This window comes from Phocoena phocoena, chromosome 3, assembly GCF_963924675.1.
Source record: "Phocoena phocoena chromosome 3, mPhoPho1.1, whole genome shotgun sequence".
NCBI lineage: Eukaryota > Metazoa > Chordata > Mammalia > Artiodactyla > Phocoenidae > Phocoena > Phocoena phocoena.
This window is the reverse complement of record NC_089221.1, coordinates 112,799,269-112,943,447: the sequence shown is the minus strand read 5'-3', so window position 1 is coordinate 112,943,447 and position 144,179 is coordinate 112,799,269. Positions and strand designations below refer to the sequence as shown.

General features: G+C 39.0%; 5 protein-coding genes across 7 annotated transcripts in view; all 5 read right to left on the bottom strand.

The window, feature by feature from the left end:
• Positions 1-19,838, bottom strand: part of TXNDC15 (thioredoxin domain containing 15) — a 21,776-nt gene extending 1,938 nt beyond the window's left edge. The window contains exons 1-4 of the mRNA XM_065875027.1: positions 19,757-19,838; positions 11,007-11,494; positions 2,256-2,419; positions 177-307 (exon numbers count right to left, since the gene is read on the bottom strand). Coding sequence (XP_065731099.1) covers positions 177-307; positions 2,256-2,419; positions 11,007-11,494; positions 19,757-19,823 — 850 coding nt within the window. The 5' untranslated portion in view covers positions 19,824-19,838. The remainder of the gene's footprint in view (positions 1-176; positions 308-2,255; positions 2,420-11,006; positions 11,495-19,756) is intronic.
• A 25,116-nt stretch (positions 19,839-44,954) lies between these two features.
• On the bottom strand, positions 44,955-53,428 carry C3H5orf24 (chromosome 3 C5orf24 homolog). Of its 2 annotated transcripts, none has more exons than XM_065875296.1 (2): positions 46,722-47,148; positions 44,955-44,995 (listed from the first exon to the last, which is right to left on the bottom strand). In XM_065875296.1, exons 1-2 carry the CDS (start codon positions 47,146-47,148, stop codon positions 44,955-44,957), a joined length of 468 nt encoding a protein of 155 aa, XP_065731368.1. The 2 variants fall into 2 exon arrangements, with proteins under 2 accessions (XP_065731368.1, XP_065731367.1); XM_065875295.1 differs by lacking the exon at positions 44,955-44,995 and adding an exon at positions 53,217-53,428 and having other exon boundaries at positions 45,359-47,151.
• Positions 53,429-62,454: 9,026 nt separating this feature from the next.
• Positions 62,455-123,008, bottom strand: DDX46 (DEAD-box helicase 46). Of its 2 annotated transcripts, XM_065873928.1 has the most exons (24): positions 122,836-123,008; positions 120,421-120,609; positions 118,985-119,128; positions 115,567-115,663; positions 113,061-113,226; positions 111,452-111,603; positions 110,278-110,391; positions 108,487-108,652; positions 107,654-107,774; positions 106,908-107,083; positions 105,854-105,975; positions 104,433-104,511; positions 102,556-102,638; positions 89,632-89,796; positions 88,403-88,565; positions 78,840-79,033; positions 77,093-77,230; positions 76,630-76,779; positions 73,620-73,793; positions 73,506-73,508; positions 71,241-71,459; positions 70,721-70,865; positions 63,688-63,761; positions 62,455-62,502 (listed from the first exon to the last, which is right to left on the bottom strand). In XM_065873928.1, exons 1-24 carry the CDS (start codon positions 122,850-122,852, stop codon positions 62,455-62,457), a joined length of 3,099 nt encoding a protein of 1,032 aa, XP_065730000.1. In that variant the 5' UTR covers positions 122,853-123,008. The 2 variants fall into 2 exon arrangements, with proteins under 2 accessions (XP_065730000.1, XP_065730001.1); XM_065873929.1 differs by lacking the exon at positions 73,506-73,508.
• A 4,455-nt stretch (positions 123,009-127,463) lies between these two features.
• Positions 127,464-136,377, bottom strand: CAMLG (calcium modulating ligand). The gene is made up of 4 exons (XM_065874713.1): positions 136,111-136,377; positions 134,083-134,543; positions 131,311-131,376; positions 127,464-128,072 (listed from the first exon to the last, which is right to left on the bottom strand). Exons 1-4 carry the CDS (start codon positions 136,280-136,282, stop codon positions 127,881-127,883), a joined length of 891 nt encoding a protein of 296 aa, XP_065730785.1. The 5' UTR covers positions 136,283-136,377; the 3' UTR covers positions 127,464-127,880.
• A 6,980-nt stretch (positions 136,378-143,357) lies between these two features.
• SEC24A (SEC24 homolog A, COPII coat complex component) overlaps positions 143,358-144,179 on the bottom strand; it is a 57,965-nt gene continuing 57,143 nt past the window's right edge. Inside the window, 1 exon segment of the mRNA XM_065873428.1 lies at positions 143,358-143,800. Within this exon segment, the coding sequence (XP_065729500.1) occupies positions 143,686-143,800 (115 nt within the window). The 3' untranslated portion in view covers positions 143,358-143,685.

The following is a 144,179-nucleotide window of genomic DNA, read 5'->3' as shown; positions in this document are numbered from 1 at the left end:
TTGCCACTGATCAGGAGACATTTAACAGGATCTTAACATTTCATTAGAAAAGAAGTTTTATATCCTAAAGCCAATCTTGAATCCTTCACTTAAGGACAATACTGTAGCAGATCCGAACCCACAGAAGGCACATTCCTCCAGCAATAAAATGTCTTCTTCTACAGTGTTCTACATACCTGTCTGGTTAAAAATGAAGATTTTCAGCGTTTCCAATGTTCGGTCTGTATGATTAAATCTAGCCATTGGTTTAGCCCCTTGAAATAACAAGATGTTAGGAACAGCCACAGTGCCAAACCTCGTAGAAAGGCTACAAGAGAGAGAAGTCAGTCAGAAAACCTGAATTAACAGTGGGCTTCCTCACGCAATTACCGTATCAGAATGGATGGAAATAAATGAGGAAGGCTCAGTTTCCTGTGACCTATGGAGGCTCCTGATACTGAAACAACAGGCTTGTAGTTGCTCCTGACAGCCTTCCTCGTGGGTCATGGTTGGGGGCATTCGTGTTCTGTTCTCTGAGTTGCTTTCTGTTACAACATGGAGCTGCCCATGACACAATTATTCCACTAGTTCTGTTTTTAACAGCCAAAACAGATCAGACCAGAAAATTCTAATTTATGAACGAAGCACACTATGTCAATTTACCTAACAGAAGAAATTTCAGACTCTGCAGAATACCCATCTCCAACCCTCATAAAAGATTCAACTTAAGCATTTAGGTTAGTGAGTCGGTGCAAAGGAATCTACAACCTAACAAACACACCAGGAAGTTCACAATTAAGGCAGGACAATTCAGAAGTAATAGGACCTGAGCAGTACTGTTTCACTTTTACAGAATACAGAGTAGTGGTATAAGCTCCAGAGTCAAAATGCTCAGGGTTCAAGCCTCAGTTCTGCCACTGAACCAGCTGTGTGAGCTTTGGGCAGATTATTTAACCTTTCTAAGCCTCAGTTACCCCCAGAAGTAAAATGGTAATATTGTATGATCAGGATTTTTTCTTCTGTAAACATGCTGTAACATAAATATTAACATATGAGGCAAACACGTGTCCCACGCCATACAGTAAGAGCGAGTATGCTCTATTCTCCATAATTGAGGCACTATACCAGGCACTGAGATGGATGCATGGTGATGAAGAAGGAACAGAGGAGATGATAAAAGCCTGCAGGGATTGGGGGGCAGCATGGGGGTTAGTATCAGACCCATAACCAAACAGCACTAAGCAGGTGCTTGGAGCCAGCCCTGCTGGCTTGGGGGCAGTGGAGAGCCCAGTCAAAGCTGGACAATGACCTTGAATGTCCTTCCAATCAGTCTGTAACCTTGAGCCTGGCCACTGAGATCTCTCCCTGAAGGCTTTGTGGGAATTTGTTGGGCAATTTCTTTATTCATAAACAATTTCAGGTAAACACTGGCAGTCCCATTACCCACCCCAAAAATCAGTGCCTCATTTTCACCACCAACTTGACTATCTTCCAGAGTTTCCAAATTTATTCACACACAACCTCCTTGTGACCTGCTAACAAGCAGCATCTGACTTAGAGGAGGAGGGGAGTACACAGTTTATAACCCCAGGCACAGTCACAGGGGAAGTATACAACATCTGCACAAAGTTCTTTGTAACTTACCTTACTGAACATTCAGAAAAGACAAAACCCCACTGAACAATATGAAGGAACATAAATTTAGCAAGGGTAAATGTATTTCAAAGGCCTAAAATAATTCGTCAAATTTATCGAATGTCTACTAAGAACACGCATGCAAGAATACATGTGAGCACGAAGAAAGAAAAGGAAGGAGGGAAAGAAGGAAAGAAAAAAATAAAAAGGAAAGAAAGAAATCCTTAGTAGACATAAAACGGGTGCCGAGACTTAGGCTGCCAGGGTGGGAACCTAAGCTACAGATGAAAGTCACAAAGGAAGGCCCTACTTAGGATGCTAATTTTGCTAATTCAGTCTGGCCCGGACCCTAAAACGTCCTCTGCCCCCACCCCTGCCATCAGGCAGAGCCATCACTGAATTCCACCACGCAGAGAACAGTCTTTCCTTCTCAAGCGGCCTCCAGAAAGTCTCCCTCGGGAATGTGACAGTCCTCACTAGTCACACTTGTTTCTCCCTCCCTCAGTTCCATTTCAAAGCTCAAGCTCAAACCTACCTCCTCTGCTCCTAACTTAGCTGATTACGACCTCCAAGTAACTGCAACCATCATCCAACAAGATGAGGCAGAAACCCCACCAAGGGAAGATACCAAGGGAAGATACCTGCTGTGCTGAGATGCATCCAGTGCCAAAAAGTGAAGAGCTGGAAACGCCCGGGGCAGAGAGTTAAAATGAGGGGCCAAACTGGCAGAAAATCGGCACCAAGGGGTGTAAAACAGGACTAGAGTGCAGTCACTACCGTTTGGGTTGAGAAAATCCATAAGGTCCTGTGGCAAAAGAAACAAAGTGTTAAAGTCAGCAGTACAGGATGTGCACTTTTTCTGGAAGGATACACAAAAAACAGGAACCACTGCTGCGTCAAGGGAGAGGGGGTAGGGGCAGGGACGGGAGGGAGACAGTAGTGCAGCTCCCGAAGAACCTTCTGGATTGGAACCATAGGGATCCATGGGTCAGCAGAAAAGTACTAGCAAATGACATGTTATAAACTTTCCTCCAAGGTTTCTTTTTTTCTTTTAATTGAAGTATATAGTTGATTTACAATGTTGTGTTAATTTCTTTTCCATTACGGTTTATCAGAGGATATTAAATACAGTTTCCTGTGCTATACAGCAGGACCTTGTTGTTTATCCACTCTCTATGTGATAGTTTGTGTCTACTAATCACAAACTCCCAGTCTATCCCTTCCCCACCCCCTTCTTCCTTGGCAACCACAAGTCTGTCCTCTATGTCTGTGAGTCTGTTTCTGTTTCCTGGATAGGTTCATTTGTGTCGTATTTGAGATTCAACACATAAGTGATATCGTATGCTATTTGTCTTCTCTTTCTGACTTACTTCACTTAGTATAATAATCTCTAGGTCCATCTACATTGCTGCAAATGGCATTATTTCATTCCTTTTTATGGCTGAGTAGTATTCCATTGTATATATGTACCACATCTTCTTTATCCATTCCCCTGTCAGTGGACATTTAGGCTGTTTCCATGTCTTGGCTATTGTAAATAGTGCTGCTATGAACATAGGGGTGCATGTATGTTCTTTTTCTTTTTTTTGGCTGCACTGTGCGGCATGCAGGATCTTAGTTCCCCGACCATGAAGTGAACCTGTGCCCCCTGCAGTGGAAGCGTGGAGTCTTAACCATCGGACTGCCAGGGAAGTCCCAGCATGGTTTTTTGTTTGTTTGTTTGTTTTTTACATCTTTAATTGGAGTATAATTGCTTTACAATGGTGTGTTAGTTTCTGCTTTATAACAAAGTGAATCAGTTATACATATACATATGTCCCCATATCTCCTCCCTCTTGCGTCTCCCTCCCTCCCACCCTCCCTATCCCACCCATCCAGGCGGTCACAGAGCACCAAGCTGATCTCCCTGCTTCCCACTAGCTATCTACCTTACGTTTGGTAGTGTATATATGTTCATGCCTCTCTCTCGCTTTGTCACAGCTTACCCTTCCCCCTCCCCATATCCTCAAGTCCATTCTCTAGTAGGTCTGTGTCTTTATTTCTGTCTTAGCCCTAGGTTCTTCATGACATTTTTTTTTCTTAAATTCCATATATATGTGTTAGCATACAGTATTTGTCTCTCTCTTTCTGACTTACTTCACTCTGTATGACAGACTCTAGGTCCATCCACCTCATTACAAATAGCTCAATTTCGTTTCTTTTTATCGCTGAGTAATATTCCCTTGTATATATGTGCCACATCTTCTTTATCCATTCATCCAATGATGGACACTTAGGTTGCTTCCATCTCCGGGCTATTGTAAATAGAGCTGCAATGAACACTTTGGTACATGACTCTTTTTGAATTATGGTCTTCTCAGGGTATATGCCCAGTAGTGGGATTGCTGGATCATATGGTAGTTCTATTTTTAGGTTTTTGAGGAACGTCCATACTGTCTCCATAGTGGCTGCACCAATTTACATTCCCACCAAGAGTGTAGGAGGGGTCCTCCTCTAAGCTTTCTTAATATTACTATAGAGCAATTTTAATATTTTTCATAATTCATCAATTCATATACTAAGTACTCACAGGGTACAGGCCACGGTCCCAACTTTGGAACTCTGCATCTCATACAATCTAACAACATTATTAAAGCACTGTGGTCTCAGGCCCAAACTATCATCTGAGCAGCTCCAAGTCGGTACGAAGCAGTCAGATCCATGTATTTGACCAAAGGTCAGTTCAGTGTGAGGGTGCACCATCCCTGCCACCACCAAAACTCAGACTGCTCAAACTGCTTGCTCCTGGTCGTGTGTGTGACACCCATTAAAAGGCCACAGAGCTGAGGCACAGCATTCACCAGGCACTGAGGGGAGGGTGCAAGGCCAGTGCTGGCACCTGCCTCGGAGGGGCGCTCAACATACCATATGTACCCTCATTTGAAATAAGCAATCACACCTCTCAGAGCTAGGATTCTTCTCTTACATAAGCAGCCTGAATTCATTCTGCTCTCTGGCTTTAACGATCTTACAGAAAATGTCAGTCAGTGTCCCAGGATTCTCTTTAGAATCACCATTTAGCCAACTAGCTGGAAAAGCATGCCTGGGCTGGACAAATTGGTCAGCTCTCAGTCCAGAGTAAACACTAGATTCACACTCTTCGGAGGAAAAAAAACTTTTCATCAATATAACATACTTCACGGAGGTATAGAACCAAGATGGTGGAGTACAAGGATGTGCTCTCACTCCCTCTTGTGAGAACACCAGAATCACAACTAACTGCTGGACAGTAATCGACAGGAAGACACTGGAATTCACCAGAAAGATACCCCACATCCAAAGACAAAGGAGAAGCCACAATGAGACAGTAGGAGGGGCACAATCACAGGAAAATCAAATCCCATAACTGCTGGGTGGGTGACTCACAAACTGGAGAACACTTATACCACAGAAGTCCACTCACCGGAGTGAAGGTTCTGAGCCCCACGTCAGGCTTCCCAACCTGGGGGTCCAGCAGTGGGAGGAGGAATTCCTAGAGAATCAGGCTTTGATGGCTAGTGGGATTTGGTTGCAGGACTTCGACAGGACTGGGGGAAACAGAGACTCCACTCTTGGAGGGCACACACAAAGCAGTGTGCACATCGGGACCCAGGGGAAGGCGCAGTGACCCCAGGGGAGACTGAACCAGACCTACCTGCTAGTGCTGGAGGGTTTCGGGCAGAGGTGGTGGGTGGCTGTGGCTCACCATGGGGACAAGGACACTGGCAGCAGAAGTTCTGGAAAGTACTCCTTGGCGTGAGCCTTCCCAGAATCCACCATTAGCCCCACCAAAGAGCAGGGTAGGCTCCAGTGTTGGGTCACCTCAGACCAAACAACCAACAGGGAGGGAACCAAGCCCAAGCATAAGCAGACAAGCAGATTAAAGTTATACTGAGCTCTGCCCACCAGAGCAACACCCAGCTCTACCCACCAACAGGCCCTCCCATCAGGAAAGTTGCTCAAGCCTCTTAGATAGCCTCATCCACCAGAGGGCAGACAGCAGAAGCAAGAAGAACTGCAATCCTGCAGCCTGTGGAACAAAAACCACATTCACAGAAAGACAGACAATATGAAAAGGCAAAGGGATATGTACCAGATGAAGGAACAAGATAAAACCCCAGAAAAACAACTAAGTGAAGTGGAGATAGGCAACCTTCCAGAAAAAGAATTCAGAATAATGATAGTGAAGGAGATCCAGGACCTTGAAAAAAGAATGGAAGCAAAGATCGAGAAGATGCAAGAAATGTTTAACAAAGACCTAGAAGAATTAAAGAACAAACAAACAGAGATGAACAATACAATAACTGAAATGAAAACTACACTAGAAGGAATCAATAGCAGAATAACTGAGACAGAAGAGCGGATAAGTGACCTGGAAGACAGAATGGTGGAATTCACTGCTGTGGAACAGAATAAAGAAAAAAGAATGAAAAGAAATGAAGACAGCCTAAGAGACCTCTGGGACAACACTAAATGCAACAACATTCGCATTATACGGGTCCTAGAAGGAGAAGAGAGAGAGAAAGGACCCAAGAAAATATTTGAAGAGATTTAGTCAAAAACTTCCCTAACATGGGAAAGGAAATAGCCACCGAAGTCCAGGAAGCACAGAGACTCCCATACAGGATTAACCCAAGGAGAAACATGCCGAGACACATAGTAATCAAATTGGCAAAAATTAAAGACAAAGAAAAATTATTGAAAGCAGCAAGGGAAAAATGACAAATAACACACAGGGGAACTCCCATAAGGTTAACAACTGATTTCTCAGCAGAAACTCTACAAGCCAGAAGGGAGTGGCACGATATACTTAAAGTGATGAAAGGGAAGAACCTACAGCCAAGATTACCCTACCCAGCAAGGATCTCATTCAGATTCGATGGAGAAATCAAAAGCTTTACAGAAAAGCAAAAGCTAAGAGAATTCAGCACTACCAAACCAGCACTACAGCAAATGCTAAAGGAACTTCTCTAAGTGGGAAACACAAGAGAAGAAAAGGACCTACAAAAACAAACCCAAGGGCTTCCCTGGTGGCACAGTGGTTGAGAGTCCGCCTGCCGATGCAGGGGACACGGGTTCGTGCCCCAGTCCGGGAAAATCCCACATGCCGCAGAGCAGCTGAGCCCGTGAGCCATGGCCGTTGAGCCTGCGCGTCCGGAGCCTGTGCTCTGCAATGGGAGAGGCCACAACAGTGAGAGGCCCGCGTACAGATAAAAAAAAAAAAAAAAAGGAACTAGAGAAAGAAGAACAAACAAAACCCAAAGTTAGCAAAAGGAAAGAAATCATAAAGATCAGAGCAAAAATAAATGAAATAGAAACAAACAAAACAATAGCAAAATCAATAAAACTAAAAGCTGGTTCTTTGAGAAGATAAACAAAATTGATAAACCATTAGCCAGACTCATCAAGAAAAAGAGGGAGAGGACTCAAATCAATAAAATTAGAAATGAAAAAGGAGAAGTTACAACAGACACCACAGAAATACAAAGCATCCTAAGAGACTACTACAAGCAACTCTATGCCAATAAAATGGACAACCTGGAAGAAATGGACAAATTCTTAGAAAGGTATAACCCTCCAAGACTGAACCAGGAAGAAATAGAAAATATGAACAGACCAATCACAAGCAATGAAATTGAAACTGATTAAAAATCTTCCAACAAACAAAAGTCCAGGACTTCACAGGTGAATTTTATCAAACATTTAGAGAACAGCTAACACCCATCCTTCTCAAACTCTTCCAAAAAACTGCAGAGGAAGGAACACTCCCAAACTCATTCTATGAGGCCACCATCACCCTGACACCAAAACCAGACAAAGATACTACAAAAAAAGAAAATTACAGACCAATATCACTGATGAACATAGATGCAAAAATCCTCAACAAAATACTAGCAAACAGAATCCAACAACACATTAAAAGGATCATACAGCATGATCAAGTGGGATTTATCCCAGGGATGCAAGGATTCTTCAATATACACAAATCAATCAATGTGATACACCATTTTAACAAACTGAAAGAGAAAAACCATATGATCATCTCAATAGATGCAGAAGAAGCTTTCGACAAAATTCAACACCCATTCATGATAAAAACTCTCCAGAAAATGGGCATAGAGGGAACCTACCTCAACATCATAAAGGCCATATACGACAAACCCACAGCAAACATCATTCTCAGTGGTGAAAAACTGAAAGCATTTCCTCTAAGATTAGGAAAAGAGAAGTATGTCCTATCTCACCACTATTATTCAACATAGTTTTGGAAGTCCTAGCCACGGCAATCAGAGAAGAAAAAGAAGTAAAAGGAATACAAATTGGAAAAGAAGAAGTAAAACTGTCACTGTTTGCAGATGAAATGATATATACAGGGAGAATCCTAAAGATGCCACCAGAAAACTACTAGGGCTAATCAGTGAATTTGGTAAAGTTGCAGGATACAAAATTAATGCACAGAAGTCTCTTGCATTCCTATACAATAATGATGAAAAATCTTAAGGAGAAATTAAGGAAACATTCCCATTTACCACTGCAACAAAAAGAATAAAATACCTAGGAATAAACCTACCTAGGGAGACAAAAGACCTGTATGCAGAAAACTGTAAGACACTGATGAAAGAAATTAATGATATCAACAGATGGAGAGATATACCATGTTCTTGGATTGGAAGAATCAATATTGTGAAAATGACTATATTACCCAAAGCAATCTACAGATTCAATGCAATCCCTATCAAATTACCAATGGCATTTTTTATGGAACTAAAACAAAAAATCTTAAAATCTGTATGGAGACGCAAAAGACCCCGAATAGCCAAAGCAGCCTTGAGGGGAAAAAAACTGAGCTGGAGGAATCAGACTCCCTGACTTCAGACTATACTACAAAGCTACAGTAATCAAGAAAATATGGTACTGGCACAAAAAGAGAAACAAAGATCAATGGAACAAGATAGAAAGCACAGAGATAAACCCATACACCTATGGTCAACTAATCTATGACAAAGGAGGCAAGAATATACAATGGAGAAAGACGGTCTCTTCAATAAGTGGTGCTGGGTAAACTGGACAGTTACATGTAAAAGAATGAAATTAGAACACTCCCTAACACCATACACAAAAATAAACTCAAAATGAATTAGAGATCTAAATGTAAGACCGGACACGATAAAACTCTTAGAGGAAAACATAGGAAGAACACTCTTTGACATAAATCACAGCAAGGTCTTTTTTGATCCACCTCCTAGAGTAATGGAAATAAAAACAAAAATAAACAAATGGGACCTAATGAAACTTCAAAGCTTTTGCACAGCAAAGGAAACCATAAACAAGATGAAAAGACAACCCTCAGAATGGGGGAAAATATTTGCAAATGAATCAACGGACAAAGGATTAATCTCCAAAATATATAAAGAGCTCATGCAGCTCAGTATTAAAAAAACAAACAACCGAATCCAAAAATGGGCAGAAGGGGGCTTCCCTGGTGGTGCAGTGGTTGAGAGTCCGCCTGCCGATGCAGGGGATGCAGGTTCATGCCCCGGTCTGGGAAGATCCCACGTGCCGTGGAGCGGCTGGGCCCGTGAGCCATGGCCGCTAAGCCTGCGCGTCCGGAGCCTGTGCTCCGCAACGGGAGAGGCCACAGCAGTGAGAGGCCTGCGTACCACAAAAACAAACAAACAAACAAACAAACAAAAATGGGCAGAAGACCTAAATAGACATTTCTCCAAAGAAGACATACAGATGGCCAAGAAGCACATGAAAAGCTGCTCAACATCACTAATTATTAGAGAAATGCAAATCAAAACTACAGTGAGGTATCACCTCACACCAGTCAGAATGGGCATCATCAGAAAATCTACAAACAACAAATGCTGGAGAGGGTGTGGAGAAAGGGGAACCGTCTTGCACTGTTGGTGGGAATGTAAATTGATACAGCCACTATGGAGAACAGTATGGAGGTTCCTTAAAAAACTAAAAATAGAATTACCATATGACCCAGCAATCATACTACTGGGCATATACCCTGAGAAAACCATAATTCAAAAAGACACATGCACCCCAATGTTCACGGCAGCACTATTTACAACAGCCAGGTCATGGAAGCAACCTAAATGCCCATCGACAGACGAATGGATAAAGAAGATGTGGTACATATATACAATGGAATATTACTCAGCCATAAAAAGGAATGAAATTGGGTCATTTGTTGAGATGTGGATTGGGATTGACATGTATACACTGATGTGTATAAAACTGATGACTAATAAGAAGCTGCTGTATAAAAAAATTTTTTTAATAAAATAAACAAACAAAAAAAAACATACTTTGCAACCTAAGTGTCCATCAACAGATGAATGGATAAATAAGATGTGGCACATATATACAATGCAATATTACTCAGCCATAAAAAGAAACGAAATTGAGTTATTTGTAGTGAGGTGGATGGACCTAGAATCTGTCATACAGAGTGAAATAAGTCAGAAAGAGAAAAACAAATATCATATGCTAACTCATATATATGGAATCTAAAAAAAAAAATGGGTCTGAAGAATATAGGGGCAGGACAGGAATAAAGACACAGACGTAGAGAATGGACTTGAGGACACGGGAGGGGGAAGGGTAAGCTGGGACGAAGTGAGAACAGCACTGACATGTATACACTACCAAATGTAAAATAGATAGCTAGTGGGAAGCAGCCACATAACACAGGGAGATCAGCTCGGTGCTTTGTGACCACCTAGAGGGGTAGGATAGGGAGGGTGGGAGGGATACGCAAGAGGGAGGGGATATGGGGATATATGTATACGTATAGCTGATTCACTTTGTTATACAGCAGAGTATAACAAAGCAATTATACTATAATTGCTTTACAATGTAAGCATTGTAAAGCAATTATACTCCAGTAAAGATGTTAAAAATATATATATATATATATATATATATATGTATAAAACATACTTCTCAGGGACATGACTAGTCTAAACAACGCTAAATTACAATTTTAGTAATTCAGATATTTTATTTTTATGCCTCCATAACAAATACCTCATTTAGAAGAAGAAGAATGCTATGATTCTGATACCAAGCACCGATCTGTCCACTGGGATTTTTATCATGAGACTTGGTGGTGAGATTAACCCAAGGCTGACTAGGTTTAGGCCTCCTAAAAAGCATATTTGACACTAATTATACCTCCTCCTTTTCCTACAAACATCACAGAAAGCCAGATGAATTTTCACTGATGCAGCCATTAAATGCTATCCCACTTACAATATGATAAAGATTATGACTCCTCATTTGAAAGTTGATAGAGTATTAAATCGTAAAATGAAATGTGCGGAAAAGGAGAAAAGCACTAAATACTTTTGTCTCACCTGTGACATATTTAAAATTTTCAGAGTGAAATTTTCTAATCCCGTCGCATTTCTCTCCTCGCAGTTCACCTTCGGGGATTTCAGACTTTCAGTGGTGTTGGCATCCTCTGTCGGCGGGGGGTCAGATTCCACCACTTCAGGCTCTGCATAGTACTCCTCTTCTCTCTCCGGGAAGCTGGCTCCAGCGCTGTCCAGAGAGAAGAGGCTCTCCCGGGGGTTGCACCTCGAGTCCTCCTCCCCTCCGGCCCCGCAGGTGCCGCTGCTGGGCTCTGGGCTCAGTTTGTCCTCGGCTTCCCCAGGAATCACAGACAACATTACCATGTGTTCACCATCAGCGTCCAGCCCCAGCACTGCCTCGGCCTCTTCTGCAGCCAGGTCCTGGCCCACTGGGTCACGGGAAGGCACCTCCTCACTCGTGTACCCAGCCCCCACCTGGAATGGGTAAGCAGGCTGCTCCTCTGACCATAAGTGACCTCTTTTCTCTGCAACTAAAACATGCCACTATGTTCACAGTCACATCTAACTTCAAAATAAATGAATCCCAAAGAATTACAGTTCTCAAATATGAAATCTTCCCCTCCAGAGTAAAAAGTTACCTTCCCACTAAACTATCACAGAGCCACCCATCATTCTCCAGGTCATGAAGAAGATCACAAGGAGATACTAGATTAATGAACGCCAGGAAGTGGACAAACACATAGCTTCATGCAAAACCTGCTGCTTGCCATGCGGATTACAAGCAAAAACATTCCACTGCAGACATCCAATTAGGAAAATATAATACAAACACTTTAACAATTTAGTTTCTTTGATGAGACTATCCGAGAAAATAATGATGGCTTTATGGAAGATTCTACCATGGCAAAGCACCTTTGCACCCATTATAACAGCTCTGTGAGATGGGCAGCACAAGGGTTATCATGCCGACTTAACAGATGAGGTACAGAGAGGTTCAGTGTAATGCCCAATGGCACACAGCCAGTAAGCAGCAGAGCCACGTCTAAGAGCGAAGTCCACTGACTGCTACTCCAGAGCGGGCCTTACCCTCCCCACATGATACCTCGGAGGGCTGCTGGGCAACACTGCCCGAAGAATGCTACTAGAGCCAGCTCCTTCCCGGGGTGGCCTCTACAGCTGGCCTCTGCTCTCCTGCCTGCTGCCCTTGGGCTACTGCCCTCAGGAGTGCTAAAGGTGCACCAAGCAGAGCAGGGGCAGCAGCAGGGAGAAGAGGAGGAGGATTTTCCTCTCACTTTGGAGCCACTAGATGCGGCTTGGGCCAAAGGTTCAGGTAAGGGGAGAGTCCTGGGCAGTCTCATACATCCATCCAGCAAGCTCCACTCACCTCTGTACAATGACTCCTGCCCTCCACCTTTCATGACCTCAACGACAGCCGCCAGACTCCGGGCCAGGCACTGACCAGGGGAAACGAATGGGCCCAGCTGCACTCAGACAAGCCCACCATATGGCTGGGGAGCCACCAGCTGTATAATGAGCTCTGCATGCAAACAGCGTGTCTAGCAGAGTGTGAATGACCAACTGGCTTCAAAGCCGGGGAGGGATCTGGGAACTTCCTAAGGTATGCACATTTGTATAACGTCTCAAAGAATATCTCCACAGATGTTTGCAGATTCATTCAGCAATTCAAAAACACTCTCTGGGAATTTGCTTCAGGCTCAGTGGAATAATGGGAACCAGATTTATTCTCCCTCCTGAAACAACCCAAAAAACAGCCAAATATGTGAAACAACAGTTTCAGGAGACTAGCAATGAGACAACGAAGGACAGTGAACAGGAAGCAGATGAGAAGAGCCCTACAAATGCTCTAGCTTACTGCCTGAGAGAGTTCCTGCCCTGTCTCAGGGAGGGCCCAGCTGACTTCTCCAGTTGAGATGGAACTGAGGGTCCAGAAAGACCAAGAAGCTAGAGTTTGCAGGACAGAATACTGGAGATGGGAGAGCTGCAGAAAGAGGACTCTGGAGATCTGTGGAGGGGGCCCCGCCTTGAGTATACTGGTCAGCATATGCCTGTAAGTGAACTACCCCAAGCCAGGGAAAGAACCACTCAAAGGAATTAGAGGTAACAGTACCCAACAGCCACAGAAAGCTGGGAATAGTACCTGTCCCCACCCACTAGCCTGGGAAACCTCCTAAGTCACAGGGTACTGGGGAGAGTATGCGAAAGGGACTTGCCTCAGCAGTGGGGCCCAATTAACCCTAAAGTAAATACAGCTCTGCTTCCATCTAGCAATCCTTAAAAGTGAGAATCACACTGTGTTCAAGTAACTTAACTGTATCCCAGAACAAAGCTCAAGAATATTTACAGGAATACTAAAATATCTAGCACTCAACCAGGTAAAATTTACTTCTGGCATCCAATCAAAGATTACCAGGCATGCAAAGAAGCAGGGAAATTCTCCTCATTATCCATAACGAGAATAAGCAACCAAACCTGACCCAGAACTTGCACGGATTTCAGAATCATTAGATGAGGCTGTCAAAACAGCAATAACTGCATCACATATGTTTAAAAAGTTAAGTAGATATAGAGAACATAAGATATAAAAAGAGACCCAAATCAAAATGCAAATCAAAACCACAATGAGATATCACCTCACACATGTTAGAATGGCTATTATCAAAAAGACAAGAAATGACAAATGTTGGTATGCATGCAGACAAAGGGGAACCCTTGTGCACTATCAGTGAAAATGTAAATTGGTGCAGCCACTAAGGAAAACAGTATGGAAGTTCCTCAAAAAATAAAAAATAGAACTACCATATGATCCAGCAATTCCACTTCTGGGCATTTATCCAAAGAAAATGACAACACTCACTTGAAAAGGTACATGCACCCCCATGTTCACTGCAGCATTATTTACATAAGTCAAGACATAATAGGGAGAGTGGGAGGGAGGGAGAGTGGGAGGGAAGACATATGGGAACATATGTATATGTATAACTGATTCACTTTGTTATAAAGCAGAAATTAACACACCATTGTAAAGCAATTATACCCCAATAAAGATGTTTAAAAAAAAAAAAAAGACATGGAAGCAATTGATGGATGCATAGATAAAGAAAATGTGAGAGATATATACATATATTTGTATATGTACATGTGTGTATATATATATGTATATATATGTATATGTGTATATATATGTATATATATATATATAAAGTATTATTCAGCCATTTAAAAACAGGAAATCTTGCCATTTACGACAACATGGACAGACCTTGAGGGCATTATGCTAAGTGAAATAAATCAGAGAAAGACAAATACTGTATTATCTCACTTAAATGTGGAATCTAAAAACAAACAGGGCTTCCCTGGTGGCGCAGTGGTTGAGAGTCCACCTGTCAATGCAGGGGACACGGGTTCGTGCCCCGGTCTGGGAACATCCCACATGCCGCGGAGCGGCTAGGCCCGTGAGCCATGGCCGCTGAGCCTGCGCGTCCGGAGCCTGTGCTCCGCAACGGGAGAGGCCACAGCAGTGAGAGGCCCGCGTACCGCAAAAAACAACAACAACAACAACAACAACAAAAAACTCCACAAGCTCATACAGAAAACAGCTTGGTGGTTGACAGAGGTGGTGGGTAGGGGGTGGGCAAAATGGGTGAAGATGGTCAAAAAGTACAAACTTCCAGTTATAAAATAAGTAAGTCATGGGGATATAATGCACAGCATGGTAACTATAGTTAATTATACTATATTGTATATCTGAAAGTTGCTAAGAGGGTAGTAAACCTTAAAAGGTCTCATCCAAAGAAAAGAATTTTATAACTGTGTGTGATGATGGATTTTAACCAGACTTATTGTGGTGATCATTTTACAATATATATATATCAGATGATTATGTTGTACAACTGAAACTACTATAATGTTATATATCAATTATATCTCAATAATAATTTTTCAAAAGACCCAAATTATACTTCTAGCAATGAAAATTACAAGGTCAGAGATGAAAACTGCACTGGGTGGGATTCATAGTAGATTAGACATTACAGAAGAAAAGAGTAGTTAACTTAAGGCATAGCAATAGAACCCATACAAAATGAAACACACAATGAAAAAACGAATCCCCCCCCAAATTAAGAGTGACAGTGAGCTGTGGGACAATTTCAAGTGGTCTCATGTACAGATAATTGGAGTACCCAAAAGAGAGAAGTAAATGGGGGAAAACACAAAAAGTAATTGAAGAAACAATCACCGAAAACTTTACAAACCTGATGAAAACTATAAATCCATAGATCCAAGAAGCTCAACAAACTACACCAAGATACATCATAATCAAACTGATCAAAACCAGTGACAAAGAAAAAATCTTAAAATCAGATGGAGAAAAAAGACATGCTATGTATAGAGGAACAAAGATAAGGATGACAGCAGATTTCTCATTGGAAACAATGCAAGCAAGAAGAACAGCATCTTTAAGGGACTGAAAGGAAAAAAACTATAAACCTAGAATTCTATACCCAGCAAAAATGTCTTTCAAAATCAAAGGCAAAATAAATATGTTTTCAGACATACAAAAGCTGAAACAATTCATAACCAGCAGACCTACATGACAAGAATCTGAAATGAACTTCTTCAGGCAATAGAAAAATGATACCAGATGGAAATGTGGATCCACACAAAAGAATGAAGAGCACCAGAAATGGTAACTACATAAATAAATATATACAATTCTTTCTGAAAGTCTAGCTCTGAAGGGGAAAAGAAAGACCCGGTAGTTGTTATGGGCAGGCAGGGGGCTAAGAGAAACTTTCGTTTTGGTTTTCAGGACACAGGAGAAATTTAAGAATATATAAAGCTCATGGGAAAGTGAGTAAGCAGGGAGAGGTGACAATACAGGTTAGAGAGGGCAGAGTACAGGGCTTGAGAAGCAAGATAGGTCCTTGACAGAAGAGGGTCAAGCACTTCTTTGCCTATGACCTAGAAAAGGGGCTGGGTGCCTGGGCAAGGAGCTCTGTCAATGGGGTGCAGATGGCAGTCCTTCTGTAGCCTTTGGTTGATAAACATGTACTACTTGTATAATCATAAGTAAAAACAAACAAACATGTTTACTAGATCGTCCTCAAGACAGAGCAGAAAATGAAGCCAGAGAGGCTAAAAGTCTGGAGAAGAACAAAGGGTGCCAGATTTGGGAACCAACTCTACTCCCAAATGCACCAGTTCTGCAGAGATCTTCTCTCTCTGAACCTAATCAACATTCTAGGTCCTCTAAAGTAAATGGAGAATGCCAATATCCTAAAAGAATCTCAAGAGAAAAAAGTCAGCGCACAAAATAGAATCTGGTTCTTCTGATCACCTTTATGTAAAACTGGATAGATGTCCCTTACAGAAAATCAAAAGGAAGTCTGAGTGATGCAGAGAGCTAGAATTTTGAGTCAGGAGTGTTGTTTTTCCCTCCTGTGAAGATATTTAAGTAGAGAGGACAAATCAGGAACAAAACAAAAATTCTCACACCCTCAGGTACCATTTTTTTCATTTAAGCATTGGGAAGAAAGGAAACATTGAATTATTCCACTCTAAGAAATGACCTACCGTGTGAGAGCCACTGAACCCTCCCATGGTAATGCGCCTTTTAAAAAAGATTGCTTCTCAATGTCAATAATCTGATTATAGTTTGAGCCATGCATAAAGTGAAAATTACTGCACTATTGGCAGCAAGGAATATGTTTGGAGAACAGGGGCGAGGGCACCACTCCAACTCTGCCAAGGAGCTCCTTCATACCCTTCCAGTTGTTCTCAAAAGACTCTCTACCAGCCACAGGTTTTTTTTCATAATGGCTTCTGTGTCAGGGGAGCCAACTGGGGAGGACCAAAAACAGCTGGGGGTTAGAGGGGCAGCAACCCGTACTTTCCATAGGAAATTTTCAGTGTGTGCATCTAACAAATGGAGAAAATACCACTGAAATGCAGACATTCATAGGGCTACCATGCAGATTAAATGAGAAAAGACGTATATGGTCCCTGGCACATGGTAAGCACTCCATAAATGGCTACAGTGATGGCGATGATGATGATGATAATGGTTACGACTGATGCTTACAATCCAAAGAGATGGACGGAAACCACAACTAGGTCCTATTAATTCCTCTACTAAATACACTCTGGATCCATCCACTTCTCCCAACCCACTCACACCCCTCAGCCCAGGCCACAGTCATCTCTCACTTGGACAACTGCTGCAACCACCAAAATGGTCTTCCTGGTTGGCCCTCTACCCCCTCTCCAAACCCTCCTCACAGCATCCAAGTGAAACTGAAAGTCAAAGGCAAATGTGATCATGTCACTCCCCTGCTAAAACCCTTTCAATAGCTTCCCCCTACGCTGTGAATGAATCCATGACTACCAGGCCCCAGGTGATAAGGTCTCTGTCCATACTCCCAACAGGTGCCACTAGACATCTCTGGTCCCTGATCACTCACACCCTCCTCCCCCTACCTCAGAACTGTCCTGAGGGCTGTTTCTCTGCCAAGAGCCCTCCCTCCACTCCCTCTCTTCTTCTGGCTAATCTGACACATCCTTCAGATCTCACCCTAAACTTCACCTCTGTAAGGTGAGCTTCACCCTCCTAGACCCTCATACCAGAAGGGTCTCCCATTACAGCATTCCATAATGCCCTGGGGCTCTCCTTGAAGCATTTTCCACTCTTGTGGAAAATTTACTTAATTATTTGTGGTCATTTAATGCCTGCCTTCCCCATCAGACAGGAGGGTGGGCGTATTTCTCTACTTGCTCTCCACTGTACCCAGAGTGCCTAACAGAGTGTATGGCATATGACAGGTGCTCAGTCAGAATCTGCTAGTTGACTGTCTAGTGAAGACAGGTGTGGGGTGTTGAAGTCCAGGGTTGGCACCCGTTCCTTGACACCTGGACAGCACTGCCACCTCCAGTTGCTAATTTGCCAGTGGTATCCTCTGCAGAAAAAAAGCCTTGGATTTTCAGCCACCCCCAAAGGGAACCAGCTGGTGAAGATTCCTCAGTCCTCACCCCATTCATGGCCTGGCCATGATGACCAGTGACCCACCCCATGGCTGGTGTCACCCTCAGGTCTGTATGACGTGACCCTCCCTGCCAGGTAGGCTCACACTGACTGCCAAATCAGCCAGTGTTCTGCCAGGAAACAGCACGTGCAACTTGGACAATTCGAGGAGAACTTAATAAAGGTACCTCCAACATGTGAGCTGGGTGTAGAGAAACCAAAAGCAATGGTAAGGAATCCCAGGGTCAATAACAGCAGAGGGGGAGCCAGTTACCACTCATAGACCTTAAGAGTCCAGAGGCAGAAGCCTTGAAACAGAGAGTACAACCTTCTAGAAGCCCTAACTTTCAGTGGAGGGACACAGCCAAACTGCGATATCCCCAAAGGAGGGAGCTGAGAGAATCAATAACCTGACCTCACTGTCCTTTTATGCCAACACAACAGAAGCCAGAAGACAGAAGAGCCAGTTGTTTATTCCATACAGGACAGCTACTCAGGGCACAGAGCAGGGTGGAGAAGGCTGAAGAATGATCTGAGAGACAAACAGAAGATATCCAGCACATGCTGTCCCCTCTCTGAGGCTGGTGGTTAAGTGTAGCGACAGAGAAGTGTAGTACAGAGCTTTGACTGTGAGGTCAGGCAGACAGAGGCTTGAATTGTAGCTTCTCAACTTCTGCTGTTGGACCTTGGTAAAAGACTTAGGGGATGCTGAGTCTCAGTTTGCTCATCTATCAAATGGGGACAATAACAACATACATTTCATAAGCATTTAAAGACTAAATAAGATGATGCTCAAAAAGCACTAAGCACACTGCCTGGCAGATAATGAGTGTTTTCATTACTTTTCATTACTCAGCAAGTCGGCTGCCCTGCCTCCTTCCAGGACACGGCAGGGAAAGGAAAGATCTGGGTATTCCTGTTAAGTTTTGAATGACAAGAAAGGCCAAAGGGTCTGGACTTTAATAGGGCTCTGCGCAGTAGGGCGAAGAAACAATGGGAATAAGGCCTCCACTCCTGGGCCCAGCCATGCCTCCAGGTGGCTGCCTTCCCCACGGAGGGACCCTGAGAGCATGCTCTGGCAAGCAGCAAGTTACCCTGGGATCTGCTGTGTTTTTCTCATCTGTCCTTCACAGGCACCTGAGCAAGAGTGACCTCCTTACGAAAGTGGTCCAGCAGGGTGCAAAGTAAAGCGTGGGCTTTGCAGTCAGAGATACAGGCTCTGCCAATTACCAGAATCGCAAACGTAGGCAGATTTCTTAGCCTCTCTGAGCTCAGCATCTTCATCTGTAAAACACGGATACTCACGGAATCTATCTCATAGGATCGGTGGGAGGGCTAAATAAGATAATGATAGCACTATGCACAGTTCCTGGCTCCTAATAAGGGCACCATAGAGGTTGGCTATTCGTTATGATGATTATCATTAATAATGAAGTGCTCAGCACATGGGGGTACGCCTCAGTAAGCGCTAATACACGGTTCCTCCCGACTGAGTCACCTGCTCAGGGGCCTGAACATGGCCCGGGCATCCCGCCCCGCCGGCCCCTACCCCGGACCGCGAGCGGGGACCACCGGGGGAAGGAGGTCGGGATAACCCGGGAAGACGCGCTGTAGGGGGCGCCAGGAAGAGGCGAGGCGCACAGCGCGGGCCTTCGCGCAGGTAAAAGAGCGTCGCCCGGGTAGACAGCCACCTCGCCGGTCATTACACGCACAGCCGCCCGCGCCGCCGCCCACGGCCCCAGCCCGCACTCACCCTCCTGGCCGCGGGCGGGAGGCCCCAGCACCCACAGCAGTACCTGCCACCAGCCAAGGAGCCGCATGGTGCGCGGCGGGCAGCGGCCGCACCACCCAGGCCGAAGGGCAACCGGCGCACAGCGACGCGAGTCGCGCTCCTTGCCGGAGGAAAGCTTGAGGAGGAGAGCTCGGGAGCGCGGGCGCGGCCCCGCGCCGCCATCTTGGCAGCTGGCAGCTGCTGCGGGCGCCATCTTGGAGCCGGGCGGTCTCCTCTGGTCTCTGGCTTGTGCCGTGGGGCTCGGGGCTGTTAGGGAGCCAAGCGCCCGCCATCTCAGATCGTTTCGAAGTTTCCTGACCCTCAGGTCCTGGGCGGGGTTCCGGCAGAGGCCCGTTGACCTCTTTCTTCACCCGGCAATCGGGGCCGGGCGGCCGGCAGCAAGCCCTGCGCCGGCCCAGCGCTTCGTTCCCGGGCCAGAAAGGCCCGGAAGCGTCCTCCTGGAGTGCCCCATCCAGGGTCAGATCCCTTTCCTCATCCATATTATCCTTCCCAGGTTGCCAGATAAAACACAGGATGCCCAGTTAAATTTGAATTTCACATAAACAACGAATAATTTTTACTATAAGAGACCGACCGAGGCTGGGCTGCGGTAGTTTTGCTATAGTAAATTTTCTAGTGGTTCCAGGAGGATCTGACACAGTGGACAACATGGGTGGAAGAGCCCACGTTCTTGATCACCACATTCATCTTTTGGCCAACAACCTCCCTCTCCCCCAACAGTGTAGTAGCAAATATTTTCTTCTTTAAATTATTCTCTCCCATACCCTCCATACTGGTTTTGAAGGTCATGATAAAGCCAATGGGACAGAGGATTAAGGGGATTTAGGCTTAATGAAAAGGAGGCTGATTTGACTCATCTGGACGCTCCAACGTGGATGCTCTGTGGTTACAATGCTTTCCTTTTTGTTATGTCCTTTTCCCTCTCTGTGTTCGTGTTTTGGTTGTTTGTTTGGACAGATGCACTTACAGATGTTAGACTTGTTGCCTTTCGATAAATACTATATATACACTCTGATGGAAACTCAATAAATACAGCCAACAGAATAGAATGCGAATTTGACTGTCTCGCCACCAGGTGGCACATGCACTTATTTGCAGTGAGAAAATTGCATTCAGGTTTGAAACTTTGATTTTACTTTCGTTTCTAGGGGGTTAGAAAGTTGACATCATCCTCTTCCTTTGGCTGAGATGAACTCTATGCACCAACACCATACAGCCCGGGGATTGTTCATACAAGAAGCTGATAATAATTGGAATTGTTCTTCACAGCTACACACCTGCGCTCCTGGTGTTTTGTCTCCCCTGATAGGTTTACATAAATTTTTTTAATCTATTGAGTCATGAGGACCTCTTTGTCTCTCTCCCTCCCTCTCTCTCAACAGACAAGTATTTACTTTCATTTAGATCACTGTGGCAAAGTGTATTTTCCAAAGCTTGCCACAAAAATATTCCCCATCCCACATGCTGCTGTGCAACGTGATTTTGCCACTGCCCCGTCAATAGGTAGAATCTAATTCCCCTCCCCTTGAATCTGGGTGGTCCTGCGATTCACATATAACCAAGAGAATGTGGCAGTGTATGAAATGATCCTGTATGACTTCTGAGGCGACACAGCTTTATCCTTTTTTGCTGGAAGGTTTGCACAGGCGTTCTGAGCCACATTCTGTCCTGAGGCTGTATGCTCTGAGGAAGTTCAAACTAGCTTGCATAGGGAAGCCGTGACACTTCAAGAAGAGAGATGCCCACCATCACCAGCTGAGCCTGGCCCCATTCTGTTGCAGCTTCGGCAAACCATTGGACTACTACTGCCTGAGAGACCATAGCCAGAGATGCACAGCTTGAGCTGTTTCCAAATTCCTGACCCACAGAAACAGAAATTTTTTAAATGTCATTTTAAAAATGGTTCTGAAGAACATAGGGGCAGGACAGGAATAAACATGCAGACGTAGAGAATGGACTTGAGGACAAAGGGAGGGGGGAGGGTAAGCTGGGACGAAGTGAGAGAGTGGCATGGACTTATATATACTACCAAATGTAAAATAGATAGCTAGTGGGAAGCAGCCGCATAGCACAGGGAGATCAGGTAGGCGCTTTGTGTCCACCTAAAGGGGTGGGAGGGAGACACAAGAGAGAAGGGGATATGGGGATATGTGTATATGTATGGCTGATTCACTTTCTTATAAAGCAGAAGCTAACGCACCATTGTAGAGCAATTATACTCCAATAAAGATGTTGAAAAAAAATTGTTATTTTAAGTCACTAAGTTTTTGGTGATTTTTTTAAATAGAATAGATAACTGGATTGTGTTATTTTGTAATGTAATACCTTTAATCTGAAGAGGATATTTAATTAATTTAATAAATCAATACTTTGGGCATGTATTCACATAGTTATTCTTCCAAGCTCCTTTCCTGTCTTTATCATTTTAATTTTGTATTTTGATGGACTTAAGATGACCCAATGTACTCATTATTATTTCATCAATACTGGATATGCTTTGCAGTTATAACAAAAGGAGATTAAACTAAGCTCCTTCAATAATTAAGTAGCCTCCCAAGATATTTAAGAGACTTGTGTCCTGAAGCACAAGGTAGATCAGGCAATGTATAGTAGTTAAGAAAACTCTAAAAAAAATCACAGGTCATACCCTAAGCTTCATTCCTAATCAAAACCATGCTTTACTTTGATGTACATGAGATGCTACCTGGTATAATCACAAGTATAAACCTCAACTGTAAAACAAGGACACCTCTGCATTTCTTTATTTTTTTTAACTTTTTTTTTAAATTTATTTATTTTTTTGGCTGCACTGGGTCTTCGTTGCTGTGCGCGGGCTTTCTCTAGTTGCGAAGAGCGGGGGCTACTCTTCGTTGCGGTGCGCGGGCTTCTCATTGCGGTGGCTTCTCGTGTTGCGGAGCACGGGCTCTAGAGCGCAGGCTCAGTAGTTGTGGCGCAAGGGCTTAGTTGCTCCGCGGCACGTGGGATCTTCCTGGACCAGGGCTCGAACCCCTGTCCCCTGCACTGGCAGGCAGATTCTTAACCACTGCTCCACCAGGGAAGCCCGACCTCTACATTTCTGATGTGGGTATTAAGCCTTTGGCATTTATGCTTTCACTCAGATGGCTTTCTCCCAGAGATACCATTCTTATTTGACTCATTAGGAAACTAAAGCCAGAGAAAATGGCTCAGTGTCACATAGGGAGTTTCTGACGGAGCCGAAGCTACAATATCAATCTGAATTCAAAACTTTTTACACTGATATACAACCAGTAACCCATTTCAAATGTTATCACACTGTTAACCAATACTTCATAATAGCTTGTGTAATAAATATTAGATTTAACTAAATTGATTGTGTTTAAAAGCTAATGAGAAGGATCCTACTGAGAGAGGTTTCAGACACAGGAGAGAGGATAATTTCTGAGGCAAAAGTACGGTGGGATCCAAAGAGGGATAAACTAGAGACAGTAAGAGGAATATTTCCTCCATTGTAATAGGAGGAAAGGATGAATGCAGATAAGCTATTTTCTCTGTCAAGAAGAAAGGTGGTCTGCTGAGAGAGAGCATGTGGTGATCTAAGTATCTAAGGAGAGTGGAGACTGGAAATCTGAAATAACCTGAATAAAGAATGGCATGAGAGCTGACTAAGGATACTACTGAGATAGTGTTGGGGATCCAGCTGTGGTTGCAAAGCAGGAATTTATAGTGGCAAATGGCACAGTTAAGCATTTTTCTCCAATAGCATTTAGCAGCTCTGGAGTAAAAGGGAACCACAATTAGCCCAGAGTTAGTGTTTTGCCAGGCTTGCATGATGGAAAGTCCGCGGCGGGCGGGTAGGAGGGAGTTAGTTGAAGATAATGATAGTCGCTAATGTCCTTATCGGTATAGTTGTGTCTTAACATCATTTTGAAAGGGAAATCTTATGAGTTGGTTATTCATTAGGTACATGAGTACTTAGTATAACCTAACAATCATGTACAATCAGTGTATTGGTTATCTAGTGTTGCATAACAAATTACCCCAAACTTTGTCTTAAAATAGTAATAATCATTTATTATCTCACACCATTTATGTGGGTAAGGAATTCAGAAATGGCTTAGCTGGGTGGTTCTAGCTCAGGATCTCTCATGCGATTGCAATCAAGATGTTGGCTTGGGCTGCAGTTATTTGTAGGCTTGACTGGGGCTGGAAGATCTGCTTCCAAGATGGCAAGTTGACACTGACTGTTGGTAGGATGGCTCAGTTCTTAACCATGTGGATCTCTCCATAGGAGAGTTTCTATGTTCTAATGATATGACAGATGGCTTCCCCCAGACCAAGTGATCCAAGGGAGCAACGCTAAATGCAGTCCATTATGTCCTAGACTCAAAAATCACACATCGGGACTTCGCTGGTGGTGCAGTGGTTAAGAATCTGCCTGCCAATGCAGGGAACATGGGTTCGATCCCTGGTCCAGGAAGATCCCATATGCCACAGAGCAAGTAATCCCGTGTGCCACAACTACTGAGCCTGCATGCCACAACTACTGAAGCCCATGTGCCTAGAGCCTGTGCTCCGCAACGAGAGAAACCACCACAATGAGAAGCCTGTGCGCCACAACTAGAGAAAGCCCACACACAGCAACAAAGACCCAACGCAGCCAAAAATAAATAAATAAAATAAATTTTTAAAAAAAATCACACATCATCATTTCTGCAATATCCTATTGGCTACACATTTTACCATGTAGGAGGGGACAACACAAGGACATAATACCGGGAGGTGAGGATCACTAGGAGCCATATGGGGCTGGCTTACCACAACTGAGTAATAAGATTTGAATACCTATAGTATTAATACTTTATGATGTTATAATAAGAAGAAAATAACATAAAAATTACTTATCCAAGCCATTACCTAATGGTCAATTACCTACTTACCTAATATGTTTTTCCTCCCCTATTCAATTCATTGAATCTGATTTTTTTGAGATGTACTTGAGTTTACAACAAATTTGAGAAGTTCTGTTTAGGAAATGCCAAATCCTCAAGCAATAAAGAAATCCATAAATTATGATTCAACTTACTGTGTTTGATAGTATAACCAACATAGCATTTGGAGATACTGATTCACTAATCCCACCTTCAAAATATTAAAACTGACATCAAAATGGTGACTATAAAAAAGGACAGGGAGTTCCCTGGTGGTCCAGGGGTTAGGACTCAGGGCTTTCACTACCATGGCCTGGGGTTCAATCCCTGGTCAGGAAACTAAGATTCCACAAGCCCCACGGCATGGCCAAAAAACCCCAAAAGGACAATAGGCTATATATCTTTTGTTTTAAAAACTAAAACATGCTTTCTAGCACATGCTAGAATACTCTTTGACATAAATTATAGCAATATTTTTGGGGTCTATTTCTTAAAGCAAAGGAAATAAAAGCAAAATAAACAAGTGGGGCTAATCAGACTTAAAAGCTTTTGCAGAGCAAAGGAAATCATCAACAACCTACTGAATGGGAGAAAATATTTGTGTATGATATGACTGATAAGGGATTAATATCCAAAATATATAAACAGCTAATAGAACTCAACATCAAGAAACAAACAACCCAACTAAAAAATGAGCAGAAGACATGAACAGACATTTCAGAGAAGACATACTGATGACCAACAGGCACATGAAAAGATGCTCAATGTCATTAGTCATCAGAGAATTGCAAATTAAAACTACAATGAGATATCACCGCACACCTGACAGGATGGCTGTCATCAAAGAGACCACAAATAACAAATGTTGGCAAGGATATGGAGAAAAGAACTCTCATACACTGTTGGTGGGAACGTAAACTGGAGCAACCACTGTGGAAAACAGTATGTTCCCCAGAAAACTAAAAACAGAACTACCATATGACCCAGCACTTCCACTCCTGGGTATATATCTGAAAAAAACAAAAACACTAATTTGAAAAGATACATGCACCTCGATGTTTACAGCAGCATTATTTACAGTTGCCAAGATATGGAAGCAGCCTAAGTGTCCATCAGCAGACAAATGGATAAAGAAGATGTGGTGTATATATATATATATATATATATATATATATATATATATATATACAATGGAATACTACTCAGCCATAAAAAAGATTTTTTGCCATTTGCAACAACATGGATGGACTTGGAGGGTATTATGGTAAGTGAAATATGTCATACAGAGAAAGACAAATATTGTATAATATCACTTATAAGTGGAATCTAAAAAATAAAACAAACTAGTGAATATAACAAAAAGGAAACAGATTCACAGATACAGAGAACAAACTAGTGGTTATCAGTGGGGAGAGGGAAGGAGGAGGGGCACGACAGGGGTAGGGCATTAAGAGGTACAAACTATTATGTATAAAATAAACAAGCTACAAGGATATATTATACAATATAGGGAAGATAGCCAGTATTTTATAACTATAAATGGAATATAACATTTAAAAATTGTGAATTACTGTGTTGTACACCTGTAACTTATATAATATTGTACGTCAACTATATCTCAATCTTTTAACAAGTAAACAAAAAAACAGTACATGCAATTCTTAAGAAGGCAAATAAAATCATTCAAGTCTTGGAAATATCCTTACAGTCAAGTCTTCCAAGCAAGAATAACTGTGCAGGGACTACCCTCGTGGTCCAGTGGCTAGGACTCCGAGCTCCCAATGCAGGGGGCCCAGGTTCAATCCCTGGTCAGGGAATTAGATCCCACATGCCACGACTAAGATCCAGCATGCCACAACTAAGATCCAGCATGCCACAACTAAAGATCCCGCACACCGCAACTAAAAAAGATCCCAGAGACTTCCCTGGTGGCACAGTGGTTAAGAATCCGCCTGCCAATGCAGCGGACACGGGTTCGAGCCCTGGTCCAGGAAGATCCCACATGCTGCAGTGCAACTAAGCCCATGCGCTACAACTACTGAGCCTGCACTCTAGAGCCCGCAAGCCACAACTACTGAGCCTGCGTGCCTCGAGCCTGTGCTCCGCAACAAGAGAAGCCACAGCAATAAGAAGCCCACGCACCACAACAAAGAGTAGCCCCCACTCGCTACAACTAGAGAAAGACTGCATGAAGCAATGAAGACCCAACGCACCCAAAAAGAAATAAATAAAATAAAATAAATTTATTTAAAAAAAAAAAAGATCCCAGGTGCCGCAACTAAAACAGATCCCTCATGCCGCAACTAAGACCTGGCACTGCCAAATAAATAAATATTAAAAAATATAATAATTGTGCAGAGAATTCCCTGGCGGTCCAGTGGTTGGGACTCTGCACTTTCACTGCTGAGGGCACGGGTTCGATCACTGGTTGGGAAACTAAGATCCCACAAGCCACAAGTCGCAGCCAAAGGAAAAAAAAAAGAAGAACTGTGCATCAATTGATGTTCCTCTTCTTTCTCTTGTCCATTCCCCACTCCAGATAACCTTCAGATAATGTGAAGGTTAAAGGAATATCTTGTGATATTGCCTGATGTTCTGCTAATACAGATAACAAAATGCCCAAATCAATGGGCATGTTTTACAAATTTGAAAATTCAGCATCTGCTTTCATTTTATTAAGATACTTTCATGTTAAAAGACCTTTTAGAATGTATAACAAAAGTTAAAATTATCATACTAAAATATGTCAGGTGATGGGTTAATATTTTAGTTTGGTTATATGTCCCATATAATTCTTGCAATATCTCTGGCATAGACATTATATACATTTTTTAAATGAAGAAAATAAAAGCTTAAGTAATTTGCCTAAGGTCCCCACGTTAAATGGCAGAGCTTGAATTTGAACCTGAAACTAAACTCTGTCAGTATGCCAAATTGCCCAAATGCATTAGTAAGTCCCCTACATATGAAGGAGTTCCATTCCGAGAGCACGTCCGTAAGTCCAACAAATTAGCCTAGGTACTCAACTAACACAATCGGCTATGTAGTGCTGTACTGTAATAGGTTTATAATAATTTTCACACAAATAACACACAGAAAACAAACACAAAAAATACAGAAAACATTTTTAATCTCACAGTCCAGTCCCTTGACAAGTACAGTACTACAGTACAACAGCTGGCGTACAGGGGCTGGCATCGAGTGAACAGGCAAGAAGAGTTACTGACTAGAAGAGGGAGAGGAGGTGGGATGGTAGAGCTGAAGGATCGTCAGCAATGAGAGACAGGGCAAGCTGCAGTTCCCTCACGCCTGACGCTGATGGCACAGGTTCTAGTTCCTTGCTAGATTCAATTCATTCTACCCTCTTGAAAAACGGATCCAGTGATGTCTGGTTAGTACTGTACCAGCTACATCACCGCTGCTTTTACGCTTGCTTCTGGACATCCCGGGCTTGAAATAAAGATACTGTATTACTGTACTCTATACAGTACTGTACAGTATACAAAAACACAACCACTTGTAGAGGATGCACGCATGTGACAATGTACACCAGACATGTGAACTAACTTAAGTGATTCAACATGAGAAGACATGTTTGCATCGCTGAAAGTTCACAACTTGAAGGTTCGTATGTAGGGGACTTACTGTATTCTCATTTAATTCTCACTACAAACCTATCTCTGAGGCTTAGATTAAGCAACAACTTGAGAAAGGTCATAAACTACTGAGTGGCTGTGCAGGGACTCAAATCCAGGTCCATCTCTAAATCCAATGTGTTTTGCTATAAACACAGAAATTAAAAGTAACACATATTATAAATATCAAATTAGGAATATGAAACAAATAATTTACTGAAATAGGCAGTGAGTGCCCTAGAACAACACTTTACCAGTAGTCAATATATCTATTCCAAATCAGGGTTCAAACTTTTCACAAAAGCCAGATCAATAATATCTAACTTCATATAAGCTAACTGCAACAAAAGTATTACTTTGTCAAATGCCACGAAGAGAACAAATCTTTATTCAAATACCTCTGCTCTCATTGGGAAGCTTCTGTGTGGGATGCTATGGCAGGGGTGAAGGGGAGAGAGAAAAAGGTTTAGAGGATGCTTTAGAAGAGCAGGAAACTGGCCATTGGTAAGACATCCGTGTGCTGAGAAGGACTATAATTTGAAAACAAAAGTAATATGTTTAGCCATATTTCATTCACACTTCTAAAGTCTGCTCAAAGGGATACCCAAGAATCTGAAGTTTACTTGGAACAGATCTCAGGCCAGATGTTGTACTTCAAACTAGTGCCTTTTTGTTCTCTTTGCCTTCCTTCCTCATCCCACCTTTCTTTAAATATCCTTTGTTTATAAAAATCTTTTTAAAGATAATAGTGTCATTGTAAGGATCCTTTCAAACAGTTTAAATATTTTGTAAAATAGCAAAATTCTAGAAAATAAAGAAAATTCTTCTAAAACCCATACACCCTAAAATTCAAAGTAGAGCACATTGCTTCCCTGAATTGCCTTGTTAAGTCAAAAGACCCTTTTTTGTGAGTCTGGGACATCTTCTCATACCAAAATGCAAGGAAGCAGACAAAGAATACTAGGGCTATGCCAAAATGATTGAGGAGCCAATCTGGCTCCTACAAGCCAAAGATGGAACAATTTGAGCATAAAAATGAATAATTTCAATAGAAGGAGATATATATGTTAGAATCCATGAGTTCATATTGAAAAATATTTTTTTAAACCTTCAATGAACCAAAATTACGTCAGTGATTCTCAGTTTCTGTTTGAAAGTAGAGAAATAATGATTATTTGACTGGTTTCCCTATCATTTCATGAACTAGGTGTACTCACCTATACTATCAGCCAGGTTAGGTCCTGCTGTCTCTTGAGTGAGGCTCATTTAGGTCAAAGCAGCCAACCTACACTGAGAATGTGGGGCTCAGAAGTCTCCAGCACCCTGAGACAGTGACCAGTGAAGACAGCACGCTCACTCTCTGTTGCTGAAAATGGAATGAAGGAACTTTTAGGACTTAGTAACTCCTTTAAAGAGAAACACCTGTATCCATGCCTGGAACAGAGCTCACACGTCAATACTGATCTGCAAATGAGTATGGTTTTTTGGTTTCTTTTTTGTTTTTTGTTTTTAATTGAAGTGTAGTTGATTTACAATATTATGTTAGTTTCAGGTATACAACATAGGGATTCAACATTTTATAGAATATACTCCATTTAGAGAAATGCAAATAAAAACAAACAAATGGGACCTAATGAAACTTCAAAGCTTTTGCACAGCAAAGGAAACCATAAACAAGACCAAAAGACAACCCTCAGAATGGGAGAAAATATTTGCAAATGAAGCAATTGACAAAGGATTAATCTCCAAAATTTACAAGCGGTTCATGCAGCTCAATAACAAAAAAACAAACAACCCAATGCAAAAATGGGCAGAAGACCTAAATAGAAATTTCTCCAAAGAAGATATACAGACTGCCAACAAACACATGAAAGAATGCTCAACATCATTAATCATTAGAGAAATGCAAATCAAAACTACAATGAGATATCATCTCACACCAGTCAGAATGGCCATCATCAAAAAATCAAGAAACAATAAATGTTGGAGAGGGTGTGGAGAAAAGGGAACACTCTTGCACTGCTGGTGGGAATGTAAATTGATACAGCCACTATGGAGAACAGTATGGAGGTTCCTTAAAAAACTACAAATAGAACTACCATACGACCCAGCAATCCCACTACTTGGCATATACCCTGAGAAAACCATAATTCAAAAAGAGTCATGTACCATAATGTTCATTGCAGCTCTATTTACAATAGCCAGGAGATGGAAGCAACCTAAGTGTCCATCATCGGATGAATGGATAAAGAAGATGTGGCACATATATACAATGGAATATTACTCAGCCATAAAAAGAAACGAAATTGAGTTATTTGTAGTGAGGTGGATGGACCTAGAGTGTGTCATACAGAGTGAAGTAAGTCAGAAAGAGAAAGACAAATACCATATGCTAACACATATATAGGGAATCTAAGGGGAAAAAAAAAGGTCATGGAGAACCTAGGGGTAAGACGGGAATAAAGACAGATCTACTAGAGAATGGACTTGAGGATATGGGGAGGGGGAAGGGTAAGCTGTGACAAAGTGAAAGAGTGGCATGGACATATATACACTACCAAACGTAAAACAGATAGCTAGTGGGAAGCAGCCACATAGCACAGGGAGATCAGCTCCGTGCTTTGTGACCACCTAGAGGGGTGGGATAGGGAGGGTGGGAGGGAGGGAGATGCAAGAGGGAGGATATATGGGAACATATGAATAACTGATTCACTTTGTTATAAAGCAGAAACTAACACACCATTGTAAAGCAATTATACTCCAATAAAGACGTTTAAGTAATTAATTAATTAAGTTATTACAGGACTTCCCTGGCGGTCCAGTGGTTAGGACTCCATGCTTTCACTGCAGGGGGCACAGATTCGATCCCTGGTCAGGGAACTAAAATCCCTCATGCTGCACAGTGCAGCCAAAAAATTAAAATAAAATAAAATAAATGAAACAATAAAGTTATTACAAATAAAGGCAGAACACTCTGACATAAATCACAGCAAGATCTTTTTTGATCCACCTCCTGGAGTAATGAAAATAAAAATAAACAAATGGGACCTAATTAAACATAAAAGCTTTTGCACAACAAAGGAAACCATAAACAAAACAAAACGACAACCCACAGAATGGGAGACAATATTTGCAAATGAAGCAACCAACAAGGGATTAATTTCCAAAATACACAAACAGCTCATGCAGCTCAATATAAAAAACAAACAAACAACCCAATCCAAAAATTGGCAGAGGATCTAAATAGACATTTCTCCAAAGAAGTGAGACAGATGGCCAAAGAGCACATGGAAAGATGCTCAACATCACTAATTACTAGAGAAATGCAAATCAAAACTACAATGAGGTATCACCTCACACTGGTCAGAATGGCCATCATCAAAAAATCTACAAACAATAAATGCTGGAGAGGGTGTGGAGAAAAGGGAACCCTTCTACACTGTTGGTGGGAATGTAAACTGGTACAGCCACTATGGAGAACAGTATGGAGGTTCCTTAAAAAACCAAAAATAGAACTACCATATGACCCAGCAATCCCACTCCTGGGCATATACCTGGAGAAAACCATAATTCGAAAAAATACATGCACACCAATGTTCATTGCAGAACTATTTACAATAGCCAGGATATGGAAGCAACCTAAATGTCCATCAACTGAGGAATGGATAAAGAAGGTGTGGTATGTATATACAGTGGAATATTACTCAGTCATAAAGAGAACAAAATAATGCCATTTGCAGCAATGTGATGGACTTAACAGACTGTCATACTGACTGAAGTCAGTCACAGAAAGACAAATATCATATGATATCACTTATATGTGGAATCTAAAAGAAAAGGGTACAACTGAACTTATTTACAAAACAGAAGTAGAGTCACAGATGTAGAAAACAAACTTATGGTTACCAGGGGATAAGGGGAGGGATGGCAGGGAGGATAAATTGGGAGACTGGGATTGACACATACACACTACTATATATAAAACAGATAACTAATAAGAACCTGCTGTTTAGCACAGGGAACTCTATTCAATACTCTGTAATGGCCTATATGGGAAAAGAATCTAAAAAAAAAAAAAAGTGTATATATATATATATATATATGTATAACTGATTCACTTTGCTGTATACCTGAAACTAACACAACATTGTAAATGAACTATACTCCAATAAAAATTTTTTAAAAATACTTATTACAAAATAATGGCTATATTTCCATGTGCTATACAATATAACCTTGTTTATTTATTTTATACATAGTAGTTTGTATCTCTTAATCCCATACCCTTATTTGCCTCTCCCGCCTTCCCTCTCCCCACTGGTAAAAAAGAAATTTTAACCAGCTAATCACCTTTGGAAGATGCTAGAGAACTCATTATTCTGAAAACTGATAGGTAAAAGGAAAGAATTAGGTGTTTATGTGTCCTTCCCACACAAAGTTTATTTCAGGGTAACCAAATATTTGACAAGGGGAAGCTTATTTGTATAGAAGTATTTGAGCCAATTAAAGAAACAATAGAATTTTAAATTGCCATTTAGCAGCCCCTTATGAAATAATGAAGCTAGGCCATCACCAAAGATTACTACAATGGTTAATTTTACGTGTCAACTTGCCTGGGCTAAGGGATGCCCAGATAGCAGGTAAAACGTTATTTCTGGGTGTGGTTGCAAGGGTGTCTCTGGAAGAGATTAGCATTTGACTAGGTAAACTGAGAAAAGATCACCCTCACCATTGCAAGTGGGCATCATCCAGTCTGTTGAGGATTTGAATAGAAGAAAGTGGTAGAAATAGGGCAAATTTTCTTTTTAACTCGAGCTGGGACATCCATTTTTTCTTGTCCTCAGACATTGGCGCTCCTGGTTTTCAGGTCTTTGGACTTGGAGCGAGACTTGCATCATTGGCCCCCTGATTCTTGAGCGTTTGGACTGGGACTAAAACCACTGGCTCCCTGGTTTTCAGGCCTTTAGAATCAGACTGAATTATACCACCAGCTTCCTGGTTCTCTAGCTTGCAGATGGCAGATCATGGAACTTCTTGGACTCCTTAATCTCATGAGCCAATTCCTGTAATATATCTTTATCTATCTATCTATCTATCTATCTATCTATAGTTATTAAAGCCATTAAGTGAAAAGCTGAAGAGGAATTTTTAAGTGGATGAATCAGGCTAAGAACACTTTAATATCACCATAAAAGACAATCAGTTATTATGGACAAACTAATATGATGAAATAGGAAGTGCAAAACACTACCTAAGATGGACAAAAAATCAACATGGAATCTCATAACACCTCTAGAGCTCACTACCAATTTACAGAAAATACAGGAGTTAGAGAACTTCAAACAACACCATGGGAGGGACTTCCTGGGTGGCACAGTGGTTAGGAATCCACCTGCCAATGCAGGGGACACAGGTTTGATCCCTGGTTCAGGAAGATCCCACATGCCGTGGAGCTACTAAGCCCATGCACCGCAACTACTTAGCCTGAGCTCTAGAGCCCGTGAGCCACAACTACTGAGCCCACATGCTGCAACTACTGAAGCCCACATGCCTAGAGCCCATGCTCCGCAACAAGAGAAGCCACTGCATTGAGAAGCCCACGCACCGCAATATGAGTAGTCCCCACTCGCCGCAACTAGAAAAAGCCCGCGCACAGCAACGAAGACCCAATACAGCCAAAAAATAAATTAAAATTTTAAAAATAAATAAATAACATCATGAAAATGCAATCAACAAAATTCAGAATTTGGGGGGAAATGACCTAGTTTCTTCAACAAATAAATTACAAGAGGGGAAAAAGAGAAATGGAATCCATAAGAGAGACTTAAGAGACATAAAGATTGAATGCAGCTGGGCACCTTGTTTGGCTGGTAGTTCTAACACTTATGTGACAAAAATTAATAAGAAAATATTAGCAAACAAAATCCAGCAATATATAAAAGGAATTATAAACCATGGGTCCCAGGAATACAAAAATGGTTTAACATCCAAAAAAATCTATTAATGTAATATACCATATTGAATAAAATAGAACTATTTGTAGAATAATGTAGAATAAACCACATGATCAATTGAATTTTTACAAAATTCCACACCCAATCATGATTTAAAAAAAAAAAAAATTTCAAAACACTAGGAACAAAGGGAACTTCCTCTTAAAGGATATCTACCATAAACATACAGCTAACATTACACTTAATGACGTAAGACTGAATGTTTTCCTGCTAACAGGAATAAGGCAATGATGTCCACTCTATTTCTATTCAACACCGTATTGAAGGTTCTAGCCAGTGCAGTAAGCAATGAAAAGAAATTAAAGGTGTAGAGTTTGGAAAGAAAGAACAACTGTCCTTATTCAGAGATGGCATGATTTTGTATGTAGAAAATCCTATGGAAACTCCCCAGAAAACTACCAGAAATACTATGTAAGTTTAGCAAGCTTACCAGATACAAGATCAGTACACAAAATGGACTGTATTTCTGCAGACCAGCAACAAACAATACTTAAAGTGAAATAAAGAAAACAATTCCATTTATAATATCATCAAAAATAATTAAATATTGGGACTTCCCTGGTGGTCCAGCGGTTAAGACTCCGTGCTCCCAATGCAGGGGGTCCGGGATTTGATCCCTGGTCAGGGAACTAGATCCCGCATGCTGCAACTAAGAGCCCGCGTGTTGCAACTAAAAAAAAAGGATCCCGCATGCCGCCACTAAGGATCACGCATGCTGCAACTAAGACCCAGCACAGCCAAATAAATAAATAAATATTTTAAAAATAATAAAATATCTAGGAATAAATTTAACAAAATAAGTGGAAGTTTTATACACTGAAATCTATAAAACACTGCTGTGAGAAATCAAGGAATACCTAAGCCAATGGAGAGGTATACCATGTACTTAAGTTGGAATATTGTTATGATGGCACATCTTTCCAAATTAATCTATAGATACAATATAATCCCTAACAAAATAATGGAGATTTGTAGAAACTGACAAATGTATCCTAAAATCTATAAGGAAACATAAAGACCAAAATAGCTAAAACAATTTTAAGGAAGAAAAACAAAAGCACGAAGACTTACACTACCTGATTTCAAAACTCATTTTAAAACTATATAAATCAAAGAAGTGTAGTATTGGCATAAGTACTAGCATATAAATCAATGGGATAGACAAGAAAGGCCAGATATAAACTTATACATTCATGGTCAATTGATTCTCAATAAACATGCCAAAGTAATTCAATGGGGGAAAGGATAGTCTTATGGTGCTGGAATAATTGGTTAGACATACAAAATACAATGAACTGTATACTTACAATGGGTGAATTTTTTGATATGTAAATTATACTTCAATAAACAGACAGCAATTAAATAATTTTTTCTTACAATTATCGGAAAATTAGGACAATTTTTTTGTTTTTGTCCACACCGTATAGCTTGCGAGATCTTAGCTCCCTCACCAGGAAGTGAACCGGGGTCCCCAGCAGTGGAAGCACTGACTCCTAACCACTGGGCCGCTAGGGAATTCCCAAATTAGGACAATTTTAACACTGTCTGGATACTTGGTGATATCTAGGAATTATTATTTTTAAAAGTGTGATAATGGTATCATGCTTATGTGTTTTAGAAAGTCTTTAGTTTTAGATTTATGTATTGAAATATGTTAGGATGACATGATATGATTTGGAGAATTTGCTTCAAAATAATTCAGGGGGAAAGAGAGTGGGTAGGGATATAGATTAAAAAACAAAAGACAGGTCTTGAATTTTTAATTACTAAAGCTTGGTGATGGCCACATGGAGGGTCATTATACTCTTATTTTTACTAAGTTTTGTGAAAGTTTGTAATTTCCAAAATTAAACAGAATTTTTACAAAGACTTCTTCTGTATGTGCTGTTTTTGTTACAGTCCTACAGTTACTCAAAAAAAATCATGATCAGTTTCAGTCATCAGCCATTCTGCACCTGGCACATCGAGGGTGCGTAACACTTTGCAGTTATTATTTGTTTCTTTATGTGACAGAGGGAGCACAACACCCATAGAAGTAGCTCCCAACATGATCTAAAAGCCAGCATCATCACGATTTATGAATGATCTCTTATCTGATACTTTTCTTAATTTACTTTTTATTGAAGTATAGTTGATGTACAATGTTGTGTTAGTTTCTAGTGTATAGCAAAGTGATTCAGTCATACATATACACTTTTTCATATTCTTTTCCAATATGGTTTGTTACAGGATTATCTGATACTTCTGAGCTCATAAGAGAATGAGCACAGTAACCAGTTTTTCTGTGGAAATTCATCTAAAAACAAGCCTAAAGCTTAGGACTAAGCAGATGGGCTGGAGTTTCACTGGCTCTGTGCTAAAATTAATTAGCTAGTTTGAGAGATAAAGCATGTTAAAATATCAATTCAGAACAAATAAAAATTGCATTACATGGTTTAAGTTCTACATATTAAGGCATCTGTTTTCTAGTATGCGTTCCTAGAGGTTAGGGACTTGTGTCTTGTTCAGTATGTGAGCTGCTACATTGTACAGGAGATGCTCAACAGTTACTAAGGTCAGTAACTGTTGCTGAATTTATTAGGTCAGTTGAAAGGTTGGGAAAATTACCAATTAAAATGGGTTCTTTTTACCTAAAATATAACAAATTCTTTATTTTCAGAAGTGGTTCCCACATCTGTTAGAATGGCTATCATCAAAAAGACAAGAAATAACAAGCATTGGAGAGGATGTGGAGAAAAGGGAACACTTGTGCACTGTCCGTGAGAACGTAAACTGCTGCAGCCACTGTGGAAAACAGTATGGAAGTTCCTCAAAAAATTATAAATAGAACTACCACGTGATCTCATAATTCTACTCTGGCTATTTATCCAAAGAAAATGAAAACATTAACACGAAAAGATATATGCACTCCCATGTTCATTGCAGCATTATTTACAATGGCCAAGATATGGAAACAACCTAAGAGTCCACTGACAGAAGAATGGATAAAGAAAATATGACATATAGAAATAAAAATCTATATATCACGCTTATCTATACACCAAAATATTATTCAGTCATAAAACAGAATAAAATCTTGCCATCTGCGACAACATGGATGGACCCTTAGGGTATTAAGCTGAGTGAAATAAGTCAGACAGAGGAAGACAAATACTGTAGGATCTCACTTTTATGTGGAACCTAAGAAACAGAAATCAAAACCAAGCTTACAGAGAACAGACTGGTGTGCGACAGGTTGGTAGGGGGTGGGGTGTGGGCTAAAGGGGTGAGTGGAGTCAAAAGGTACCAACTTCCAGTTATAAAATAAATAAGTCATGGGGATGTAATGTGCAGCATGGTGACCATAGTTAATAATATTATGTTGCATATTTGAAAGTTGCTAGATCTTAAAAGTTCTCATCACAAGAAAAAAACAATTCTGCAAGTATGGATGGTGATGGATGTTAACTAACTAGACTTACTGTGATCATTTCACAGTATATACAAATAGCAAATCATTATGTTGTACACCTGAAACTAATGTTAAAAAAAAAAAAAAAGAGTAGCTCCTTTTGGCCCCACACCCTCCACCAGCGATAAAAACAATATTTACTTTCATTTACAAAGGGATAGATCTTGAGCTATACCAGGAGAAATGTAACCCCTCGATATAGGCAGGGGCATCTTAGTCTGTCGTATGTATTTGGCTTGGATATACTCTATCTAACCAACTCCCCCTACCATGTGTGCATGTGCATGCATGCACTCACATGCTCTCCAGCCTACTTAATACTACGCCACCACTCATTAACTCCTCTTTCCATTACTGACACCAAGCTTTATTAACTACCTATTTCAGATCATAGTCTGTCCACTTCTCTCTTCCCCACTGCCTGATCTTAATCTGAATATCTCACTCAAATGAGACTTTACCACTGTGCCTGCCTCTGATTTTCCTCCTCCAAGCCAACATAAACTACAACTGCGAGTGTCATTCCCTTATTTAAAACCTTCCAATGGCTTGCCATTGTCCTCAAAAGGAAACAGAAACTCTTTAAATTGATTTTTCAGGGCTCTTCTATGATCTGGTCCATTTCATCTCCACTTCTCAACCCTTGTTCACCACCACCACCACTTACCATACACAATAATTTGTTTAAAGAATTTCATATACACAATTCTTCCAGGTTTGCGTATATGTGTATGTTGTTTTTCCTGTCCCTAATACTCTCCCCCTCCTCCACACACCAATCCATACTCATCTTTCAGCTCCCAGCTTAAATGTCATCTTGAGCACTCTCATAGCCCCCCTCATTTACCCCAGAAACAGTATTCATCATATTGTATAATTTTCTGATTACTTGTCTAAATCTTCCATTAGACTACAAACCAGTAGTCTAGTGCACCCAGAAGAGCGTTTGGCTCAATGATGGTATGCAAATCTTCAGTAAATTAACAATTTTTTTTAAATGACACCTAATAATGACTTAAATTAGCTTCAAAACCCTCAATTTGTTTTCACATAATCTGTAGGATTTTGCTTCTTCATTCTACCCCAATTTCAGCCCACAACTCTTACTTACCTGTAGAGATGTGGTAGAGATTGCCACTAAAATCCATTCTCTTCTTGCATAAATAGACCTGGCTGCCCAAGTAGAGACTACACTTCCCAGTGCCTCTTGCAGCTATATGTATTCATGTGACCAACCTACTGTCAAAACAATGTGAGAAGTTATACAACTTATTTACTTAAAACGGCTTAGACTTCCAAAGCCCACCAATTCAGGGACTAAAATGAAAACAACTGAGTAATCTCAGAAGCCATATTTTGAAAACGGCAAAGTCAGTTAGAGCCCAGGTCCTTGAAAGACTGCATGGAGGACAGCACAGGACACTTAAGTGGTGAGAAATGTGCTAGCCTTATCAGAGCCATCACACTTTGGGGTCTCTTTGTTACAACTATAACTACTATAAGGCCTAATACACAGGATACAGAAAGGCAGATGAAATGGGAGACTTCAGATTTTCAGAAAAACTACATAGACCTAATAAAATAAAGATTAAAATTTCCAATATCAAAAACAGATTATGAACCAAGAGTCATAGAAACTAATAATTTTTGAAACTAGTTAAAAATATCTTCCTTAATGAGAAAGAATTGATATGTTGGGACTTCCCTGGTGGCGCAGTGGTTAAGAATCCACCTGCCAATGCAGGGGACATGGGTTCGAGCCCTGGTCCGGGAAGATCCCACATGCTGCAGAGCAACAAAGCCCGTGCGCCACAACTACTGAGCCTGCACTCTAGAGCCCGCAAGCCACAACTACTGAGCCCACGTGCCACAACTACTGAAGCTCATGTGCTTAGATCCCATGCTCTGCAACAAGAGACGCCACCGCAATGAGAAGCCCGTGCACCGCCACAAAGAGTGGCCCCCACTCACTGCAACTAGAGAAAGCCCGGGCGCGACAACAAAGACCCAACGCAGCCAAAAATAAATAAATAAATGTGTGTGTGTGTGTGTGCGTGTACACACACACACACACACACACATAAAGAATTGATATGTTATCTGAGGCAAATTAACAAAATCAGAAAGTAAAAATAATACGAAAGAGACAAGGAAAAAGAACTTACGTGTCTGTGGTGCCCATAGGTCATGTGCAGTTATAAGCCAGCAACTAGGGTAACTGCCATTCTACATGCAACTTCTTATCCCAAGAAAAGCTAGCCCAAGGATAATGGGACAAATGATAAACAACAGATCACAAACCAACTTCAGAGGTCACAGACCAGCACCAGGCAGCTCAAAGACAAAATGGGCAGATTCTGTACTTAAAAACATGCCCCGCTCACATGGAAATAAATGCCTAACAGAATGAAGATTTTGAAAGATTTCTGAAGATTTAAAAACTTCAAAGATTTTATGGGGGACTTCCTTAGTGGTCCAGTGGTTAAGAATCCGCCTTCCAATGCAGGAGAAGCAGGTTTGATCCCTGGTCGGGGAACTAAGATCCCACATGCTGCGGAGCAACTAAGCCCGTGCACCGCAGCTACTGAGCCTGTGGCGCTACAACTAGAGAGAAGTCCACACGCTGCAGCGAAGAGCCCGCGCGCTGCACTGAAAGATCCAGTATGCCGCAACGAAGATCCTGGGTGCCACAACTAAGACCCAATGCAGCGAAATAAATTTAAAAAAAAAAAACCTTTAAAGATTTTAAAAGAGTAATGAGAAAAATGACCGAGAAAACTTAAAAGAAAAGGCTCTGTCACCCTCCTTACAAAGAAGCTACTTCAAGATCCCTTAGGTTCTCAGAAAAGAATGGCCACTGGCAAGGAGACAAAACAAATTATTAGAATTCCATGGCCACATTTATCTATTTCAGGGCCAGCACAAAAATACCTACTAAAAGCAGAACCTCTTTTTAAAATTTTTCCAATGGTGAGTAGAAGCTTAAGAGCCCCAGTTTTGCATGGGTTCAGATGCTGACTCTTACCACTTACTGGGTGTCATGACTCTGGGTAAATTATGTAACCTCTCTGGGGTTCCAAGTTTTCTTACCAGTAAAGGCATATTCCAACTCCTTTGACAGCATTCAATAAAATTGCAATGGTTTAACAAAATAAATCATGTATTTATTATTTATGGCAAGCACTGTACTAAGAAGCCATTATTACTGTACCTGTTTATACTTTCACTCCAATGGGGTTTTGTACTTCGTTTTTTAGATAACATCTATAGTTGACACTGATTTTGAAGCAGCTACAAGTTTCCTTTAAGTTAGGAACCTAACTTAAACCTGAGTTTAAGACTCAACTACTGAGCCTGCACTCTAGAGCCCGTGAGTCACAACTACTGAGCCTGTATGCCACAGCTACTGAAGCCTGTGCGCCTAGAGCCTGTGCTCCGCAACAAGAGAGGCCACCGCAATGAGGCCCGTGTGCCGCAATGAAGAGTAACCCCCGCTCACCGCAACTAGACAGAAAGCCCGTGCGCAGCAACGATGACCCAATGCAGCCAATAAATAAATAATAAAATTACTAAAAAAAAAAAAAAAAAAAAAAGCCATCACTAGACTTCCCTGGTGGTCCAGGGGTTAAGGTTCTGCACTTCCACTGCAGGGAGTGTGGGTTCAATCCCTGGTCAGTAAAGTTCCACATGCCATGTGGTGTGGCCAGAAAAAAAAACAAACCCAAAAACCATCACTTGCTCAGGTTTTGAAATTCAATTTTAAATTGTATTTGCTGTTTCCTACTCCAATTTATCCTTCTAGATAAGGGGGGGTCAGCAAACTTTTCTGTAAGGAAAGGAATAATCAGTAAATTTTAGGCTTTGCAGGACTTATGTCACAACTACTCAAGTCTGCCATTGTACTGCAAAAGCAGCCAGAGACAATATGTAAACAAATAGGAATGGCTAATCCAATGAAACTACAAAAACAGGCAGTGGGTCTTAGTTTGCCAGCCTCTGTTCCAGATGATATGCAGGATTCAGAGAAAATGGAAAAGGTAATTAGATATTCTAATAATTAGGAGAAAGTGTTTTTCTTTTTATATCTCCAATATTTGACAGTTACAAAATATGCACATGCTGCTATCCCTAAGGTTAACACTAAAAAAGTTAGCCACGTTTAATATCTAAACTTTTCAAACTAAAAGGATCAATCACATTTAAATTTTAGCCTTTAGGGCTTCCCTGGTGGCGCAGTGGTTAAGAAACCGCCTGCCAATGCAGGGGACACAGATTCAAGCTCTGGTCCAGGAAGATCCCACATGCTGTGGAGCAACTAAGCCCGTGAGCCACAACTACTGAGCCCACGTGCCACAACTACTGAAGCCTGTGTGCCTAAAGTCCATGCTCCAGAACAAGAGAAGCCACCACAATGAGAAGCCAGTGCACTGCAACGAAGAGTAGCCCCCACTCGCCGCAACTAGAGAAAGCCCGTGCGTAGCAACAAAGACCCAATGTAGCCAAAAATAAATAAATAAATTTATTAAAAAATAATAATAATTTAAGCCTTTAGTAGAACCATTAGCCTGAAGTATCTTAATAATTGGAAGAAAATGAGATTCATTTATAAGTTAGACGTTTAAATTACAAATATATAGATAATTACTATTTTGAGAAAAACAAGTAGAGAGAGGCAGATTTCAGAAAGCACAACCCAAGGAAAATACAAGACCACCAATCATGAAAGAGGTTTTACCATTTACAGTTACCCTACTTGGAAAATACTTTGCTAAGAAATAAAGTAGTAAACATAGTTGGTTTTAAAGTAATGACTTTATTAATAAATATACATCCATATGATGATGTAGATACAAATCATGAACACTACTCCATTCCCATACACATAATTGCACACGAGTAGCTCAAGTTCATGGACATAAAAACATACACAGTATCTATTCAGACTTTTTACAGCAGAGAACAGCGTGCTTATATCAGTTAACTGGTAATTATTTTCTCCATAATTACCTGTGGAAAAAGGAAACTGTGAAACTCAAAGAATCAAAGTGGTCTGATTACTATAAATCACACGCTTGATTTACTATAGCATTAAATTTTCCAAAAATTAAATACATTATTTGTGAGAGCACAGATTTATCTACGTGGGAGTAGGGGGGGAAAGCAAAGGAAAGATTTAGATACATCCTAGAGTTTAATAGCATATAGTTAAGCTATAATAAAATCAAAAACATAATAGCATCAAAATATCTTACGTTCAAGGGAAAAAATGTTTTGAACAACTGTTGTGAATTCTTATATTGATAATTTACTATAAAGGGATCATAAAATTTTACTGCATATATAGACAATGACTGGCAGAGTAGCAGTTATTGTCAATATCCCCTGAATTGTTCTTTTAAAGCATCTTAGAATATAAAAGAGAAACTTTTTTTTTTCTTCAGTTCATACACTAGTTTATCTTACATTGGATGAATCACCTTTAACCTAATAAATGGATCCAGATAATTTTTTTTCCTCCTTAATTCAAAGAAACACTATTATTTCATGAAAATATACATGTAAATTCACATAAACATTAGTTTGGAATGAATATTACTTTTACTACTTTAACAGATGTTTCTTTTAAAAAGTAAATAAAAAATATAAAGAATTTTTTAGTCTAACTGAAATACTGATTTTTAAAACATCCCCAGATATTAAAAATTAATCACTTATTTTCTTCCAATACACTGTGCTAGCGTTTTTTTAAATATCCAGTGCAAAACTCCAAAGATAGTATCAAAATCATCCCACGCTAAAGATTAGTTATGCAAGGTTATAGCTGTCAAAAAATGGAAGTTTCATCTGTATTAGCTCCTAATTTGTTAATATAAGAATAAATAAGGCATGTTAAAATATTTTTTAAAGAAAAAAGTAAAGCAAACTTACTTGAAGAGCAGATCATTTTCTGACCAAAGTTTTAATATAGAATAGTGAAACCTATTTTGTGAAGAACAGAATTACACAATATAAAATTACTAATTTACCTTTCAAGGAACAATCATACAGTGGGAGGAAAAGGCCAGTTTTCCCCAACTGATTATATTAAAGTATAGGCAATTGTTTAACATGCTATTTCAGTGTTTATCATGACAAGAGACAGTGTTACAAAAGATGCACAATGTAGTCTTTATAGAGAAGTAAAAATATTTTGTATTTTAAGACTTCATTCATGTTATCATTTAGATGTCTTTCTATTCATCATGGCACCAACAAACTGTTCACAAGGAGAAAAGGAAGTGCAATCAGGAGATGCTCATCAGCATACAGATCTAATACTCCAGGTAACGACTCACATGAACACAGAAAATTCAGCTTTTTAAATGATGTTATCCATTCACAAAAGTAGCCATTCGCCCCCCCCCCCTTTTTTCCTGGGACATAGCTCCTGATGTTAATAAACACTGTTATGAACATACTTCCTTTAGTTGATCTCACCATTTCATTAACTTGTATATAAGATTCATCATACATTAACACACCTGCTTTATCTTCTGACACACAGCACAGCACCACCGAGTAGATGTGCTGGAGGATGGAGAAAGGGGGGAGGGGAATGAATGTAGAAAAAGGCAGGGAGAAAGAGCATGTATAACAAAATCAGGAAAGCAAATAAACCGAAAGGGAAATGTCAAATGGGTGTACTATAAAACACAACCTGCAACCGAACCCTTGACAGTGATATACATAATTCCATGGAAGAACATTTAATTAAACAACTGTTTTCAGCAATTCAAAAGAGGATTTCTAAGCAGCCAACTGCTGAACATCATCTTGAGAAACAACTAAATGACAGATACATAATAAAAGTGGATGGATGAACATATGAATAAAGACGTAAGCATCTGTGTGTGTGTCAGAAGTTATACTGTTCTAAGTAAATTATTTAAAAAGTTTTATATTTTAAGCTTCTGCAAGAAGAAACTCTTGTAGCAATTTAGCTGCCAGAATGTTACAACTGATTATGTAGTCATCCAACATTGTTCTCTATGGTTTGTGCAAAGCTAAAATTGTTGAGGTCACTGTCTTAGATGCCAGTGCACACACAGTCCCCACATACAATGCAACACCTCTTACTGTAAAGAGCAGCATAAAGTCCAGCTCATTGTGTCAGGCATCACTGGAACACCTGAAGGCTTGCTGCTTTTTTCCTGATAAAAAAGGTATGAAACATGACATCCATTTGCAGTCAGTTTGCAGTAACTGAGAGCAAGCCCAAACAACACAGTATGTGCCCTTTTAAAATTTTAATTATTTTAAAAGTTTTGGGGTCCTGCATATCTACATTATAATCTCAAAAGGCATTTAAGCTCACAAATACATATACACTGTAACTTTAAAGTTCAGTGGAATTTTTTTTTCCAAATCCGAAGTTTATAATAGTTTATTTTATTTAGAACTCAGAATAAATAAAATGTATATTAACAAAGAATATTACTTTCAGAAAGAGGGAAGAGAGACATCCCCCTGTCCCTTCTATACGTATCTACCCAATACGTTTTTTTCTTTCCTATCTATTTTGCTTCTAAAGCAAACACTGTCAGAAAAAAAATTTATTTTGAATGAAGTGGTCTCACTGGAGCAAACATGAGATTTTTAATTAAACTAACCAACATATTTCTTACATGTTTCATGCATAGATGGATTCCTATATACTTCTTAATATTTGGGTTCTGACAGTCAGAAAACTACATTTTGTTTATACCAGTTTTACAGTCTACCATTCAATTTTTGTCCTTTGGTAGATACAGACCCGAAACCACAGTAACTGCTAATGCAATGGGACAATTTATCAGAGAAAACTAAAAACTATTCTTAATGAATGAACATTAATAAATGCTTTAAGCATAATGCTTTAAAACTAAGTATATGAAAGACAAAATGTAGTAACTATAGCAACATGCAGACCTTAAGAATGCTTCTTTTCCTACTATATTAAATATGCTATTCTCAGAATGCACTGTATTCAATATTTCACCAAAAATGTAATGTGCAGTTTTTATAAAAAAGTTTATTTTTTTTTGTAAATATGAATTGTTTGTAGTGTTTGGTATACATGCTCTTAGGCAATTAAAAAATACACAACCTAACATGGCTGAAAGGCAAACACTAAAGAATTTTTAAAGGAATAATAGTTAAATCAATTAATGCCATGTAGATCAATAAATAGGAAGCTGCTTAAACCTAGAACATTAAAAATAAGATTTTTAACATATGAAATCTAAGTAAATGCCAAAGCATACAAATATCTGTGTCTTGTCTCATGAACATGTTACAAAAAAACCTCACAGCCACTACCTCAAGTAATCCTGAATCATTAGTTTGCTCTGTTCCATCAGTTAATAATACCTTAGATATTATCTTTATTATATTGTAAGCTTACTTCACAAGCTAATAGGTATAACGGTTTCAGTTGTTTAGTACATGAAGCATCTATTTAGAATGACCCAAAAGTAGTAATGAAATGAGACACAACCATAACTCTAAAGGAAAAGCAAAAATGATTTAAATAGGTGTTACACTTGAACCTATGTACAAAGACAATGCCACTGCTATGCCCTGAGTGCATCTGTCAGCATATGACAGTTTCTGAGCAAAAGCAGGAAAAAAAAAATCAAATGGGAAAACAAATTTGGAAAGCCCAGGCCATAAAATCATGTATGTCAAAATAAAACCAAGAAGCTTTGGAATTATTCACAATCTTCCTTCTAAACCTGGCCCTCCTTTCCTGCCTCATTCACTCATTGGGCGGCTTGATTTCGCTGCTGGTTTCCTCTACGCCATGAACTGCTCTACCATGCATCATAGGGTAAGGAAAAGCAGCAGTCCCACAGCCATAACCAAGATCGGCAAGACGGGATAGAGCTTTAATGCTACCTGGAGGTCTCCCTGGGCTGACTTTGTATCCCGCAGCTTTAGTTGTACCCAAAGGTCTGCCTGGACTTGTCTTAAATCCAGCTGCTTTGGTGGTTCCCAGGGGTCTGCCCGTGCTGGTCCGGTATCCTGCTGATTTGGTGGTTCCTGAAGGCCGGCCACGCTTACCAGATCGGTTGAGATTTTTCTTTTTCTTTAGTTCATCTTTTATCTCTATGCTTCTGCCACTTGTAGTCTGCAAGTGTGTTTCATTTAATGGGTCTTGCCTCTGACAAGCCATTGGTTTGTGGCTGACTGTGTGGCTGTATTTGTTTTGCTGGGAGGAATATATGTCAAACTGATCAGCAGCTCTCATGGCATCTTCACTGAGGCAGGAAGGTTTGCCAGGCCCACAAAAAGCTGGATTACTGCTGGCAACGGGATGCATCATTTTCTACCAAAAATAAAAGACAAATATGCATAAATACACATATACAAATATATATCTGTATGACAGCATTTAGTGGGAAAACAGTCTGTCTTCCAACAACTATGCAGGCTCTCTAAAATTAGCTGACAGGCAGGACTCCAGACCACTTATAAACAAACACACATCAGCAGATTCAGATACTTTTTTTTCCCCTCAATTTAATCACTGGCAGGCACAAATGCCATGCAAGATAACTCTAGTTCTGATTTTGTAGTTACAATGTTCTCTACTTAGGAATTAGCAAAGTGTGTACATGAAATCTGCTACATTTTGTAGGCTCTTTTCTTTTAGACTACTAAATCCTAAAAAGATAATAATAAAGACAAGAATTGTTATTAACATGATTCTTTTTTTCTTAAGTTTCCCTAGCATTCTTAGAATGTCTTCCTTTGGCCTTTCATTATATTTCCCACATGTATACTTCTGATCTGGCCAGTTTTCACAAGGTGGACACTTCCTTATCATTATCATCATTTATTATTTATACAGAATCCTGAGTGTATGTTACACTTTACAAAAGACAGAATGTACCAAGGAAAGAACACAGTCTGTTGGGCAAAGGTACTGACTCCCTCTAAACTATTCTATCCAAACAGGAGGCAATAACAACATAAAGGGTAAACAAAGGTTTCCATTAGGGCTTCCCTGGTGGCGCAGTGGTTGTGAGTCCAAAAAAAAAAAAAGAAAGTATTTTATTATGATTGTTACACATGTTTTTGTAGTATAAGTCTCTGTAGTTTCTATAAATGTTCACTTATTTCAGCTAATGGAAACTTTTTTTTTTTTTTTGCAGTACACGGGCCTCTCACTGTCGTGGCGTCTCCCGTTGCGGAGCACAGGCTCCGGATGCGCAGGGTCAGCGGCCATGGCTCACGGGCCCAGCCGCGCGGCGACATGTGGGATCTTCCTGGACCGGGGCACGAACCCGCGTCCCCTGCATCGGCAGGCGGACTCTCAACCACTGCGCCACCAGGGAAGCCCAAAACTTTCTATTTTTAAAGTGTGGTTATCAAGACAAAAAGTTGAATGTGCCGCACTGCTTTCTCCCTTGACCATAAATAATGATGTGGATCTTCTTCCAAGAGCTCTGTGGCTTATTAACAAACAGTCCAAACTCTCTATCTGTGAATTGTTTCTCTATTTAGCCATATCGTTTAGACACACAGAAATGAGAGTCTATATAGACTACAGTATTATATTTCAATTACGTAAAAAACAAAAAAACCCACATGGGTTCCAATTCATATTTTGAAAGAGTCACAAATGTATACGAAGGTCCAGCCCCAAGTTGTTAGAAGTTCGCCTGCACCTTTCATAAATGTAAAATTGTACCAAAACCTCAGTTATGAAAATAGTTACTCCCAGAGGCTAAGAATAGATAATCAATGTGAGCCAAAACCACTGCAAATTTATTTCAGTTATAAAGGTAAAAGGAAATGGAAATGAAGTCAAAGAACTGAATTCAGTTACATTACTAAATATTTGCTGAGAATCAACAGATATAGAGCCACTGGCCAGCTAGCTTAAAGTCTTAACTATGAAGGAAAAACATTTACAACGAGAAGCTACTTGTTTATGGCAGAAGCCTTATAGACTTCAAAACATAAAACAAGAGTGAGCTAAACACAAACATTAAATGGAGTGATTCTTCACTTATTCCCCAAGGATAGAGAATGAGTTTATTATCACTTCATTTGCTCAAATTCTAATTTCAGATGAGAAATAAGAGATCTGATTCACTTTGTTATAAAGCAGAAACTAACACACCACTGTAAAGCAATTATACCCCAATAAAGATGTTTAAAAAAAAAAAAAGAAATAAGAAGAGATCATCAAGATGTGTTCCAAATGTAATGATATTAGCTGAAAGTTTTTTCAGATTTTTCTATGTGCCAGGTAATAAGTTTGGCCCTTTGCACATTATCTGACTTAATCATCACTACAGTTCAACTCCATGGGGAACATATTGTTAGCTCTGTTTTACAGAAACTGAGGCAGGAACTTTAAGCAACTTGCCAGGGTCACACATTAGGAAATGGTAAAGCCAAATACAAATTCAGATAATCTGACTTCAGAACCAACTGGGGTTCTCAACAGCACCACTATCATTTGAGTCAGATAATTCTTTTGGGTGGGGGCAGGTGGAGGATGGGGTTGTCCTGTGCATTTTAAGATGCTTAGCAGCATCCCTGGCGTCTACCCACTCCACCCTCTTGATGTCAGTAGCTACACCCTCCTCTTTACCCTCCCAATCTGTGACAAGCAAAATATTCTCCAGACATTGCCAAATATTCCTTGGGGGTTAAAATCTGCCACCTATCATGGGAATCACTCAGCTATACTAAAATGAAAACAGAAAACTCAATTTCAAATACTCCTGTTGGTCTTCCCTGGTGTCACAGTGGTTAAGAATCCACCTGCCAATGCAGGGGACACAGGTTCGAGCCCTGGCCTGGGAAGACTCCACATGCCGCGGAGCAACTAAGCCCAGGCGCCACAACTACTGAGCCTGCACTCTAGAGCCCGTGAGCCACAACTACTGAAGCCCGCCTGCCTAGAGACCGTGCTCCACAACAAGAGAAGCCACCTCAATGAGAAGTCTGTGCACCGCAACGAAGAGTAGCCCCCGCTCGCCGCAACTAGAGAAAGCCCACGCACAGCAACGAAGACCTAACTCAGCCAAAAATAAATAAATAATTTATAAAAAAAATAAAACACTCCTGTTGAAGTTTTTATTCACATCTTAAGCTCCTACCTCTCCAAATATCCATAAAATCTGTTGATAACTTCTCCAAATAATCATAAAACCGTTCTGTTGATAACCTCTCCAAATATCCACAGAACCTTTCTATTGATAACATCTACAACATCTAAATCAAATAGATTTGTTTTCCAAATTGAAAAAAAGCCAACGTTGGGATTTGTGAAGGGACCAACCACATTCCTCTCCCCTACAAGTTATAAACTAACTGAGAAATATACACAGGAATTAGATAGGAATCAAAATACTAGTTTATTGCCAATAAAACTAGACTAGAGCCCACATGCAAATACAAAGAGAAACACACTGAGACCTTTGAGCAGATTATAAGAGAAAAAGTGGTCACTTTTTCTTTCTTTCTTTGGGCCGTGCCCTGAGGCTTGGACCACACAGTGAAAGTGCCGAGAGTCTTAACCACTGGACTGTCAGGGAATTCCCAAAGTGATCCCTTTTTCAATTTTATTATTCAGAAATCACCCTGCTGGAAAGCTCTAGTATAAAGAGATAGAAAGGTACCAGTTCTCTTCCATAAGCAGCACTGCCAGTAAAGGGAGAAAATGTTTTTTCTTATAATCTGTTTCAATGGTTTATAGCTCATTCCTTTTAAGTTCCTATCACTAACTTACCAAAATCTTCCCTCTGGACCTTACTTCCTTTAACTTCATTTTCTCTTAATATATCAGAACATTCACCATCTATTATCACTCAGGATATACAGTCTCAGCTTACATTATGTTAGGCTTTCAGAAGCAAGATTCTGCCACATATCCTTTACTCAGACAACCAACACTGAAGAAAAACACACCATTTAAACAGTAGACCTGCAATAAAAAAAAAAAAAATCCACCCATCTTCAACTACTTTAATCTTCTCCAGGAATTTATGAATTTGGTTTGCATTATGTTAATTAACTTCTGACACTGCTCACGTTTATTGAGGGCCAACTCCATGCAAAACACTATTCTAAGCATCAGGACACAAAATAGACAGGAGTAAAGCTCTTTATCCCAGGGAAGATAGTAAGATACTGACTTAAAGAACATTTCTAAAGGGCAAGTCTTCTATATGTTCTATATTTTCCTTCCCTGCTACCACCAAGAAATCAGTACAGTATTCTGCTTACTCAATTACTGATTAAGAAGCTGGACAAGAAATTTACTATGACTTTTACTCATGTAAATAGTTAAATAAAGGGGCTTCCCTGGTGGCTCAGTGGTTAAGAATCTGCCTGCCAAGTCAGGGGACATGGGTTCGAGCCCTGGTCCAGGAAGATCCCACATTCCATGGAGCAGCTAAGCCCGTGCACCACAACCACTGAGCCCGTGCTCTAGAGCCGGCGTGCCACAAATACTGAAGCCCACGCACCTAGAGCCCGTGCTCCGCAATAAGAGAAGCCACCGCAATGAGAAGCCCGTGCACTGCAACGAAGAGTAGACCCCACTCGCCGCAACTAGAGAAAGCCCATACGCAGCAACAAAGACCCAACACAGCCAAAAATAAATAAGTAAATTTATTATTTTTTTTAAGTTAACTGAAACAAGAAACAGAGCTAAAACCAATCCCTTTCTACTTTCAGGTGTCAACTTTTTAAGATGGGAGTCAGCACCATTAGATCCTTGTGTGCATAACCATCATACATAAACAGGCGGGCGCATACAGAATTTGTATGTTTTGTTTGTTTGTTTGTGGTACGCGGGCCTCTCAACGCCGTGGCCTCTCCCGCTGCGGAGCACAGGCTCCGGACGCGCATGCCCAGCGGCCATGGCTCACGGGCCCAGCCGCTCCGCGGCATATGGGATCTTCCCGGACTGGGGCACGAACCCACGTCCCTTGCATTGGCAGGCGGGCGCTCAACCACTGCGCCACCAGGGAAGCCGCAGAATTTGTATGTTTGTATGCAGTATGTGCATATACAAGCATTAATCCTACATTTAATAATGCCTCCCTGGTTCCACCTCAGGGCTCGCCAGCTAACTGTTCTTTCTTGAAAGACTCTTCCCATGCTATAGTACAGAGTTCATTGAAAGCATACAGGCCACATTTCTTAATAGAGTCAGAATGAATACTACATTTCTCGAAAGTTTGGGCTGAACGAAATCCAAGAATACAAAACTAGCAAAGGTTAATAATCTTTTAAAATAGTTCACTAAATATAAGGGAATCAACTAAGAGCTTCGATATATTTTAACTATGACTAAATTAGAATTCTTAAAAGCATATGCTAAAACTTGCCATCCCTGAAGCTGTTTTACTGCGTATTTAACCCCTGAAGTCTTTCCGTGGGCTGTTCTTTACGAAATAATTCCTTTTCCTTCTCTTGAATGTGGCAGTCATCACTGTCAACATAAAGAACTATTTTTAGTAACTTCACAATGCATTCATTTTTAAACATGGAGAAAATCTTCCTTTCAAGAAAACCAAGTTCTGCTCTCTTCCGAGGAGCGAACACCACATAATTCTCAGAGGTTATTTCAGGTCATTTGACTTGTAACAACTAGCTAAAATCATATGCGATTTTATAATTCTAAATGAAAGTCCATTGGTGATCGACCTCAATCACTCAGAAAGTCTATTCAGCAAAGGCTAAAACAAATGCCAGTAGCGACGCATCCTGCTCCACCACGGAAAGTTCTGATACTAGGAGAGAACATAAATAACGGTCTTCTTTGTCTTCTTTCTACTCTTTAATTGTGCCTCCACGGCGCAGTTTCCCCAGTGCCGGAATCCTTATTTGACAAGAGGTGTTTAAAAATTTATTACCTGTTGTGCCCGAAAGCGATTATTAATGTATCAGCAATAAGAACTTTTCAGCAAATACACGCCCACACTAAAGAAAGGGTTGTGAACCCTCTTCAATAATCATAACTGATAGCCCGCTGTCGTGCATCGGAGTTCTGCAAGCTGGTCAAGTCCACAGGCCACTCCATCTAGACGTCCATCTCGAAGCCAGCAAACATTAATTTAAAGTGATGGCGGGGAGGAATGAGGATCCTGACCTCGCAAAGAAAAGAAAGGGTGACCCCTCCCCCCGCCGCAGGAGGAATTTCCCCTAAATAATGGCTTCAAGCCCGGAGAAGAGCAGGCTACGACCGGGGTCACTCCTCTCGCTTCGAGCTAGGCCAGAGCCCCTTCTCAGGCGCGGGTCGGAGACCTGTTCTCACCAGCTGGCTAGGCCCTCATTCTGGCCCCCTCCTTGCCTTCTCCACGAGCACCCGCCGCCCCGACTCTGCTCCCGGCCAGTCTGACAAACCCCCGCGCGCCCACCTACCTCAGCCGCCAGTAGCCCGGCCCCTCAGCGCGCCCAGGGGCTGCCCATCGGCTGGGAACCTCACGCTGGCGCCGCTCTCTTTCCAGCCCGGCGCCTCTACACTGCGCGTAGAGCCCAAGACAGAGGAAAAGTAGGCAGGGCGGCGGCAGCGGCGAAGCGGACGCTGGTTCACAGCTCCGACCTCAACCACCGCTCACAGTGCACCACCGGACCGAGCAGGAAGAGGCCACCACAGCCCCGTGGAGCAAGCAGCGGCGTGCGCGAGCTCGCGAGTACCGCGCACGCGCGCGCACGCGCACGCACACGCACACGCACACGCACACGCACGTCGCGAGACCCAATCTCCCGCCGACGACCAGCACGCAAGCCTGGGGAGAGTAGCCCAGGGAGCCGGGCTGCGCTTGCGCGGCAAGGGGACGACAGGAGGTGGGGCTTAGGAAGGAGCTCCTTAGGCTCTGGTGCAGATTGCACGACCAAAGGGATAACTTCCTAACGTGGATTTTTCAACCCAATCCTGTGATGCTGGATCTACTACCGACCCCATTTTTCAGATTACAGGACTAATAAATGGTGGAGTCAGGATTTGAACCCAGCATTCTTGTTACAGAAACTGTGCTTTTAATCACCGTTGGCAAAAAGATTTATTAATCCCTTATTGTGCTAGGTGCTGCCCAAAGCACATTAAAAGGATTCAGCCTCTTTTAGTTACTTACGAATGGGTGGGGTGAAATCTCCACCTGCAAATAAAATGGGGAATATTCAGATAACATGAGGCGTTTGGGCCCTCAGTCCTAGCACCATGTAATAATGAAAAGCCTCATTTTGTGAAGCTAATATTAAAAGTTTAAGTTTTTATATCCATGACCTCCTCTGAATTACCATATTCTTCATTCCACCATCACAGGAAGGGATGGGACAAGAATTAGCTTGCTTACAAAATCTCCCCTTCTATGTAGCTGTTGCGAGATTTCTGGCATATGGGTCACCCCATACAAGCCACTTAGCACAAGGGATTAGTTTCCCTGGTTCTTCTGTCCGTTAATTCTAAAATGTCAGAAAGGAGAGGATCCAGAATTAGGAAGGCTGCCGAGAGGAAGACACTTTTTTTTTTTTTTAATAAATCATGGTTGTTGTTTTATTTTAAAACTTTTATTTTTTCCAGCCAGGCTCTGCTGCTTGCAAGATCCTAGTTCCCAGCCCCAGCAGTGAAAGCGGAGAGTCCTAACCACTGGACCACCAGGGGATTCCCAGGAAGACACTTCTTTGACAGCATGAAGAGGCCAGAGGCAGGTGCTTATCCCTTTTGCCCATGCAATGAAGACTGTTTGAGGAGATAATTCTTAACACTGAATTGCACCATGAGCACAACACCTGGCCCAGTGCTGCTGTCAGCTGGAAATAAAGAGCAACAACTTTTCTGGGTGAGTACACAAGCCAGGAGGCAAACCAAATACAGTATATACAACAGGCAAGCGCAATCATTTTTTGGCAAGCAGGGTTTTGTAAAATGATTCTAACAATCATTCTAATTACTCCTATAGAATACTAGAAAACAGGACTGATCATACTATTGCTCATATATAAAAGGAGAATACCAATATAGAAAACAGCTAAAACATGTACACAGATTTTAGGGGATATTAAGTAGCCTTCCAAAAAACTTTTTGAAAACAAGTTTTCTCTAAGGAAGTTTTCTTTTTTATTCTTGAAGGGAAATGTGAGAATGCACTGCTGTGCTGCCGTACCATGACTATTCCAGATCCATAACTTTAAACTTCCAACTGAAATGGCGTTTGTACATAAAACCACTTAAGCAGAAAACTTTTGTGAATTCCCTGGTGCTCCAGTGGTTAGGACTCCCCACTTTCACCGCCAAGGGCCCAGGGTTCAATCCCTGGTCAGGGAACTAAGATCCCCGCAAGCTGCAAGGCGCGGCCAAAAAAAAAACTTTCACACTAATAAGGTCAAATGATTTGCAGGCCCAATGGGGAAGTAGCCAGAGTAATGGAGGAAGTCAGACATTCCCGGGTTTGAATGTCTGTCTGCCATTCACCTCCTATGGTACCTCGGACAAGTCACTGCTTTTTCCAGAAGTTTCCATATGTGTGAAATGAAGGGCTGTGAAATAAAATGAGCTAATAGGTAAAGAAAGATGTGGATTTAAATCCTCAGTCTACCACTTACTAGCTGTGTGACTATGGACAAGTAACTAGTTAATTCAACATATTTATTGAATTCAAAGTACAAGCTATGCAGGACAGACAAGGTCCCTAACATCAGGAAGTTTACATTCTGGTGTGGTAGGCAGAAACTCAAAATAATCAAAATACAGTGTTAAATGCAATGATCTGGTGTTTTCGGATAATTATCTCAGGTTGGTCTTCATGAGGTGCTATAGTACACAAAACACAGGTAGATAAATGGGTATGCTTTTTCAAGAGCATATCCATTTATCATCATTTCATTTGCAAAAAGCACACTTTTAATTGTCACACTATTTGACTTACCTCCAAACATTTCTTCAATAGTGTATACCTGTGAAATACGATTTGGACCCAGTTCGACATTTTTCATTCCTTCTCCAAAAACCTCAGCCTGGCCCAGAGTAGGCCAGATAATATAGACAAACCACTAGTTAATAAGACTTTTGCATGATAAGCGGTGATTGTATACATGTGAATGGAAGGCCATAAAAGGAATATTCGACTAGAGTGGGAAACTGGCTGCCCCTAAAGACCTTTCAATTAAGGCAACAAGTGTCCTTAAATGCTATTCATTCGAACCGAAAGATATCCATAGGAAAAATGAATCTCACTTTCTAGATTTTATCAGTAGCCACTGACTGTCCTTGCTAGATATACAGCTTATAGCAATACTGAAAGACACAGCAATATTGAAAGATAGCCTAAGAAAATGCACTCCCATTCACCCATTGTAATAAGAGTACTAATATTTATTGAATGCTTACCATATGCCAGGCACTGTTTTTATATGCTTTAATGCTTTATATGTATTATTTCATCGTATCCTCACAAAAACAGATAGGTATTATCTCTATTTTATGTATGAAAAAAATGAGACATTTTAAAGCATTTAATCAACTTGCCTAAGGTTGTCCAAGTATCACCCAATATGTGAATTTATTTATAATTATGTATATGAACTGTTATTCTAAACTGTAATAATACTATACATGATATATCATGTAACAACATATTATAAAATCTACTCAAAAAATGTAAAGGATGAGATTTAATGTGGACTTTTTTTTTTTTTTGGCTGTGTCGGGTCTTATTTGCGGCACGCAGGCTCTTCGTTGCAGCGCTCAGGCTTCTCTCGTTGTGGCGTGCGGGTTTTCTCTTCTCTAGTTGCGGCGCGCAGGCTCCAGAGCGCGTAAGCTCTGTAGTTTGCGGCCTGTGGGCTTGGTAGCTGTGGTGCGCGGGCTTAGCTGCCCCACAGCATGTGGGAACCTAAAAGATGAGATTTCAAAGAAGAAATACAAATAGAGGATCCAGTGTTTTCTCCCTTTTTCCAATGGCTTACTAAACATGTGCCCCACTTTGAAGACCACTGCTTTAGATAACAGGCAGTCAAAATCCAAGAACAAAACAAAGTGAAGATTATCAGTGGCTTTCAAACTTGAGTATGTATCACAGAATTAGTACCATCCCAAACACACTTATAATAGCAACTCTAGACTGTAAAAAGTTACAGGGGAACTTGGGCTCTCTTTAAAGACATCCACTCCCCTGCTCTTTCCATGGAGCTTTCCAAATCTGAGACTTGGGCCGTGGGCTGGCTTGGGGGCTGGGGAGGACTCTTTTTCAAAAGTCTACAGTAGAGTTCTAGGAATCTCAGCTCCCAGAAGCCTCCCTCAGGCAAAGGCATGGAAAGAAAATATTACCTTCGATATTACCTTGCACTGGCTGGACACAGGCACCTGAGAGCCTCCTAGGAATTCAGGAATAAAGGCCAAGGACACTTTAACACCCAAGGCTGCTAGAACTGCTGGGAGTTGACAGGCTGCAAAAAAATCCACCTACTACCAAGTGCCAAGTTCAAATGACATGCTTTTTCTGTGGTCAAAGAGCACATTTTTCATACTGAATCCTCACATTTTCTGTATTCTATAATAGGCAAAATTGTGAAAAGGGACTAATACTCAAAACATGAAGTATCACGTATTTCCATTTATTAAAGATAATTAGGATTTTCTTAAATTCTGAAACTCTATAGCTTTTACAGTAATCCTAATGATATCTGCGAGAGTAACTCTGAGTTCCAGTTTTCCAAAGGGGTTAAAACTTTTTTTTATTTCACATTTTTATCCCTCTAGAAGAACAAGGTTAACACAAATATAGAATTTTTAAAGGCTTGAGCTTCAAAATCACGAACTTCTATAAGCTTATGCCATATTTGGAAGAGAACAAGGTCAAGAAAAATAATCAAAAGTAAATTCCTCACTAGTCATGTGATTTGATGGTATGCACTTACATACCAGTTTGGCCATAAAGCCCCAGAAAGGTGAGACCACTGATATTGTTGGGATATTGCAAAGAATTCATTTGCTTACACTTTTTCTTCATGTCTCTACTTGGACTCCTGCTCAAGTAAAATTATAAGTTGATACAGAAAAAAAGGACCTTCAAATATCTGCAATGGTAATACACCAGGGAATCTTTACCTAGTGATGGAAATGTAGCCACCTTCAGCTCCAGAGAGCTGGCCTAAAAACACAGCATAAGTTTCACTAAGCAACATGTAAGATGTTGCTATACTCCAAGTCAAATGCCTCACTCCAGTGAGAATTTATTAAGGTTTTCTGGTGGTTACAACACCTCAACTGAATAAAATGTTAGGACATCCCCTCTACCTATCCACACACATTCATCCGTTCTCTTTCTCTCTTTATATTTACATACACACTTTTTTAAAGGTTAACTTCAGCTTTTCATGCCAGAAGCAGAAGGCATAAGAAAATGTCAATAGATTCCAATTCTTACATAAAACTATATACCACAATGTGAAGAACTGGTAGCTCCAGACTCAGTTCTAAGAGGAAGAGTATTCTCATTGACCACATTGGGCTAGCCACTCAGAATTCACGCCTGTTACATGTACTTAGCATCCATCATCTAAAAAGGACCAGAATGGGGCATTTTACTAAACAAAATATAGTTTTTTACCCTGGACTTCACTTCAACTACCATTTTCCCCCCAGCCCCTATCTTTTTATTTAAAAAAATTTTTAAACATCTTTACTGGAGTATAATTGCTTTACAATGTTGTGTTAGTTTCTGCTGTATAACAAAGTGCATCAGCTATATGTATACATATACCCCCATATCCCCTCCCTCTTGTGCCTCCCTCCCACCCTCCCTATCCTACCCCTCTAGGTGGTCACAAAGCACCGAGCTGATCTCCCTGTGCTATGCAGCTGCTTCCCACTAGCTGTCTGTTTTACATTTGGTAGTATATATATGTCAATGCTACTCTCACTTCGTCCCAGCTTACCCTTCCCCCTCCCCATGTCCTCAAGTCCATTCTCTACATCTGCGTCTTTATTCCTGTCTTGCCCCTAGGTTCATCAGAACCATTTTTTTTAAGAGTCCATATATATGTGTTAGCATACGGTATGTTTTTCTCTTTCTGACTTACTTCCCTCTTTATGACAGAGTCGAGGTCCATCCTCCTCCCTACAAATAACTCAATTTTGTTTCTTTTTATGGTTGAGTAATATTCCATTGTATACATGTGCCACATCTTCTTTTTCTATTCATCCATCGATGGACACTTGGGTTGGTTCCATATCCTGGCTATTGTAAATAGTGCTGCAATGAACAGTGTGGTACATGACTCTTTCTGAATTATGGTTTTCTCAGGGTATATGCCCAGTAGTGGAATTGCTGGGTCATATGGTAGTTCTATTTTTGGTTTCTTAAGGAACCTCCATACTGTTCTCCATAGTGGCTGTATTAATTTACATTCCCACCAACAGTGCAAGAGAGTTCCCTTTTCTCCACACCCTCTCCAGCATTTATTGTTTGTAGATTTTTTAAAATTTCTTTATTTTTTGGCTGCGTTGGGTTTTTGTTGCTGGGCACAGGCTTTCTCTAGTTGTGGCAAGCAGGGGCTACTCTTCATTGCGGCTCGCGGGTTTCTCATTGCGGTGGCTTCTCTTGTTGCGGAGCACGAGCTCTAGGCATATGGGCTTCAGTAGTTGTGGCTTGCGGGCTCTAGACAGCAGGCTCAGTAGTTGTGGCGCACAGTCTTAGTTGCTCCACGGCATTTGGGATCTTCCTGGGCCAGGGCTCAAACCCATGTCCCCTGCATTGGCAGGCAGATTCTTAACCACTGCACCACCAGGGAAGTCCCTGTAGATTTTTTGATGATGGCCATTCTGACCGGTGTGAGGTGATACCTCATTGTGGTTTGATTTGCATTTTTCTAATGATTAGTGATGTTGAGCGTCCTTTCATGTGTTTGTTGGCCATCTGTATATTTTCTTTGGAGATATAGGTCTTCCCCCCATTTTTGGATTGGGTTGTTCTTTTTTGATATTGACCCCCAGCTCTTATCTTAAACAAGTGCTATGTTATCTGCCACTAAAGGACTTTAGCTGATGGTTTTATAAAGCAAAGCAAGGCATCATAGGAAAAAGAGCTCACACACAGACAAGTTATAACTTTGGAGGCTTTGCTCTCTAGCATGTGTTTCTTAAGGTGCTGATGAATTATTTAGAAGTGGGCTCCACAGCTGGCTTCGTAGGATTTATACATCCCAGGTACTCAAGAGCTGGTTCTGCTCAAACAAAAACTTCTTTGCACATAGGGGATGCCTCCCTCAAAAGAAGGACTGCAGTCACAGGTATACTGTGACTACCAGTTCAATACAACGTGCATACCAACAAGGCTAGTAAGGTATGAATATATCAGATAATAAACTGTCTAAAAGGAGTTGAAGAGAATCTAGCCGTTATCATTTCATTCTATACTTCCATTTTCTAAGAATGAGTGTCACTGTGATAAAACACCAACTGGCACATGGACCCATTATTTCACCTACAGCCTATCTTAGGCCAAATACAAACACCATTAAAGACTAAGAGCCTTCTTCAGGAAGATATTTTTGGATAGAACTATATATTTTGTGTTGCTAGAATTTTTTTAAAAAGATACAGAGAGTATAATACCTCTCTCACATGCCTAGCAATGTAAACAAAATTAGATAAACAGCAGAAAACATTTCAGCAAAGATAATTTTAGGAAAACTCAGACTAAATTAACTTTATTTTATAAGGAATTTAGAAAACATGAGCAAATATTGATATTGCATTAAAAAAACAAATTAACTGGTACGTCATTCAAATCTTAAAAATCAAAGAGTGTGACACTAAAAAAATGTAATAACAGGGGCTTCCCTGGTGGCGCAGTGGTTGAGAGTCCACCTGCCGATGCAGGGGACACGGGTTCGTGCCCCGGTCCGGGAAGATCCCACATGCCGCGGAGCAGCTAGGCCTGTGGGCCATGGCCGCTGAGCCTGCGCGTCCGGAGCCTGTGCTCCGCAACGGGAGAGGCCACAACAGCGAGAGGCCCGCATACAACAACAAAACAAAACAAAACAAAAAAAATGTAATAACAGAGAAATGTGCTTCATTTTAACAAAGTACTATCAGTGGCTTATTACAACTAGATATACAAACATAAAGGTAATAATGCTAAAATGATGTAAAACTCTGAATCTCAAAGTGATGGAGTAGGCTGAAGGGAGCACCAATTGCCATCAATGTGCAACTGCAACATATTCTATCAAAAGAAACAAACTACCATTAGATAACAAAAATAAGGATATAAATAAAATGGGGGAGGGGGGAGGAGCCCAATATGCCTGAAATCTTATAGTAAATGGTTTATTTGGTTCTGTTGCTGTGTTGTGTCTGTTTTCTTCCTCTAAGAATAAAAGAGGATATGTGAGGGATCCAAGAATATTTCCAAGTTATACCTTAGATTTTCATTAAGGATAACTTTATATTGAAGAAATCATGATTGATACTCCTTGTCACTTTAACCACCTAACATACTATTAAAATAATTTAACAGCTATAATATTCTTTGGTTTTTTTCTTTTTTAAAAACTCTAAGTCAAGAATACTCAAGGGAACTTCTATATCTTTTAATTTAAGAAATACATCTATTTAATTCCTGAAAATTTTATTTTTTCAAGAAGTGACAACAATATGAAGTTCTAATACACCAGGAGTCTTGAAAAAAATTAGGTGATCCAATTATAGCAATTTAAATTAGAATATTCAGGAAATATATCTGAAGGCTCAAAAATATAATTTATGATTCTTTGTGAACTGAATTTCACTGAGAAATGCTTAAAGTCTAAGTTTAAAATGTGAGTGCCATTATGCATTTTTTAAGAAAGAAAATTCACAACCTATTCAATAATCCTGAAGAAAAATCAGATTGGTATGGTGTTTGTATGTACAGATGCATAAACGAACACTTTCAGGGGAAGAAAACAATCATATTAATATTTATAGGCTACAAATCACTTTCTCTTAAGGAAGATTAGAAAAGAGTTAGTAGCTAGGCACAGAGCCAGAGGTTGTTAGGGGAACCTAAAAGTAGTAAATACTAAAACTCTTAGCAGCGTAAAGGAATGCAAAAAATTCTTATACTACAAATTTTTAATTTTACAAAACCAAAAACCAGTCCAACTATGGCCCATACATGATAATAAAAATTGAAACAAAAACTGTGAATGCATTTTGTAAAAATTCTATTATAATATTCTTAAATATAGTTCATATTGTTCCACTGAGTCAAGTAAGATTTAAGCTCAAGGTGGTCACAAAATTAGAGAATTTTACCTTTTCTGAGGAGATTATCACAATTTCATTGCAAGAAGATAAGGTGAATAGCCCCTTAGCGACTTATATACTTTATTTCCTTCAATGGAAAGTCCAAATATTTTAATTTTCTTACGCTTCTGGAATATTATCCAGATTTACATTAAAGGGCACTTTAATGAAAACTTTAAATATAGTTTGATAATTCTGGGGATACTTACTGAAAGAAAATTCATTAGCAAATACTGGTTTCTTGTATTTAAAAAAAAATCAGCAAGAAAGAATTTTTAAAATCTTAACTTAAAATACACTGTAAACTGCAGACAACAATTGCCACATGTATCACAGACCAGCACAGGTAAAAAGTTTTTTCCAGATGTTTTATAAGACTTTGTATCTTCCTTTATTTGTTGGTTGGTATGAATTTTGCTACAAGAGAAAATAAAAGGCATATGATCAGTAAAAGGGAGGGGAAAAAATATGTTAAGTAATTTCCTTTACAAACTTATAAAACTATCAGATATTTAAAATAAAAAATATTAATATTATATTGAGGAAGAAAGAACTATTCAACAATCATCTCCCTGTGTTCACTCGACTGTTCCTTAACAACGGTTCTGAACCAACTTAATGGTGGTGGCATTCTTTTTCTATCACTGCTTGGTGAAAGTCACTTGATTTAAACGTTGTTTTTATTCTTCCCTCTTGTTTTGTGTACCTTCTATTCTTTAAATTTTTTATCCACCCGAAAGAATGCTCTGTAAGGGAAATTTTAGAAAAGCCCTCAAAAACACATTCTTAGAGAAAGGATAAAGTTTCCTTTCAAAGGGTCCTCATCCCAATGTACACATTGTAGGGAGAGTTTACAGGGATGTGTCTGCTTCCTTTGGAAAGGTGGTCTATAAAAGGCCGCTTTATCCAAAATCAAATTAAGTCCTCATCAAAGTTTAAAAACACTCAAAACACCTAAGTTTAAAAACACTGGCAAAAATGTAGAGAAACTGGAATTTTCATACACTGCTGAAGGTAATGTAAACTGGTGTAACTACTCTGCTAAACTACACATACCCTATAACTAGCAATTCTAGTCCAAGGTATATACTCAAGAAAATAATATATTAACGTGTACCAAAGAGACATGGAAGAATGTTCATAGAAGCATTATTCATAAAAACCAAAAACTAAAACGACCTCGAAGTCTAAAACATAAATTAACTGTGGTATATTCACATGCTTAAATACTGTACTATTTAATACTACTGATTTCCTCAAAGTAATGTTGAGTGAAAGAAATCAGATATAAAAGAGTACACAGCATTTGATTCCACTTATATGGAGTTCAAAATTAGGCGAAACTAATCTGCAATGTTGAAAGTCAGAATAATGTTACATTTGGGGGCAATGAATAGTGACAAGGAGGGGCATGAGCAGGGCTTCTGGGATACTGGTGATGTTCTATATTTCTTCAACTGGGTAGTGTTCACATCAGTGTGCTTATTTTGTGAAAATTCATCAAACTATATGTATATCATTTGTCTACTTCTCTTATTTATATTATAGTTCAATAAAACATTTACTAAAACAAATAAATAAGTCCTTGAGGTTTTCACTCACCAGCCGGATCAGTTCTTCTTTTATAAGCCTGGTGATTTCTGCCTTTGCTTTCTGCACAGCCAGTTCATTGGCACCTGGTGAGTGAGTGGAGAACATTATTTGTATTACTAGATTTATGCTGGATGTTTATCCACTGCATAGAGATCAGTACATGACTTTCAGCAACATTGTACTACTTGCCAAGATAGTCTTTCAATACCTGGTGGAACATCATCTACATTGTATCATGGCTGCTTATTATTACGATTACTTTTAGAGTTTCAAATGTAGCCAGTGACGTTAGTGTTAAGAATGTTAAGGTTAGTGAGGTACTAGTGTTACAAGTTCTTGGTATGTTGGTATGCAAAGAAAAGATAATTCGCAATTTGTCCAGAAGAGAAGAAGAAAAAGTAAAAGGAAAATATAACTTCCTAGGTTCATTTATTTAGCAAATATTTATTGGATGTTTATTATGCTCTTTAAAGTCAGCAAATGTTTTGGAAAAGTGTCACCTGAGCAAAGTCTTAAAGATGAATGGAGGACTAGCCAAGTTGGAGGAGGAGAGATGACATGAAAAGTATTTTACAAAGGGAATCATGTGTGTAATGGTACAGATTAAGAAAGTCATGCTTAACTACTGAAAAGTAAGAGAGGTACAGCATGGTTGAAAAATTTTAAAACTGTGTGAAAGAACACAGCAAGATAGCCAAGGAGGTGAGGTAGGCTGAAGACATTTGTATAGTTATAAATTCAAGAAACATTAAGCACCCAGCATGTATGCTATTACTATAAGAGATTCATTATACAAAGTACTCATTCATCTCTTTATGATCTTTTGGGCTACTAGAAAAACAAACTTGTAAAGATATTACAGCAAGATGAGTAGGTAGTAAGTAGTCTACCAGAGCAACTTTTATTATTACTAATTTTTTTTCCCAAAATATGTTTAATGATGTGTCTTTTTTTTTTTTTGCGGTACGCGGGCCTCTCACTGCTGTGGCCTTTCCTGTTGCGGAGCACAGGCTCCGGACGCGCAGGCTCAGCGGCCATGGCTCACGGGCCCAGCCGCTCCGCGGCATGTGGGATCTTCCCGGACCGGGGCACGAACCTAGGCCCCCCGCATCGGCAGGCGGACTCCCAACCACTGCGCCACCAAGGAAGCCCTATTATTTTTTTAATAAAATTTTATTTATTTATTTTTCGCTGCATTGGGTCTTCATTGCTGTGCGCAGGCTTTCTCTAGTTGTGGCAAGCGGGGGCTACTTACTCTTCGCTGCAGTGTGCAGGCTTCTCATTGTGGTGGCTTCTCTTGTTGCAGAGCACAGGCTCTAGGTGCGCGGGCTTCAGTAGTTGTGGCTCGCGGGCTCTAGAGCGCAGGCTCGGTAGTTGTGGCACATGGGCTTAGTTGCTCCACAGCATGTGGGATCATCCCAGACCAGGTCTCAAACCCATGTCCCCTGCACTGGCAGGCAGATTCTTAACCACTGCGTCACCAGGGAAGTCCCCAGAGCAACTTTTAAATATCACTTCTTCCAAGAATCTTTCCTAACTTCTCCAGGTGGGGTTAAGTGTTTTTTCCCTCAGGGCTCTCACAGGATTATGTTCATACCATCATGAGAGCACATTTTTTTTTTTTGGCCACGTGTGCGGCATGTGGAATCTTAGTTTCCTGAGAAGGAATTGAACCCCTGCCCCCAGGAGCGGAAGTGTGGAGTCTTAACCACTGGGCCACCAGGGAAGTCCCTGAAAGCACTTTTTTTTTTTTTTTTTTTTTTTTTTGCGGTACACGGGCCTCTCACTGTTGTGGCCTCTCCCATTGCGGAGCACAGGCTCCGGACGCGCAGGCTCAGCGGCCATGGCTCACGGGCCCAGCCGCTCTGCGGCATGTGGGATTTTCCCGGACCGGGGCACGAACCTGTGTCCCCTGCATCGGCAGGCGGACTCTCAACCACTGCGCCACCAGGGAAGCCCTTGAAAGCACATTTTTAAGGTAGAATGGACAAGATGTTTTTTCTGACTAGATGTGAACGGTGAAGAAGAGGAACAAAGATGCTAAGAGTTGAGCAGCAAGTAAAGAAAATAACAGGTAATAAAGGAGATACTGAATCCAAGAGGAAGAACAGGTGCTACTATTAGCAGTGATAGTGGATGAAATTCGATTCTGAGATCGTTGTGGCTGAGGTGCTCAGGGGACACCAAGTTGGAAATTTCAGTAAGGCCAATGGAAACAAGGAGCAGAAGTAGAGGAGAGACGGAGATTAGAGAGCCATCAAGGCTAAGTGTGGAGGGATTTGAAGCCAGGGGACAATGCCAGGAAGTAGGTACGTCTAGAGAGGTAACACGGTGCACACCTATAAAAGGAATAGAGCTGGACCAAAGAAGCAGACTAGAGATTAAGGACTAGGAGTGAAATGTCAAAGAATAAAAGAAGACCGGGGTTGTAGAGAACTATGTTTTTATCATTAAAAAAAAAATGATGGCATGTGGAACTTCCCCGATCAGAGATCGAACCCATGTCCCCTGCAGTAGAAGCTCGAAGTCTTAACCACTGAACCACTGGGGAAGTCCTGTTCTTATCATTTTATATAAGAAAATCAAATAAGGAAAACAATTCACAAGAAATGGGAAAATTTCCCCCCTTATTAGATATGCTTTTTCAAACCCATAGAGAGGAGAGGAGAGGAAAGGAGGAAGGGAGGAGTGGGAGGGAGAAGAGGAAGAAAAGAAATGGGAGGGGGGAGGGGAGGAGGAGGAAGTGGAGAAAGAAGAGGAGGAGAAGGAGGAGGAAGAAAAAGAAACAGTTTAACAACAGGAAGGAAAGGGCCATGAGTACGGCTGTGAAGTCAGAGCAACATTATCTAATCTAAGCCCTACACCTCGACCAGCCACTGACCAAAACATTTTAAAGCTGTGGGTGCTGGAAGGGAAGAAAGGTAGATGAACGTGGAGCCAAGGGTATAATCAAGAGCCAAGCCAGAATGAAAATTATTTAAAAAATGAAATTCAGGAGGAAAATATGCTACTTGGCATGAGTTGATGTGTAGCCTGTTGACATTCTCTGCTGTTTTAAAAAGAAGGAAAATGATACTCCCACCCAGCTCCAAGTGAAGAGCAATTTTCCTGCGTTAGTTAGAGCCTGACCATTTGGACCAGTTTAAATTTTTGACTGACACAGCTTATTTAGGTAATAGGTTACATATGTTTATAAGCTGTCATGAAAAAGTGGCATTTCCTTTCATTGGTCCCAAAACAACTCTGGCTGCTTTTAAGGGATTCTCCACTAGTAAAAACAGAGGGTCACAAAACAGGCTATAAATTATACAGGCTGGCTAGGCACGTACGTCCTTCCTGTTCTCCTTCCCACTGCCGGGAGCTGCTGAGCCACACAGAGCCTCTAAGGAGCCAGGCAGTGGGGTCCCTCCAATTACAGAACTAGAAACAGATGACACTAGGCTCCTTCCAACACCTGTTTTCATCCTATTAGTATTCAGTTGATTTGGTTGGAGTTTCAAAAACTAAAAGATCCTTTAAATCTAATCATCTATGAAAATTCTCAAAGCTTTAGGTCATTTTAATTACCAATCTCCAGCTCTTATTTAGCATATTTATGTTGCCAGAATTCTCAAGATTCATTTCTGACAAGGTTATCTTTTTACTGGGGGAGAGAAACCTTGCTTAGATTATAAAAATTAGATGTTACTTCCTAAATACAAGTTGACAGTGGAAAGAAGCACCCAGAACCACTTTAGGTGAATGAAAAAGTCAGCAGAAGCTGTGGGCTTCTCATTTCACTTCACTTGGTAGTACAGGAGATATGTTCTGATAAAGTTATATACAAATTAAACCTGGAATACATTAATTATACTACACTAAATAAGTATAATTACCTTTAAATTAATGAATTATATATGGGATCCTTTTTCAAAGCAAACAATCATCTCTGATTTACCTCTTTAAAAGGCAGTCATTTAAAATACTGGTTTTGAAATCTTAGAGATATTCAGAATAAACTACAGTTATGTTATTGCAAAAAAAAATACAATACTGGTTTTGCTTAAATGACACCTATGACATTCAAGCTGAATATACAAGGATGACTCCATGTTTACAAAAGGTTTTATCATCAGATTCTACTGAATGACATCCTGTATGGCCTAATGAACACAGTAGTAAGAGAGAGCTGTCCAGTTCCAAGTGCAGAAAGATTTCAGTGTAATTTTCTCTCCTTGAACGCTGAGGTGCCAGCAACCCGCATTTTGCCTCACAATAAGGAACAGTGTCACATGATTCAGAAACACACTGAGTCACTGGCAGAGCGAAAGTCTTTCAGGATACATAAAAGGGTGCCATTTAAAAACCTGACTTGAAATAGATATGATCCAGTTTCTCAAAGTCACAATCACAAACAAAAAAATATAACTTGCCTAGTTCTGGACCCACATTCTTTGCATACCATTTAACATATGTATGAATATTACTGTACTGTAAAGGTAGAATTTCAATAATATGGAAAACATAAAGGCTATATCTGAGTTTTACCTTCGCCACAATTCTTCATTTTAAAAAGTCCGAAAGTGAGAGTGACATCAGTGAAAATGGCACAGGAGGGAATTTCAAAAGCCTGTCCCTCCACAAAAGCAGTGAATAAACTTGCAAAAACTATTAAAATCAATTTTATCAGAATTCAGAAACTAATAAAAACCTTACATCAACCAGGCAAACCCTTATTAAAGGAGAAAAAAACAAAACCCCAGCTCAATCCTGGTAACAAAACTTTTCTGTTTTTTAACTTACTCTGATCCTATCAAGCATTTTGACCAGGAAACAACTTCTACTTAGGGTAAATGAGATGCACACTGCACGTGCATTTCTCTTCTTGTAGTCTTTATGTTAAGAAGTCACACAAAAACAATTTGAGGTCACCAGTTAAAAGTAAAGTAAATAGGCACAGTACTAATTTACTTTCACATCTGTGAAATTCTTTGTTTTGGCCAGGAAAGAATCAAACCCGAAAAATAAGTCCTCGGGCTTCCCTGGTGGCGCAGTGGTTGAGAGTCCGCCTGCCGATGCGGGGGGCCTGGGTTCGTGCCCCGGTCCGGGCAGATCCCACATGCCGCGGAGTGGCTGGGCCCATGAGCCATGGCCGCTGAGCCTGCGCGTCCGGAGCCTGTGCTCCGCAACGGGAGAGGCCACAATAGTGAGAGGCCCGCGTACCGCAAGAAAAAAAAAAAGTCCTCATATATATTTAAATCATTTTTAGTTTATATTTATTTCAGTAAGGAACTTACATACAGTTATAAAGTCCTCACCAAAATCAAAGGAATGCCAAAATATAACAAGAAAATACTAACTAGTGATAAACCTTATTTACAATATACTTTCAGTTTGTATTTCCATTGATCTTTCCAGCAACAAACTTTAGAGCTGAGCTAGCCAATTCAGTAGCCATCAGCTATGTGGCTATTTAGATTTAAGTTAATAAAAATTAAATTAAATTTAAAATTTCTTGGTCACACTGGCCGTATTTCAAGTGCTCCACAGCCATCAGAGTTTTTATTGGACGGTGCGGCTTTAGAGAGATCACGTGGATATGCCTGTCAAATAATATTTTGTGTGCAGAAGAGAAGTGGCTCTAGAGCATGATCAGATGCATTATTCAGAAAATTTATCAAGTGCCTACCATGTGTCAGACACTGGGAATACAGAAGATGATAAAGTCACTGCATTCACAGAGCTCTAGTAGGGGAGACAGAAACAAGTAAAAATATACTATAATTTCTACGTAATGAGTACTGTGAAGAAAAACAAAGCAAGTAAAGGGCTACAGAGTGGTGAAATGAGATCAAGTAAGGCTTCCTTGTTAGAAGTGATGTGTATAACTCAAAGGACTAGACTGGTGTTTAAGATTATACAAGGTATGGGAGAGCTCCTTTGCAGCCAGCTAAGCCATTTAAGCAGTAGATATGCAGACCCTGGATTTACATGACACATGGAGTAAAACCTCTTCACAGCTACAACACCAGTGTTCAAAAAATATTTAGTTCATTAAGTAGATGAAATGGATCTGTGGCTGGTCTATGCTTAAAAATCTATTATTAAAATGTTCAAATTAAATATAAATGAAGAGAGACAAGTTATCTACCATGCAGTACATAACGAAGTAGGAAAAAAATCAAACTGGAAACTGTCTTTTGAATTCATTCATGAATGTATAAAATAAGGTTAAAAAACACACCTGATCACTCTTAGATAACGCATTACTTATACCCTTTAAGGGACTTCCTTGGTGGCGCAGTGGTTAAGAATCTGCCTGCCAATGCAGGGGACATGGGTTCGAGCCCTGGTCCGGGAAGATTCCACATGTGTGGAGCAACTAAGCCCGTGCGCCATAACTACTGAGCCTGTGCTCTACAACCCGCGTGCTGCAACTACTGAAGCCCATCCGCCTAGAGCCCGTGCTCCACAATCAGAGACACCACCGCAATGAGAAGCCTGCACACCGCAACAAAGAGTAGCCCCCGTTGACCACAACTAGAGAAAGCCCGCGCAAAGCAATGAAGACCCAACTCAGCCAAAAATAAAGAAATAAATATACCCTGTGAGTTATGGTATTAATTGTCCTATCCTGCTTTTTAAAAAGGTATGTATGAACTTTTAGGCATAAAATCACAGGCAACATTTGCTTGGATAAACAAGCATTAAGTGGACTATTATATATAGTTGATTTACTTTCTAACCTAAACTTCGGCCTGAACGTTCTACTTACTGGAAGCATAAACAAACCAGTCCTGAAAATACATGTTTTCTTATAGAGTGATTTTCAATTTGACCAAATTGTCAAAACTGAAAGAGTCCCAAACACAGATCATTCACCTCTATATATGTACTAAACTTCTAAATAAAGACCACAGTGATAGATGAAACTATTTTTTTTCTTATAGGTGTTCCTCATTTTCAGTCCTCTCTAGAACTGACCTCATATTCTTTCTGTGTCTATTACATCTATATCAACTGTGATCTAACTCAAGATTGAAACAGAACGAACAGTACATACTTTCAATTGCCAAGTAAATTTTCCGCTCTCCTTCCTTGGGTTCTTTGCCAGGTGGGAAGTATGTTCCTCTGATTGTAATTGCAGCTTCAGAATATTCACTGATTCTCTGAAGAGCTTCCTTAGAGGTAACTTTCCACCTAGCAGTCTATGAAATAAAGAGTGGGGGGACAATTATACTCCAATAAAGATGTTAAAAAAATAAAATAAAAAAGAGTGGGGGGAAAATCACTTTACAACAGAATAAAGAAACCTGATGTACTGACAAAGAATAGGTTAACTAAATCATATTATGGTCAATATTAAGATTATAATTAATACCTGCATCATAAATTCATTTAGATTCTAATGTAACTAGAACATAATCATAAATATGGAATTTCTAGTGTTGTCTCCCCATCTAGATAAAAAGTAAAGCAGCCATTTAAATGTTCATGGGTTTTAAACAAGGCATTTTCGCTCCTAAAATAGGAGTTTCTACTCTACAATAAAAAAAAAAAAAAAGTTTAAATCTGTTACTTGCCTGTGGGAAGTCATTGATCTCTAATTCTTCTTCATATCTCTTAAAAGATTCATTCTGTCCACCATCCTGTCTCTCCTCTTCTTGTTTCTCCAAAGGCACATAATTAAGCTTGGCATTGATCTTTTCGGCAAGTTGCTCTGCAATGGTTTTTGCAGAGACAGTGGGAGCCAGGATGGTGCCACCTCTAAGAATTGCATTGGTGGCCTGCTGCATCACATCCTGCAGTTAAAGAAGACCTACAGTCAAATCTCAAATGAGAGCAGAGACAAGACCAAATATCCCACCACAAAGTATTCTCTGGAAAGCCACTAACTAAAAGCATCTTTCTAATGTAAAGTGCTACCCGTAAGTGCAATTTAACAGCATATATTTATAACAGACAGTTTAATATATCTCCCTTACGTGATGAGAAAACAATAATATTCAATTCTACATTAAAAACTCTACTGAATCATACATAATTAGGTAACTCTTGATATCAAATATAGTATAATATTTCTAAAATCATTTACATACTTTGTGGCTACTAGGAGTTTTCCTCTGAATCAGAATCTTTGCCCACTACCACCACTGAGCTCTTCCTTCCCCCATGGACCAACCCAACATTCTATAAATTACAGTAAATGATTTTACTCAACACATTTTTTTAAATTTGAACTTAATTTTACTATGTGCCTAACGCAGAGATAATTCTTCTGTGGGTAATACACGACTCACACCACAAGCTCTTCTAACAACAGCGAAAAGTTAGAGCCATTTGTTTTCACAATAGTTATTAGTAGCAATAATCCAAGAGAATATTAGGTGAGGTGCTGTGTCCCTGTTGTCAGAAGAGGCACAGGCTTGAGTACAGTAAACAATTTATAGTAACTCACTGGCTAACTAAAACAGATGCAGAGACCCAAGGCTCTGAGCCTTGATTGTGGCTGCCTCACTGGGTCAGCCCACTGGCCTCTAGCTTGGTCATCCCACTTGGACACTAGAGACCTGAACCTATACAGGCTACTGGACACAGGGCCCTGCAGGTCCCCAAACTCTCAAAATCTTAAAAATACTGTCAAAATTAACAAATTGTTCTTTAGGAATGCTATGAAAATTTAACATTAGTTTAAAATTAAGTTAACCAAAATGCTGGAGAGGGTGTGGAGAAAAGGGAACCCTCCTACACTGTTGGTGGGAATGTAAACTGGTGCAGCAACTATGGAGAACAGTATGGAGGTTCATCAAAAAACTAAAAGTAGAGTTGCCATATGATCCAGCAATCCCACTCCTGGGCATATATCTGGACAAAACTATAATTCAAAAAGATACATGCACCCTTATGTTCATAGCAGCACTATTTACAATAGCTAGGACATGGAAACAACCTAAATGTCCATGAATGGATAAAGAAGATGTGGTATGTGTATACAAACACACATACACACACACACATATGTACATATATACATACACAATGGAATACTACTCAGCCATAAAAAAGAATGAAATAATGCCATTTGCAGCAACATGATGAACCTAGAGATTATCATACTAAGCAAAGTAAGTCAGGAAGAGAAAGACAAATACCATATGATATTACTTATATGTGGAATCTAAAATATGACACAAATGAACCTATCTACAAAACAGAAACAGACTCAGACATAGAGAACAGACTTGTTTATGGTTGCCAAGGGGGAGGGGGCTGGGGGAGGGATGGATTGGGAGTTTGGGATTAGCAGATGCAAACTATTATATAGAGAATGGGTAAAGAAGGTCCTATTGTATAGCAGAGGGAACTATATTCAATATCCTGTAATAAACCATAATGGAAAAAAGTATATATATATATGTACAACTGAATCACTTTGCTGTACAGCAAAAACTATCACAACACTATAAATCAACTATACTTCAAAAAAAAAATTAAGTTAACCAAAAAACTCCCAAGAGAAACAAGGCAAGTGAAATATTTAACACATTTTCCCACTGTCTAAACCCATGTTAGTTTCAGTTATGTAACTGGATATTCATACTTCCAAGGTATTGTTTGTGTGCCCAATAACCCACCTAATATAAACAGAAAAGAAAGAAAGAGAGTTCTTTCTTTAGGATTTTGTTAAGATCAATCAGAATACTACTTTATAAAATTATCCATGGTTAACATGCTTAACAGTTAGGCCTTCCAGACTAGGCATTAAGACCTCAGTTAACCACACTAGAGAAATCACCCAAATATAATAATTAAAGAATTCTGTATTGAGAATAATGTTAAATGCTTACTACCTCAGTGTCTAAAATAACTTCTTGTTCACTTGTGCTGCCATAATTCCTGAAAAGCATTTAAATCAAAGAACTTACAAAAAGTACTAAGACTTGGAACAAATTACTTAATACCTGAGACTCAATCCCCAAATTCTTCTGAGCATTGATTCTAAGAGCCAATCTCTTTGCAATTTCTAACTTCTCAGCATTTCCTGCAGTTGGAGCTGGAACACTAGATGTTCCAGGAGCAGCCATATCCTTCACTCTCTTCTTTGAATTAAACATGCTTTCAATTTGCTCATCAATCTAAACAAGAAGAAAAAGGATTAGTAAAAATCTAATTAAAAATACCAATTTATAGAGGGAGAAGAGGAGGAGAAGGGGAAAGGAAAGGGAGGAGAGGGGAGAGAGGGAGGGAAGGAGGGAGGAAGGAAGGAAAGAAAGAAACAGAGATACAAGGCTGCAAGAACCACTTCAGCAGACTCCTGAGTGGTACAGATACATCCCAATTCAGTAAATGAAGAACATGTGCTATCAAGACAGAGCAGACAATTTGATGCAGCTGAGTTGCTCCAGGGCCAAGGCCTTAAGGCCAAATTACATACACTGCAATGAAAGAGGCTGGACAAGGGCAATAACTCAAGACCAGTGGACACCTAAAAATACAGTCAGTGGTTCCCAGGGGAAATGCTGCAACAGGGTTCCTAAATTTCTTCCCAACTTCAAAAATGCAATTGGATTTATCTAAAAAACTGGGTAAGAGAATCAGGAAAAAAAGCCTTTATTGTTTTTTTTCCTTCAAGGAAGGAAAGAAATGAAGGTTGGTTTCCCCATCAAAGCAAGAGCAATGCTGAAAATTAGGCTAATATTTTAAATCTCAAATGAAGAGCAAGCTTTTTTCAGGGTTTAAAATTAATTAGGTTAATTTAGAAAGACCTTTTACTGAAATGGAAACAGACAACTTATCTTCTTTTTAAAATATTTGTTATCTACTAAGGGGTTTGAGTTACCAACTACTTTTAAACTAACATTTAAATAACCCTTTTAAATTAAACAGCATACATGGCGTTAAAATCCAAAACAAATGCATAAATCAGGAATGGGGAAGGTACATGGAGCTAGGTGACAGGGGTAACTTTACTTTTAACTTTATTCACTTCAGTATTGCTCTTTTTTTACAAAACATATAATATTTTAACACGAAGGAAAAAATCAACATATTTCATTATGAGATTTTTAAAAAATGTTTAAGTAACATAAAAATCTGAGGTGGTTTTAAAAACAATCCCACATATTCTTTAATACTCTTCCCTCCAAGAGGTGGAGCCTCCCCTTAAAAGTGGCCTGGACTTAGTGATTTGATTCTAACAGACAAAAAAAAAAGTGGAAAAGCCAGTATGTAACTTCAGAGACTAGTCATAAAAGGTACTAAGGCTTCCTCTTTGCTCTCTCTTGGATCACTCATTCTGGGGGAGCCAGCTGCCATGCTGTAAGGACACAAATGCAGAGTGAAGAACAGAGGCATCCTACCAACATTAAAGTGACTGAGCCATCTTGGAAGAAGATGGTCCTGCATCAGTGAAGCCTTCAGATAACTGCAACCTGGGACAGCAGCTTGACTGCAACCTCATGAGACCCTAAGTAAGAACTACTTGGCTAAACTTCTCCTGATTTCCTAACCCTCAGGAATCATGAGATAATAAATGTTTACTGTTTTAACCTACTAAGTTTTGGATTGATTTGTTACATGGTAACAAATAACTAAAATATTGACTTAATTGAATTTTAAGCCAGTATGGTATGCTAGTAAGAAACGGCCTAGAGTTAATAGGAGACCTTGGTCTGGTCCCGGCTGTGCTTAACAGCCAGTGTGGTCATTTCCTGAAATGACAAGATTAGACTGAATTCCTGATTTCCTAAATTGTGTTCTGAGCTAAGGTTTAACAGGGTATGTTTCAAAAACAACAAAAAAAAAGTTCTATGATCAAATATCAAATATGTTGGAAGATTTCTGTGTCAAATAAAGTTAAATAAGATTATTTTATTAATGACTTTTCACATCCTTTGATAGGATACCACTAATAGTGGTATATACTAGGCAGATTTTCCAAAATTATTTTATAATGAAAACATCTAAAGCTCAAGATCCTGGGATTAAGGCTCCAAAGAACACTCTGGGAAACCCTTAACTTGCTGAGTCCTCAGGGTCCCTTTTCACTGGATTACAAATAATTCCGTAAGCTAAGAACATGGGCTTTGAAGTAAGAACAGAATGGGTATAGATCCCAGCTCCTCCCCTTAACAGCTATGCAAATCTGAAAAGGTTATTTCTTTCTAAGCCTCAGTCTCCTCAATTATAAAATGGGAATACTCTGAGTATCCACTCATCTAGCTATTGTGAGGAAGTAAATGAAATAATCCCTGTAAAGCACTTTGCACAGGACATGGCACTTAGTAGAACTCAATAAATGTTGACTATTATTATTACTAAGGATGCTGTATAACAACTAAATTGTAAAAGATTAAAAAACAATATTAGTACCAATGATGTTAAAGATACAGGGAGCCAGGCACTCTTATATAACACTATTGTGAGTGCAAACTGGTACTCACCTTGCAGGAGAACAATCTAACAACGTTTTAAGACCAAATTAGATATACCCTTTGGCCTAGCAATTCCATTTATACATTCATCCTCAAGACTTAATGCAACGAATGTGCAAGGTTTAATGTTCAAGAATGAGCGATGAAGTACAGTAAAGTATATTCCAAATAAAAAATACATGGAAACAAACATGTTTGTTTCCATATATTCAAAAATAGGGATTTGATTCATTAAACAGTGGAACATCCATATAATGAAATATGTAACCAAAGAACAGCATAAGAGTGAATTTACTAAAAGGGAAGACTTCAACATAGGACTATTGTAAAGATTATAAAGCAGTATGATCTCATTTTTATGAAATTACAGAAATACAGGCATATGTGAATACGTCTGTATACACAGAAAAAAACTGAGAAGGGTACACAACGAAAAGTTTCCAGTAACTTGCTAACTAAACAAGCCTATGCTAAAACCTCCAGTACCAAAGGAATAATTGATTCAACTGGTAAGAATAAGGCTTAGAACAATACTTACATCAACTGCAGCATCCTCATCATCCGAATCTTGAAGACCAAGAGCAGCTTTTTGTAACTTCTTTCTCTCATTTGCCAAAGCTTGTTCTGTTTCATCAAACTTGAATCCCTTACCAGAGAACCCACTACTCTTTTTAATTATTTTCCCTTCCTTTCAAGGAAAAACAAGAAAGTTAATTTCATAATAAAAAACTTTAATATTCAGGAATTTATGGCAATTAAATATTTTTCAAGGCGGTGTTGACAATGTAACAAAAACATTTCATCTAGCATGTGAGAAAAAGGAACCCTATGTAGACTACAAAAAATACTAAGTTGAAGCAAAAGGGAGCATTTTGTTTTCACTCCTTTCCCTTCCTCGCTAAAGAGATAAGTGAAAATAATCCTATCAAGATTTACAGGTATTAAATATTCAAGATCTAGAACACAATGACTTGCATAAAAATGAGACTTAAAAAACTCACAGCTTTCTGTTGATCTTTGAAATCACTCCAAAGTTTCTCTAGATCAGGTGGCACTGCAGTCCCTGACAATTCAAGGGCTTTAATTATGTCACCAGCATACCGAGCCTGATCTTCTGTGATGAAAGTATAGGCGAAGCCCTAGTGAATGATGAAAAAGTGATACTATTAAACACTAACAAGATGAATCCTCCTTAGATCACAAATAAGATAAAATCTGAGTCACCTAATATACCCTCTTTAAGATGACTCCATTACTAAAGAATTTCAAAGACCACAAGAGTCCTACTAAATTCTTTAATGGTTCAAAGTGAAATACCTAAGTTTAATATTTAAAAATAAGCAAAACCAGAAAATTTCTAATCTCTTTATGCATAAAGGGAAATACATGTGATTTTTACATAAATGTACAACTCCACTGTCATAAGTATTAACTTTAATATACCTTATTTCTCCCTTTTTGCTTGCATTCCCTTCCTCCACTACCTACTGCACCTCTCTACCCCAGCTAACCTGTGTTAACGTCCTAGAATACAGCTTCCCATATTTTTTAAAGACCAATTAAAAGATGTAAAAACATACACACATGTATATCTGATATGTTTTTAACATATACAAAAATGAAGTCAGCTATATCACTTCCCTGGGATTCTCTAAAGCCTAAGGATGCAGGTGTCCCCAGCAGCTTTTTGGTTCAGGCAAGAGAAAGACTGGAGTTTTAAGTAGAGGAATAGCAAACTACAATTAGATTGCCATCTTCACAAAACGCTCTACCCTACCAGTGAACTGTTATAAATTTTAAAACATGATTTAATATTTTATTTCAGGAGTACCTAGTTACCAGATTTGACCCATGGCCTACTTTTATACAATCCATGAACTAAAAGTGGTATTACATTTTTTAGGGTTGTGTACACAAGTACACACACACACACACACGATGTGACAGAGACTGCGTGTGGTCCAAAAAGGCTACAATTTTAACTACCTGGCCCTTTACACAAAAAGTTTCCCAAATCCACAGAATAACTCAGGTTAAAAGAATAAATGCCATCACTACTTATTAGCTATGTAAATTTGTCAAGTAACAATGTCAGTGTGCCTCAACTTTTCTCATCTGTTAAAAGGGGTAATATTATCTACCTCAAAGGGAATTTGTGAGAATAAAATGAGATGGTATATGTAAAGCACTCAGAACAGTGGTGGGCATTTAATAAATACTCCATAAATATAACCTATTAATACTATTATTGCTTCAGTATGTAGAAATGTCCATGGTTGTAATATCAAATATATCACCATCAGTGCTTCCATCAGTGCTGCCTTCAAAAAGAAAGAGTTAGAACTATATACTTAACAGAATACAGTTAAGTCAAAAAAGCAAATAATATTCATGTGTATAGGGGGGTGAGAACAGGGGTGATAGGTGTGGGCTGAGTGTATTTCATGATCCCTTATTTTAAAAAAAGCAATGAAAGATCTTGAACTATATGCATGTATGTATATACAGAAATTTTTAGGTGGGGAAAAATACCTTTTGGGGACACAAATGGTTAACACTATCTGCCTACAGAGAACAGCACTTAAGACACGTATATGTATATAAATGATGAACATCAACTATTCCCTATACTCTGATGATGAAGGATTTTCAGAATGTCCCCATAACTCCTATTATCTCTTTATAATCATAAAGAAACACTTGTATTTTAACATAATAGAAATCAACTTTAAAAGCAATTATTTTTACTTTGTTGCCTGCTCTTCCAGTCCGTCCTGCTCTGTGCACATAATCCTCATAATGGTTGGGGCAGCTATAATTTACTACAAGAATCAGATGTTTCACATCTAGGCCTCGGGCAGCAACAGACGTAGCAACAAGAAGTTTGCAGGTCCCATTCTTAAAATCATTTATGATGCTATCTCTGTCATATTGATCAATGCCTGCAAGTAAATTAAAGAGTTGTAAAACCACATATTCAAGTTAAATTTTCCATTTCCTCTGACATTCAGACAAAGAAGTTAAACACGGGGTAAAGAACAAATCCAACTTATATTGACCACATGTCCAACAACTACCATATAGAAAGTAAAAGACTTGGCGGGGGGTTGGTGAGGAGTGATAAATTAGGAGTTTGGGATTAAAATATACACACTACTATATATAAAATAGATAACCAACAAGGATCTACAGTATAGCATAGGAAACTATACTCAACATCTTATAATAACCTATAATTGAAAAGAATCTAAAAGAGAATAGATATAATGTATAACTGAATAATTTTGCTATGCACCTGAAACTCAACACTGTAAATCAACTACATTTCAATAAAAAATTAAAAAAAAAAAGACTACGGAAATTTAACGGCAAGATCAAAAGCTATTTACGAACTCCAAATCTGCCCTGTTTTGCCGCCTTTCTTACATATAAGGCTTATCACTCCAGAAGCCCAACCTCAGAATCACTAACCTGTATCTCTTATAGGGGCAAATGGGAAAAAGGCAGGTACATTCAGCCTATATTGACAGGATTCAGATCTTTCTAATTCTCTCATAGGTTATTTAGAGCCTTGCTCCTCACAGTTTTGTCCCAGGGACCAGGAGCAGCATCACATGAGAGCTTGTTAGAAATGGAGAATCTCAGATCCTACCCCCAGACTACTGAGTCAGATTCTGCATTTTAACAAGATCCACAAGATCCACATATGCACATTAAAGTTTATGGTACACTGCTTAAAAAGTACCCAACTGGATCTCTCTTTAAAATTTGTTACTCAAAGAGCCTCAGGATGAGTGACAAAGCAGAGCATAAAATACCAAAATGTTCTTTTACAAAATGTCCAGGCCACAAATATACTTTATGATGGGGTACCTGGGAATCTCTAGTAATCAGAGAAGGGAATGGGATAAATTCTCAAACCTTGAAATTCATTTTTGCAGCAAGAGATATTCTAACATTCCATATAAAACCTGTGTTTAACATATACAGAACATTTGGCAGCTAAATATTTATCAATATTAATTTATATCACCTAAAGTTTTAAATGTACTCTTCAAAGATTGAATTATGGAAAATATTTGGATCTTATCTCAAAGAAACTAGGATCCAACATTGTACCCAAAAACCTCATAAGAAAAATTAGTGGAATCAGTAACAATATACATTATGTTTATAATTTTAAAATACCACAACTTTTAGTGTAGACTGAGGTATCCTGACACATACGTGCAGTAGAGTTAGTAGTTAATGGCAGCAACCATTAACCCTCTTCCTTTTTAACATAACCTCAATTTTGTTATCCACCCAACACATGGTCACATATATTAAACCAGAGATGAGCCTAATTCTCAGTCTTAGGAAGTGAGTAATGATTAGTGTAAACTAGCCCTTCTCAAACTTTCTGTGCTCAGGTTGTCTGTGCACTCTTAAAATTAATAAGAACCAGACCCAGAGAGCTTTAGTTTATCTAGGTCATCTCTATCAATATTTAATGTATTAGAAACTAGAACTGAGGAAAATTTTAAATATTTATTAACTTATTTAAAAATAATAAAACAATTACATGCTAAAAAAATATATTTTTGTGAAAAGTAACTTTTCCAAAACAATAAAAATAAGGCACTTCACAGTTTTGCAAATCTCTTTGATGTCTGGCTTAATAGAAGATAGTTGGAGTCTCATATCTTCTGCATTCAATCTGTTGCAATTTAACACGCTGTGCAACCTCTAGAAAGCTATACTACGTATACACTGATGAAAGAATGAAAGTGAAAAAGGCAAATAACTTGGTGGGGTTATTATGGAAATATTTTTGACTTCATGAAACCCCTGAAAATCTCAGAAACCTCAGGGGTGCAAGGATAATACATTAAGAACTATTTGTCATTCCCTTGTCTTTGAATGAATTAGGCATAAACATGTGAAGCAATTCTGACCAAAAATATAAAAGAAGTACAGACAGGGGATTATGGGGTAAAATTTCCTTACATTTATAAAAAAATATACATTTACATCAAGGTAGGGGAAAATCTTATAGACTAACCCTCCTGTGGGTAACAACTACGAATTCTGGACAAAATATAAAGAACTAACTACCTGAAGGCACCAGAGAGTGACTAAAAGAAGGCAGAACCTGGAAGGGAGTTGACACCTGGAAGAATGCAATGGCACTGGTTGAGTTTACAGGATTTTACTTCTTTATTTTAAACTTTCTGTTTGGGAGTGGGCCCTGAGCAGCCCAGGTAGGGAAGTCGAAACGTGAATAGAAACAGTCTTACTGACAAGAACAAACAAGAAGAAAGCATTCAGGATAAACTCAGGACCAGAAAAGACGGGATAAATCCCAGAAAGAACAACAGAGCAGGCACGTCCAACAGTGCATAAAAACACTGTCCAAGGACTTCCCTGGTGGCGCAGTAGTTAAGAATCTGCCTGCCAATGTAGGGGACATGGGTTCGAGCCTGGGTCCGGGAAGATCCCACATGCCGTGGAGCAACTAAGCCCATGCACCACAACTACTGAAGCCCATGAACCCTAGAGCCCACGCACCACAACTACTGAGCCCACATGCCGCAAGTACTGAAACTCACGCGTCTAGAGCCCGTGCTCCGCAACAAAAGAAGCCACCACACCGCAACAAAGCCCCCGCTCACTGCAACTAGAGAAAACCCGGGTGCAGAAACGAGTAAGGGAGGGAGAAAGGAAGGAATAAAATTAAAAACAAAAAACAAAAAAAACGCTTCCCAAATATCTGACACCTAAACTATACACACATGGGGCAGAATCCAAGTAGCCCAGCTCTGGCTGAAAGAAATTATTAGAAATTTCAGAGGTTGCCCAACAAGAAAGACAGTTTCAAATACGGATCCAGCCAAGTTAATACCCTATTTAAAAAAAAAAACAAAACCTTAAATAAAACATAAGAGAATTCAGACTCTACAAGGTATCATTCACAAAGGCCAGTATACAAACCAAAATTACTAGACATACAAAGAAACAGAAAACTATAAAACAAAATCAAAAGAAAAGATAATAGAAACTGACTTCAGATGACCAAGACATTATAATTAAAAGTCAAAGATTTTAAAGCAACTATTATAATTGTGATCAAGGAAAAAAACTTTTAAATGCTTATAATGAATGGCTAGGAAATTGAATTAGCGAATCAGTAAAATATAAAAGAGAGCCCACAGGAAATTCTAGAACTAAAAAAAAAATTGAATTAAAAAATTCACTGAATGGGCTTATTATTAGCAGATAAGAGATGGCCAAAAACACACAGTGAACTTAAGACAGAGTCAAAGAAATTATTCAGTCTTAGAAAGAAAAAAGATTGTAAAATAAAGACTGAACATAGTATCAGTGATACGTGAGACAGAATCAAAAGGCTGAACATACACACAATTGGAGTCCCAAAAAGAGAGGAGAGAATAGGGCAGTAAAACAATCAATCAATCAAGAAATAACAGTCAAAGGACTTCCCTGGTGGCACAGTGGATAAGACTCCACACTCCCAGTGCAGGGGGCCCAGGTTCAATCCCTGGTAAGGGAACTAGATCTCACATGCATGCCACGACTAACAGTTCGCATGCCACAACTAAGGAGCCTGCCTCCCGCAACTAAGACCCAGTGCAACCAAATTAATTAATTAATTATTTTTAAAAAAGAAATAACAGTCAAGTAGTTCCCAAATTAGACGCAAGACATAAATTTACAGATTCTAGAAGGCGGTAAACCCGAAGGAGAATACAAAGAAAATCATATCTAAATCAACTTACCATATGACCCAGCTATCCCATTCCTGGTTATCTACCCTTGAGAAATGAAATGTTCACACAAAAATCTGGACTTACATATTTAATAGCAGCTCTATTCATAATTGTCTAAAACTAGAAACAACCCAAATGTCCTTCAACAGATAAATACACAGAGTACATCCACACAAAACATACTATTAGATAATAAAAAGAACAATGCAACAACTTGAATGAATCTCAAAGCCATCATGCTAAGTGAAAAAAAAGCCAACTGCAAAAAGCTGTATAATGTATGACTGCATTTATAAACATTCTTATAAGAGCACATCAGTGGTTTCCAGGGGCTATGTACAAGAGAAAAGATAACCTTAGAGTTACTCTGCATAGGGATAGGACAAGGGAGTCTTGGGGGGTGAGGGAACTATTCTGTATCCTGATTATGGTGAATCCTTTGGGATGGTTAAAACAGCCAAAAAGCTGGAAGTAGTCCAGGTGACCAACAGAAATGACTGAAAAAACTATGATATACTTATACACTGGAGTATTACTCAGCAATAAAAGGGAAGAGCTGTTACATCCAACATGGATGAAAATTCAAAAATATATGCAGAGTCAAAGATACCTGACACAAAACCGTCCATAATGTATGGTTCCATTTATCTGGAATTCTAAAACAGGTAAAGTTGGGGAAAAAATTTAAAAAGTGGTGGCAGAGACTGAGGGAAATTTCTGAGGTTATACCTTAACAGAGGTTTGGGTTTCACAACTTACATGCATTTGTCAAAACTCATCAAATGGTACACTCAGGATCTGTACATTTCACTATAGTTTACTTACAAATGTTTTATTTAAAAAAATTTTGAACTAGTGTTAATCATGTGCACACTGAAGTGAAATGTGCTGATGCTGCAACGTATTCTGAAATGTATCAAAAAACTAAGAAAGGGCTTCCCTGGTGGCGCAGTGGTTAAGAATCCCCCTGCCAATGCAGGGGACACGGTTTCCAGCCCTGGTCTGGGAAGATCCCACATGCCACGGAGCAACTAAGCCCGTGCACCACAACTACTGAGCCTGCGCTCTAGAGCCTGCAAGCCACAACTACTGAAGGCTGCGTGCCAAGAGCCTGTGCTCCACAACAAGAGAAGCCACTGCAATGAGAAGCCCGCGCACCACAACGAAGAGTAGCCCCCACTCGCTCTAACGAGAGAAAGCCCGCACACAGCAACGAAGACCCAACACAGCCAAAAATTATAAATAAATAAAAAGAAAGAAATTTATTTTTTAAAAAAACTAAGAAAAATTGAGAAGTGGGTAAAAGGACAGATGGCTAAAGATGTGACATAAATATAAGAAAATGTTAATTGTAGAACCTAGTATTAGATATTCAAGGGTGTTAATAATATAGTTTTCTCAGATTTTCTGTGTTTGAAATTTTGGTAGTAAAAATGAGGGGGAAAAAAAGCCATAGATATATGGAAAATAGTCTTCCTCCTCTGGACGCTGTCAAATCTGGAAGTGATGACTGAGCCTGCAGAAGGCTTTTTGCTGCCATAAAGAAAGCTTAGCTTAATAACTAAGTTATTATGCTCAAGATGGCAGTATAGAAACTACAATATGGTAACACTGAGCTACTGCAGAGTGAAGCAAGCCTGGAATCGTTTTCTGTTTTTTTCTTCTTTGGCCACACCTTGCAGCATGTGGCCTCTTAGTTCCCCAACCAGGGGTAGAACCCAGGCCCCCTGCAGTGGAAGCGCAGTTTTAACCACTGGACCGCCAGGGAAGTCCCCTGGAATCGTTCTGCCACGGGATTTCATGTTTTGTAAAATAATAAATATTCCTCATGATTTATGGCAGCTGAGTTCATTATTTTCTGTTACTTGCAGAGAACCAAAAGGAAAAGTAACTGATATTAATAGTACATGTCAGGGCTTCCCTGGTGGTGCAGGGGTTGAGATTCCGCCTGCCTATGCAGGGGACACGGGTTCGTGCCCCGGTCCAGGAAGATCCCACATGCCGCGGAGCGGCTGGGCCCATGAGCCATGGCCGCTGGGCCTGCGCGTCCGAAGCCTGTGCTCCGCAACGGGAGAGGCCACAACAGTGAGAGGCCTGCGTACCGCAAAATAAATAAATAAATAAATAAAATTAGGCAAGAGAGTAACATTATAAAAAAAAAAATAGTACATGTCAAAAGTCTCATTGAAGCATTTTGCCCTATTTTAAAATGTCTCTGTTTTCATATATCATAAACACCTGAAAGTAGAAACCACTGTGCTACTTTCCTAATTTCAGCAATATTTACTGTATTAAATGCAGGTTGCATCTTTAAGGAATTTTAAAATTATTCATTATTAGTGCAAAAATGAAGAAATGGATGACTGACAGAATAGAAATTATAGCCATGGTTTAATGATAGTATTTTCAGATTTCTTCTTTCATTTTTTAACTCAGTTTAGAGGAAAGTTTAGAGGAATGCAGGTATGTGATAAATAAAATATAGAGTATTAAGAACAATATGCTCTCCACATATTTGGTTCATAAACTACAATTACCCGGCCTTTGTGCTCTAACAAAAAAAGTCAAGCAACCATGGAATGCTCTGATTGTTGAACTGAGAAAATTGTCTCAGGTTAAGAAAACCAGGAGTGGGCAGAACACATCATCCACTCTCCAACCTCCTGCCTCCCTTTCTCCCTTCACTAGACCTGAAGACTAGAGAACTACAGATGGCTCTGAAGAAGTGGCAGCACTCAGAGTGTCTCTGAGCTTCCTTCTCACTATTCAGAAGAGTAAGCAGGAATAAACAGCTATTATTCAATTAAGCGATAGGTTCTGCAAATCAGCCTGACTGCCCCTTTATGGAGATCAATCTTAGAAGAACAGAAATACCACAATCTCCATCTTACAAATGAACAAGTCCAGGATTTTCTGTCATTTGGTCACAATCCAGAGTCAGCAGCATCTTGCAGTTGCAATAATCCTAGCAGGAAGAATGGACTAAATGTTTTGTAGTTTGTATTCTTTTTTCTTCTAAAGGGGCACACAATTGTACGTATTTCAGACATACTAACACCCACACTTCTCACAACTAATGCCATTATACTATGTATTATGCATGAAATGCACATTAGGAATTTCATGGTTACACCTTTAAAAAAATAATTCTTCAAAAGCCTTACATAGGGCTTCCCTGGTGGCGCAGTGGTTGAGAGTCTGCCTGCCGATGCAGGCGACACGGGTTCATGCCCCGGTTGGGGAAGATTCCACATGCCACGGAGAAGCTAGGCCTGTGAGCCATGGCTGCTGAGCCTGTGCATCCAGAGCCTGTGCTCCGCAACGGGAGAGGCCACAACAGTGAGAGGCCCGCGTACCGCAAAAAAAAAAAAAAAAAAAAAAGCCCTACATAATTTCATGCTGCAGAGCAACTAAGCCCATGCACCACAACTACTGAGCCTGCGCTCTAGAGCCCGCAAGCCACAACTGCTGAGTCCACGTGCCACACTACTGAAGCCCGAGCGCGTAGAGCCCGTGCTCCACAACAAGAGAAGCCACTGCAATGAGAAGCCCGTGCACCACAACGAAGCGTACGTAGCCCCCACTCGCCGCAACTGGAGAAAGCCTGCACTCAGCAACGAAGACCCAACACAGCCAAAAATAAATAAATATATTTATTTTTCAAAACATGTAACTCACAACTTTAAAAATAAATGAAGAAAAGGAAAACACAACGAGTCATTTTCAAATATTAAAAGTTAACCAAATACATATCCTCAAAGCCCTTTTAATTGCATTCCACATGATGAAGCCTTGTGTGTAGATTGTATTTTCCAAAGACGGCAGCAAAAGCATGTCCTATCCCACATGCTCTTCTGCATATCGAATGATGTTTTCCCATAAGGTGGTGGAGTCTATGACTCCATTCCCTTGAACGTGGCCCAGTCTAGTGACTATTCTGACCTATAAAATATGGTGGAAATAAAATTTCTACCACTTCCCAGTATCCTCCTTAACTGTCTTGGCAGCTTCTGGTTCTTGCCTTCTGGCCAAGCAGCCTCACAGAGAGGCTCACAAGGGAAAGAGTCAGGACTCCTGGCCAACAGCCTGACTGAGCTCTCAGTCAAGAGCCAATACCAACTTGTCAGCTGCCTAAGTAAGGCAAATTGGAAATGGATCCCCAACCCCAACTGAGCCATCCGAGTAGACAGAGCATGAAAGAGAGACTAGTTATGTGCTAAGAACTACACAAATTGCAGATTCATTAAAAAAGAAAAAAAAAAGACTGTTGCCAGTAAATTTGGGGGTGGTTTGTCACAAAGCCATATTGCCAGAACACTTGGTTAGTGAGTTTAATTCAAACTGTCTCTGTTCCATATGTTTAGTGTTCTAAGTCCCACATATATATAACAATGGCGATATTACACAGAAATTAATTAAAGCTCTAATGTGAATCATAATAAAAACCTCTAGGTAGCATGGTACAATGGAAAGAATAGAACATAAATCAAAAATTTTAAGTGCATAGAAACCAAGCCTATCGATCTGCGCCTGCGTGACCAGCTGAGTTGGCCTCTGGAGACTGCAGATAAGCCGACCTTGCCTAGACAACCGAGTGAGAGGTACCCCGGTGATTAGTGATTTCCTGCTGCCTCCTCACACAGTACCTGGGATTCTCATGACAGCAGTGATTGGTGAGGGACTTGACCAAGGGAGCCCCCTTATCTCCCTCCAGTAGCAGTTAAGCTCATGGAGTGTGGACCCACCCAGGATGGGTTCCAGTTCTGGCTCCACCATTTTCTGTGTCACCCTGGCAAAGTTACTTAACCTCACTATGCCTCAGTTCCATCTTAAAATAAAAATATCTTAAAAGACAATAATGGTACGTACAGCGTAGGGTTGCTTTGGGGATTAAATGAGTTTTACTAAAGCACTGAGGCATTTCCTGGCACGTGGAAAGCGCTCTAAGGCAATTGCAGTTCTTTGATGTCTCAGTCTGCTTTTAGTTTGCGGATTTGGGAAAGTCATCAGAGACCATGCCCCTCCTCTGTTTCAGAAACTCCAAAGGCTCCCTTTGATTACAGCAGGGGCTCCGAAGTGATGGTGCAGGGTGAGGGGGTGTGGGGAGAGAGGTAACATAGGGTGGGTGTGATATGATACGTTGGGGGAGTGGGAAGAAAATACTAGAATATTTCTAATTTTTGTGTTTTTTAATTTCTTATTTGTATGTTAATGTTTATAAAGAGCATAATATTACATTAGTTGTACATATAAATAACTTGTAAATAAATATTGGGGGTTTGGGCTGAAAAAAAAAATTTAAGTTCAATTCCTCCTTAGCTGATTAATGGTTATGGAATTTGATCAAGCCAATATGTTGTTGTCTTATTTTCTTTATTGCTAAGATGAAATAAAATAATGCTTACCCACCCCCACAGAACTGTTGTGAATGAAAAATGACATGGATGACATAAAATTTACTGCTAAATTAGAGACAAAGGAAATACACAGCACAGTGCTTGGCTAAGTTAAGTACTTAACAGAGACTTCATTAAACGTTACCTCCATGAAGAGACATGCAAGGGTAAGAAGCTCTCATTAAATCTTTCAGAAGACCATCAGCATGTTCCTGCTTATCCACAAATATAATGACAGATCCTGATTCTTGATAATGGCCTAGAAGTTCAAGTAGCTTCAAGAATTTCTTTTCTTCTTCAATCACAATCTGAAAACAACACATTGTACCAAGTTAATGGAGTAAAAACCCAAATACATTTCATGAACAAAAATATTTTTATTTGTGGCAAATAAATAAACATCTTCCTATAACTTTAGGAAGGGGTAGGAAAATGTTGATTTTAATTGATAAACCACTAAGACCAAAAAAATAATTGTAACTTTCAGAGACTAAGAGGCTTACAAATGTGGACAGATGATCATCTGTTCTCTCTCTCTCTCTCTTTTTTATTATTTTTGCGGTACGCGGGCCTCTCATTGTTGTGGCCTCTCCCGTTGCGGAGCACAGGCTCCAGACGCGCAGGCTCAGTGGCCATGGCTCACGGGCCCAGCTGCTCCGCAGCATGTGGGATCTTCCCAGACCGGGGCACGAACCCGCGTCCCCTGCACTGGCAGGCAGACTCTCAACCAGTGTGCCACCAGGTAAGCCCCTCTCTCTGACTCTTAACTTCACATCCTATTAACCAAAGAATAACATAGGTATGTGACATTTTATCACCAGCCTACCACTTCTGGTGAAAAAAACTAAAAGAGCATTTAAACAGTTCCATGGAAGAGCAAATTCAACTATACTTGGTAGGGCTTTCCTGGTGGCACAGTGGTTAAGCATCTGTCTGCCAATGCAGCGGACATGGGTTTGAGCCCCGGTCCAGAAAGATCCCACAAGCTGTGGAGCAACTAAGCCCGTGTACCACAACTACTGAGCCTGCACTCTAGAGCACGTGAGCCACAACTACTGAAGTCCGCACACCTAGAGCCCATGCTCCATGAGAGAAACCACCACAATGAGAAGCCCACGCACCACAACAAAGAGTAGCCCCCACTCACCACAACTAGAGAAAGCCTGCATGCAGCAATGAAGACGCAATGCAGAAATAAATGAATAAATAAAATTTTTAAAAATATATATATATATTTCGTAAAATGTTAAAGGCTGCAGTTGATACGTACTGTTTAATTTTAGAAATTATCTGCCTACATGACGACGATCCCAAAAGGATGACACAGTGCCTAAACATACAGGGAACTGGGGGCTTCCTAAGGACTGTACGCACCACTTGTTGCTCCACATCTGAGCAAACCACACTTCTGCCTCCAACCTGCACTTCAATGGGTTTACTCAGGATTCTGCGAGCCAAGGCCTCCATAGCTCTGGGGAAAGTAGCTGAAAACATAACTGTCTGTCGGTCAGGACGAACATTATCCACAATGCGCATGACCTGAGAAAACATTACAAATAAGCATGGTGAGTGTAGTCTCCAAAAACTGTAGGATGGTAAAACCCAGTAGAAGGAACTTTTGAGAACATCTATTCAGTGACTTTTAAATGTGTTACCTTAGAATATTATAATTGATTTTACCCTAAAATTTGCTCCTCTCATAGTTTCCCCCTCTCAAGATATGGCAACTCTAGTCATTTTGGTTTATGCCAAAAATCTAGGAGCCATCCGTAACTACTCTCTCTCTTACTCATCCCACACCCAATCCATCAACAAATTCAGTAGTCTTGATCTTCAAACTAAACCTACAATGCACCTATTCCTCATTGATATTTCTGTTTTCCTCCAATTATTCAACACATTTTTACTGAGCAACCATTATGTGCCAGGCATTGTTCTAAGTGCTTGGAATATGCAATAAAAATAGAGAAAAACTTGTCTTAATAGAGCTTATATTCTAATGAGGATGCATAAACAAATATATTATGTTACAAATGGTGATAAGAGCTACAGGAAAAAAAAGAACAATGATGGTGGACATACTGTTGAGGGACTGGGATACAGGTACCAATTAACTACCTCAGTGTCTAAAGAGCCCTGGAGGAATCAGGGAGTTCTAGGATTCTTATGGCATAAACAAGCAAAAAAAGACATAATGAATAAAATTATTACTGATGGTTTCAAGAGAGACAGGGGTGAGTGGTCGGAAACTGGAAAGGGTAAAGGTCTTGCCAGGAATACACAGGACCACATTTCTACTCCAATCACAGATGATGTGATATCTGTGAAAGGGGCTGCCCTACCCAAGGCATGTGGAAATCCTGGGCTCCTGGTCCAAACCTCAACCATCTCTCATCTGGATTATTTCAATTGTCTCCTACCAGGTTTTCCTGCCTTTACTCCTGTCCAATCTGAAATCTATTCTCCACCCAGCAGCCAAAATGATGGCTTTAAAACTTATCCCAGTATTTTCAGTTAAAAATGTTTCAGTGCTGACAGCACACTTACTTCTCTTCCCTTGAAAAACGCTGTAAAATGTAACAATACAGGGATTGTTTTAAAAAATTACACAAACCAACAAAGACCAAGAAAATAAGACAGGACACGATAGCAACAACATTTTGATTAAGTGGTACCTGACTTAGCAGACCCAAGAAAACTAAATCCTAAAATGGGAATGAACTAGACTTTCAAGAAGTGGCTTCTCTTATACCCTATCCTGTTTCTCTTCTTCAGGAGGATTGCTCTTTACCACTTGGTCTTTACATAAATTTCAGAGTTAAGCTCTCTTTAATGTTCTCCAGTAAAGTTTCACAGTTTTCTCCAGATACATATTACACATCTTTGTCAAGTTTATTTTTCCAAGCTTTTGTAACTTATATGATTTCTAAAGTACATTTTCTAACTTACTGGGAAAAGAACTGCAAATGACTTTTCTTTACTGACTTTGTGTCCAGAAATTTTACTATTCTCTTTATCAATTCTAATAATTTATCTGTAGATTATTTTGAGTCTTCTACAAAGATAGTCATATCATCTGCAGATAACACTTGTTTCTTCCTTTCTAAATATTATACCTTTTTCTTGCTTACTGTGCTAGGACCTCTAGCAAAGTGTTGAGTGAGTGTTCACTACTTAATTTTCTTTCTTATGTTAAAAGCTTCAAAGTTGCACCATTAGGTGTAAGGTTTGCTACAGGCTTATTCTGGTAGCTCCCTACTAGTCCTAGTGTGCTGAATTTTTAAACCATCAGTGAAATTTTATCAAATGCTTTTCTACATTATTTGAGATAATACTATGGTTTTTCCCTCTATTCTGGTAACGGTGGATTACATTACTTGATTTTTCTAATGTTAAACCAGCCTTACATCCAAAGGATACTAACTTTGATATGATTAATGATCTATTTTAAACATTGCTATATTTGGTTCCTTAATATATTTTTTTAGGGGTTTTGCATCATTGTACATAAAACTGTAACATAACGTTTGATTTCTGTATCAATATTATATTGCCCTATAAAATGGAATAGCTACTATGGAAAAGTTTGACTGTTTCTTAGAAAGTTAAACATAAATTACCATACAGGGGTGGGGAAGATGGCAGAAGAGTAAGACACGGAGATCACCTTCCTCCCCACAGATACATCAGAAATACATCTACACGTGGAACAACTCCTACAGAACACCTACTGAAGGCTGGCAGAAGACCTCAGACCTCCCAAAAGGCAAGAAACTCCCCACGTACCTGGGTAGGGCAAAAGAATAAACAGAGACAAAAAAATAGGGACGGGATCTGCACCAGTGGGAGGGAGCTGTGAAGGAGGAAAGGTTTCCACACACTAGGAAGCCCGCCTTCGCGGGCAGAGACTGCGGGTGATGGAGGGGGGAGCTTCGGGGCCACGGAGGAGAGTGCAGCCACAGGGGTGCGCAGGGCAAAGCGGAGAGATTACCGCACAGAGGATCGCTGCCGACCGGCACTCACCAGCCCGAGAGGCTAGTCTGCTCACCCGCCGGAGCGGGCAAGGCTGGGAGCTGAGGCTCAGGCTTCGGTCGGAGCGTAGGGAGAGGACTGCACGGAGAGGACTAGCAGCGTAAACACAGCCTGAAGGGGCTAGTGCGCCACGGCTAGCCGGGACGGAGTCCGGGGAAAAGTCTGGACCTGCCGAAGGGGCAAGAGACTTTTCTTCCCTCTTGTTTCCTGGTGTGCAAGGAGAGGGGATTAAGAGCGCCGCTTAAAGGAGCTCCAGAGACAGGCGCAAGTCGCGGCTAACGGCACGGACCCCAGAGACGGACATGAGATGCAAAAGCTGCTGCTGCTGTCACCAAGAAGCCTGTGTGCGAGCACAGGTCACACACCTCCCTTCCGGGGAGCCTGTACAGCCCGCCACTGCCAGGGTCCCGGGATCCAGGGACAACTTCCCCGGGAGAACGCACGGCGCGCCTCACACTGCTGCAACGTTATGTTGGCCTCCGCTGCCACAGGCTTGCCCCGCATTCCGTACCCCTCCCTCCCCCCCAGCCTGAGTAAGCCAGAGCCCCCGAATCAGTGGCTCCTTTAACCCCATCCTGTCTGAGCGAAGAACAGACGCACTCTGGCGACCTACACGCAGAGGCGGGGCCAAATCCAAAGGTGAGCCCCCCGGGAGCTGTGCGAACAAAGAAGAGAAAGGGAATGTCTCCCAGCTGCCTTAGGAGCAGCGGATTAAATCTCCACAATCAACTTGATATACCTGCATCTGTGGAATACATGAATAGACAACGAATCATCCCAAATTGAGGTGGACTTTGAGAGCAAGATTTATTATTTTTTCCCCTTTTCCTCTTTTTGTGAGTGTGTATACTTCTGTGTGAGATTTTGTCTATATAGCTTTGCTTTCACCATTTGTCCTAGGGTTCTATCTGTCCAGTTTTTTTTTTACCTTAAAAAAATTTTTTTTCTTAATAATTATTTTTTATTTTAATAACTTTTATTTTATCTTACTTTTTTATCTTTTCTTTTCCTTCCTTCCTCCCTCCCTCTCTCCCTTCCTTTCTTTCTTTCTTTCTTTCTTTCTACTTTTTCTCCCTTTTATTCTGAGCCGTGTGGATGAAAGGCTCTTGGTGCTGCAGCCAGAATTCAGTGCTGCGCCTCTGAGGTGGGAGAGCCAACTTCAGGACACTGGTCCACAAGAGACCTCGCAGCTCCATGTAATATCAAACGGCAAAAATCTCCCAGGGATCTCCATCTCAACACCAACACCCAGCTTCACTCAACAACCAGCAAGCTACAGTGCTGGACACCCTATGCCAAACAACTAGCAAGACAGGAACACAACCCCCACCCATTAGCAGAGAGGCTGCCTAAAATCATAGTAAGTCCACAGACACCCCAAAACACACCACCAGACGTGGAGCTGCCCAACAGAAAGACAAGATCCAGCCTCATCCACCAGAACACAGGCACTAGTCCCCTCCACCAGGAAGCCTACACAACCCACTGAACCAACTTTAGCCACCAGGGACAGACACCAAAAACAACGGGAACTATGAACCAGCAGCCTGCAAAAAGGAGACCCCAAACACAGTAAGATAAGCAAAATGAGAAGACAGAAAAACACACAGCAGATGAAGGAGCAAGTTAAAACCCACCAGACCTAACAAATGAAGAGGAAATAGGCAGTCTACCTGAAAAACATTTCAGAATAATAATAGTAAAGATGATCCAAAATCGTGGAAACAGAATAGAGAAAATGAAAGAAAGATTTAACAAGGACCTAGAAGAACTAAAGATGAAACAAGCAACAATGAACAACACAATAAATGAAATTAAAAATACTCTAAAAGGGATCAATAGCAGAATAACTGAGGCAGAAGAAAGGATAAGTGACCTGGAAGATAAAATAGTGGAAATAACTACTGCAGAGCAGAATGAAGAAAAATGAATGAAAAGAAATGAGGACAGTCTCAGAGACCTCTGGGACAACATTAAACGCACCAACATTCAAATCATAGGGTCTCCAGAAGAAGAAGAGAAAAAGAAAGGGACTGAGAAAATATTTGAAGAGACTATAGTTGAAAACTTCCCTAATATGGGAAAGGAAACAGTTAATCAAGTCCAGTAAGCACAGAGAGTCCCATACAGGGTAAATCCAAGGAGAAACACGCCAAGACACATATTAATCAAACTGTCAAAAATTAAATACAAAGAAAACATGTTAAAAGTAGCAAGGGAAAAACAACAAATAACACACAAGGGAATCCCCATAAGGTTAACAGCCGATTTTTCAGCAGAAACTCTGCAAGCCAGAAGGGACTGGCAGGACATATTTAAAGTGATGAAGGAGAAAAACATACAACCAAGATTACTCTACCCAACAAGAATCTCTTTCAGATTTGATGGAGAAATTAAAACCTTTACAGACAAGCAAAAGCTAAGAGAGTTCAGCACCACCAAACCAGCTTTACAACAAATGCTAAAGGAACTTCTCTAGGCAAGAAACACAAGAGAAGGAAAAGACCTACAATAACAAACCCAAAACAATTAAGAAAATGGGAATAGGAACATACTTATCAATAATTACCTTAAATGTAAATGGATTAATGCTCCCACCAAAAGATACAGACTGGCTGAAAGGATACAAAAACAAGACCCATATATATGCTGTCTACCAGAGACCCACTTCAGACCTAGAGACACATACAGACTGAAAGTGAGGGGATGGAAAAAGATATTCCATGCAAATGGAAATCAAAAGAAAGCTGGAGTAGCAATTCTCATATCAAACAAAATAGACTTTAAAATAAAGACTATTAGAAGAGACAAAGAAGGACACTACATAATGATCAAGGGATCGATCCAAGAAGATATAACAATTGTAAATATTTATGCACCCAACATAGGAGCACCTCAATACATAAGGCAAATGCTAACAGCCATAAAAGGGGAAATCGACAGTAACACATTCATAGTCGGGGACTTTAACACCCCACTTTCACCAATGGACAGATCATCCAAAATGAAAATAAATAAGGAAACACAAGCTTTAAATGATACATTAAACAAGATGGACTTAATTGATATTTATAGGACATTTCATCCAAACACAACAGAATACACATTTTTCTCAAGTGCTCATGGAACATTCTCCAGGATATATCATATCTTGGGTCACAAATCAAGCCTCGATAAATTTAAGAAAACTGAAATTGTATCAAGTATCTTTTCCAACCACAATGCTGTGAGACTAGATATCAATTACAGAAAAAGATCTGTAAAATATACAAACACACGGAGGCTAAACAACACACTACTTAATAACGAAGTGATCACTGAAGAAATCAAAGAGGAAATCAAAAAATACCTAGAAACAAATGACAATGGAGACATGACGACCCAAAACCTATGGGATGCAGCAAAAGCAGTTCTAAGAGGGAAGTTTATAGCAACACAATCCTACCTTAAGAAACAGGAAACATCCCAAATAAACAACCTAACCTTGCACCTAAAGCAATTAGAGAAAGAAGATCAAAAAAAACCCCCAAAGTTAGCAGAAGGAAAGAAATCATAAAGATCAGATCAGAAATAAATGAAAAAGAAATGAAGGAAACGATAGCAAAGATCAATAAAACTAAAAGCTGGTTCTTTGAGAAGATAAACAAAACTGATAAACCATTAGCCAGACTCATCAAGAAAAAAAGGGAGAAGACTCAAATCAATAGAATTAGAAATGAAAAAGAAGTAACAACTGACACTGCAGAAATAAAAAAGATCATGAGAGATTACTACAAGCAACTCTATGCCAATAAAATGCACAACCTGGAAGAAATGGACAAATTCTTAGAAATGCACAGCCTGCCAAGACTGAATCAGGAAGAAATAGAAAATATGAACAGACCAATCACAAGCACTGAAATTGAAATGGTGATTAAAAATCTTCCAACAAACGAAAGCCCAGGACCAGATGGCTTCACAGGCGAATTCTATCAAACATTTAGAGAAGAGCTAACACCTACCCTTCTCAAACTCTTCCAAAATATAGCAGAGGGAGGAACACTCCCAAACTCATTCTACGAGGCTATCATCACCCTGATACCAAAACCAGACAAGGATGTCACAAAGAAAGAAAACTACAGGCCGATATCACTGATGAACATAGATGCAAAAATCCTCAACAAAATACTAGCAAACAGAACCCAACAGCACATTAAGAGGATCATACACCATGATCAGGTGGGGAATATTCCAGGAATGCAAGGATTCTTCAGTATACGCAAATTGATCAATGTGATACACCATATTAACAAATTGAAGAAGAAAAACCATATGGTCATCTCAATAGATGCAGAGAAAGCTTTCGACAAAATTCAACACCCATTTATGATAAAAACCCTGCAGAAAGTAGGCATAAGAGGGAACTTTCCTCAACATAATAAAGGCCATATATGACAAACCCACAGCCAACATCATCCTCAATGGTGAAAAACTGAAAGCATTTCCACTAAGATCAGGAACAAGACAAGGTTGCCCACTCTCACCACTATTATTCAACATAGTTTTGGAAGTTTTAGCCACAGCAATCAGAGAAGAAAAGGAAATAAATAGAATCCAAATCGGAAAAGAAGAAGTAAAGCTGTCACTGTTTGCAGATGACATGATACTATAAATAGAGAATCCTAAAGATGCTACCAGAAAACTACTAGAGCTAATCAATGAATTTGGTAACGTAGCAGGATACAAAATTAATGCACAGAAATCTCTGGCATTCCTATACACTAATGATGAAAAATCTGAAAGTGAAATCAAGAAAACACTCCCATTTACATTGCAACAAAAAGAATAAAATATCTAGGAATAAACCTACTTAAGGAGACAAAAGACCTGTATGCAGAAAATTATAAGACACTGATGAAAGAAATTAAAGATGATACAAATAGATGGAGAGATATACCATGTTCTTGGATAGGAAGAATCAACATTGTGAAAATGACTCTACTACCCAAAGCAATCTACAGATTCAATGCAATCCCTATCAAACTACCACTGGCATTTTTCACAGAACTAGAACAAAAAATTTCACAATTTGTATGGAAACACAAAAGACCCAGAATAGCCAAAGCAATCTTGAGAACAAAAAATGAACGGAGCTGGGGGTATCAGGCTCCCTGACTTCAGACTATACTACAAAGCTGAAGTAATCAAGACAGTATGGTACTGGCACAAAAACAGACAGATAGATCAATGGAACAGGGTAGAAAGCCCAGAGATAAACCCACGCACATATGGTCACCTTATCTTTGATAAAGGAGGCAGGAATGTACAGTGGAGAAAGGACAGCCTCTTCAATAAGTGGTGCTGGAAAAACTGGACAGGTACATGTAAAAGTATGACATTAGATCACTCCCTAACACCACACACAAAAATAAGCTCAAAATGGATTAAAGACCTAAATGTAAGGCCAGAAACTATCAAACTCTTAGAGGAAAACATAGGCAGAACACTCTTTGACATAAATTACAGCAAGATCCTTTTTGATCCACCTCCTAGAGAAATGCAAATAAAAACAAAAATAAACAAATGGGACCTAATGAAACTTCAAAGCTTTTGCACAGCAAAGGAAACCATAAACAAGACCAAAAGACAATCCTCAGAATGGGAGAAAATATTTGCAAATGAAGCAACTGACAAAGGATTAATCTCCAAAATTTAAAAGCAGCTCAAGCAGCTCAATAACAAAAAAACAAACAACCCAATCCAAAAATGGGCAGAAGACTTAAACAGACATTTCTCCAAAGAAGATATACAGACTGCCAACAAACACATGAAGAAATGCTCAACATCATTAATCATTAGAGAAATGCAAATCAAAACTACAATGAGATATCATCTCACATCGGTCAGAATGGCCATCATCAAAAAATCTAGAAACAATAAATGCTGGACAGGGTGTGGAGAAAAGGGAACACTCTTGCACTGCTGGTGGGAATGTGAATTGGTACAGCCACTATGGAGAACAGTATGGAGGTTCCTTAAAAAACTACAAATAGAACTACCATATGACCCAGCAATCCCACTACTGGGCATGTACCCTGAGAAAACCATAATTCAAAAAGAGTCATGTACCAAAATGTTCATTGCAGCTCTATTTACAATAGCCAGAAGATGGAAACAACCTAAGCGTCCATCATCGGATGAATGGATAAAGAAGATGTGGCACATATATACAATGGAATATTACTCAGCCATAAAAAGAAATGAAATTGAGCTATTTGTAATGAGGTGGATGGACCTAGAGTCTGTCATACAGAGTGAAGTGAGTCAGAAAGAGAAAGATAAATACCGTATGCTAACACATATATATGAAATCTAAGAAAAAAAAGTATGAAGAACCTAGGGGTAAGACAGGAATAAAGACACAGACCTACTAGAGAATGGATTTGAGGATATGGGGAGGGGGAAGGGTAAGCTGTGACAAAGTGAGAGAGTGGCATGGACATATATACACTACCAAACGTGAAATAGCTAGCTAGTGGGAAGCAGTCGCATAGCACAGGGAGATCAACTCAGTGCTCTGTGACCACCTAGTGGGGTGAGGACAGGGAGGGTGGGAGGGAGGGAGGTGCAAGAGGGAAGAGATATGGGAACATGTGTATATGTATAACTGATTCACTTTGTTATAAAGCAGCAACTAACACACCATTGTAAAGCAATTACACTCCAATAAAGATGTAAAAAAAAAGTGGCTTTCTTCTATTTGAGGCTTTCCTCACCTTAAATAAATAAATAAATTACCATACAATCAGGAATTCTACTCCTAGGTAATCTATTCAAAATATACGAAGAAGTATGTCCATACAAAGACTTGTATACAAATGTTCCTAGCAGCATTATTCCTAATCATGGAAATAATCCAAATGTTCATCAGCTGGCTAATGGAGAAACAAAATATGACATATATTCATATGACGGAATATTAATTACTCAGCAATTAAAGGAATAAAGTACTGACAAATGCTAGGACACGAATGGAGCTCAAACACATATGATAAGTGAAATAAATACAAGCTAGATGTATACTGTATGATTCTCCACCCCCTCCACCCCCAACAGCACGGCTTGCGGGATCTTAGTTCCCTGACCAGGGACTGAACCCGGACAACAGCAGTGAAAGCACCAAGTCCTAACCACTGGACCACTAGGGAACTCCCTGTAAGATTCCATTTATATGAAATGTCCAGAAAAGGCAAATCTTTTAAGACAGAAAGCAAATTAGTGGCTGCCTCGGGCTGAGGTGGAAATAGGAAATGAATGCAGACAGGCACAAGACATTTTTCTGGTGAAAGAAATCTTCTAAAACTGAATTGTGGTGATGGCTGAAAAAACCTGTATGTGTACTAAAACCCATTTTATTACACACTTTAACAAAGTGAGTTCTATGGTATATAATTAGACCTTAACAGAGCTCTTTTAAAAGTAAAAGATTATAATGACCTTACAAATTGATGAGTATTCCCTCTTTTTTATACTTTGAAATAAAGTATGATTAGGAACATAATTATTTACTCTTTGAATGTCTGGTACAACTTGCTAGTGAAAAATAGTCAGGAACTTGTGTTTTCCTTGTAGGAAAATTAAAAGTTGATTTCTTTAACAAATGTAAGACTATTTTAGTGTTCCTGAATCTGTTTAACCTAAAGCTTTCAAATGTACTGGCAAACACAGAAAAAAAAAAAAAAAGAAGAAGCAAGAAGGGAGAAAGAGACTATGCAAGGAGATGAAAATTTCAAAAAACTATCAATATCCAGGGAAACTTAAGAAATTTCTGTATCTATGAGACAAGAACAGGTTGCCATTTAAAATAAAAATTCAGAGAAAAGAAAAGAACATTTAAAATTAAAACTATGAAAGCAGAATTTAAAAATTCAACAGAAAGGTTGAAAGCTCTGAGTTTAGGAAATCTCCTAGTACGGCAAAATGATAGAGATGCAAAATACTTAAGAAAAATTAAGAAAATTAAAGGATGAGTCCAAAAAGTCCAACATTCAAATAATAAGAGTTCCAGAAAACAAAGAGAAGGAAATTATCAAAAAGTAATTCAACAAAATTTCTCAAAACGGAAGGATTTGAGTTTCTAGACGGAAAGAACCCACGAAGTAGTCAGGACACTAGTTGAAGAAAACAAGCCTAAATGACACACAACATTAGGATAAAGATCCAAAAAGTTTCAAGACAAAAAGTACAAATTAAATACGAAAGGTTAATAACTGAGTAACATTGAATTTCTCAAGAAAACCAATGGAGGGACTTCCCTGGTGGTCCAGTGGCTAAGACTCCACACTCCCAATGCAGCAGGCCCGGGTTCAATCTCTGGTCAGGGAACTAGATCCCACGTGCCACAACTAAAGATCCCGTATTGCCAAAACTAAGACCCAGCGCAGCCAAATAAATAAATAAATAAATAAATAAATATTTTTTTTAAAAAGAAAAGAAAGAAAAAGAAGAAAGAAAACCAATGGAGACAAAAAGAAATTCTGAGGGAAAATAATCCTCACCTCATATCTGGCTAAATGTCAAATAAATTTGAGGGTAGATCAAAGACTTTCCAGACATGCAAAGTCTCAAAGAATGTACCTCAAGCACTTTCTACGGAAAAAGCAGTCCATAAACAAAGGAATACACCAAGAAAAAGCCATGAGATCAATTTCTGGTTAAAAATGAAAGACTGAACACATGCATCTATTTTTACACCCTCCAGAACAACAAAACGTTATAAAAAGGAGATTTTTAAAAATTCACAATGATATGACTCAAAACAAAAGCAACTAATCAGGACAGAGTTTTGGTGAGGGGGCATGAAAATGTTCTGATATTGGATAGTGGTGATGGTTGTAAAGTTCCAGGAATACGATAAAAACCACTGAACTGACTGGGAAAGGGCACCTAGCTCCATATTCCATCCGACTTCTTCAACTCTCTCTACTCTCTTTCTACAAATGGACCTGCTGTCTCTACTAGAACACATAATTAAAAAGCATATTCAATATCTCCCTCCTACAAAGTAACCTGTTTCATCTCCTCAAAATGCTTATCCAGTCCTTTTTCACATTACGCTCAGATCAAGCTCCCTATAGCTTCCCCACTATCCCAGTCCTACTTGTTGGGACCCAAAGGATAAATTTAATGCTTCTTTCATGTGATAGACTTTATTCAAAGAGTTAAAGGATGCTACCAAATCCCCTACTTCAAGCTAAATATTCCTCATTCCTTTAACTGTTTCTCACATGGCTCAAGTATTACCATAGTCCTGTTTATTCTTATATGCTCCTCTGTATCTCATTTAGAATGTGGTCCCTAAATCTAAACACAATACATGCACTATTATATGACAGGTAATACATTTTTGGAGAATACATGAATAAACGGAAAAGAATGAACACTTCAACCATATTCCTTTCCAATATTCCATTTCTATTACTGCAGTTTGTGATTTAAAAGCATTTTTTTGGCATCCATAGCCCACTGACTACTCATACAGCTCCTCTTGCTAAGAAAAATTTCTACCACCTTTTAAAAAAATTAATTATTTACTTATTGACTGGTTGATTGACTGATTGATTGCTGCGCCGGGTCTTAGTTGTGGCATGCCGCCTCTTAGTTGCAGCATGCATGCGGGATCTTGTTCCCCAACCAGGGATCGAACCTGGGCACCATGCATTGGAAGCATGGAGTCTTACCCACTGGACCACCAGGGAAGCCCCTCTACCACCTTTTAACATGTTTTTCTTTAGGCTTTTTTTTTTTTTTGTAGCCTTTAGGCTTTTATCACTGTAATTTTGTATTGAACAAAACTGCACACATGAAGAATATAAAATCTAAGCTAGACAAATGCTTTGGGCCTTAGTTTTTACATCTGGAGAATGTAAACAACCTGTGCCATCTAGATCATGAGGTAGTGAAAAGCATGAATTAAAGCAATTTATTTGGAAGTACAATGAAAACTATAAAATATGAAAGCTTGAGTTTCTATTAGGACTCCACTTCTAATTTTACCAATGATGGTTTTAGATGGCTTAGGAAAGCCTGCACAAATACCTCCTGAACAAGTTTAATGAAGAATCCAAAACATAAATATCTACTTCAATTCCCTATGTCCTCAATCCACTGTATCACCACACAACAGAAATGTGTGTGAGAATTTCAGAAACCATACAAATATTTCATGCTCATGGCAGTTACAAGGTTTACTTTATAGTTCAAAACACTAAGAAATTTAATAAATACCTGTGGTTCAAAACCCATGTCAAACATTCTGTCTGCTTCATCTAAAACAACATAAGTCACTCTTCGAAGATTTGTAACCCGACCTAACATGAGGAAAAAAAATAAAGACAAAAAGAAAACTAAAAATCAGTCACAATTCATTTTATGACTACCAAAATCTTTAAAAAACTGTAAAGGGAACTAAAATGCCTGACTTAACCAGAGGGGTGAGTTAGGTATCTTTAAACAGTGAAAAGAAATTTTGGTTTACAATATCTTATCTACTGGCAAATACTTTCTGACAATGGGTATATGAGGCCCTTTATTTTGTCAAACTCGTCTCTTGCATACCATCATAGGGCCTGAAGAACCTGTAAAATTCAGAAAACAGCCCTCTCCAAAACACATCATAAAACTAAGACTGAGATGGAGCATCGAGCCACATCAGCCATTATCTGACAGCATCACCTAGGAAAAAACATATTAGAGATTACAGCGTATGTGTGGAAAGCAAGTTCCAGTGCTAACTACTTCAGACGCAGAAAATCTCTCTTTACAATACTTTATGTAGTACATAACCTACTTATATACAGTTAGAAGCTTCTAACGGGCATGTCAAAACATAAATAAGAAGCTATTCAATATCACCAGGTAACTAACATATTACACAAAAATTTTAAAAACCAATGTATTACATAGATACATTTTTCTATACAAAGATACAAATCCTATTTTACACAGTGCTCCCACTGGTTTAAATAAATGCAACTGGCTTCTTAGCCAGAGAAAACTAAATACATAGACAGGAAACCCTTTCTAAAGGATTAACACAAGCATTTCTATCAATTGTTGATTCAATCACCTGGCAAAAACATGTATAAAACAGTTATTAAATATAAACCAAAAGGACAGATAAAGGGAAAAGATAAAATTAATCAAGATGAATTTCAGGAGGAGACAATCAATGCAGCATTGAGAAAAAACAAGGAATTATTTTATTAGCATTCAACCCAAAACTTTTCATATGCTATACAAGCACAATGACTTATCAATACCAATGTCACTTTACCAACTTCATGTAGAATTAGAATTAAGAGTACACAGAAATCCAAGCAAAATGCTATTAGAAACATGCATTACTCAAAGTTTTAAATACTCTACGATATATATATACTGAATACTACAATGGAAACGTTTGAAAGCATTTTCTTCAAAAAACAGAAATGTGCCAAAATAAATGCTTTCTAATATTTAAGTATTCCATACTAACATGTGCAGCCCCAATTAGTTTTGCAAGATTGGGAACAGCATTAAATTACCTACCTTTGATGGTTTAAGTCTCGGAAGCCCAGTTCTATAAATCTTGAAGGGCCTTTCTCCACAGAAGTTAAATAATGTCAACAGTTTAGTAACAGTTTTGATAGGGAATAATTTAACAAAGCACAATATTTGAGCTAAAAACATGCAAATTTACAAAAGATAAATTTTCTTGAAGCTGCAAGATCTTAACTTATCTAGTATTGTAAGAAAGTACTAGCTCCTATGGAGAAAATGTCTAAATTGTACAATTAAAAAGAAATAGTCCCCCACCCTTTTAGAAGCAAAGCTAGGCCAAAATTGAATTAAGAATCCATGTTAAGTGCTTAAAAAAAAAAAAATCAGATGGAGTAGTTCTGAAAAAAAATTTTTTTAATTAAATTGCAAAAATATTATGAATACTTGCAACAAAAGCTTGTTACAATACAAATTTCAAGATATTACAGCTTCAAGAAGAAATGTAGAAACCTTTGGTGGTTTCTTGTTTCTGCTTTAACAAAAATGTACAGAATTCAAAAAGGAGAAAAGAGAACAAAAAAACGAACAACAACAACAAAAAAACCCCAACACCCCTGACTTACCACTGTTAGCTGCTAACATGTCAATCATTCGACCAGGTGTGCAAACAATAATTTCAGCACCTCTTTTCAGCTCAGCAATCTAATAAGAAAAGATGAAATTTTATAGTGTATCTATCACTAATGCTTCTTTACAAACTTGAAAATACTGACTGAGGTCCTTGCAGAGCTCTATAACATAAGACAGCCAGGTCTGATTAGAAGACACCAAAGCCTCCTGCTTAATTCTTTGGAATGCTGGAGCACTAATAAAGGAATAGGAAGCAGCAGAAAGACCACATGATGCTGTAACTTTGAAATCAATGAAAACCAGAGGTTTTTACCAATTTTAATTTGACACAACTCCTCAAAACCAAGAAAGGAATATGAGAGAGCAGTAAATAAAGAAATTTGATAGATCAATGTTTTTCAAATTGAGATTTGTTTCCATTAGTGAATCACAAAATCATTAAGTCACAACCTGCATTTTAAAAATGAAATAGAATGGAAAACACTAGACTTTGTTAGACATTATAAAACTTTGTTTGACTTCTATATAAATATGCATGCATGTACCACCTTATTTTGTAACTGTATTTACTACAGGCTATGGCCAAAATAACTGACACAGATAAACTTAGAAAACTAAGTTCAAGCGTTTAAAATAGCATTGGGATAACAAAAGCAAATATTCCCAAGATGTGTCTAAAATCTGAGAAGTCCTGGTGGTTTGGGGGTTAAATATGTTCAGAAAACGCCACTTAATTTATCCCATTTTTTTCTAGCATCACAATATACATTAGCTTATTAACAACTTAGAAGTCTTGCAGAAAAGAAAATTTTAACTTTGCATAGCCCAACATTTCCAAAACTTATTTGACCACAGAACCCAGTATTTTTCCTTCTTCTAGTTAAAGCAAAATATCTGATGACTAGCATTCTTTAGAAGACACGTGGAGAAATGCCAATCTAAAGAGAGTGAATGAAGGTATGTTTAAATAATTCTCACTAAAATCATTTAAGAATGCAGATGAAACTCTGATATTAATACACCCCACTCAAAACCACCTTTTAAAGATGTCATTTAGATTAGAGAAAATAAATGTTGGTCCAGGAATCATAAGACCTAGATTCTAGGACAAAGTCTTACTAAGCTAAAGACTTTGGTCAACTTAACCTTTCTGAACATCTGTAAAATGGAAAAAATAATCTGCTTCCTTGAGCAGGGAAAGACAAGCACGGGAAGGCTAAGATATGAAAATGACTCAAAAATTCTAAAATATAACTTTAACATAATTCATTCTTACTATTATTTTCACACCTCATTTTAAAGATTTTAGAAGCAATCAATACAGAAAACACTAAAGCAAAAAATCACTTTTACATTATTAAGTCATTCAATTTTTAAAAAGACTGGAAAAACTGAATGTTCCTTTTATAACTACCTGCTCACTGATTCCTGTTCCTCCATAAACACAGACCACTCTAAGGCCCAAGGTCTTCGAAAACTTCTTACATTCTTTAGTAATTTGTAAAGCCAGTTCTCGAGTTGGAGTCATGATGACAGCTGAAAAGATAAATGTCAAAAGCCTAACCACCAAAATTCTTGAGAGGCTAAGCTTTATAGTGTTAAATTTAACCTCTGCAATCAAGTTCAGATCTTAGTCTAAATTTTGTTTTAATTTGTTTTATGCACCTTTGAAAATCCTATTTCAAAAGTTTTGTAATAGCAGAGATTGTGGTGAAGGATAATTTTAAGAAGGTTTTAAGAACATGCTATAGGAAGATAAATGAGAGTTAAATACCTTACTCAACCATCAGGAAAATACTTGGTTGAAAAGAATGCAAATCATTCTCAACTGCAAATCACAGAGCAAAGATAATCAAGTGACTCACTGTGCTGAAGAGCCATGCCGTGGCTTCCGGAAACAACCTTGGTCTGAGGGGCACAGACAGAGGAGAAATATACTGTGCCCTCTGTTGCCAAGAGAGGAGTTGAACAACTTTCCAAAACCCTACTCAAATTTGGAGAAGAGATCTCTGCCAAATGAATCAAGAAAACTGAATCTAAAGACCTAATCCTGAATGAAATGTTGGCACTACAGCCTTTTAAGGCCAAAAAAAGAAAGAAAAGAAAAATACACTTCCCTACAATCTTCTATGTTGAGTTTATAGATCCACTGATACGGGCTAAGAACAAACCTCAACATAAATAAACAGATAGATGCACGAGGAGTCTACCTGCCGAGTCAGAGTTTAAAAACTGAGCTGTGCCAGGAGAGGCTGTTTTTGTACTTCTGAGATGTCACTCCAGAGCTCTGAAGATTCTCACTCCACCTGCTGGTAAGGGGAAATCAGCCCCAAAGTGCCAAATTTATAAAGAAATGTACATAAAGACATCTTTATTGTTATAATTAACATTACAAAGCATCAGGTCTTTCTGATTAACGGACAACGAAGTTGTTAACTGAAAAAATAGTTTAATGAAAGGAATTGTACCTATTGGCCCCTCTCCTTCTTCTAATGACCTCTGATCCATGATGTGTCTAAACATAGGCAACAGAAAGGCAATGGTCTTTCCACTTCCTGTCTTGGCAATACCAATCAAATCTCGTCCAGACATTATAGCAGGAATCGCCTGGGTTTGGATTGGCGTAGGCTTTTCATAACCATGCCTTAAAAAGTAAACCAAAGGAAGACAAGGTAAGAACTGTGATCGCTGGGTCCCTCAAACTGTAAAAGTTTTCCAAAATGTATATCCATACAATGAAAAGGAATGAAGTACTGAGACATTCTACATCATGGATGATGTAGAAATATTTAAAAATACTATGCTAATTGAAAGAAGCCAGTCACAAAAGACTGTATTAGTATGATCTTATTTATATGAAATGTCCAGAATAGAAAAATCTATAAAAATAGTAGATGAGAGGTTGCCTAATGTGGAGGAGAAAGGAGAAAACTGACTACTAATGGATCCAGACCTCTTTCGGGGATAATGAAAATATTCTAAAATTAGATTACAGTAATGACTACACAACTCCATAAATATACTAAAAATCATCAAATTGTAAACTTAAAGGGTAAATTTTATGGTATGCAAATTATATCTCAATAAAGCTGTTTAAGAAAAAATAATCAAGTTTTCCCATTAGAGTAAAAATGTAAGCAGAGGAATTATTTGCGTAAAGGGCTATTTTTAGTAGCAAGATACTGAAAAATGTGGACAACTACTGAACACTTACTTTTTGAGAGAATTTAAGATCTTCATAGAAATCCCACACTGAACCCAAGATTTAATTGGTTTGGGGCAACCTTTTCCCTTGACAATAATGCCCTCCATTTCCAACCGAAATACATTCACTTCTACAAAACAAAATCCAGATTAAAAACTCTTAAATATTGTTCTAATAGTGCCTTCTACTTTTCAGTGAGGCATGGTAAGATTAAAAATTTTCAATTCTTTTCTAGTGCTCCTGAAGATTATTCCATAGAAAAGCTACGTGACAAAGCACTGAACAGCTCAGAGAGACAACTAAAGCGATTACTGTTGCAACCAATTAGGAACAAAAGAAACACTCCAATTTTTACAATTTGGCTTTTATTTTGACTTAAATTGTACCAGCAATAAAAGAACAATGATTGACAAGTAATACAACCACTTGTTCTTTAAGCAAGGGTTGCCCAGATTATCCTTATTCTATCAATATCACACAGATTCACATTGGTTCCTAACTCTCAAATATCAGAAAAGGTTAACAATATTTTATTTGCTAACTTCACATGAAGAGTATTTTCGATGCTAAAAATCTCAATTACATGAGCCAAACTAATTTTTCCTCTTTTTAATGTTTCCAAAAACACACTAATTCCTCACTGCTCCAAATCTTTGCGGATGTTGTCCTACCCTCTAGAATGACTTCTCGCCTTCTAGTTCCCTCTCATTTCTCCAGGTAAGCCAGGCAAATTCCTCCTACTCATGCATCAACTCACAGGCCTATCAACATTCCTCCCAGGCAAGGTGAAGTGTACTCCCCCTGTTCCCACAATAACCAATAAATGAATAAAAAAATTCTACCCTCTTGAGACATTTTTGCCAGTTCTGGAACTTCAACATAAAAGTTTTTTCTGAATTGTTCATATTCAATTTTTCCATGATCCACTGGTTCTAGAAGCTTTCTCTGCTTTGTCTGATAACCTGTAAGGGCAGTCTGAAGATCAACTTCTTCCTCCTCTGAAGAATACTATAATTAAAAAAGAAAAATTAAGAGCTAGATCCATTACTACTTTCTCCTATGGGAAGAAATATTCCTAGTTTTAAAGATCCTCCTCTCCTACAAAATATTCTTTGGCTTTTACTTTATTTTCTGAATTTTCCAACTTAGTTTATTTTTTCTTTGCCCTTATAGAAAGCTATAATAACAATATAAAGCTAAAATAAAAAAATAATTTTAACACGGCTTTAATAAAGTTTTCTCTATATAAATCTTTACAATGAGTGCTAATAGGAAAAAAAAGTTAATTTATTCTGTCACTTCATTTCTTCTCTCCCTATTCTATGTCTGGGATGAGCTGATGAGGGACAAGCGGGAATCAAAAAGTGGGCATAGGGGCTTCCCTGGTGGCGCAGTGGTTGAGAGTCCGCCTGCCGATGCAGGGGACACGGGTTCGTGCCCTGGTCTGGGGGGATCCCACATGCTGCGGAGCGGCTGGGCCCGTGAGCCATGGCCGCTGAGCCTGCGCGTCTGGAGCCTGTGCTCCGCAGCAGGAGAGGCCACAGCAGTGAGAGGCCCGCGTACCACAAAAAAAAAAAAAAAAAAAAAAAAAAAAAAAGTGGGCATACACTTGTGCAGCAACACGGATGAACCTAGAGAATATCATACTATGTGAATTTAGTCAGACAGAGACAGACAAATATTATATGAGATCACTTATACATGGAATCTAAAAAATAATACAAATGAATTTATTTGCAAAACAGAAACAGACGCAGAAAACAAACTTAGGGCTATCAAAGGGGAAAGGGGAAGGGGAGGGATAAATTAGGAGTATGGGATTAACAGACACAAACTGCTATACATAAAATAAACAACAAGGATTCACCGTATAGCACAGGGAACTATATGCAATATCATGTAACAACCGAAAATGGAAAAGAATCTAAAAAAAAAAAAAAATATATATATATATACACACTTGTGTATATATGTATGTGTTTGTGTATATGTGTATATATATGTATATATACCTACAGACAGATATATATATATATCTGAATCACTTTGCTGTATACCTGAAACTAACACTGTATTATAAATCAACTATACTTCAATTAAAAAAAAAAAAAAAAGTGGGCATACAGCAAGAGGTCAAAGATGTTAGAATGTTCTACCAATTTGAATATGCGGCTACAATACTGTTGAGAATAGCAAGAATTTCTCCTAAGAGTAACTGAAAAGCACACTTCCATCAATGCTTTCTTACAAATACTTCTAGGACAGTATCGCAAACAAAGTCAAAAATGAATGAAGAGGGATTCCCTGGTGGCGCAGTGGTTGAGAGCCCATCTGCCAATGCAGGGGACACAGGTTCGAGCTCTGGTCCGGGAGGATCACACATGCTGCGAAGCAACTAAGCCCATGTGCCACAACTACTGAGCCTGTGCTCCAGAGCCTGCGTGCCACAACTCCTGAGGCCTGGGTGCCTAGAGCCCATGCTCTGCAACAAGAGAAGCCACTGTAATGAGAGGCCCATGCACCGCAGCGGGGAGTAGCCCCCACTCACCACAACCGGAGAAGGCCCGCACACAGCAATGAAGACCCAACGCAGCCATAAATAAATAAATAAATAAAAATTAATGAATAATTACCTCCATGGCATCCTGGTCATTCTCCATTAGCTCACCTTTCTTCTTATCAGAATCTACGACTGCTTTTTTGGTTGTGACAACAGTGACAACTTTTGTGACTGTTGGCCCAGACTTCTAAAAATAGAATATAAAATGTAAAGTTGAAACACAAATTATACACCAAATGAAACACAATGATAACTGTCACAATTTATAATCTGAATTAACTTAGTTGTTAGTGACAACCTAATGAAAAAACAAAAAGTGGTCTGCTTTCTCCTTACTGACTTGCTTGAATTTTAAAATGTAGGTACTTCCCTGGTGGTCCAGTGGTTAAGAATCTGCCTTCCAATGCAGGGGATGTGGGTTTGATCCCTGGTTGGGGAACTAAGATCCCACATGCCACAACTACTGAACCCGCACGCCACAACTAGAGAAGCCCACAATCCCGCAACTAGAGAAGCCCACACGCCGCAACGAAGATCCTGCATGCCGCAACTAAGACCCGATGCAACCAAATAAATATTTAAAAAAAAATTTTTTTTAAATGTAATACAATTGCATTATATTTTGTAACACATTAATAATATAGGTAATGCAGTATATAATATATAATTTTATATAATATTATGTAATATAATTTATTTTAAAAATACTACTAAATGGTACTTTTCACTCATTCAACAAGCCAAATACTATTCTGGGACCTTAGGATAAATCAATAAACAAGACAGGTACGGTAAAGATCACTGCTCTTGGGACGGTTTTAGAAGAAGGAATAAACAACAAAAAATTAATTTATATAATTTTTCAAAAGGTAATAAATGCTATTAAGAAAAAGAAAAACTAGAGTAAAGAGGATCAGGAGCATAAAAGATGGGAGTGCTGGAGAAGGACCTATCCAGGGCTTACTGAAGAGGATCTACTGAAGAGGACCTACTGAGAAGGCAACAAGTAAGAAAAAATACTAAACAAAGATGATGGTAGTTAACAGTGACTTCTAAAAGAACATTTGCAGTTAAAATTCACTAGTATCTCTGCTATTTAGAAAAGCATTGACACTTCTGAGATGGGGAAGGAAACAAAATCATTAACTTTATAAAGCCATGCATGTCAGCAGTAGGTCAATGCACCAATGAATTCAAGTTACCCAATTAGGAATGTAAATCTTTAAAAATAGGAGAAAATTCCATACCTTTTCATTTCCCCCACCACCTTTCACACTTCTCATATTAAACTTTTTTACTTCCTCTTTCACTTCTTCCATGTAAGCATCTAATGGATCTAACTCCTCACCCTCCATTTCATTTCCTTCCTTTTCAGCCTCTGCAGGATCATCTTCATCATCTAAAATATCAGAATACACTTTCTTTGAATTTGTGTTTCAAAAGGAAATACTTCACAATGAGACCACACCGCCCCCCCCAATTAAAGCCTTTTCTCTTACTACCCAAACACCTTCCTTACCAATTAACACAGGCACAACGCAGTTCAAATACTCACACTGGCAAGGTTTTAAATCCAGCAGGTATTAGTTTTGAATAATACTAATAAAAGAAATAAATTATAAATTATTAAACTGAAAGAGGAAGAAAGACTAATATGTCTAAAAAATGGATCTCCAGCATTGTTTTACAACTACACTAGCAGAAGCAGAACTAAAAACTCTGTCTGCTAAAATGGTATGTTTATTTCTTACAATTAGGTTTCTTTAAATGACACAAAGAAAAAATAATAGCACATTCTTAATTAAAGACAATCTAATGTTTTTTACATAACTAAGATATCACCACTTAAAGTATAATCCATTCATCTATTTAGTTCAACTTTCACAGAAAATGAAAAATTCACAGGAATTTTCACAGAGAAAATGGAGCAAAATTCCCTTTTCCTATATCTCACACTCTTCCACTTTACTAAAATCTTAAACATCAATATCAGATGTGGAGGGGAAGTGTTTCTCTTATAATTTATGAAAAAATCAGAGGGACTTGAAAACATGCCCTTAACTTACCCTCATTACTAACATTGGAAGTAAAAAATTAAAGAGCTATTTACTGACTATGCCCATAAGCACCTAACTCTCCACTCTAAGGTAAAATCAGTGATCCTCACCAAACACTACTATACAATTTTAAAATTTAATGTAAACATTAAAAGGGGCGTTTAAAAATCTCAAAATGAAACTAGTGATTCTACTTCTAGGTATATATACCCAAAAGAACTGAAAGTTGGGACTCAATCAGATACTTGCACACCAATTCTCATAGAAGCATTATTCACAATACCCAAAAGACGGAAACTTATATATGCAGCAACAGATGAATAGGTAAACAAAATGCAGTATATATGTACCATGTAATACTATCCAGCCTTAAAAAAGAAGGAAATTCTGAGACATGCTACAACATGGATGAAACTTGAAGACACTTTGCTAAGTGAAATAAGCCAGACACAAAAAGACAAATATTGTATGATTCCACTTATATGAGGTACCTAAAATAGGCAATTCACAGAATCAGAAAGTGGATTTGAAGTTACCAGAAATGGGGGGGAGGGGGACAGGATGGAGAATTATTGTTGAATGAGGTACAGAGTTTTTGTTTAGTTCTGGAAATGGACAGTGGTGAAGGCTGCACAACACTGTGAATGTGCTTAATTGTCACTGAATTGTACACTTAAAAATGGTTAAAATAGTAAACATTATGTATGTTTTTCCACAATAAAAATGGCCTATTACTCATAATTCTAGAATATTCTACATGAATTGTTATATAGTCTAATAGTCTAACAAATCAATATACCATCATCATCTTCTAAACTCCACTTTTTCCCTTGTTTCATCTCTTCAATTTCCTTTTTCAGTTCCCCTATGTTTTCCATGGCCTTTTTACGTTGTTCTTCCCGCCATTTCTCTACCCTTTCTTTTCGCTTTCTCATTTCTTCTTCTAGCTTATTCTGGTCAAAGTTCTTGGGGGGAAAAAAAAAGAGAAACAGAGAGAGGGAAATAAGGATCAACAATTTTACTCCAAGTGACATTCCAGATAACTTCTCCAAAGTATAAAAAATGGAAAAATAGATGTACACAAAACTCCTAAATTTAGACCAGATTTAGATCATACATCTTTTAAATATATTCAGGAATAAACTAGCAAAATGAAATCACAATAAAAAGCATCTTCAACTAAGAAAGCAGACACACTTCAAACACCATAAATTAATCTCATTTTAGTTACAATATGTGTGCAATATGCACACATGAATTCAATTTCTCCCTCTAAGTGGAATCTAAATGAACTAGCAAGCAAAGTTCCCTAGTTATTAGTTATTCTCAACTTTAAATCCTCCAAACTCCTCCAAGACTGCCTCTATGAAAAGCAATTTTCTATTACAAATTACTGAGTAAATGAAAGCTATTTATCAACATGATTAAGAAGTTTTGATCTTTTAGCCTTTAGGTCTAGGTTTCCTAGGAACAGCCATTCTAAAGCCTGTATCAAGATTATTAATAATACTCTCAAAAGGAGAGAGTAAATCATTTGCACAGTCATAATCAGGGACTTAAAGATTAAGCAATATAGAAATCAAAATTTTAGACACGCTACCTTACAGGTAGTTATGGAAATACACATGTATAAAAGTCAAAATATTAATAAATGATAATGATGATGGCATTTTGGGCACCTAGGATTACAGAGAATTACTTCTGACTTTCCAAGTATTTTATAATACAGTTATATTATGTTTGTATTTTTAAAATAAGTTTACTTCTTAAACAAACAAAAAGCTTTGATCCTGAATTTATATCCTTTATAATAATTCCATCCTCTCTGAAGATGAGCTCCAGAAAGCTCATGTGTTTTTCTCAAGATCACCCACTCATTCAAGACTAGTAGAAACTAGATCAGAAACCAGACTCCCAGACTTCTTGTGTTATATCTTTTCTTAGATACACTGCTCAGAAAGCAGGTCCCTTAAAAAAAAAAAAAAACACTAAACAAATAGAACTCAAAAAAAAAAGAAAAAAAAGTGAAGCTATAATATATTCTAAAATGGGCAAAAGATATGACTAGGCATTCTAAGAAAAGTGCAAATAGTAAATAAACTTAAAATATCTTATTTAATTAATAGTTTACATTATGTTCACAGCATTTAAAAATATTTACTCATATTTAAAGATATGTAACTCAAAATAACAAGAAACCAATTACACTGGCAAAAATTAAATTTTGAAATATCCATGTTAGCAAGAATGTGAAGAAACAGACATTTTTTCATGTCTAAAATCGTAAAACTTATACAACTTTTTTGCAGAGCAATTTGATACTATTCATCAAAATGTTAAATGTATACAGCCAGCCCTCTGTGTCTGTGAGTCCACATCCTCAGAATTCAACAAACTGTGGATCAGGAATTCAGGAAAAAAAGTATTTTTTTCAGGAAAAAAAGTATTCAGGAAAAAAAATTCCAGAAAGTTCCAAAAATCAAAACTTGAATTTGCCCCATGCTGGCAACTGTTCACATAGCATTTACATTATGTTTACAACTACTCACACAGCATTTACGTCATATTAGGTATCATAAGTAATCTAGAGATGACAATGTATGCGGGGAGAATATGTGTAAGTTATACTACATCATTTCATATAAGGGACTTGAACATCTGAAGATTTTGGTATCTGCAGGAGTCCTATAACCAATGCCCCTAGGATACTGAGGGAAAGCTATATATATATACCCATTGACAAAGTCATTTATTTTACTGATACCAATTTACCCTATACTATATTCACAAAACACATGTGTACAAGGATTAATATATCATTGTTTATAACTACAGACTGGAGACAGCCTAAATATCCATCTACTTTTTATCAACAAAACACTATGCAGGCATTACAAACAACAAGCTCTACCTCTGTATGCAGCTACAGAAAGATATCCAATATTTAACAAATGAAAACAGAAAGGCATTCTACTTCTTAAGTTAGATAGCTCGTATACTGCTATTTATTACTCTTAAGACCTTACATATTGATAAAATAATTCATAATTTAAAAGTGACAAAAAGCAAGGCACAGAATAGTGCATATAGTATGATCACATTTTGCACATAAAATTAGATAATTTGTATAGATATGCAACTTTTTTCTGAAAAATTTTCTCACGGGACAACTATTATTTTACCTGTTTATTTTACAAATCTATTATCATTTACTTAAAAATAAAACACACAGCATTAAAAAACAAGAATTTGTCACTACAGAAACAAATTTGATATTATACGATTACTTATGTTAGTAAACATACGCCGGCATCCTTTTCTTTTTCATCCTCTTTGTCATCTTTGTCTTTTTTCTTCTCTTTAGAACTTTCCCCACTATCTGTTTTCTCTTTGGACCTAGACCTACCAAAAAAGAGAGAGACAGAGAGGGACATCATCTATTTGTTTTTGGAAACATTAATTTTAGAATACTTAGACTTGTATTTTACTTTTTATGTAAGAAATAAACTTCCAAGAGTCAACTGAATTTTTATATACCATTAATAAACACTTTGGAAATAAAATGAAGAATTAATCCCATGAAACTAACTGCAAATATTATCAGATATCTGGAAATTGACCAAAGGAAAACTGGACACAGCATATAAAAATAATTACAAAATTTAAATAACAAAATTAATATTTAACAAATGGAGAAATACACGAAGACATTAATAGTCTACAAGACAACTGATATATGTAATAATATTTAAAATCCCAACAGGCGGGGCTTCCCTGGTGGCGCAGTGGTTGAGAGTCCGCCTGCTGATGCAGGGGACACAGGTTCGTGCCCCGATCCAGGAAGATCCCACGTGCCGCGCAGCGGCTGGGCCCGTGAGCCATGGCCGCTGAGCCTGCACGTCCGGAGCCTGTGCTCCGCAACGGGAGAGGCCACAGCAGTGAGAGGCCTGCATACGGCAAAAAAAAAAAAATCCCAATAGGCTTGCATTTTGACCCTACTTAGGGCATCTAATAATGAATAAAATCCCTTAATTGTAACGTAATCAAATTAGTTGACCTTTTTCCCTCCTCTATGATTGGTGCTTTTTAAAGCATCTTAGAAATTTTTCCAACTTTGATGAAGATACTCTAGAGGTAAAGAAGATATTCTCTAGTACAAACTCCTAAAAAGTTTATAGCTTTGCCATCTAATTTGGTTTTTAATCTGTTTGGAAATGCTTTTTGCGCACAGAATGAGGTAGCCAGTCCTATTTTATTAAAGGATAGCAAATGTCCCTAACACCATTTATTGGAAAATCTTTGTCCTACTATTTACAATGTCACCACTGTCATTTATCAAATGACCTTATATGCATGGATCTGATTCTGAGTTCTTTATATGGTTCCAGTGATCTACTTGTCTATCCTTACAATAAAGCAACACTCTTAATTTCTATAACTTTATGACAAGTCTTGATACCTGGTAGTGCAAGCTCTCATAACTTGTTCTTCAAAAGTGTTTTTATGCCCTTTGCATTCCTAATTTTATAATCAGCTTATCAAATACTTTTCTATTCATGTCTGCTAAGAACTTTTAAACATCAATGTATGTTGAAGTTAATAAGATGCTTTTCCTGAATCTACTTAGATAACCAAGACTTTTCTCCTTGAATCTTATTAATGTAGAGGATCATACTGATTGATTTTCCAATGTTAAACCAACCTTCCATTCCTGGAATAAATCCAACTAGTTTATGATTGTATTATCTTTTTTATATATTGTTAAAAGCAGCATGCTAATCCTTTATGTTTAGACTGAGTATAGCCTATAATCTTTTTTCACACTGCCCTTGTCAGGTTTTCCTCAATCATCTTATTAATTTTCTTCATTTTATGAATGTTTCTTCTTTCTTAAGTCTTTGTTCCTCAAAAGTATCATTACAGAGTAAAAAGACAAACCAGAGTAATATATCTGCCCCTCACATAAATGACAAAAAACAACTATCCAGAATATTTAAAAACAAAACCCCCCTATAAATCAAGTTTTAACGACAGAAACAACCCAATAGGAAAATGAGCAAAATATTTAAACATGTACTTTAGAAAAGAGGAAATCTGAATGACCAAGAAACATATGAAAAAGTGTTCAACTTCATTAGTAATCAAGGAAATGCAAATTAAAACCATAATGATATTGCTATTACATGTCTAACAAATAAACAAAAATCAAAAGGACTGACAATACCTAATACTGGCAAGGGTATGGAGGGATACAATTCTCATATACTGCTGGAAGTATAATTAGTACAAATTCCTTGGAAAGCATTTCGGATTACTTAGTTAAAATGAAGCTATGTTTATTCTATGACCATGTAACTTCACTCCTATATATATACACCCAAGGGAAACTCATACACATGTATACTAGGATATATATACAAAAATGTTCATAATAGCCCCAAAGTTAAAACAACCCAAACACCCATCTCAGTAGAATGGATAAATAAATAGTGGTATATTTATACCACAGAATAGTGTTCAGCAATAAAAATAAACTACTGTTATGAGCAACACAGATAACTCTCGATGTTGAGCAAAAACGCAAAAGAAGACAAGACTCATTCATGTAAAGTTAAAAAACATATAAATCTAGACTATTCTTTTTCCAGTTATACACACAGGTGGTAAAACTATAAGGAAACAATTAGGACACAAATTACTAGCACAAAAGTCAGGAGTGTTTTTTTTGTGTGTGTACGTGGGCCTCTCACTGCTGTGGCCTCTCCCGTTGCGGAGCACAGGCTCAGCGGCCATGGCTCACGGGCCCAGCCACTCCACGGCATGTGGGATCCTCCCGGACCGGGGCACGAACCCGTGTCCCCTGCATTGGCAGGCGGACTCTCAACCACTGTGCCACCAGGGAAGTCCCCAGGAGTGTTTTTATATAAGGAAGGAGGGAGCTGGGTTAGGGAAGGGACATGGAGGGCTTCCGGGGGTACAGAAAATGTTCTATTCCTTGACTTTGGTGGCAGTTACATGGATCTTGCTTTATAATTATTTAATAAGCTGCATGTTTATATTTCCCTCATTTCTCTGAATTTATATTTTAAAATTTAAAATAATCCCAATGGGCATTATTACACTGACCTTGAAAAATAAAAGTAAATTTTATAAAGTAAAATAAATGACATGGAAAAAATCCTCATTAACTAATATGGAGAAAACAGAACAAATCCATACATCCCATGACACCACTTTAGAAACAATAATGGCAAAGAACAAACCACTAACAAGAGAAACAAAAAGAGTAAATGTATTATGTCTAATAGACATAAATAATATCTCAAAATTGAATGGTACTGACATCTTAAGGAAACAGGTACATTTAACTTACAAAAGCAAAGTTCACCCATTATGAATAGCAAATCAGCAATACACACTATGAGTAAAAAATTATTTGTCAATCAACATCGGAAATGCCAAGAAAATAATTTCAAAGGAAAAAACATAGTTCCCACAAAGATGTATATAAAATGCATTTCTGACCATTAATAGCAGATATTCAATAAAAGAACAATGCATTATGAGTGTTAAAACTAATAGAATCTAGCATTTTCTAAAAGCATTACAAGCTTTATAACCTATTGAAATAATTCAGCTAACAGCTCACGGCAGCAGCCAAATTCAGTATTTATAAAGATTTTTTTAAAAAACTGTAGGGAAGAGAGACAGTTCCCAACCTACCTATTCTCAGCTTTCTTGCTTTTGTTGCCAGGACTGGAGGATCGGGATCTCCGGCCCCGGCTTCTACTCCTCGAACGTCTCCTGTCTCGACTTCGAGATCTTCTTCGCTCTCGACTTCGATCTCTCTCTCTACTTCTGGAACGCCTGAAAGGGGACACTTTATTTATTCTATGACCAAGTGGAACGTCTACTTCAGACCATGGTTCTGCCTCATGTTGAAAGAAGCTTCTTAATTATTACCATTATTAAAGACAGATTTCAATTAACTATCACATCAGCTAAACAGGGAACAAGTAAAGCCAGTCCTTACAAGTGGTCAATGAAATAAATGATACTAATTTCAAAGCGATGTTTGTTGAAAAACAGAGGAAATATGTAACAAGAGCTGTTTGAAATTTATGACCTATAGCAGAAAATCTAAATTTCAAAGACAGCTGAAACCTAAGTATAAGGATGGGCAGAATGGGGCTGTGGAAAGATCACAGATATGAAAATTAGGAGACAAGAATTTCTACCCTGGTACTACTAATTAGTGACATACATAGGGCAGATCAACTCTCTGGGTCTCAGTTTCCTCATCTGTAAAATATGGAGACTTCCCCAAATAATCTCAAAATCCTTCTTGCTCTAAAATCTTGTGATTCTTTCACACCAAAAAGTCAAAGACCAAATCTTTAACGACCAATTTCACTTAACAAGTACTTGACTGAATTGTATGAAACTGTTCCTGGTACCACATAATATAAAATTGAATAAGTTAGTGTTATCCACATTGTTACGAGTGAATATTTTCCCGAAGTACCAGGTGACACTTTTGCAATCTCTCCTTCCAATGTCTGAAAAAGATAAAGTCAAAGTTTTTTCTGTGATCAGTTCACAGCACTTGTATAACCTTGTCTTCTTTCCCATTTTAATGAGAAACTTTATGAGAAATCTTTTTTTGGTGTGGGGAAGATTATTTTTATTTAGAGACTGTTTTCTACCTCCAGAAGTTATGGCTGCTTGGGTGGTACCATGGAATATTTAATCAAGTTTAAAAAAGTTAGGATGTTCTTTGGTTAAATCTAAAAAAGTTCTTTAAAATAGTTTCAAACGGAGTATGGAGATGGCTCTGCCCTGTTTCCTTCTCCTGTCAGCTCTAGCAGTTGCTCTGAAGACAGGGGTCAGCTTTCTTGGGACAGGATTAGACTAGAACCCCCCTGATGGCATATTACATTAGCTTTTACTTCACTGTTTGAAAATGACAGTGGAAAGGGGAAAAAAAATACTGTTTGAATGTTCTAGGCAAATCACTTCTGTACCTCATCAAACAAGCTGGGGTAAAAGCAGAGGGCCTGCAAAGGGGCCACTAAATTCTAGTCCAAAATTTTTGAAGAAGCCTGATTTAGCTGAGAAGGTCCAATTTATCAAGAGTCCTGTGGAGATTAATGTCTTACCTCAGACGCTTCCTGTCTCTTGACCGAGATCTTCTTTTATCCCTGCTACGAGACCTCTCTCTCCTTCTATCTCTATCCCTGCTTCTAGACCTTCTGTCATCTCCACGTTTACTTCTTTTGTCTGAGGGTGAGCGACTTCTAGATCGACTTCCAGAGCGTCCCCGTGATGCTGATCGCTTCCGATAGTGGCTGGATTATTAAGTTAAAGATTAGCAAACACAGCTTCTATCATATTTTATTTATTTTATTATTTTCTTTAAAAAATCTCAGCAGATAAATTAAACATTGAAAGGACTTCTTATACGTAAACTTTTTTAAAAGTAGGGGGAAAGAATGAACTCTTCTGCTACAGCATACTGTCCTGAAAAAGAAGGAAGGACAGTAAGCCAAAGAGACCAAGTTCCTGCCTTTGGGCCTCAAGCAGCTTGCATTCTGGTAAAGGAAGAGAGGACAGGCAAGTAAAGAAATAAGTATACAATATGTATTTGGTGGTACAGAGAAAAACGGATGAAAGTAAAGGAAAAAGAGAGACAGTGGGAGGTAGGAAGTTTGCTCCTTTACACCAGGTGATTAGAGAAGGTCTCACTAATAAAGTGCCATTTCAGAGGTTTGAAGGAAGTAAAGGAAGGAACCATGGAGATATGTGAGGGAGAAACTTTCCAGGCAAAAGGCACAGTAAGTGCAAAGACCCTGAAGAGGAACCTTGATTGGTGTGTTTAAGGAACAGCAAGGAACCAGATGTGGTTGGAGTTGAATGAGTGAGAGAAATTGTCATGAGATGAGGTCAGAGGTACAGCATGGTAGCCAAATGTGGAGAGCCTTATAGGCCATTATAAGGACTTTTCTTTTACTTTGAGAAAAGATGAGAAACTATTGGAAGATTTTAAGCAGAGGCGTGACATAACCTCCCTACTATTTTTAAAGCATTACTCTGGCTGCTGAGGGGAGAACAAACCAAAGAAAGGCAAGGACAGAAGCAGGGAAAACAGGTAGAATGCTACAGCAATCCTCCAAGTAAGAGACAGCGTTGACTTGGATCAGAATGTCTCGTGTAGAATTGTTGAGAAGTGTCAAACTCTGGATATTTTAATGACTAATTAAATGTCAAGTGCAACAGCAAATCTAGTACACAAGCCAGGCAAGGCAGAGAAGTGGGGGAGAAGGCCGAAGAGATAGAAAGGACCTTCTTGGGAAGGGCCCTGAAGGCTGTGCTGAAGAGTCTCACTTCATCTTGGAAGCAGTAAGAACCAACAGACATGAAAGCAAGGAAATGACAATCTTATGTTAATTTCAGAAGTGTCACTCTGGCTGCAGTGTGGAATCAACTGGGAGCGCAAGATCAGAGGAAGGTAACTTGAGGCAGGTGTAGCAGTCTGAGTAATAAATGATTAGGGCCTGAATTAAGTCAGGGAGAGCAGGAATGGTGACTGGGTGCAGTATCTAACTAGATGTAGGCAGCAAGAGAGAATAATCAGTCAAATAAATATCACTTCCAGGTTTCTGGTCTGGGTGGCCAGATGAACAGCAATGCTTTCACAGAGATTTAAAAGACCTTTACATGAATTTTCTGTAGTTATGGAAATACTCTTTATCCAGGTGATGGTTACACGGTTCATATATGAGCTAAATTTCACCAGCTCTACCCTTAAGCATTGACCATTTCCCTGACTATTAATTATATCTCAGTAAACTACTATTACCTTACTTACTTATTATTTATATCCTAGATATAAATGATCTTTCAGTCACAGCTAAACATTAAGCAAATACGCACATTTAAGATAAAAATCTCAAGGTCCCAAACCAGGTAACAATCTGAAATGTTGAAGAGATATCAGAGTTCTAATAAAACCTCCCAGTTCTCAGTTTAAAAAGGATAAAAAACACATAACAAAGAAATTTTAAATCTATGTGCGAAATAAATGCCCATGCAACAAGCATTTACTGTAGTCCAAAACAAACCTAGTCACGTAGTATTGTAGGCGATGTAAAAATGTTTGGCCACACACTCCTTTCAATTAAGAAAATACCACACGCGCACAAAAAACTAAAGTAGAGAGCGACAGGGGCCAAAGAAATGTTGCAAACGCGAAGTGGTGAGAAATTCAACTGAGGTCGCTATTGACTAAGGCGATACGGGTAAGCTCCGCGGAAATGGCGGGATGTAGTTGACGTCCCGGAGGTGTGTTCCCGCTCCAAGGGCTGGAACCGGCCGATGGCCGTGTAAGGGAACCCTGTGCCCGCCGCCGACCCAAGCACACCCACTGCCTCAGCCGAGGTCCCCCAGCCCCTCTAGTAGCCGCGGGCAGCGCTGGCCGCACGTGGGGTCGCACCGGGCCAGGCCCGGCCCCGCGGCCACCTCGATCCCGCCTGAGGAAGGGACTCCCCGCTCGCCCGCCCAGCGCGCCGTCTCACCGTGACTCCCGGCCCATGCCGCAGGCCGCGGGAAAACGGCACCCTTCGGGATCACGCGCAGGAGAACCGGACAGAGTAGGAGGCCGCACAACCCTCAGCACGCCGGGCGAGGAACAGCACTAACAAGCCGCAGCAGCCACAGCGGTATCCACCATCCGAACGCGGGCAACGAAAACAGGACGTGGTGGCGCCAGCGGCAGGAGGAAGGAAAAAGCGGGCCGGAAGCGGCTATCGTTCCACAGCGCCCCCTCTCGGCTGGAGGCCGCACAGTGCCGGCTGCGCCTAAAGAGGTTGCCTCGGCCGGGTTTTCCCTGCACAGCCGCGGAAGCCCCCGCGCCTTGGTGCGGTAGAGGGTGGAGCCTCAGCCGCCATGCAAGCCTTGGGAGGGTCTTTCCTACAGGGGGCACTGAAACGCCATAAGCAACCCCAAGCTGCCCCCGGAAGTGTACTGACATCTAAGCGATGCTACAAACATCTCCATTCACTCTCACCATTTCTACGTGCATTCATTTAAACATATTGTTACGTGTCAGGCATGTTCTACCTTCCAACGAGCTTTCAATCGCGTGGCAGACATAGGCATTAACAAAAACACAAGCAGATGTAATATAACAGAAAAGAGATTCTACCATAGGAAAGGGGTTCAGAAAGAGTTCCCTAAGGAAGTGACCTTTGAGGTATGATTTGAAGACTGAATAGGAGTTAACTTGGTGAAGAGGACGAAGAGCTAAAACTACGTTACACAAGATTATGGTTCTCAACATTGCCTGCGCTTAGGAGCTTAAAAATACATATACGGATGCGTGTGTTCCATTCTGATACTTTAATCTGATTGGTCTGGAGTGCTTCCAGTGCACTGGGAATTTTAAAGCTTCCCAGGTGATTCTGAAGTACAGTCTGGTCAAGGCGAAGAACGACTCGCCTAGTGGAACTTACGCTGCAATGTTGTTTTAGCAGAAAGCTGTAAAGGCGTTGGGGACAGGCTCTCACTTACTTTACGTGCTTCTGTACTATTTTATGTTCTTACACATACAGATGATAGAAAAGTTCCATATTTTGACTGTGGCAGTCATTGCATGGATGTTTGTCAAGATTCATTGAACTGTACGCTTTATTTTTATTTTATTGTTATTTTTTTTGGCCGTGCCCCACAGCCTGCGGGATCTTAGTTCCCCAACCCGGGGCCCCTGCAGTGGAAGCGTGGAGTCCTAACCACTGGACGGCCAGTGAGTTCCCTGAACTGTATGCTTTAAATTGGTGTGTTTTATTGTATGTAAATCTTACCTCGATAAATTTGAATTTTTAAAAAATGAAACCAACGAGTTTAAGACTCTAAGACTGGCTTCTGCTCTTCCTCTGTGATTTATTGCCCACCTGTGGCTGCAGGGCAGACCATGCCGAGTAAGGAAGGCCTGAGCCAATATATGACAGAATGGACACCAATGAGGGTCAGGTATGAGAGCCATTGTAAATTGCTTGTATGTAGGCTGAAGGTAAGGAGTGTGGAGACACTGACAAGTGGTCAGATTCTGGATGTATTCCACAGGCAGCTTTCCAAACACTAATTGATAAAATGGATGTGAACTGCAAGGGTAAGGGAGGAATAAAGATGACTCCCAGGTTTTGATCCGAGCTACTCTGGATTGTGGTGAATTTGTGGAGATGAAAAAGGCCTGGGTGCAGCAGATTTGGTGGGAAAAGGAGAGAAAATCAGTGTTTCTGCCTACTAGATATCCAGAAGGAGATAATGGCTGAAAGGAAATATATAAGTCTGGAGTTCAAAGGAGAAATAGATTGGAGAGATAAGGGTCAAAAGCACTTTATAGAATGTATAATACAGATCTTCCTCAACTTAGGATGGGATTACATCCTGATAAACCCATCTTAAGTTTAAAATACTGCAAGCGGAAAATGCATTTTAATATGCCTAACCTACCCGTCTTAACTTAGCCTAAAAAAATAAATAAATAAAATAAAATAAAAAATAACTTAGCCTAGCCTACCTTAAACGTGTCAGAACACACATTAGCCTGCAGTTGGGCAGAATCATCTAACACAAAGCCTATTTTATAATAAAATGTTGAACATCTCATGTAATTTATTGAATACTATACTGAAAGTGAAAAGCAGAACAGTTTTAAGTGGATCATCATGGACTGGGATCTGCAGCTCTCTGCCACTGCCCAGCGTCACTAGAGAGTATCATACTGCAGATGGCTAGTCCAGGAAGAGATCAAAATTCGAAATTCAAAGCACGGTTTCTGACGAATGTGTCACTTTGACACCACCATAAAGTCAAAAAATTGTAAGTCAAACCACCCTAACTCAGGGACTTTCTGTATACAGTATTTGAAGCCAAGGAACTGGATGAGGCCGTGCAAAAATTGATATAGCTGGAACAGATTTTTTAAATCACTTACTCAAATGTCTTGATTTTAAGGGAGAATACTGAGACATGGGAAACAAATTTAATCCCAGATCACTAATCTTCTTGGAATCTAAACTGGAACCAGAACCTAGGCATCTGATACCCAGGCCAGAGCTCTTTCCAAGATACTTCATTTCTAACTCCCTTTTTTTTTTAAATAGTTTTATTTTCTTTTTTAATATTCATTTATTTAGTGGCTGCCCCAGGTCTTTAGTTGCAGCATGCAGGATCTTCAGTTGCAGCATGCATGCAGGATCTAGTTCCCTGACCAGGGATCGAACCCCAGCCCCCCACACTGAGAGTGCAGAATCTTAAACACTGGACCACCAGGGAAGTACCTCTAACTCCCTTTTAAGAGAACATATTCACGTGACAATTCTAACTGGCTTTTTGTGCCCACAGCATATTTACGGTAAGTTCACAGCATTTCTATGTCCTTGAAGAAACTACTTTTATCTATTAGCAGAGGTGAAAGAAGTAATTATAGTCTACTATGTCTCCAATACATCACTTATTTAGCAAACTGCCCTGGCTTCCAAAGCAGATTTTGATTCTAACTAACCTAGTTCTGAATCTCATAACCCTCTTGCTGTTTTTACACCAACTGTGTGTACACACATGCATTTATACAGCTAATAAGACTAAAAATCTATGGCCAAAGATGTCACCTCTCGACGACCATCCTTTGTTGTTGTCTTCTTTTTTGGCTGCACCTCACAACATGAGGAACCTCCCAGACCAGGGACGGAACCCGCGCCCCCTGCAGTGGAAGCGCAGAGTCTTAACCACTGGACCACCAGGGAAGTCCTCAACAACCATCCTTGTCAATCTAGTTTTTTTTTTTTTTTTTTTTTTTTTTTTTTTTAGCGGTACGCGGGCCTCTCACTGTTGTGGCCTCTCCCTTTGCGGAGCACAGGCTCCGGACACGCAGGCTCAGCGGCCATGGCTCACGGGCCCAGCCGCTCCGCGGCATGTGGGATCTTCCCGGACCGGGGCACAAACCCATGTCCCCTGCATCAGCAGGCGGACTCTCAACCACTGCTCCACCAGGGAATCCCTGTCAATCTAGTTTTAACTCATAAACATTTCAAATCCCTGAAATTTCTAAGTAAAAAAAATTCTTCTTAATTATTCCAAACACTAATAAACCTGCATTTCCATTTGACATTATTCAACATGCTTAAGCAAATACTCATGTCTTCTCTTTGAAATAAATTTGATAATGACTTACAATTACTAAAACTTTGCATGTGTAAAGTGACAAAATGGAAGAAATAAAATGTGCAATTTAAAACCCCTAGTGTCTTCCCAGGGATTGGGGAGAGTGTAACAAATTCAAGAATACTATCCAATCCTCTGCATATTAGATTTGTATGGAATTAGGAAAAATGTGTGCTTGTAATCTTACCCTAAGTCAAACGAATAGACAAATTGTTATACTTACTCTCCATCACTGTGGTTCAAAATAAAAAAACTTTGTGAGTAATAAAAAAAAGTCTATATCACAAGAATTAATCAAACAGACGATACAAAAAAACTAGGGAAATGTAATACCAAGTGATAAAAAACTTATGCTTTATACTCTTTTAAGTCAAACCTTCCAAATATGACAGTGTTACCACATTAGTTAAAAGAGTATTTATGCTATTGGGTTGAATACGTCAGTCAATTCTTCAAATTCCATTTTTATATCTAATCATTCTATGCCTATTGCTTAAAAAACATACTTCTGAAAATCTAAAACTCAAAAGTAAAAATTTCCAATTCTGAGTTTGGTAATAAAATTTTTCATAAATTAAAATTAATAAAGATTTCATAAATACCTTTTAATTTCACATGTATGAATCTTAATCATTTCCTCCATTAAATATTTATGCTGGAATAAAAATTAAGATACTGGGGCTTCCCTGGTGGTGCAGTGGTTGAGAGTCCGCCTGCCGATGCAGGGGACACGGGTTCGTGCCCTGGTCCGGGAGGATCCCACATGCTGCGGAGCGGCTGGGCCCGTCAGCCATGGCCTCTGGGCCTGCACGTCTGGAGCCTGTGCTCCGTGACGGGAGAGGCCACGGGGTGAGAGGCCTGCATACCGCAAAAAAAAAAAAAAAATTAAGATACTGACTCAACGAGAAAAGATAAAATTGGCTACCTTATTCAGCCCTTATAAGTTAAAATGTGCAAACTTAACACTAGACAATTCAATTTCTTTCATTTTATTTTTAAGATGGCTCCATTTCTCAGGACAGAACAATACAAATACAAGATTCAGTCCTTGGGACTGGCTGAGACAACATTCATCTGCTCTCCTAAAAGCACTAGCTCAGCTCTCAAAGAGGAATTACAAATCTGAGAAGTTAGGGAAAGGTGTAGACTAGGAATTCTAATTAAACAAGAAAAATCGATTACTGACATTGGTACTCTAATCTTCACATCAGTATTAATACAAACTCAACCCTTTCCAGTCAGGGAACCTGCCATTCCATTCCTAATCAAGTGGTTTTAAAACCTCAAAAAGTAAAAGAATTTCATAAAGGTGTAAACCAATATGCTTCCTTTAGAGTCACTGCAATATAGAAGAGAATTTTTTTTTGTAAGCTTCTCTTCCTGAGTTCTGCAGGCTTCATGGTACTTCAGAGCCCCAATAATCAAGCAGTTCATGACAAAAGATAAAAGTGAAAAAGTAGACACAGAGATCTGTGAAAACTTCGCCCATTTTGCTATAAGTATCCATTGATCGATTTATCACTTCAGCAGGAATTCCGGATAACAGAAGCGCAGCTGTTAGCACTGTTGTCTTTATCTTCTTTTCACCCTGCATAGAGAAAGACTTCAATAAATCTTACAGCTTTCAGAAGACTACTTAAGCTCTATAAAAACATCAGTGCTGCTATTTTTGCCTAACTGATTTCAAAACTGTTAATGAAGTTTCAAAATATCAATCAATAATATATGAAGAAACATTTACTGAGCATATAATATGTAAAGCAGCAAACTGCTAGGCAACAGGGAAAAGACACCATTCTTGCTATCAAAAGTTAAAAAAAAAAGTCTTATCTTGGAGGCAAGATATAAATAATAATTTAAGATACATACAAAAGCTCAAGACAAAAACAGGAAAAGTATTACCAGACAGGACATAAATAATTGCTAAATGAATGACATGGATGACGTGTGCTATAGTGGCTCAAAGGAGACAGAAATTACTCCAGGGTTTTACGTATAAGTAAAGCACAGGGAAGGATTTCAGAAGGAAGTGGAATTAAAAACAGGCCTTTAAGAATGAGCAAGATTAATCTTATTATAAGGTTAAGTCTCACGACAACAAAAGTCAGAAGAGTGATAGGTGTACTGGAGGACAGTGAATAATTTGTAACAGAATCAAAGGAACATTCTGTAGAGTCAGCCCTAATTGCCATCCAAACGAATTCACGTTTGTTTACATATGCAGCAGAATATCACTGAACATTTATTTCCTAATATAATTTTCTAGTCTCATTCTTTAAGAGATTCAAGGCTGAATTTTCATTTAATTTATTGATTTGGTATCACCAAATCCAATCACACAGTTCAAAACATTTTAAATATAAAAAGCTATAGTTACCCAAGAGAAATCAAAGCCTATGTCCACAAAAAAACCCACTCAGGAAAGTTCTTTGTTGCTTTAGACATATTAACCAAAAATTGGAAACAACCAAGACGTCCAGCAATAGGTAATTAGACAAATTAATGGATACACTCACTCAACGGAGCATTACTCAGGAAAAAAAAAAAAGAGAGAGAAAGAAAATGAACTACTTATGCACTCAACAATATGGATGAATATCAAAAATATGATGCTGAATGAAAGAAGCCTTGCACAAAGAAGTACATACAGGAACGATCCCATTTAAAATAAGTACTAAAAAAAAATAAAAATAAAATAAGTACTAAAACAACCAAAACTAATCTACAGTGGGAAAAAGAAAATCAGACCTTCGTGGTGCAGGGGTTGGGACTGCCTGGAAAAGGACATGATGGAACTTCCTGGCAGTAATGTTCTAAATCTTAAAGGATTTGGGTTTCACGGGTTGTCAAAACTCATTAAATGGTATAATAAAGTCTTGAGCATTTCACCGTATGAAAATTTTACCTCAAAATAATGAAAAATAACCATAAAGAAACACTGAATTGTATATATATATATAAACTGAAATGTGTAGGGGTAAAATATACTGATGTCTTCATCTACAACATACTTTGAAATGCATCAAGAAAAAAAGATGTATTAAAAAAAGATTTATTGAAAATGGATAGAAAATTGGGTGAATATATGATAAATATAATGAAATGTTCACTACAGAATCTAGGTGGTAAGCATAAACGGGTGTTCACTGCACAATTCTTTCAACTTTTCTGTTGAAACCTGTTAACAACAAAATATTTTGTTGAAAGAACATTATACAGTAATCTCCCTTCCTTTTCTCTCCCCATTTACCTAGTAACCGACACACACTCTATCACAAATAACCACTGTTAAAAATTTCATGTAATATTCTTCCAGAGTTTCTTTACACATATACAAGCAAAATGAAATACATAGGATTTTCCTCCTTTTTACAAAAAAAAGGAGTATACTACAGATGTTATTCTGTATTTTTTATATCTTAATATTTCTTGGCGAGCTTAACGTTATCAGTACATGGAGACCTTTATCATTCTGAATGGATAGGCCATAATTTTTTTTAACTAGTCACTTACCAGTAGACATTTAGGTTGTTCCCTAACTTTTGCTATTGCAAAACTAAAATCAATGTTTCAAGGGTAAATTTCTAAACAAATGCTTTAATTAAAATTACATTTTTGGAGGGGATCAATGAATATACATCTATATCATTAAAAAAGTTTTAATTAAAAAATAAAATTACAGGGCTTCCCTGGTGGCACAGTGGTTAAGAATCCACCTGCTAGTGCAGGGGACACGGGTTAGAGCCCTGGTCCAGGAAGATCCCACATGCCGCGGGGCAACTAAGCCCGTGCGCCACAACTACTGAGCCTGCGCTCTAGAGCCCACGAGCCACAGCTACTGAGCCTGCATGCCACAACTACTGAAGCCCGCGCACCTAGAGCTGGTGCTCTGCAACAAGAGAAGCCATCACAGTGAGAGGCCCGCGAACTGCAACAAAGAGTAGCCCCCACCCGCCACAACTAAAGAAAGCCCGCATGCAGTAAAGACTCAAAGCAGCCAGAACTAAAATAAATAAATAGATAAATTTATTTTAAAAATAAAATAATAAATAAAATTACATACCTTTCTTTACTCTTTTACTTTGTGGATTTGACTATTTGACCCCTCAAAAATATGTTTCAAACCCATTAAACACACACATGAGGTCTATCAGTGCATTACAAATGACTAAGCAAACAGTAAAGTAGCCATTTTTAAGCAAAAATCTCACACAAAAACTCAATTACACAAGTAAGGTTATCTTCTCTAATGGCAAGGCAAGTTCCATAAAACTATAGTATAATTGGAGTCAAGCTGACCAGATAAACACTGATACTCCCCATGATTCTGCTCTGTAAGTATGGCCAAATATTTCTTACAAATATCAGACCCTTGGCATTAAAGATAAAGCGCACTGTCATTAAGTGTTCAGTAAGGAGCACAGTAAGATAACTGAACCCATTTTAAAAATAACTTCCTTTGTTAAAAACAAAATGTATTACTAAATTTACTAAGTAACTAAGTTGAACACTTTCTTAGACAAGTACTATTCAAACTCTGTCATGAGGGTTTCCCCCTATTCCATGGTGGACCAACATTTTTGTAAAATATGATAAAAATATTATGGCAATGTCATATTGCTATACAAGTTTATAATTACTCACTTTCTGAACTGAACTTATTACAAACAGAAACAAATAGTTTGAAGATCTGCACTTGTGAGCCAATCACTCTTTGAATAGCACTGATTCAGACCATAAGTATAAATAACTTTAAGTTCTTAAAATCATCTAGTTGTTAATCAATCTAAATATATCACCATAATTCAGAAAAAATTTTAATTTACCTTAGGAAAATATTTGTATAGTCCCATGTATGCAAGTTGTAAAGTAAGAAATGGAGCAAATATGGACTGTGAAGACAGAAGATAAAGTTACGTATTTCCAACATAATCATTCAAATCACAATAAATCAAACTAACAGCAGTTATAAAATTCCAAGCAAAAAAACTGTAATAAAATATTTAATTTTAGTGGCTGAAAGGATTCTTGTTTCTGCAAAAGAGTGACAAAAATAAAGAGATTTGATTTCCTTAACATAAAACATGTTTCTCAAGTCACATTCTATCAACATCCTCCAAAATTCCCTCTCTCTTAAAAACTTATCTTTTAAATAATTTAAAAGGTAACTTCTCAGCGGTGATTGATGTATAATCATCATGCAGTAACATCTCTCTCATCTAGAGGTAATTGACAGTTTGAAAGCATACCTAAAAGGCTCAATACTCAAAAGAGATGCCATACATATCTCACTCACACTTCAGGGCAAGGAATGAATTCATCTCCGGCCCTCAAATGACGAGGTGTTTTTATTATAGATAAAATGGCTTGGTTATCTCACTTCTCACACAATAAAACAGAAAAGATCAAAATAATACCTAATTTACATTTATTTCTAAAGTTAAAATAGGGAGTGAAGGAGCAAATATTACTAGATGGAAGAATAGTGAGAGCAGTGATTAATAGCTGAAAATCTGACAGCAAAAAAAACACCCAGAAAGCCAAAAAACCTCACACGAAATGAGGTACAAAAATAGGACATAATTTTAAAAGCATGGAAGTACAGAGCCCTTTAGATAAGACAAAAAAAAGTAGCTATACATCTCACTAAACGCTGAAAGCTATGATGCCAATTTATCATCAGGAAAAAAAAAAATCGAATCTGTTCAACAGATTCTCTTTAAGAAAAAACTGGCATAAAAATAGACTTTTAGGGACTTCCTTGGTGGCACAGTGGTTAAGAATCCGCCTGCCAACGCAGGGGACACAGGTTCAAGCCTCGGTCCGGGAAGATCCCACATGCCGTGGAGCAACTAAGCCTGTGTGCCACAACTACTGAGCCTGCAAGCCACAAGTACTAAGCCCACATGCCACAACTATTTAAGTCCATGTGCCTAGAGCCCACGCTCCGTAACAAGAGAAGCCACCGCAATGAGAAGCATGCACACCACAAAAAAGAATAGCCCCCACTTGCCGCAACTAGAGAAAGGCTACGTGCAGCAACAAAGACCCAATGCAGGCAAAAATAAATTAATTAATTACTATTTTTTTTAAAAGATGGGAATTTCCATTAAAAAAACAGACTTTTAAAAACTTTTTTCTGGGCTTCCCTGGTGGCACAGTGGTTAAGAATCCACCTGCCAATGCAGGGGACGCAGGTTCGAGCCCTGGTCCAGGAAGATCCCACATGCCGCAGAGCAACTAAGCCTATGAGCCACAACTACTGAGCCTGCACTCTAGAGCCCGCGAGCCACAACTAGTGAAGTCCACGTGCCTGGAGCCTGTGTTCCGCAGCAAGAGAAGCCACCACAATGAGAAGCCCGCGCACCGCAACAAAGAGTAGCCCCCGATCACCCTAACTAGAGAAAGCCCGCGTGCAGCAACAAAGACCCAACGCAGCCAAAAATAAATAAATAAACTAAATAAATTTTTTTAAAAATAATAATAAAAACTTTTTTTCTTAATAACATAAACCTTAATTATCTGAAAATTTACTTATGTGGCTGGTACTTGGTAGGTATTCTTAAAATGTCTACTGAATGGAAACACCTCAAAGAACAAGACACTGTTATGCTTTTCTTCTTTCCTCCACATACTATGAAACAAAAGAACCAATAAATCCCAACTTTCACTGAACAGCCATGGCATATGAAGGTACAACAAAAATGGACTGCTCCTATGATAATACTACACTATAAAATGCAGAATGCCTTCTGAACCATAAAAAAATTACATCACATCCAAGACCATAGGAACTGCATTTTAATATTTCAAATTTGCAAAGTGGTAATTAATATCTCTATATATGTAGGTAATTTACCCTTTGGTTTTGGAATCAAAGTGCTTGGGTTTAATCCCAGCTGTCACTTAGTAGTGTGACCCTGGACAAATGATTTCACCTCTCTGAGTCTTCATTCCTTCATCTATAAAACAGATTCAAATGATACCTGGTTCACTAGGGGCAGTACAGGAATAAAGATGCAGACATAGAGAATGGACTTGAGGACATGGGGAGGGGGAAGAGTAAGCTGGGACGAAGTGAGAGAATGGCATGGACTTATATATACTACCAAATGTAAAACTGATAGCTAGTGGGAAGCAGCCGCATAGCACAGGGAAATCAGCTCAGTGCTTTGTGACCACCTAGAGGGGTGGGATAGGGAGGGCGGGAGGGAGATGCAAGAGGGAGGGGATATGGAGATATATGTATATGTATAGCTGATTCACTTTGTTATAAAGCAGAAACTAACACACCATTATAAAGCAATTATATTCCAATAAAGATGTTTAAAAAAAATACCTGGTTCAAGGATGAGGTTAAATGAATTAATACATGTAAAGCACTTAGAATGTTACTTAGCATGTAGAAAGATTTTAGCAATTATTATCAGGCTCTGTATTTAACCAGAACACCTCATTCTATACCTAAGGTGAATAGCAGTTTATAACACATCTCCAAACATCCACATGAATCTGGTAAATATTAAGTTATTGTTGGCAATGAATCTTACAAAAGCACTCATTATTATAATCAATTTGCATTTTCCACTGTTTCTTACCAAATATTTGCAAACAAAAGCTCTGACTCCAAAGGCAAGAAGAGCACATCCCACCAATCTAAATATTCGAAAAGAGTCAAATTCTTCAGTTGTATTTCCATCCTCTTGGTTGGGTTTTTCACTAATCAACTGTTTCCTTAGCTTCATTGCTTCTTCAAATCTGGAGAGGTACTGTTCTAGGCCATGGCGAGAACCCCTCTGGACAGTGTCTGCTGTCAGGTCTCCTCTGTTGCGCTGCCGGAGCTCAAGGCTTACATCAATACTGCACTCAGGAGGTTTAATGAAAGAGTCCAATTTGTCTCCCAGCTGAGTCCCCTTTACCTCGGCCACACCACTCTGCTGGTCAGTTGTTCCTGTACTGACCGAATCACCCAGCACTACTCGCTTTGAAACTGAAGGAATGGTGAGGGAGTTCAGTTTATCACTGTCCTGCTGCTTTGATTTTGTTTGACTTTCTTCTTCTGAGAAAAAAAATTTAGAAGACTTAAGTATTACATACTGGCAAACACCTTTCTTATTACTATTTAAAAATATGCCACTAGAACTTCACAGCCTCTGAATTTAATACTGATTCTTCATAAGACAAACTAGTTCCTTCCTCTACACACTCAAAATGTCAAAAAGAGTATTCCTTCAGAGGACATACCCCAAACTTTGGAGGTAGAAGATAACGCTATTATACAAATTGGGAAAGACAGGGATGGAGATTTTTTTAAATCTGTATTTTTAATATTACATTTCTGAATCCAGAGTCCTGTCAGCACAGGGTGTGGCATATACTACAGCTACAGTTTACGTAATCCTTCTACTGTAATCTGGCAGCCATTAGCAGGTATTTAAGCAGTTTTAAGATGCTGTTCCGGTTTTAAACAAAACAAAGGGGAAAAAAACCCTTTAATGACAGATAAAATAAAAATTTCAAAGCAAAATAACAAAGTAGAAGCTTTAGGAAAGAATAAATATTCTACTATTAATCATTAAAGGGGAAAATGTGTCTTCTAACGATTGTTCTAGAATTTGAGATAAGGCTCTTACCTCTCTTGGCAGTTTTCAGTCGCAAACCTGTAAACTGTCTAAAAGTTCAGAGCTATATATCTAAAGCCCCACAGAGCAGAAGTCACAAGGATCTAAGGAACATGCAATCACTGACTAAAGGCCAAATATTAAAGGCAACGCTCAATGGAAATTTAGAGAACACTAGCTCATACTGAGTGTTCAGTAAATATTCACATGAAAAAAAATTTTAAGAAACTCATTGTACATGTCATTGGGAGAGAAATAAGGAGCTCTCTTCAGTGTTAAATGCAGTTCCTGACATCACTCACATCAATCTCAGCACACTAGGAGATAAGGCCTCAGATGGGCACGTCCCACTTGTTGGGTTTCTAAAGAACGGTCCCTCCAATTTTTTTCACCTGTTTAAGAAGGCCTGTAGACGACAGTGTGGAGAGCACCGAACACAGACACTAGGATTTAACCGTAAGAGTCTCTGATCCAAGGAAGAACCAGGGGGCAGTTCAGTAAAGACAAGCTCATGCAGGCCGACAGAGTTACAGCAAAAGGCAAAAGAAGGTACAAGCCAGGGAAGGCACTGGAAGGGAAAGCATTTGGAAAGGAAATAAAGGCAGGCAATCTTCCCGACGGGCACAATAGACAGAGCAGTCTAGGGATAAAATGTGCGCACTTCAAGAGAGGCGAGGGAGTGGGTAAGGAGGAAGGGGGCCGTCTCAGGGTAACTGGGCAGAGGGCACCAGGGCAGAGGGTCTCAGGAGCGAGAGTTTCACAGCCCGCGGCGGAGGTGGAGACAACCTAAGGGCGGAGCCCCCGGGAAACTGAGGAAAGAGACTAGAAACGTCGTGGGGTTAAGAAGTGCGAACTGGGGATATCATCAAAGGGACGGGGCCAGAGGGGAGGTCAGAAAGCAGGGTTTGGTCAAAAAGGTCAGCAGGGTGGAGAAGGGAAAGGAAGAATGATCCCGAAGACTCAAAAGGGATGGGCAGGAGACTGTGGGGAAACGGAGGTTCTCACCGGCGCCGCTCCCCGGTCTGTGAAAGCCCATGATTCGGTTGATGCGCTGTTCCGAGTTCATGAGCAGCTTTCTCCTCCGCAGCTCGGCCCGACGCTGGGAAGCCGACAGGCCTGAGCCCGCCGGGGCCCCCGGCCGGTCCCCGCTGTCGGTAGCGATGGTGACCGGCTCCATCTTCCCCTCCACAATCCGGGAGTGGTGACGGTGACAGCAGCGGGAGCCGCGGCGACGAAGACTCCTGGCTGGGCCGCAGAGCAAGGGTCCCTCTACCTCTGTGGGCCCGCCCCCTTCCCTAGCGCTTGGCCGCATGCAGCCTAAGCACGCGCGCCGCCTGACGGGACCAAGCGCGAGCCTTGCGCCGCCATCTTGAGTGAGGGCATCGCTGGAAGCTTCAGTTCCTCCCGCCTGGGCTGGCCCTCTTTGCTCCTCTCCCCCTACCAGCGGGACCCGGTGGCGTTCCCTCGGAAGTGAAGAAAACCGGCACCTAGCCTGACGCACGGAAAACGTATGGGAGCGACGAATAAACTCTTCCTACCTGGTGCCAGGAAGTAAAATGGAGATTGCAGCGGCAGGCACTGGTTTCCAGTGATCTTCTTCGGCCTCGCTTATAGGCTTCGGGAATGCGTAACTTCGAGAGCGACGCTTTAGGGACCCTTGCGGTTGGGATTTGTTATTGGTGCTGATTCCTCATCTTCAGTAGTGCTACTACCAAATACACACCTGGTTCGTTCCAGGCTTTCCTCGTGTCTTTGTTCAAGACTTTCCCAGTGAAGCCTTCCCTTTCCGTTCTATTTAAATTGCCACCCCCTCTCAACACTCCTTATTCTCCTTATGTGCCTTTTCTCAACAGTTATAACCGACTCGAAAGCTGAATGTACTTGTGTTTATCTGCTTCTTACTAAAATGTAAGCTCCATGAAGACAAGTAATGTGTTTTGTTCACGGCTGCAACTCCTAGAACAGTGTGAGCGCTTAACAGGGTTGCCTTATCCATTAGGCCATGGTGAGGGCCCACAATAGAGGCCCAAGAAAATGTTTTGTTTTGAATTTTTTTAATGGAAGTATAGTTGATTTACAATATTGTATTAGTTTCAGGTGTACAGCAAAGTGATCTGGTTATACATATTGACATATATATATATACATGTCTATGTTCTTTTTTACATTATTCTTTTCCATTATAGTTTGTTACAAGATATTGAATATAGTTCCCTGTGCTATACAGTAAACCCTTGCTGTTTATCTATTTTATATATGGAAGTGTGCATCTGTTAACCCCATACTCCCAATTTATCCCTCCCTTGCCCTTTGGTAACCATGAGTTTGTTTTCTTTGTGAGTCTGTTTTCTAAATAAGTTCATTTATTTGAATATTTTTTTAAATCAGAAGAAAAGTGTAGTAATAATTTTTGTATAATGATGAATCAAGCCTGGATTGTAGTCATTCTCACACTAACACAGTCATAAAATATAATTTTAAATATGCTTTTATAGAGGAAGGAGCCCACGAAAGCAAAATATCTACAGCCCACAAAAGTCATAATGCAGCCCTGGTGCACAGTAATGACTAAGTGAATGAGTAAATGAATGAAGGAATTAAATCCCTTGTCAACTCTTGCTGAGAGGACGCCATGGCCAGTTCATACCTGAGGCTGCAGGGGGTGAGGCAGCCTAGTGTGTCCCCTGCAATGAAGGCTGCTCAAAGTCAGCAAGTGGGTGAAAAACCCTGCTTAGATAGAAGGTAATAAAATACTGTTTTTAACTGTTAGTCATCTGACCCTGTCTCAGACAGAAAAGGATTATGAAAAAAAGTGTAAAAACAAACAGCAACTTATCTTTTGGGTTCAACAACGTAAGGAACTCAGGTATAAACATTGAACATTCCCCCTTGATTGGATGATAGCTAAATCTCAGGGACATGCCCTAGCTAGTAATTTTAAAGCATCAGAAAAGGTTTCCCTGCATATCTGTACAGATCTACATCTCTGAGGCCCAGACTGTGCCTTAAAAACTTCTACAGTTGAAATAATTAAGTACTAGTAATAAGTGTGCACAACTTGATGAGGTAAAATCCTGATGAGTCAAGACCAAATACAGTTCCATGGTAGACAAAAGATTTTTTTCACTTGAGATAGCATATAGAAACCAAATGGATATTTTGATAGATGTGTTGATGTATGATGGCTGATGGAGTCAGGTAAGAATTTAGTGTCAAGATTTCATATTACATGCTTACTTATTTCTGGGAAACCATTTCCCTATGGGGTTTCCATAGTTATTAAATTTCCTTGTGCTTCTCAGTGGTATATGATTCCTTACTAAATGATGTGCATACTTAACGATTGTCTTAATTTCTGTCTCCCTCACTATAGACTTTACAAGGGCAAGCCCACCTCCATCTCTTTTTCTTGTGTGTGTGTTATTTTTTTGGTCTCGTTTTTATATTCCTTTAAAATTTTTTTAAATTAAAAAAAATTTTTTTTTTCCATTTTTAAAAATTGACCACTTTGCCCCATGCTTAGCACTGAGAGCACTAGATTAAATTTACCTGAATAGTTGCAGAAATTTTTCTTTTGTGCCAAATCTTGGCATTTTCAATGAGTTTTATGTATAATTTTTATTTGCTCCCAGCATTGTTTAGGTAGGCTAATATTAATACTTTATTGACAAATTGTAGCTACAAACTGACAAATACGTATGAACATACTGAGTCATAAGTAATAAAAGTAGAATTCAAATTCTCGGGTTAAATATAGACAGTAAGTTCATGCTTGGACACCTCTCTACTACATATAGCAATCAGTAACAGTTAAAAACATAAAGGGAGGGACTTCCCTGGCGGTCCAGTGGTTAAGAATCCGCCTTCCAATGCAGGGGACGCAGGTTCAATCCCTGGTCAGGGAACTAGGATCCCACATGCCACAGAGCAACTAAGCCCACGCACCACAACAACTGAGTCCACACACCGCAACGAAGATCTGTGCACCGCAACTAAGACCCGATGCAGCCAAATAAATATTTTTTTTTAAAAAACATAAAGGGAAAAAAAAAGATATAGATGGCCTCAAAAACAAGAGAAACATCTCAGCAGATCAAAGTATCAGAAACAGCACAGTGGAGCTAAAGTCAGGTGCCTGTTGGGCTGCAGATCCAGAAGCTGGCAATGGTAGCACATTCTATGTGTAAGAGGACCTGAAAGTGCTCCACGTGAGACAAAGGGATGAACAGGACAAACTCACTGCTTGAGGTCTGCCCTCCCTGAAAAATATTCAAAATATCATTTGCTATTGGCCTTCAGCTTAATAAACAGAGAGGCAGAAGAGAGGGCAACAACTAGACTTCCCACTGTTGGTGACTGGAATGGTGATATCCCCAAATCACAGCAGGAGCCCTAAAATACCTCCATGAGCCCTAGTTTTGGGAAAAAGCAACTAGAAAACCCATAGACAGGGAGGGGGAAAGCTTGGACTGAGAGAGATGTGCTAAAATGAAAATAACAACCCTCCCAATCAAATAAGCCTAGAAACCCAAATTCTAACAAACATGAAGAAATACAACATTTAAATTCTGCCATCCAAATTAAAAATTGGAATTCACTCCAGAAAGAATGTTATAGAACAATTTTAATACATTATTGAACAAAATAGGCAGAAATTAATCAAAAATAGAGTTAGTTATACAAATATAAAAATCAATAGATGAGATTAAACTCCAACTGGACATAGTCACAGAGGAATTAGTCACAGAGGAATTCTGGAGACTTCCCTGGTGGTCCAGTGGGTAAGACTCTGCACTCCCAATGCACTCCCGGGGCCCGGTTTCCATCCCTGGTCAAGGAACTAGGTCCCTCATGCATGCCACAACCAAGAAGTCTGCATGCCGCAACAAAGAGCCCGTGTGCCGCAACTAAGACCCAAGCAGCCAAAATAAATTTTAAAATAAATAAATATATATATTTTTAAAAAAGGAATTCTGAAGGTAAAAAAAGAATAGAGGGAATGACAGAAGCAAATATTTTAAGAGAAAATATATGTCAATTATACCTAAGTTTTAAAAATAAATAAAAAATTTAAAAGTAACTGAGACTTTTCCAGAATTGAAGATAGACAAGGATCTCCAGATTAAAGCATGCTCTGAAAAGCAAGCAGGGTAAACAGTAAACTCAGAGTATTAAAACTATAGAATATTAAGGATAAAAGAAAAATCTTAAAAGCTAACAGATTATCTTCAAATAAACCATTAGACTTACAGTAGGCATCTTATCAGTAACAAAAGGGTCCACAAGACAGTGGAGTAGTATCTTAAACATATTGAGAATTAAAAAATTGAAAACGCTTTCAATCTAGATTTTTATTTTTTTTCTGCGGTATGTGGGCCCCTCACTGTTGTGGCCTCTCCCGTTGCGGAGCACAGGCTCCGGACGCGCAGGCTCAGCGGCCATGTCTCACGGGCCCAGCCACTCCGCGGCATGTGGGATCTTCCCGGATCGGGGCACGAACCCGTGTCCCCTGCATTGGCAGGCGGACTCTCAACCACTGTGACACCAGGGAAGCCCCCGATCTAATATTTTAAACCTAGCTGTTCTTGAAGAGTGAGCATCCAGAATTTGGATTATGACTTCCCTAACACTGACTCAGGTTTAAAGAACCTTCAGCAATAGTTTTCCATTTACTTAATTTGGGTGCAAAACATAGCACTACTCAGTGACTGTCAAGTTATTTATACCAATTTAAATAACTAATCACAGTATGTTAGCTCTTTCAATTAACTTTATTGAATAGCCAAATTGATAAGTTAGCACAGTTCAAACGGTTATTTGCATGGGTTACAAATGACTTTTCTTTTTACAGGAATAAAACAGTGAAAATTACAAACTGTAAAAAGGAAGACATCTTGTCTCTAACGTTTCAGAGAAGCAAGATTTAACACAGCACATTGAAGATCAATACATTTTTGAATTTGAAAACAAGAATGTAATGTTACAATATTATACACTACTTTACAAAATTAAAATTTCTATATAAGGATTATATTTGTAATAGTTAATGAAATCTTGAAATCACATTTGGTGGTCCCCTAGATAACAGCTGTTATTCATCTTTGATTAGAAGAAAATCTTTTATTCTAATTATTGTAAAACAGTCTATTAGACTCAATATATTACATTAAATTAAAACAATAAAATATATGCAAACTAAAATAAATGCTACAGCTTGAGGGAATATTAATGTGCCAGACTTACAGAAATGTTATTTTAAAAATCCTAGAAATTAGAAAAATAGAGTACTTTTTATGGTAGAACTGCCATGCTCAGATTTAAATACCAAGATTGCCCTTGTCAGTTATTTTAGTAGTTGCAGAACTGTAGAAAATTCAAGGGTCTTTCATAATTTACAACTACAATAAAAAAAATATGGCATAGTGTAAATATTAGTTGCTTTACATCAAAAAGTAATACAAGATGAGATAGCAGGTAGTGCCCTAATTTAAAAAAAAAAAAACAACTAAACAACACATTCAATATTGCAAAAAATAATTGCTTCATATCAATATCTCCAAAAGTTTCATTCAGTCCCTCATTACTGGGAGAACAAATATTGTGAATCCTTACTAAAGTTATGTTTTTTATGACCTATTATAAAATTATTCTGGATTGCACATGTTATGCAATATCTAAAATAATTTTTTAAAGTAAATTTGTGTAATACACTAACAAAGCATGTTGTAATAACAAGAGTCATACCCACTTAGGGATAAAAGTGAGGCACAAGGAAGATTATTGTCCCTAGGAGCACAAACTTTTCCCTCTGGAAGATTTACTACTATTAAAAAAGAACCTACAATATCAACATTTAAAATTCACATTATGAACAGAATTTTAGTTATTTTAAGAAACATCAGTGCATAATAATGACTCAGTTTCTTCAGAAGAGGGGAAAATATAAATGTATTCTAACTAGCTACAATTTGAAAATTGCTTCCTAATAAATGAAGCAGCTTTCAAGAAAATTTCCAGTTCAATGTACCACTTGCATACTGAAAATAAACCTTAACACTGCTTAAGGGAGATAATATTTTTATAGAACACAATTATTTTGATCTTGCTGGCAAGCAGTAGTATATACTCTAGTGGGACCTGTTTCTTCCCTACCCCAAAACAATTCAGTTAAAGTCAGCTCATATTGATGTAAACCTGAAAGTTACTATTTCATTGGTGATCATATGAGATCAAGATTGTAAACACATTTTTCTAACCCATTAAAACAAAGAAACAAAAATCTTTTCATCAAGTACTATTCATGAACAACTTTTACTTTAAGAAGTTCATATAAGACAAGATGAATCTGTGAAAACTGGACCAAACTCTTTTAAAGTTATTTTATCACGGCACTTTAAACATACAGATGTATAATTTACCTATTTGTAAACAAAATTCACTGAATAGTTTTGACTATAATATTTTTCTGGCCAAATCAAAAAGCAGTTTCTTAAGCATGTTCAGGAATCAAGTTTCTTTTGTAATTTTCATAAATCAGATTTGTGTAATCTTAATATCCACTAAACCAAACAGTGGCATTCATGCTTTAATTTTTAATATCCAAGAATAAATCTTATGAGCAGCTTCCAATTTAATTATTAAACTCCTTAGAAAAATGTTACTGATGCATTTGAGACAGCATTTAAGAAACCTTTAATTTCTTTCATTCATACTCATTTCACCAATATAATGCTTTTATTATACATCACAGAGCAAAAATGTACCAAATAAAACCCACTTAAAGGATCAAGATAACTAAGTTTCTCATCTCCTTATTATCATTGCGAGTCCCAACGTATTTATGAAGACAGCTCAGATTCTTTTCACTGCAGAATAAGACAGTGTGTCCAACCAAGTCTTCTGCAGTCAAATCAGAAAACTACATATAGTTTTCACCTCAAATCAGGGACATTATTCTTCAAGTATAGAGAATACTGACAGATTTTAAAGCTTGACTGTATCACTTCATAGTCTTCTCAAGCTAGACTAGAGTTAGTTTACTCTAGTTTTAGTTAACATAATGATCCTTTTTCTTCCTTAAAAAAACAACTGTGGGGGATGGATTCTAGTTGTCCAACATATTATTTACTTAAGAAATTTTTTTATTTTAAAAAGATCATTATCAATGGATTTGTAACTTCCCTGCAACATTTAGTCTTGTGAGGTTTTAAATGTAGCAGCCAAAAATTCAGAAAAAAAATGAGAAATATACATTTGGAACACAGAAGTCTTTATTTTACAAAATGTACTTTGCCTCTGCAATACTGTCTTATTTCAATCCATAACAACTCAAACATAATTGGCAGCAAAGGAAAAAAGGTATCCAATCGTATATAGATATATTTTGATTTAAAAAATACAGTATTTCAGAGCGCATGTTTGCTGTGTTCCTTTATTTGCTATAGTTTGTTGAGATCACAGTGAGAACATATAATCATCACATTAGTCCACAAACCTAATAGGAAAGGAAAGTATTACACATTTTCAGGTGCTCTGCATTATTGTAACTTTCCTTAGAAATTACTAAGTATCTTCTTCTGTTCATTTATTCACTTGCTGTTGTATATGCAAGAGGAATTCATAATATGATAATGCAGATTCTGTTCTGTCTTCTACCATGTTTTGAAGGAAGTTTGCTTTCATTGGACTCTCATCCCTTAGGAATAAAAGACAAATATTTACATACATTAGACAAAATGTAATAGTAACATAAACAGTGGATTTGTCACAAAGCTTTTGACACACATTTTGCTAATAACTGGATATAAAGCATAACCTAGTACTATTTATTTAAAAAAATTTATTTTTCTATATTCTTCTAAAGAGTTTGCGGGAATTCCCTGGCAGTCCAGTGGGTAGGACTTTGCACTTTCACTGCCGGGGCCGGGTTCCAACCCTGGTCGGGGAACTAACATCCTGTAAGCTGCTCGGTGTGGCCAAATCAATCAATCAATCAGTAAAGAGTTTGCTTAAGCAAAAGGTCACACATATTTGAGTCACAAGGACCTAAAACAGGTCCTTGCAAGGCCAAATTG

Excerpts from the sequence above, each read along its gene's own strand:
- C3H5orf24 (XM_065875295.1), bottom strand. The coding sequence starts at position 47,148 with ATGATGCATCCCGTTGCCAGCAGTAATCCAGCTTTTTGTGGGCCTGGC.
- DDX46 (XM_065873928.1), bottom strand. Across the intron at positions 110,392-111,451 it reads GTGGTGGGGGAAATGAAAAG|AAGTCTGGGCCAACAGTCAC; the intron begins GTATGGAATTTT and ends TTCTATTTTTAG. Across the intron at positions 104,512-105,853 it reads GAACAGGAATCAGTGAGCAG|ATTGCTGAGCTGAAAAGAGG; the intron begins GTAGTTATAAAA and ends TTTTCTTATTAG.
- CAMLG (XM_065874713.1), bottom strand. The coding sequence starts at position 136,282 with ATGGAGCCGGTCACCATCGCTACCGACAGCGGGGACCGGCCGGGGGCC. Across the intron at positions 134,544-136,110 it reads CAGACCGGGGAGCGGCGCCG|AAGAAGAAAGTCAAACAAAA; the intron begins GTGAGAACCTCC and ends TTTTTTTCTCAG. Across the intron at positions 128,073-131,310 it reads TATACAAATATTTTCCTAAG|GGTGAAAAGAAGATAAAGAC; the intron begins GTAAATTAAAAT and ends TTCTCTATGCAG.